Below are 144,179 nucleotides of genomic sequence, written 5' to 3' on the forward strand. Positions count from 1 at the left end.
AAGAAAAAATTCAACAATGGCCAGTATCAGGTCCCCCAGAGTCCCGAATTCCAGATTTGTTTCATTATTGTACAACACAGCATTAACAGAGAGAGAGAGTTGTGTGACCACAGAAGAGACAGATGTCTGGCCAAATCTGTCGGGGAAAAATACAGCGTTGACCACCACAGTCAAGGTGAACCGCATGTCCCTCCATCTATCTTCTCTTTAAGGTTTCCCGGCGAGTCTCTCTTCTGTCAGGGGTAGAGGACGGGCCACACATTTATCGGAGTGCCCACCTCCCTCCCCCTCACAACCAAACAATTAGGCACATCGCCAACGCCGGAATCACCCTGTCAAGGTATTACAGACTCATTTGTAAGAGAGGAGGATGGAGAGAGGTGTAGAGACAAGACTGATGCTAGTCTTATAGTTAGTCCACCAGCAATCACTCACCTCTGGTTGAGACAGCTAGCGTAGCTAGCATATCAAGGATAATTGTGAAGAGCTCAAGGCAGTGATGTTGGAGGATGGACGCAGCAGCCACCATTGGTTCAGAGTTCAAGACTCAGTAGTAAGTTATAAGACACTTTGTTGACAATGTAAACACATTCGTCTTGGCATTATGGTTCTGCTCACACCGGTTATCTGTCGATAAACCAATGGGACACTGCCTTGACATCCGTGGCAGAGAGCTGCGATAAACATTCCCCCTTCAGACAGAGAGATACAGACCCACGGGTGGAGGCTGAGGTGGAGGAGGTAACAAGGAAAAGCAATGCACATCCTGCGGCGTACTGGAGCCATGTCTTTGCCTGGCTGTGAAGTAGGAGCTTCAAGACTGTGTGATATAAAAGTGGTGCTGACTGATAGAGTATAGGTCTGGAGTCTCCTGCATGAACCAGCTCTGCCAGATTATCACAGCTATGGTAGGCTGTGGGGAGACAGCTAGCGTATCTGTGGAGAGCAGGCAGGCCAGAGCAGTGACTTCTAGATTCAGATGACTCAGAGTTTTCACTCCCTTCTGTCATTGATTGACTTAGGATGCTCTAGTGACTAATACAAAAGGGAAATTGTTTATATGTAATTCCTTTGAACAACTGCAACTAAAATAAAAAAAATAGCAATAGATACAGTATGTTCCCATTATATTTAGTGGATCCATTTGGTGTAATCTGGAAACAATTTGGTCATGGAAATTTGACACGCAGGTCTATTCCAAATGTATTCTTAAAATATGAAACCTCTTGCTTGTCACAGGAAGACAATTGGGTTAGGAGCTGACTGTGACTGTAATCCCATCAAATATTTCCCCCCCTTCCCAAATTCTCCCCACCTACACAACCCAACAACTGGGTTTAGGATTATAATCCCAGTTCAGATGCAGGATTGAGTGGGATTGAGCACATTCCCCAGATCAAGCCACATCTATCAGGCCATTCCTGGCTGTGTACCCAAGTAGAACGTTACTACAACTTTACTACAAATCCAGCTTCACGATCATACACTACACATGCAGTGATGAGTTCAAGTGCACGACTGTACGTGTTTACATTAAATGTAGCCTATCCATTGTAAAACAGAATTTTGTTATGGTTTTCATGGGGAGAAAATTGATCACATTGACACAACACTGTGCCGTAGCAGAGCACTGAGGATAGTTATTAAATGTCATATTTGTCTATGTAGTCCATAAACAAAATTCCAACAGTGGTCTATAAATCACCAGAATGGAACCATTATTCTTCATGACCAGGAAGAGCGCTGCTACAGAAACAGCTGTGCTAACCCAGGGACTGTTTAAGTGCTCGTCATGGGGGTGTGGGGGGGGTGGGGGGGTGAAGTCGTTCACGGAAGTCGTAATAAAGCAGAGGTCGGTAAGACGGCCCTGGTTGCATGCGCGCCTGCCCTCCAGAGCTCAGATAGCACACGTCCATCACTGCTAGCTCGCTGCCCCCCCCCCTCACACACACACACACTCAAAATGCTTTCATTAAAGTCCTCACAACGTGAGGTGATTGATTCATGAATGGGCCTTGCACTCCAGATCATCATCCATTTAAGGATTAAATCTAAATTCAAATCTAACGTACGAACTTAAAGATAAAGATGTCGTTTCATAAGATAATAGCCTGCATATTGTACTGTGTCCAATTTCAACAGATTTAAATAATTCCAATTTAAACCAAATGGTCCCATTTATTTAGTTTTACATTGGAGCCATTTGGTTTAAACGGGAATTATTTCAATCTGTACAGTGGAGATTTGACACATAATCGAAACAGGTTTATTCTATATTTATTTTTATGAGTGCAGGAGTCACTGTAAAAACAACAGAGCCACTGGATAACTGTGTGTGTCTGTAGTACAGTGGGCTGTGGGCCCAGAAATACACAGCAGAAGCCCCTGGAGATACCAGGAGGGCCCCAGGGAAACCTGGGGTGGCAGGTTACAGAATAGCCCTCCAGGAAAGCATGTTCAAAAAAGCTGTTGTGGAGCTAGTCACCCACACACTCGCAAACACACGGACACACACATGCATCCACACTCGCAGGGCTGCCTTTGATACCCTCTCCCCAGAGTGTGTGAGTTGCAACAAGTTATTTTGAGGGTCTGTCCTGTCACAGCTGTTGTCCCAGTCACTTGTGTCTGATAGGACCCCTCTTCACTCCTCTCACTCCTTCCTTTTTTCTCTCTCCTCCCTTCCTGCTGTTCCGGGTGAGTGCTACAACCATGTCTTTCTTGTCTGGTTTTGACTCTGAAATGTGTAATTTTGGAGGGTTTAACTGTTAAATATATTTGGAATAGTGTAGTGTGTATGTTTGCTTTAGAGTCTGCTTGGTTTACAGTGTGTTGACAGTGTTTATTAGTTGGTTAAGGTACCACTGCCGAGTCATCGCAAAGAATATTTGGTACAAAACCTCAATGTGTGCTGAACTTACCAAATCACTAGCAGCCCCCATGACCCAAGTTGATCAGCAAGAAGAGAACTTGTCTTGTTTAATTTGACGGATTTTACAAACCACATAAACATCCCTTGTGTGTTTTTATGTGTTTATGTTTGTCAATATGTAACAGTAGCAATGGCGAGGAATTATTTCAAGCTGTAAATGTCAAACAAGCCATGTGACCAGGCAAGTGTTTGCCAGTATATGCCTAATACAGGTGGTTAGGTAGCAAGGAACACAAGTTTTTCTTTCCCCTTCCTCCCATTGCTTCATTCTACGCAGAAGGGCCATGGTTGACATCAGCAGAGACGTGTCTAGGAGGAGAAATAGCTTGACCATATTTAGAGGCTCCCAAAATAGTGAGGGGGTTGAGGAACAGGTGCTGTGTGGGGGGAGAGGGTGGAGTGGAGTGAGAGGTATCGAGTGAAAGAGAGGGAGGAAAGGGAGACAGAGAGAGAGAGCGAGATGAGGGGAGACCGGGTGTGAGGGCTTGTTAGGGGGTTGCGTTAGGTAGAGGCGGGAGGGTGGGGTGGGGGTGTGAGGGGGGTGAGCAGCGGGCTAATTTTATCCTGATAAGCAGGGCCAGCGTCGGCAGCAGCCGCAGGAGTGGTAATCATGTCGCAACAGAGCCGAGCCACTGGGATAAACAACCTCTGGATGCTCTGGGTTCATTCCACATGAAATCAGCCGCCATGCCAGAAGCTTCTGGGAATGGGTGGGGGGCCTGATGGTGGCAGGCCATATTTAACCCCCTCCCCCCCCCCCCCTCTCTCTCTCTCTCTCTCTCTCTCTCTCTCTCTCTCTCTCTCTCCCTCTCTCTTTCTCTCTCTTTCTCTCTCTCTCTCTCTATCTCTCTCTCACATTGTCCTCCGGAGCTTTGCTGAATGCCAGCTGGGTCCCGGACTACTTTACCTTTTCCTCAACTCCCCCCCCACCCCCACCCCCCCTCCCCGCCCCCACCCCCCCCCTCCCCGCCCCCGCCCTCCTCCTGGGCACCTCCATGGAGAGTTGTGCTAAATACACAGGGTTGAGCCACTGGTTTCCGCTGTTTACAATTTTACAAATGTCAGACCTCGGCATTTGAAGCAATATCATTGCAAAAGAAGCATAATTTACAGGGACCATCCCTTAGGCTAATGTATTACAATCTGGTAGAGGTCCCTAGAGATGAACTTTGCTGTTCTGTGAAATACCATCTGTGTTAATTCGGTGCCATTGTGCCGAAATAGTAGTAGACTACTAGGAGACTGTAGAGGCCACCCACCCTATCTGTAAATCTCCTAAAACGAACCTTACAACCCTCTCACATTGTGCAGCTCGGTCATTCTAGTCAAAGTTTGTAGCTTCATATTTTGTTCCCAGGTTATTATAGACTTTGTAAACCAGCCAGCTTGTTGCAGTATGTCGCTCAACCAACCAGATTGTAGCTGTTGGTTGTCCAACCAACCAGCTTGTTGGTGTGAGCGGTCAAAACTAACCAGCTGGCCGTTCTCTCTCGTAGCCAAACTCGAGTGATGGAGGCCAAGGTACAGGCAGTCCAGCCTGGTCCAACAGAGACCCTGGCCCTGGCAGTTTCCCCCAAGACCCAGGTCCAGCCAGACCCCCAGAACCCTTCCTCAGACCCCATGGAGGAGTTCAGTCGGCAGCTTGAGGACATCATCAACACCTATGGTTCTGCTGACAGCCTGATGGACAAACAGGTAAGGCTGGCTCAGCTAGAGGAGCATGGCAGCACCAGCACCTCAGAATCGATTAGTGCTCAGAAGGTCTTCCATCTTCGTATTGTTTTGAATGAAACTTGTTTGATGACGTTGAATGTATTGACCAGAAAGAGCGTGAGGATTCGGAATGCAAGGTGAAGAAATTTGGATTTGATTTTTAAGATTGTCATGGTGGAGCCCGAGGAAGACAAGATGGAGGAGGACCTTGACAATGTCACCAAGGAGACAGGTGCCAGCAAGGATCCGAAGGCCGAGAAGAAGTTGTTGAAGGGACTGGGTAGGTAAGAGTTAAGGTTATGCCTTGGTTTGATGAAGCTTTAAAATACTGTTACAAACCATGTTATGGATTGGGCTTCTACATAATTGAGGAACATTGTAAAGTATATATGTGATCCCTGTAGTCAATTTTAGAACCCTGTATATTGTATATATACAAGCCATGTAGTCTATAATAGACCCATGTAGTCTTAAAATTAGCAATGTAGTCTATATAAGGCCCATGCAGTCTTAAATTGAGCTACAGTGCCCTCCAAAAGTATTGGAACAGTGAGGCCAATTCCTTTATTTTTGCTGTAGACTGAAAACATTTGGGCTTGACATCAAACGATGAATGTGAAACCAGAGATCAACGTTTCAGCTTTTATTTCCAGGTATTTACATCAGGATCTGATGCACAAATTAGAAAATATCACCTTTTTGTTCGAACCCACCCATTTGTCACGTGAGCAAAAGTATTGGAACATATGACTGACAGGTGTGTTTTGTTGCCCAGGTGTGTCCTATTACATACATTATTCAATCAATAAATACCACTGAATGTCTACACTCAGGTTCAGATTGGGTAAGATAGGTTTTGTCTATGCAGACTGTATTCAGAGGTGAAAACAACATGAAAACCGGAGCGCTGTCTTTGGGTGAAAAACAAGCAATTGTGAGTCTTAGAGAAGATGGAAAATCAATCAGAGCCATTGCAGAAACATTGGCCATAGCCAGTACAACCATTTGGAATGTCCTGAAGAAGAAGAAAACTACTGGTGTACTAAGTAACAGACGTCGAACAGGTAGACCAAGGAAAACATCAGCAGTTGATGACAGAAACATTGTGAGAGCTGTAAAGAAAGACCCTAAAACAACTGTTAGTGAGATCAGCAACAACCTCCAGATGGCAGGAGTGAAGGTATCACTATCTACTGTTCGCAGAAGACTTCATGAACAAAAGTACAAGGGCTACACCAGAAGATGCAAACCACTCATTAGCAAGAAGAATAGGAAGGCCAGGCTGGAATTTGCCAAAAAGTACAGAGATGAACCTCAAAAATTCTGGGACAAAGTTTTATGGACTGATGAGACAAAGATTAACTTTTACCAAAGTGATGGAAAGGCTAAAGTTTGGAGAAAGAAAGGAACTGCTCATGATCCCAAACACACAAGCTCATCTGTGAAACACGGTGGAGGTAATGTCATGGCTTGGGCTTGCATGGCTTCTTCTAGGACGGGCTCATTAATCTTCATTGAGGATGTAACACATGATGGCAGCAGCAATATGAACTCGGAAGTCTACAGAAACATTTTGTCTGCCAATTTAAGGAAAGATGCAACCAAACTGATTGGCAGAGCCTTCATCATGCAGCAAGATAACGACCCAAAACACACTGCCAAAACAACAAAGGAGTTCATCAGGGGCAAGAAATGGAAGGTATTAGACTGGCCAAGTCAATCTCCAGACTTAAACCCTATAGAGCATGCATTTTACCTGCTTAAGAGGAGACTGAAGGGAGGAACCCCACAAAACAAACAACAACTGAAAGAGGCTGCAGTGAAAGCCTGGGAAAGCATCAAAAAGGAAGAATGCAAAAGTTTGGTGACGTCAATGGGTCACAGACTTGCTGCAGTTATTGAAAGCAAAGGATTTGCAACTAAATATTAAGTCTTATTCACTTAAATATGTTTTAAGTATATCTGTTCCAATACTTTTGCTCACATGACAAATGGGTGGATTCAAACAAAATGTGATATTTTCTTAGTTGTGCATCAGATCCTGATGTAAATACCTGGAAATAAAAGCTGAAACGTTGATCTCTGGTCTCACGTTCATTATTTGATGTCAAGCCCAAATGTTTTCAGTCTACAGCAAAAATAAAGGAATTCGCCTCACTGTTCCAATACTTTTGGAGGGCACTGTATGTAGTTGATGTTAAGAGTCCAGTAATGGAGCCCTTAAGTCTGAATTAGAGACATGCAGTCTATGTTGGAGCTATGTAGTCTATAATACAGCCACGTGGTCTACATTTGCGACCTGTGTTCTATATTTCATCCCTGTAGTCTATATTTGAGGGGTGTAGAATCCGGATACATAAACCTGTCTTTCAAGCATCATTTTTATTTATTTATATAAAACAAGTCTTGTCTAACAACATTCAACACTAGGTGCAGCATTCAGCGTGAATGCTATATAAAACCAGGACATCGAGTCAGTTTTCAGCCACAGTCTTATCCACTCTCCCCAGCTGTGGGTGCCAGAAACCAAGCACTAGCATACTGGTGGGTGGGTGGGTGGGTGGGGGAGGGGTGATGGGGTCAACACAGAACATCCCTCTCTTCATCCCTTCATTCCCCGCTCATCCTTTCATCCCTCTCTTCATCCTCCTCTCAGAGGGTGTCACCAGTATATGATGTGTTCCTCTCGTCTCTGTGTGTTTTCAGGGAAGGAGGCCTCGCTTCTCATGCAGAACCTCAACAAGCTCCGGAAACCGGAGGAGAAACTGGAGGCTGTTCTCAAGCAGTATGCTGAGCTGGTGAGTCCCTCAAGCCCTGGACCAGACACCCTGAAAACAGCTCCAAAAACACACAATTAGATCAACAAAGAGAGAAATGGAGGGAGCGCGGGAGGGAGGGAGACTGGGCTGGATGGAGGGAGAGAGGGAAGGAGTGGATGAGGAGTGATCTTGAGAAATTGTTTTTTTCAGAGCCTTAAGATTATTATTACAAAGAATATTTCTAGTAGGCAAGGTTTAACACCAAGTAAGTATTTTTACCCCAGCCTGAGAGACACTGTTGAATATGAATGCCTGGATTCCTTTTTATGTGTCGACATTTACTATTGTTTGATTTACAATTGCACATGCAGAACAAAACACTCATACAAGCAATGTTATCTCTATTCTATTACATAATTACATAAATTGGTATGGTTTGATCTTGGACTTTTCCGCTGTTCGAGTTCAATTGTATTTATATAGCACATTTAAAAACAGCCACACGGCTGGCCAAAGTGCTTCACAGTGCGTTTGACTTTACACATACACTTAAGACATACACATGTACACAATGAAATGGAGTTCAAAAGCTAAAATAGGAATTATTACAAATAGTAATAATATTTAAAATAATCAGTTTAAAATAAAGGGCTATAAATAAAACCATGAAAATATGAACAAGCATAAGCCCCAGAGCAATCATGGAAAGGCTAGAGAGAATAGGTGGGTCTTTAGCCTGTCTTAAAACTAACTTCCACTGCTGTGGAAAGCTCTGTAAAAAAGCGTTTCTCCTAAATATTCATGTCAGAAAGCCAGCTGAGTGTAATTTAAATATTGAGAGGAAGAGAGAGAAAGAGAGAGAGAGAGAGAGAGAGAGAGAGAGAGAGAGAGAGAGAGAGAGAGAGAGAGAGAGAGAGAGAGAGAGAGAGAGAGCGAGAGACAGAGACAGAGACAGAGACAGAGACAGAGACAGAGACAGAGACAGACAGATACAGAGAGAGAGAGAAAGAGAGAGAGACTGTCAGGCACACTGGCAGGCAGACTGATGGACAGAAAGAGAGCGCATGGTGAGATATTGAAAGCAGCTCGGTAGTCACCACCTTGACGATGACCTACATATCCTGCCTGCCTCTGCCTCTGGCACCGGCAACAGATCAGAAGACAGGGCTGTTAACCACAGACAGATAGAGTCTGTAAAAACACACACCCCAGCCCTGCTTTAGGAGATAGCACATCAGGAACAGGTTCACACAGGGGAACACGGCTGCTTCTCTCAAGACATTTATCATCTTGAGGCACAATGGTTCGAAAAAACTGTTGTTTGACATTTTATCTCTAGCCACTTCTCCGTGTCAAGAGAATGAAAGAGAGAGGGTTGACAGGAATCGCAAGATATAGAACGGTCTCGGCGGATTAATGTCCAGCCTTCTGTACTTGTCAAGTCAGCCAACCACAGTCAGCCAAGCAGCCAGCCAACCAGTCAGCCACACCAAATCCTCTTAGGACGTGTCTCTCTCTCTCTCTCTTTCTCTCTCTCTCTCTCTCCCTCTCCCTCTCCCTCTCTCTCTCTCTCTCTCTCTCTCTCTCTCTCTTTCCCCCCCTTCCTCGTCTAGTCACCCATGCGTTTGTTAGCAGTGCTCTGCTTTATGTTGAGGCCACCGACCGCATGTCATGTATATGCATCCTATCTGTGTGTGTGTGTGTCCAGGTGGAAGAGCATCGGGCAGAGCAGAGGCAGCAACGCGTGCTCCAGCAAAAGAACACCCACATGCTAAAGGAAAGAGAACAGCTCCAATCCGAGCACAGCCGAGCCATCCTGGCCCGCAGCAAACTGGAGGGGCTCTGCCGAGAGCTCCAGAGACACAACAAGACTCTGAAGGTCGGTCGGTCGGTTAGTCATTTAGGCCCAGATGTGGATTGAGCTTAGTCCTAGCCTAACAACTTTTTCGATGGGGGTTTTCAGTCCATTTTGCTCTTAATTTATGTCTGAGAAACATGGCAGTAGGTTTGCTTTGGTGATTTGGTAGTTAGTTTCGTAGTTTGTAAATGAGTTAGTTACCCAGGACTGGTCATCTACCTTACACTCTACTCAGGGAGTTGGTATTCTCAGGTTTACCTTGAGTTTCTAATTTGACTGTTTCTTTCCAAACATCTGTATCAACAACCCCCTCTCCCTCCCCCCTTCTCACTCTCTCTCTCTTCCCTTCTCTCTCTCCCTCTTCCCCTCTGTCTCTCTCTCTCTCTCAGGAGGAGACTCTGCAGCGCTGTCGGGACGACGAGGAGAAAAGAAGGGAGATCACCACCCACTTCCAGAGCACACTCACCGACATCCAGGCCCAGATCGAGCAGCACAGCGGCCGCAACGCCAAGCTCTGCCAGGAGAACGCCAACCTGGCCGACAAGCTCAAGAGCATCCTCAACCAGTACGAGCAGAGAGAGGAGGTACACACGCATTCACAGGCCATGTGCGCGCGCACGCAAAAACAGCAGGCGCGCACATTCATACACACACGCACGCAGACACATCGCACGCACACACAGGTCATGTGTGCACACGCAAAAACACAGACACACGCATACACATGCTCACACACACGGGCCATGAGTGTGAACCCCAAAACACGCGTCCACACATACACACAGGTAACGAGTGTCCACACAAAGGCATACACACCCTCACACATGCACACGCACGCACACAGCCAGTGATGATGAAACAGTTGTTTTGGTCCCACCAGGTGGGTATTTGTGTTCAGCGAGGCAGTATGAGACGTCTCGAGGAGCGAAGTGGACCTTTACTAATGTCCCTGCTCACGTCAGCAGATTGAGATGACCCAGCAGGGATGTTCTCTAGTTCGTCTGTCATAACAATAACAACCCGCAAAAGAGAAAGAGAGAGAGAGAGAGAGAGAGAGGGGGGGGGGGGGGGTAGAGAGAGAGAGAGAGAGAGAGAGAGAGAGAGAGAGAGAGAGAGAGAGAGAGAGAGAGAGAGAGAGAGAGAGGGGGGGGGGGGGGGGGGTAGGGAGAGAGCAAGAAAGGTAGACAGACTCAAAATGAGGCTGAATCCTTCTGGAGCTTGTCAGGTCCAGTCACAGGAGAATACAGAAGAGAACATGACGAACTGTAAGTGACGCATACAAATCAGGTTCAGTCATAACACATACGCACGGACACACACATACACCCATATACACACGCCAAGAACTTCCTGCCAGTGTTGTAACCTTTAGTATCTACTGCCATCCTCTGGTGGAAGCTGAAATTTGAATTTCTATCTAAATTCTCCACCTGAAACCTCACATCTCACACCAGAACACTATCTCAATGCACCAATATCTATCAGTGTGTGTGTGTGTGTTTGACAGAGTCTGGAAAAGATCTTCAAGCACCGCGACCTGCAGCAGAAGCTGTCTGATGCCAAGTTGGAGCAGGCCAAGGCTCAGCTGCAGGAGGCAGAGGAGAAACACAGGAGGGAGAAGGAATACGTGAGCTCCCACACACACACACACACACACACACACACACACACATACACACACACACAAGCCTGAATACACAGGCACACACACACAGACAGGCCTGCATACACACACACACACACACAAGCCTGAATAAACAGGCACACACACACAGACAGGCCTGCATACACACACACACACGCGCATTCCTGCTCTCACATACCTGCGTAGACACGTACACGTCCACTCACACACAGACAGTTCTGCATTTACACACACACAAGCACAAATACAGGCGCAATCCAGCGGAAACAGACATGCACCAACATTTCCTTATTTCATTTACAAACTCAATGCAATGCAATGTAAGTACCTTGCTAGATTCATTACTGAAACGTATCGACCAGTGTGTTGGTGTTGCTTTCATGACGGCATGGTGTATGACGGGTTGCCCCCATAGTAACCCCTAACTGTCTCATTTGCTAGTTGCTTAGGGAGGCAATTGACAAAACAAAGAAATGCTACACAATGAAGGAGCAGGAGTTGCAGATGAAGAAAAAGGTAAAGGTTTCTCCCTCTCCCTCTGTGTGTGTTCTGTCTCTAACCAGTTACTGATACAGGCCGCAGAGTGGAAGATACAGGCTAAGCTACTGAGAGAGCAGGAGACAATCATGCAGGCGCAGGTGAATATCTGATTCTTCTGATGCCCACCCCTGCCCCTCTCCAAAGCTCTCTGACATCTGACCTCCTGGGGATGTCTCTTACAGGTCAGGGCCTTAAAGGCCCTAAACAAGTCCAGTAATGAAGATGACTTTAGGGGAAATGGTCTTATGTCTCTCTTTCCCTCTCTCTGCCCCCTACATGCTCCCCCATCTCCCTCTTTCTCTCTTTTCTCTGCTTTTTCTCTGTGGCTCTGTGCTCTGATGAAAGAGAGTGTTATTTCTATGGATATTAAATGTGACACAATCATGGGTGAGATTGATTATACAGTGAATTGAGCTGGGCTGAGGAACCACACTTTGCTAAATGCTAAATCATACAAAGATAAATGGCTTTCAGCTGGACACATAAATTACCCCTGACAGTTCCGTGTGGGCATAATGAACGGCTTTGAAGCCCGGCCATTGTTTAACACTCTGTGTTTCCCCAACAGGAACATTAGCCAGCCCTCCAACTAAATAAAATGACAGAGTTACAAAAACAACATTAATTACATTATTGCAAACAAGGATCAATGACGATACATCATACCATTGGGCCAAGACTCCACATTTCCGATACAGTCATAGGAAACAGTCCTCATTTCCCCGTGCAATCACATAGTGAAGACTCATTCTGCACTTTTTGACATGGATACTATCCTGTGGCTGTGTTCGCTGAAATGTTGTCAAATCAAAAGCTTTATGCTTTAGATTTTATATTGTGAGATTTTGATTTTGTGATGTGAGATTGGCAGTCATAGCCATGTCTATGTACACTGTGATCCATGGGATGAGCACATATAAATGGTTCAATTTTGTCAAACATTGAACATCACTGTGTGTATTGGTTCCATTCAATCAGATAAATAATTAAATCATTACTCAATATTGTCATTCTATACAGTACTTGATCCCTGGTCTGGGAATGAACTGCTAATGATGAAAAAGTATATTTTGACTGCTGATGACTAGCCATGTGATGTTATTTGAACATATGAATTGTATGAGATAGTATACTATACTGAACGCACTTGTGTGTCTGTCCCTCTCCAGCTGGTGCTGTATTCCCAGAAGTTTGATGAGTTCCAGACCACACTGTCCAAGAGCAACGATGTGTATGCCAGCTTCAAGCAGGAGATGGAGAAGGTATGTGGGCCCTCAAAACAAACCAATAAACTCCTTGGCATTTTTACAGCTAAATATTTGCAGGCCATAAATGTTTTGTCAAAAGTTTTCAAACACGAAAGAAATTTAGCTTATATGTCTGATTGTCATTTTTCCACCCTACTCAACCCATCAACAAATGCATATCATCCAGATGACTAAGAAGATGAAGAAGCTTGACAAAGAGTCAAATATCTGGAAGACGAGGTTTGAGAGCTGCAACAAGGCCCTTGTCGAGATGATCGAAGAGGTAAGGGCGGGAGCACAAATACACATTTAAATACGTCACAAATTTAGATCCTGGCCATTCATCTCTCTCTCTCTCCCTTTCTGTTTTCCTCCACTGTAATCCTTCATCTCTCTCCTGTCAGAGGGCAGAGAAGGAGAAGGAGTTTGAGTTGTTCTGTCTGAGGATCGACAAGTTGGAGAAGCTGTGCCGTGCGCTGCAGGATGAGAGACAGTGCCTGTATACGAAGATCAAAGACATACGCCAAACCTCCGCTGAGGAAGCTACACCCACCCAGGTGATTCTTGGTTCATTGATTACATGATGAATTGATTGACTATAGATAGATGGACAGGCAGATTCCTACACGACACGTACTATTTGCATGTTGCTTTGGATCAAAGCGTCTGCTAAACAAAGAAAAGTGGACCGTCATGTAAAATAGAGAGAATCATAACATCCCAACCAACACCCAGTGGGTTCTGTTCACACAGAGTGACCCAGAGGTCCCTGGGGCGCCTCAGGGGCTGATCCCAGACCTGGAACTACCAGAGGATGATGTACTGACAGAAGAGATGTCCAGGCTGTCCGCAGAGCAGGCCAGGCTGCAGGCCTTCGCTGCCTCCCTGTTGGCGCCCTCTACTGCAGGGGAGGATGACGACGACTCAGACAGTGAGGAGGAAGGGGAGTTGGTCGCAGAACCTGCCCAGACCGGGGCCCACGTCTTGGTTCCAGCCCTGCCCCATCCGGCCTCTGAGCCCAAACAAGAACCAGTTGAGGAAGAAGAGGTCCAGAAGTGTTCAGAACCAGCTCCAGCCCCAGAAGTCCAGGTTGTTCCTTCCGAATCCTCCATATCAGCACCCGTTCAAGCTGACAAGGTCCAGGAGTCTCCAGAACCACACGTGGTCCCAGATGTACAAGTCGTTCCTGCTGAATCCTCCGTACCAGCCCCAGTTCCGGCAGAGGAGATCCAGCTGTCTCCAGAATCAGTGCCAGAACCAGAACCTGCACAGGTAGCTGTCACACTATCCTCAGCACCGCTTCCAGAGAAGGAAGATGCCAGGAAGGGAACTGAACCCATCCCATCTCCAGGAGAACCAGGTGAGCAGGCCTCGGTAGCAGCTAAGGTACCAGTAGAAAAGGTGAAGGAGATCCAGAAACCGAATCCAGCACCAGAACCAATACCTGGAGCAGCTGCCTCAAAAAGAAACACAGGCAAGCCCGCCCCCTCCAGGGCACAGCCAACCAGAGGAGGCCCCTCTAAGACACCAAAGAAGAAGAACTCTAAGAAGGCTAGCTGAGAAGTGAGGGTTTTGAATGTGTAAGTGAGCATTAGTCAAGTCTAGTAAGTACCTTGTGTGACGGTGAGGATGTGCTGTATGAACAGCTTTGTTTGTTTAGACTGGTGCACCTGCAGAGTTGTCACCTTGGAGTGAGGTATATCAGATGGCGAAAGACACAGAAATGTACTATACTTTTCAGATACTGTACAAAGACCTTCCAGACTGTTGTTGGTCAATAGAAACAGCCACAGAATGTTGTGTTTTGAATCCACAATGATGTAACTGGAATAAAGGTCTTTGTATAGATACACCTGGACTGGAGTTTGTCGGAATACACACACCTGCATGCACACACACACATACATACTCACACACACTCTCCGACACCTTTTACACTCTGACCCACCTGATTCACACTGACTCAGTTTGGGATCCACAGAACAGGCGGCAACTCTGGCAAAGAACAATCACTGGTGCTGAGGAGACAGTCTTGTGTCCCACAGTGAGTCAGCTATCCCATAATTTAGCTGTCAGTTACAACTTGAGGCCTTTAGATGGCGCCTGTGATATTCTGCATTCTCCTACCTTCTCACCATCATTGTCTTGACCATATTACTAGCTAAAGGTACTTCTATGCTAAAACACATCGATCAAAGACAACACAGGTAACTTTCTCTCCTTTATTGAGAGATTAATTTCATACTTTGAGTAAAAAAAGCAAATTTGGCATACAGATACATTCACTTGTCACAGTATGATGTGTAGCTTGTATTTTTAAGTGCTTGTGTTCAGATCTACCAGTGACATTGTCAGAAATGGTAGAGAACAGAACCATACTCTTTTCTAAAACATACAAAAAGAAAATGCTGAAGGCTATAGCTCGTAGTGTTTGTAAGGCCCGGAAAATAACTCTTAGATATTTATATATATTTTTTTTTAAACTAAGAAGAACAAACTAATGTCACTAACATGCATACACAACATGTGTCAATAGGCCTCCAGGACTTTGAAGGAGGAGAATGGCTTGACGAAGTGGTAGTCCAGGTTTCCGCAGTGGGGGCACTGCTGAACGTTGCTGTACTCAGAGAAATACTGCATCCCTATGCGGACATCCACCACTGGTTTCCCACAGTGCTTACAGTTCAGTCGGGCCTGGGGAGACAGGGGGGAGGGGGTGGGAGAGAGAACAGAGGAGAGGGTTAACCTCCTATGGGTTGACAATCCCAGCCCATCCCAAGGGACCGTTTCCGACAGCGTTGTGTCAGAGGTGTTGGGTGGCTGGCTGGTTAACACTGATAACAAATCCCATCACCCCACCGCCCCCCACCCCCTCCACCCGCCAATACATTTTCAAATGTTCTCTCTTCACAGTCATTTCTCTGTCGTTATTGGTGTATGCATTGATGTGTTTGTCCGTGTGTGTTTGTGTGTGTGTGCATGGTGTTGTGTGTGTTTGTGTGTCAAGGTGAACTTACGCCACATTCTCATTCCAGCGTAGTGGTCCATGTAAAGTGGGTGTGCTCATCATATTGGAGCCGCACCGATAGGCTAATGTGCTGTACTACAATGCAGGGGGGGGGGGGGGGAAGGACTTGGACCCCTTGTGGCCCCGCTAAACGTAGAGTCTGAATGATTACAAACATGGTCTTTTGCCTGTTAAGAAAACTACATGACGACAATAGTGTTTAATATAACAGGCTCCTCTAACAGTACAACTGGCCCCCGCTTGGCCCCCCCCCCAGTTGAATGTTCTAGAACCTCCCCTGCGCTACCCTCTCAAAAGTTGAGCTTTTCAGCTGTTCAGACTCAAATGCCCCAAAACTGAGACAGCATTCGCACAGGTGCAGGTGTCAGTGAAAAGGTGGCGTTCCGTTCCGTTGCTACCCACCTGACAGCACGGCGACGCCGCCAGGATATCGTAGGTATACATGGTGCCCAGCTGGTGCCAGCTCCCGTCCCACCTGGACTTGCACTTGATGCACACGATCTTATGGACCCCCTCCAAACAATCCACGCAGATGGCATACAGATGCATCAGTCTCCCTGCAGTCCACACACACACGCACACGCACACACACACCAGACTCAACTCAAAGGCAGTACACACACACTACAGCGAAATTAGCCTGCGCTAATGGAAAGTCTATTATTCGGATGCATATTAGCCAGGTACATCAAACACTGGATCAAAGCATATCACTGAAGCCCCCATATTGAAGTGGTGAACAGTCTCCTCAAGGCCTATCACCATTGCATATGCATACTACACAAGATTACACTCATGTGCCATAACAATTACATGTTTATTTATTTATTTATTTTGGTATGAAAGCAATTAGTTTGGTCGCGCTTGTTAGGGCAACGGGGATACAGAATGTGTGTAGACTGAAGAGAAACAACCGCTGTTCTTTATTTTTAGCACTCTCTTATATTACACAGGGATTGACAGTGTGACATTATGATGCAATATGATGGTGAGATCCGCAGTGGTTCTGGCCTGTTGCAAGCCACATGTTTATGTCTAAATGTATTTGTTTGTGTCCGTATAGTTGTATTGTCTTTCCTACTAAAGCCAATTCCTTGTACGTGTAAACTGAAACTGGATTCAGATCCTTTGGTTTCTCCCCTCTCTCAACTTCACACGTCAACTTATAACTTCCAGTGAATAAACAGCTTCTCCCGACCAATCAGCTGTAGCTTCTGTTTCCATTTAAAGCCTGGATATACAGTATATCATATACATCATATCATCCTCTTATTTGCGTTTTTTGCCTATATGCTGTATGTTGCTTTTTGTTTGGTTTGGTCATTTGCACAGGAGCAATGGCACAGGTAAGCTGAACATGGGCCTACACCACTTCACAACACTACTTGTTATACACTACTTTCTAGAACTTACAAGTGCCACCCTATGTACTTTTGGGGCATGGAACAACATGAGGCATGATTTGGGTTAGGAAGGTTATAAGCACTTTTGCCGTTCCTTTGTTCCCCTACATTTACATTTATTCATTTAGCAGACGCTTTTATCCAAAGCGACTTCCAAGAGAGAGCTTTACAAAGTGCATAGGTCACTGATAATAACAACAAGATAGCCCCAAAGCATTGCGGGTAGCCAAAACAAGAAGCACACATTGTGAACAACCCAAAAATAAGTGCCAAAGGGAAGAACCATAAGAGCATGTAGTTAAGCAAATTACAATTAAACAACATGAATCTCTAAGTGCAAGTGTACCTGTAGAAAAAGCAAGCAACAGTAAAAATAAAAATAAGATGAACTAAAATAGAATATTTTGCAGCAAATACAACCCCTATGGAGATTATTTTGTTGACATAAATATCACTTATTGTATTGAAAGCATTGTCACTCATAGTTGTGCAAGGCGCACACTGCAAAACACGGTACATATTTGTCAGACCGTTCTCTCTCCTTTGATGGAGGCAAACCAAAGAGAGGGTTGTAACACCTGTGCTCTGAGAAGATTTACCTTCACACACACAAACACACACGCACGCACGCACACACACACACACACACACACTCTCTCTGCTTGACAAGGAAGTAAATCACACTGAGTTCTTTTCAGAACCACTCTATCTCAACTGGCTTGTAGGGACATGCAAAATCAAGGGAAATATCCTACAAGAAAGCTGCATACACAGTATGTATGCGTTTGTACCTGAGTGTGTGTTTATGCATGTGTGCGTGCATATGTCACACCCACCTTGCAGGTGACAGGGCACGTCGTACTCAATCTCGTTGTGTCTGGAGGGGCTGAGGAACAGCGTTCCGTCCACCAGGGGGAATTGCTCGAATACGGGCAGCGTCCGGTGACACAGGGCACAGTTCACCATGTTCCTGTGGCTGGCGCTTAGGGCTGACAGGATGAACCTGCAGGACATACCCTGGATGTTAGCATTCCAGCAGACCTACTTCTTAAGAGCATCTTACCAAACAGGACTGTAAACATGTTTAGGCATCTCATCGATGAATAAACCATGAGCTTGTCTTGGGTTTAAAACATTTAACGTTTTTATTTAGCCAGTATAATATTCTAGCAGGAACCAAATAGGGTTCTTTCGGGTTTTCCTATTGTACTACCACAGCATTGAGCTAAGACATTTTTTGGAACCCCTGAAAACAATAACCAGGTGTATGACCTGCGTAGCTCCTCCCCTTGGCCAGTGTGGGCGTCGTCCTCCATGCGGACGTGGTAGGTGTTGAGCTTGTGGCGGGGGACGTGAGTCAGCAGCTCTGTCAGGTCCAGCCTCCTCAGGAACTGCACCTGTGCCTCCCCCCCCATCCCGCCGGGGGTGAAGCGGGGCAGGGGGAGTGGCAAGGGGAGGACCACGCCTGGGTCCAGGTGAGCCCCTCCCATCCCGCCCCGCCCCAGGACTCCGCTAGCCAATAAGTGCTTCCGGTGGGACTCCATGTGAACGGCTGTCTTCAGGAACTCCCCAAGGTGGCGGGACCCCCGGGGGCCGGTGAAGGCCGCGGGGGGAGAGAAGAAGGAGAAGCCCGAGGGAGGGGACTGTCCCGGGGAGTCGCAGGGTGACCGAGGGCCCAGAACGCTGCTGGAGAACAGGCCCCTCTCCAGCGAGCTCTGGTGCTCCAAGGACTGTCTGTGTGGTAGTTCCTGGCTGGAGGCCCGCTGGGCCAGCTTCCCTCCTCCTGCAGCTCCCCCAGGGAGCCTACCCTTCTTGGGGTCGTCCAGCGGCTCTAGCCCCCCCACAGCCCCGGCCAGCCCAACCGCCCCGGCCTTGCCCAGGCTCTTCTCCGGCTTCTTTTTGCGGTCGTCCTGCGTGCGTCTGACCTGGTACCAATCCGTGTCCTTCTTCAGGTGACCCTGGCCACAGCGGCAGGAGCAGAACCTGAAGGCCAGGTCGTAGCCCTTCTTGGTCCACATGTTCTGACGGCACTGCTTCTCATTCCAGGAGCGGGCGCGGCCGATGCAGTTGAACTGGACCAAGATGCTGCTCTCCCACTCGTAAAAGCACTGCAGGTGCATCCAGTTGCCATAGGGACAGAGTTCGCTGTTGCACAGCACGCGCTGGTAGTCATCCTTGTCCAGGTGGATGGGCCGGCCCAAACTGCACACCAGGGGGGTCGCACATGGGGCCTCTACAGGGGTCAAGAGGTCAAATATCTTCATTAGACACTTACGGTACATGACACAGACTTCTGAACTTTAGAACTATACCAAGAGGGGTCACTAGGGAACCATAAACCTATTATTCTTCCAAAAATAAAAAGCAGGACACTTTTGGTTCCACTAATGGTTCTGGAACTCTCCGTTATGCACGCTGCAATGTTTCTGTGCAGCTGTAGAAACATTTAGCACACACTCACATTCTCGGACAGATGACACAGGTGAAGGAGATCATGTTAGATGCAACAAATGTGCATTGTAAATACGTGTAAAGCGGGCTGCACAAGCAATATGCATTTACAGCAGCACAGCATCACCTTCAACACCGTGTGTTCGAGTGCAAGTGGAATACCTTTCCCACTCTCCTCACCCCATCCATAGATAGGCACAGCCTAGTGGATCTCAGTCAGAACAGCCATGGATCATGCCTGATAGCTGGAGTACATTATCATGCCTTAGAAACATTTGCCCGTGCATTACGTTTAAGACGATCAAGTCCAGTTCACACCTTTCACCATCACTTCAAGCCCAAGACACTTAAGCTAGTTAGGTGACAAGGCAAAGGCACTAATAATGTATTATTTTAATGGGCTACTGTGCTTTGTGTTGTAGAAATACAATAAATGTTATGTATGACCTTGGCAATGTTTAACAAGTTTGAAGGGGTTTAGTGGTCAGAGGTAATTGGTTAGAGACATGTATGTAGTCAGTCTTAATAATGTAACTTTATTAAACCGATTGTGCATGGCTTTAAAGGGAGGTTAGTGTGGTATTACAAAAATACAATAGGAATACAACAAGATATCAAATGCATTATCTGAGGATGACATCAATCTCATTGTGTTTATCATAATGTCAACTAACAATCTAAAACACAACAGTGTTGGACACTAAATCCACAACTGGATTTATTGGACATATCACACTTATTTAATTTAGTTGGGGGTTTTTGTCAATGAATACAGAAGTATCAGAATAGTGTGGAAGGATCCTACAGGCAGGGGAAGCCATTAGGCCAAGGGAGTGAATGAATCAGGAAGAGCTTTGTTTTTGTCTTCTGCTACCCGCAGGAGCCCTCAGGAAAGAAACTCCTTGAATCCTAACCTGGTGTTCAGTTCTGTTCTTTATTGTCCCACCAGGGGAAATTCCAGAAACAGTTGAAGAAGCTACCGCTCCTCTTCAAGCTTCACCTTGGCTAACTACTCTTCTGCTTGGCCTACCGGCATCTAAAGCAGCACTTAGGGTGGGTGCAGTCTGGCAAGGGACTGGATCCACAAAACTGGTTGACGTTGCACTTGATACAACGTTGATTTTGCTGCACTGCACAATGCACTATTGTAATTGAGATGTTATTGTTGCACTGTCATATTTTCCTCATTGTTCACTGAGCCCATGATAAGTGAGATGTGGTTACTTTGCTAAATACTTTTAGAACTATGTACATTTGATCCTTGCTCTTCTGTTGTACTTTCAAACCACACTATTTGTATGCTGCTTCGGAGTACGTAAATGAAACATTTAAATATACTGCAGCTGTGGACCTGGTACACAAGGAGTCATGGAGGTCAGGGCCTGATCTAACATGGTGGTGCCCTGTTGGAAGAAAACTGTCTCTGCATCTGCCTTTAAACCACTAGATGTACTGTACTTACAGCACAATCATTGTGCGCTTATCTCAGTGTGGGCTGGGGTAAGCCGTGTGAAGGGAGAGCAGTATTTAGTATTGCTTTTGGTAACATCATTTTGTGAGTTTATCTGTATGATCTGTCAATAAGATTCGATTCGATGTCTTTTATCCCGGAGGGGAAATTCAGATGTCACAGCAGTCCCAGTCAAATGTACAAGTAGCCCCCAATCAAATGTACACTGTTCAATAGGCTACAGTGTAATCCAATGACCAACAAATGGGAAATAACCATCAGCATTTCAGAGGAGCTGAAGTTGGCAATCTGTAAATAGCTTCTTGATGGTATGAGCATCTACTATGGGCCACAGGGGACTCACATTACATAAAGTGTCATCTTGATTTTTGCCAAAAGCCAGTACAGCTATATTACCATCGCCTATCATCCCACATTGTTAACATCTAGAGGCAAAACAAACAGTACCACCAAGGACTCTGTTCATTGGTCTGTTCCTTTCGTAAATACTAACCAAGGTCAAATAGATTTTCATTTCTATGCACTTCAGAAGTGCAAGGAAATCCATATTACTTTTAAGATTAGCCACTCTTACATTAGGTTGAGCGTGGGGGAAGGCACAGTGACATGGTTGTAACCATGTTGTTTATAGGCAAACTTCCCTTCACCAGAATGGCATGAGAAGTCAAATGAGGAAATGCATAACAACATAATTTACAATTACAAGATTTCCAGAGCTAGATTTGAGATTTGTACCTAGTTTGTGTGATTGTGTGTGTGTTTGTTCACGCGTGTGTGTGCCTCTATGGGTTTCCTCCTTTAATTTCCTGTACATCAACCGATCTTCCACAAGCCACCATGCTTACTGCACAGCCTTACAATGTAAGACAGTATCAGGCCTTAGTCCCCGACATACCGCAACGGTACCACAAAAGAAAACTTATAGGACAGCCCTTTAACTGCAGTGCAGCACACCCTGAGAAGAAATACCTCCTAAAACTGTCAATTAGTGATTTAATCTGCGTCCTAAGATTCTGTGCTTGTGCAATATATGGGTTCCAAACGGGCTGTGGTGCCATGCTGTATCATATTCTGTTGATAGAGTGATTTTGTGAGGTTTTCAGATGCAAGCCTGTGTCTGCACAAGTGCATGCTTGGGGGTCGATTTATCTAACCCAGGCTACACAATTACCATCAACAGCCAAGGTATGAAATGAAGTTGAACTTGAGAACTCAGACAAGAGGGGAGGTTACGCTGCACCAAGGCCATGACTAAAAACCATTAATAATGTGCGTTGTGATATTAATGGATGTCAACACAAGTGGCTATTAAAATATGTGCACGGTACCCGATCAAAAACACAAAAACATCATAAAACGTTCACGATGTTCTCTGCAACAGTGTGCAGATAAAAACAATGCATTGTGAAAGCAGTATGTCCTGTGCGCACAAGCAAGATGCTCCCTGGTAATCTATTGCATTAATAACTTAAGTCGTGCATGTTTTGACACAACTCTCACCACTTGTGTGTTCGTTTATCGGTGCAGCTGTAGCCCCTAGTAATGCTGTCGTTAGCCCTGGCGCTCCTCCTGTTGCGGCTGCACTGGCTCCATTTTCTTGTTCGTCTCCACTACTGTTGGTGCGTTTGCTCCTTTTCCCCTTGTTGCTTTTCTGGTTGGGCATTTTACTGAGATCCACGTATCAATAAAATCCCCTATCAACGGCTGTTGTGGAATGACATCTCAGCGGATTCCATTTGTTTTGATTGAGGTATGCAATGATACTGACGTCTTCTTGATGGCAGGTCTACAGTTTTTCACAGCTACAGTATAACACCATCGATTTCTGCAGTTATGACAGCAAAGGTAACATACCAAAGAGGCGTGTCCGTCTCTTGTTTTGATTCCTGCTCTGAATGTGGATCGGTCAGGCGCTGTTTTCATCCAGCCTTCATGACGTAGCAAGCGCAACCCCGCCCCCCCGACCAAAGTTGAGTTATTATTAGACTTTCCAGCCAGGGACTCCCGTGTAGCGCGCTAGGGGAACCCAAATTATAGCATAACCCACAGTAGGTCCAGTAGGCCTAGTACCGAGGAAGGGCTCTTCTAATGTGACATATCAAAGATGCATAGAACAACTATCTGCATTCTCTGGAGATCTTTGCCTGTATCCCTTTCAGGGAACCATCTTGCACATATTGGGAAATTGAGGACCTGATACTTGACATGCAAATGTATGGAAAATGTGACACTTTCATGTGCAATACAAATGAATTGACTTAGAGCTACAGGATGAAAGTTGTCAAATCAGACACAAAACTCAGTGTAAAGGTGTTAGGGTTCTGGTTTATTTTGTGCTTGCCATTATTATTGCCACTAAAACACAACTTTCGCTTCACCTTGGCCAAGTCTGGTCAGACAGGCAGGTATGGTGTTATATCATTAACAGTGCAGAACCTTTGTTATTTCTGTGGTTCATCTTGCACGGCACTTCCTTGCCCAATTACTATTGCTTACCATATCAAGTTTTACATCTATGCAAACTCTGACAGCAAAACACCTTGCATGATCAGGTCGTTGTTGGCCCATAAACTGTGATCAGTTCACCATCAGAATTTGCAGTTACAATCAATTACATTAAAGTTCCATCCAAATAGCAAAATAACAAACTGAACTGATCCCAGCCCTGCTTAGAATGACCTTCCTGAACACTGTGGATCCAGAAAACCGCCAATGACATAACGTTTTAACTTAAATACATTCAAGTTTTATGTCTTTGGGAACAAATGGCTACATTATCTGGAATGACAGAAAAATAACCTAACTGGCCTGGACAGAGGAAAAAGGGTTGTACACAGGCCATTGCTACCCCCACAGTTTAAAGCACATGTAAGTAACACAGTTTGGTCGTGTTAATTAAGCCCTGAGCAGAACCAAAGCAAAACCAACATTGGTTATTTGGCACAAATCTTTGTCTTTTAATACCGCTAAAGATTGCACAGAAAAACCCATTGGCTTAATCCTCCCTGCTTTGTCCGAAGGCAAAGGTTTGAATGGTAAATTTGAGAAAAAGACATTCTTGCTCTGATATAAAGCGACCGGTACTCAAACTTTTGATCTAAAATGAACACGTGCAAAAAGCCTTAATGGAAACACTTGAAATCTTTGTTATCCTATGTAAAAGTCATTTAAGTCTTAGAATGGCATACAAAGTCTACAAGAGGTAGCAAAACAACTATGTAAACAATGCATGGAATCATTTTGGTGACATTATCTTAACTTACAAGATTCACAATGGAGGCGTCAGATTTGAAACACCGTAGGAGTGTTTGAATTTCATTTCTATAAAATACTTTCAACATTATGAAAAAAGCCATATTCCAATGTTTTGTGTGTGGTATACAAAATGTTACATTCTGAACCTGTACATAAAGTCCTGAAAGTGTATTAGAACGCAGACTGACATTTGTTACCCCCGGTATCTGAAATACCAACGCCTCCCAACAGGGTTCATACTGACACACTCCGACACATAAGCACATGCAAACACTGAAACACAACCGTGGATCATTCTTGCAGAAGAATGACATCCACATTGTCGTGGACACCTTGGAGGAGTAGTTCTCCCTCAAAAGTAACAATTTTCTTCCTCTTGGCTGCCCTCAGTGTTCCGACCAGTGCCTCGAAGATGTTGGCACACCTGTCATCGCTGAACAGCACCCCGAACTTCACGCTTGTCTTTCCATCCGCATCTTTGAGACGACAGAAAAAAGGGTTAAGAAAATATTACTGAGACAACTTCATGGACCTTCTTTAGTTTTGTTTCCCGGTGCCTTCAACACCATCCAGCCCCTCCTACTGAGATACAAGCTGACAGATATGATGACTGATATGACCTGGATTACAAACTACCTCACAGGCAGACCCCAGTATGCCAGGCTGGGGGACAGGTCCTTTGAGACTGTGATCAGCAGCACTGGCACACCACAGGGGACTGTACTGTCTCCTGTGCATTTCTGACTACAGGTACAATTCCTGAGTTATGCCACGTGCAGATGACACTGCAATTGTTGTAGTGAAGTATTTTGTTCCCCAGGCCATATGCCTGTACAACTATTCCCAGCAATGGAGGGGAAAAATCGAATGCTCACATGCATTCGTTTTCTAAGTCATTAGGCTGCTTGACTGTCAGTTACTGGCTATGTCATCTTTATGCAAAATGTGCGCTTTAATTTTATCCACAGAAATCATTATTAATGCACTGTTTCAGCTCTCTGTAGTAGTTCTGGTGGCTACATTGCAATTTCACTATAACATTTTAATTCTTATGTGTATTGGTGTTTTGTTTGTGTCATATAAGCTACTGGATGCCTACATTTCCCCCGGGATCAATAAATTATTTATTCATCCATCTATCTACTTTTAGTTCAAAAAGAACCTTTCCTTGATATAACTATTGCACAATATTAAGCTACTCCTGTGTCAGCTGGGAAGCATTTTGTGTTTTCTCAAATGTACAATCTCAAATAACAGAAGACTTGCAGAATCTGCCAAATGCAAGTCCTTTTTGCAGTGTGTTATGTAAAAGAAGACATTACTGTCTCAAAACAACATATCTGGCAGCATATGGCTTGGCATTTGTTCCCTTAACCTTGCGGGGGCATGCCTTTGAACCCCTCCCTCTTCCCCATCCAACCCTTTGAGACTGAGCCATTCATTACAGGCACAGAAACAGTGGAATAGCCATGCTATCACAGGCCATGGCAGCTGGAAAGTAATAAGAGAAAGCATGCCAATGTAAATAAACATGAACATGCCTGGGGATTCTCAATAAGAATGTGAAATGGACATGCTTATATGGAAAAGTCAGACGAAGCCCTGTTTAGCAGCTACCACCACCAAGCACTCCAGATCGTAGATTTGAACTAGCCTGGACAGGTATTCATATGGATGAACTTCAGACCGTTTTCCCATGTTATTAGTTTAATCTACTATTGAAGTGGAGCTGAACAAACACATTGTGTAACTTACTTTTGCTGCCAAGACGCTGGATCTCCTCGACAAGGAGGGATACTTCGTGCTGGACATTCATTTTTACTATAAGAGAAAATACAGATAAGATCTTCAGATTATTACTGCGGTTTATGATTTGTCCCTAGGAATCATTAGTAGGCTGCTGTTGTGGGGGAGGGGTGGGGTGTTACAGTAGGCACCGGGTTATTGGCTGGCCTCATTTTTATAGGCTATTACGCCAGACATAAACCATCACTCTTACGAAAAGTGTTACGCTGTTCTGGACATTAAAATATACATTCCTACTGAAATTCTAATGAAGATATATCTCCAACATTGTAACCATCTACGCGTTAGACTCGAGATTTCAAACTTCTTTCAATGCGGAAGTAGCTGTATGGATGTGAGTAAACCCTTCAGTCAGTTTATAATCACAATTAAATTAGCTACACGCAGATGAATGTCCGATGAGCTGTGGTCCATGAGCAAACATGTATCTATCAGTTATTATAATCATAATAAATTACTATGTGATACACTGACATGGCTTGTATGGCCAGCTCTGGGCGGACAATAGGGAACATAGGCTGAGCGGTTAATTATTGGTTGAAACCAAGAAGTGACCAAATAATAATAATAATAAAAAGCTACACAAGCCTATACCGACTGACATAAATCAACACAGCTATTTAAAGGTAGCTTTAATTATCAAAATATTTACCTGGGTTGTATTTGACGTAGATTCTGGAGTTCTGCAGCAGCACTGAAAGATACAAGCAGCTAGACCTCAGTACCTCAGCAGGAATGGTGGCGCTGTTACTGACGTCACGTGCCATAACTCCTCCCTACCCTACGCGGCACATTCTGTGAGAAATTCATTCTACAAGTGCCTGTTGTAAACAATTTGCTCTCAATTCTCTATCCATCTTCTTTGCAGAAATGTCCGCCGATCCAGGGTTCGAAATGAGGGAGGCTGGGCGGATCCAATACCCTCTAGGCCCCCTACGATATAAACTCCTCAAAAAAAGTTCGGAAACGTTATTCCGGTCGATTATTCCTCCCCTTCAATAATACCAATTGGTATTGTATTTTATATCGTTGGAAAGCCTAATTAGTCACCTTTACAAGAGGTACAACTTGTAAGGATCGTGCATTCGTGGAATGAACAACACAGCTAACCGTGTGGGTAGCGCCCCCCCCCCCCCCCCAAAAAAAAACAAAATTCCCTGCAATATTCACGCGTTCAAATACACGCGTCCGTTTGCTGCTTTAAACAATTGAGCCATGGATTAGCCTACTCGACCTTTCCGCACGGCAGGATACGCTCCAACAGCCAGCCAGTTCAGAAAAGTATTTAATTGAAGCGGGCTCTATAGACCAATTATCACCCTACGTCACACAACTGTCAAGCAAGCTCAACTGCGCATGTGGGTTGCAAAAGACAACTTCTCCCCGTTCAATTACTCTTGGAGTGTCGTTCAGGTCATCATATATCTCTGGCCACTGGATTGCAGGGCTTGATATTAACTTTTTGAGACTCTTGGCCTTTGGACAAATACATTTATGTTCACTTGTCTATGCACAAAAGTCACTTGACCCCGATACCCTTAAATAGCCTGTCCAAGTGATCGGGCAAAACTAGCCTGGCTAACGGAGGTCGCTTTCTCAGGCAAATGACGAATGAAACAGACAGGTTAAAGAAATCCAGATTCTGGCTATCTTCACCAGACTCGTATCTACATTAGGCAGTCCTCCCTGACGTTTCTGGTGTAGAATGGAGTGAGATAGGCCTACAACATTGTGCACACTGCCAATGAGCGAGTCTGACTGAGGCTAACGTCAAAACAGTGTAACTGGGATGTAGTCTTACTCAGATTGCCAGTTTAAACAAATCAGAAACATAATCGGACCAGCTGACTAAAAGCAGAATTCCAATATCTCTTGAAAGCTGCCCTGCTCGACTTTTTAAATGTAGAATTGACTGTAAAAGTGTACAATTATGAACTTTGTGACATGATGTGAAGACATGGTTGCCGCTCGACTATGCGGTCTGTACCGGGCGACATTCTCACTCAGATTTCAAGACTTTCGTGACCCAAATCAAAATTCTGATGCCACAGATCATTGGGTAATCGCTTTCTCTCCAATAGGCATGTCCTCCTCGACGCTTTTGGTCTTTTTAAATCGAACTATTTGTATGATCCATGTGTCCTTTTGCCATTTAAAATGCTATCCTTTCCCGGTTTTCTGCAGCCACAGTGCGCGCGCATCCCGATTGTTTACAAACAAATAATTGGTCTAGACAGATGATTCATTGGTTTTGTAAACCCAGATGTTTACCATAATCTCATAATTGACAGGACAATTTTATTCCAATCCACACCTGCACATCAGTTTTACCATCTCTTTACAGGGACCGTTTGCACGATCAAATATATGGATCGACAGTCTAGAGTTGAGTGGTTGAACACATTCGAAAAGGGAATTTCAAAAAAAGTTCCATGTCCTTAGAGTCAGATTATTCCCCAAAAATGTGGCTAAACAGCAGGTCTCTCAAATTTCACGCATTCACCGTGAGACTCACCCATTTCAAACAGTTCACACGCAACACCTTGTATTTATCACAGTGAGAAGTTAAGGGAAAACTTTTCCCGCTATTGTCTATGTAATTAATGGACGAGGTGAAGGAATACGGAGGTACATTTTCTGCCGAGGATAGTCTGATACAGAGTTGAATGCCACCTACCAGCCAATCAGATACACCAGAACCAGCCCCCGCCACCCCCCCCCCCCTCCCCCTCCCGGATTTTAGTACCCAAATTTTACGAGTATGGTAATCTCACGCCAAAATGTTGATAAACTGGAGAACCCTGATATTCAGTGCGCCCATGGATAATTTGAGTGATGCACTGTTGACATCCTTCATCCGGGTCCCTGCGTTTCCCTTCTGCTAAGCAGCGCTGACTACACAGTCTGTAGGATGACATCACGGGGCATAGGAATGGCGGCTGTGACTGATGATGGAGGAAGGAGTCAAGAGACCCTGAAACTTTATTCTAACGTCGCTTAGAGAGAATTCTGCTTCCAAGAGGTGTAGAAACGTTGTTCGACCATAGCATAGATCCAGAAAAGAAGTGTTGCCAGATCCACGGTTCGATTTAGACGTCCAGACCTGAGAGTGCACTACTGTTGACTTTTTTGAGGCTAGTTTTCTAGCTAGCTTGGCTGGCTTGTGTGGATTGACGATTGCCACAGCCTGTAGCTAGCTCGGCTAGCATTTGTTTGCAGGCCAATTCTCTCTAGGTTCTTTTTATTTGGCCTAACAAAGACTTGAAATAGCTCCAGCGTGTACAACAAGTTTATTGCTTAATCATATTGCAATTTGGCTGTTTAGGTCATTTTTGCTAGCCAGCAGGAAGCTAAGCTAACCAGAATCGTCTGTCCCCTCTCGCCCTTTTTCGGGGATCAGTTCTCGCAAGTAACGTTAACTAGGACTCAACAGCCAGTTGTCTGCGTACTGGGAACCTTTTATGCCATAATGGAAAGTCTTACTCTAAGCGACGTGGAACAGAAATACTACTCTGACCTGTTCGTTTTTTGCGACACGGACAACACCAAGAAAGTGGCTTCGAACGGGAGAGTTCTTGACCTTTTCCGGGCGGCCCAGCTTCCCAGCGAGGTGGTATTGCAGGTAACCAGCTAATCAGAGCTGTCCACTGTGATATAGCTGTAAAAATATCAGTGCTTTTTCATTATGTGTAAATATGTGACACATTCATTATGTTAGTAAACTCGCTAGTCATGCATGTTTAATGTCGGTAGTCGGCTAGCGAGCTAGCCGTGGCGTTTATGTTGACAGTGAGCCTGACTGGACTGTGTCGAACGTGGCGAGACACACCTTCTAGCTAACTAGCACTGGCTAGCATTGTAGCAAATCGAGAGTAATTTATCACTGGATTTGATACCAGATTAAACCTAGTGTGTATTGTAACATGACAATATAAAGTATTAATTATTATGGGCGAATGTGGTGTCCACATTGAACTAGTTAGTAATCTGTATTCCAGGTCCATCATCATTCTACTAGTTTGTAGTTTGTGTGAAATGGGGCATCCATCTGTCAACAGAAACTACTTTACCGAAACAGGTGTATTGAATACGTAATTGTAGATAAAAGTAGATTATTATAGCCTCTTATTTGAGAAGGACGCCTTTCACACATGAAAGTATGCCGGTTTGCATTTTTCTCTGATGACAATGTCACAAATATCTTTATTAATGCAGCCCTGCAGAAGTCAACAGCTGTCTCTTTGTCCTAGCAGAAATCATGTGTCCTTGAAAACTTTCCATTGCAGTCTTTGGTGTAACCCCCCCCCCCCCACCCCCCCATCTCGTGAAATTTGGCACAGACTTAAGTGTGTATGACTCAAACAAGTGGTAGATATAGGCTCGAAACAAGATAATGTGTATAGACTAATGGTAGTGAAGGGAGGGAGTGTGTGCAGCTGTTAAGGGCCTCTGACTTCTCGATCGCACCCCCCCCCCCACCCCACACACAAACACGCACATTCTGCCTTTTTGCAACCTGATGAACTGCACTACCTTGTCTTTGTCAAACCCAATCGTCTGCTCTCGTGCCAGATTCAGACGGCACTTCTTCTTGCGTACCCGGCTGTCACAAAGATGACCTTGAGTGTCTGAGAAGAACCTGAACCTAATGAGTCAGATGGCTGAGCGGTGAGGGAGTCGGGCTAGTAATCAGAAGGTTGCCGGATTGATTCCCCGCCGTGCCAAATGACGTTGTGTCCTTGGACAAGGCACTTCACCCTACTTGCGGGGGGGGGGGGAGGGGAATGTCCCTGTACTGACTGTAAGTCGCTCTGGATAAGAGCGTCTGCTAAATGTAAATGTAATGTCTGTTTTCCCCCTCCCCTCAGATCACAGAACTGTGTGGTGCCACCAGACTTGGCCACTTTGGACGGAGCCAGTTCTACATAGCCCTGAAACTCATCGCCATAGCCCAGTCTGGGCTGCCTCTGCGCGTCGAGAGCCTGAACTCCGGTAGGTGGCTAGTAGCTGCACGCTCGTGGAAAGAACAAGCTCAAACGGCTTTCGATTGGCACACTTTCACCCCCGAAACCCTCAAGTCGAGGGGTTGCTTAGGGAGTGTAGGCTATGCCCCGTGGCAGACCAAATAACCAACCTTTGTTTTGAGAGTTTTCAGTTGTTTATCTTTGGTGTGTGGTTCTATAAAAAAAAAAGGGTCTGTATTTCAGGGAAGTTGTCCCAGTCACGCTGCAGGCCGTGTTCTGCACAATGCCGCTTATTTGACTTCAAACATTGCAACAACAGAGCTGGGTTGCACAACACAACCGTGTTATTTTCGGGAGAGGCTCGGTTAACTTCCTCACACTCGCAGCGAGAGGCAGGAAAAGGCATCAGTTGACGGCCATCACATTATGAAAGCAGTGCAGGCAGTGCATGTGTTCAATCGCCTCCCCGTATGAGGGGTCAGTGAGCGGCAGGATGCAGAAACCGAGACGACGGTCAGTAAAAGAACCAGAGAACCAAAATACCAAAACAGGGGGCGTTGGAGAAAGAGAAACGTTTGTTTGGATGAATGAAATAAGAGTGGATGGATTACATGCTGAGGCTTTGAGTGTAAAGGCTGCAATATGCTCCCTCCGTTTACGGATGGGCGGACGGACGGATATGGACGGATAGACTTCGTTTATGGTTCTCTGTGGGCTGTGGGTGCTGAAAACAATTCACCGCCAGAAGAGTTGGTGGCGCAACGTTTTTTTGGGTCAATGACGACCTTAGAGAAACCGTCTTTGTGTGGAAGTCGTCGTTGAGTGTTTATTTACCTAGGTTATCGAGAAGTGGGAGCAATAAAATACGCACATTTTCAGCAACTACACTGGCCATTTCTCGTCACATTTGAATTCAGATGCTGATTTACATGTACTGTTTAGCTGAAATATGAATTGTAAAAACGTACACCAATGGCGGTCAAAGGATTCTGTTCGTCCTGTTTATCACTGCAACCACGCCCCTGACGCAAGCTGTTCTTAATACTGACCAATCACAGCCAAGGGGGTATCCGTAAGTATCCAAAATTTCGACGGATAGTTAAAGAATTCATGCACGTCAATCTTTCCGGGACTCCGAGGGGCTCTCGGCGAGGGCGTTCCACGTAGACGAGGGTGTTTCCATGTGTCCGTTTTTTGGAAAACTGAGAACCCTTAATCGGCCTCAAGGGAGCCGGAAGCAGGACCCACTATTGCAGGACAGTTGATAGAGGGAAGAATACACACAGTGTGTCAACAGGAAGTAGTTAACCTCAAGAGAGAGAAGGGGGAGGGAGGGAGATGGCGAGAGAGGGAGATAGCTTAACAGGGTGTAAGACTGATGCCCTTGAGAACACAAAGCATTGTTCTCGAGCTGCACTAGACACACGGTGTGGCCTCGCCTGGATCATGTGACCAGGTGTGGACTGTGGAGAAACTAGTCTTTCAGTCGGGGAGAGTGTGACTCTGATGATTGTTTGTCTGCAAAGAGTCAACGTCAACATCGGGGGCTTCAGGGCCGGTCCCTGTCGGCTTTAACAGGCTGCCATTCTCCTTGCCTTTCCGCAGTCAGATTGTAACACTACAACTCGTCTTCCCACCTCCTACCCCCTCTTCCTTCTCCCCTCGCTTCCTTCCCCTCCACCGACGTCTTCCTCCTCTTCTGACTCCTTTTCTTCCTTTCCCCCCTTCTTCCTCTGCCTCCTTTTTTTTCCTTTCCTCCCTCCCCTCCTCCACCTTTTCTCTTTTTCCCCCCTTCCTCCTCCACCTTCTCCCCTAATCCTCCACCTCCTTTTCCTCCCTTCTTCCTCCTCGTCTAACCCTGCCCCCCTTTCCCCCCACAGTGAAGGACCTGCCTCTGCCCAGATTCCTGGTGGGGAAGAACGAGCAGGAGACCAGGCACCAGGCCCTCTACCCGGACTCTGATAACCAGGGGCCTTACCCCGGGGTCATCCCCAGACCCCCTGGACGTGGCCAGGCCAAGAAGATTACCACCGCCCCCCACGAGGTCATCCAGCCCTGTGGGCCGAGCTTAGAACCACAGGTCAGTACCACCAGAACCAGTCAGAACCCTAGGTTATATTTCCTTAGAACCCCTGTCGGAACCATAGAGCCACTCTCAGAACTTCAAATCAATACTTTGGTAGAACAATCTCGAAGCCAAAGGTCAATCCCATCAGAACCACCTGAAAAGAGTGTGCCAGAACATGCAATAGAACACCTGGGGCCTCATATATAAAAGATTGCGCAGCTTGCATACCAGAAGATGAGTACAGTACAGTACATTTTTCATGTGCGTGGAAACCAGCGTACGCAAGCTTTTCGTGCGTACGCAACGTTTACACACGTGGCCCCGGATGAGAATCTCAGCACTACTGTTTCCGCTAACTACCAAGGCCCGAAAGGGGAATCGGGGGTGAGAGTTAAAACCTCTTCAAAACATACACAGCTCCAGATACAGACATGACTATGTGTCTGTGCACCTCTCCTAATATTATTGATCTCTTTTTATGATGATTACGATTATCATTGTCCGTAATCTGTCGTCGCTCTGCCTTTTCTCTCCCTCCTCCCCCAGCCTGACTCCACCTCTCCGGTGGTGTCCCCCCACCAGTCCCCCCCCACCTCACCCCCCTCCTGGAGGAAGCAGCACAAACGGCAGGCCAGCGGGGGGAACGCGGACAGACAGCCTGTTGTCACCGGGGCGCTGTGGACGCCTTTCAGAGAAGCACAGTCAGGTGGGCAGCGCACACACACAGACACACAGCCACTCACACACAAACACAGACACACACGCACAGACAGAATCGTTCCATTGTCAAACAGCTAGCGCTAACTCAGTTGTGTTTTGTCTATTGGTGTGTCTCCCCCCCCCCCCTCCTCCTCCAGGACCAGTGTCAGCTGATGGGATGTGGTTGGCCCACTCCCCCCCACCTGTTCAAGAAAGCTGGGTCAGTTTCACAGACACACCCCCCCCTCCAGCACCCTTCCAACAATGCATCCCTCGTCTCTGCGGATAGCGCAGCATAAGCTTCCCCTGGCCACCTGCTTGCCACAGCCTGCCCTCATTATGCTCCCCCCAGGCAGACAGCTATGGGTGGGGTCAGAGTTTGTCGTTCCTGCCACACGTGGTGACAGGGCACTGTGTTTTTATGGTCCCACGTCCCTCCAGGGAGGGGCATCTGAAAGGCCCCCTGCGTCAACAGTTCTTTGGGGAACTGAGGGCGGGGTGGGGGTCTGGCTGCAGGGCTTGGGGGCTGTAGGGGTTAAGGGGGCCGGGGCCGGGCTTCTTGCAGGCTGGTGGGGGAGGGTCTTGGACTGCTTTAGATCACTGGCAATCAACTGTAGATTTGAGATCCCGGATATCATAAAACGGTATGAGTGAGAAGCATATGGCAATCTGGGATCCGAATATCCCAATGGAGTCCCACCGCAGGGCGTTGAGACTGCATTGGAAAGCGCGCCGACTGACCACCCCGTCGACTGAAGCCGCTCCTGTCTCGCTGCCGTCTCGGCGAAAGCTGTCACACCCCTCCTCCCTCGTCCCTCGTCCGTCTCCCTTTGATCAGCTGCTCCTTTCATCCGGGCCTCATCCGGCCTCTCTTTGCTGCGCTTTCCGCCGTGTCACGTTGGTCTTTTCGGTCGGCAGTGCGAAGTCAGTCGTCGTTTCCATGACATGACAGTGTCCTCCTCATCATCATCATCGTCCTTCATGTGAGCTAAGCTGCTGCTCGACTGTCCCCAGTCATCTATCAACAAACAGGTTTCCACCCACCTGAGATCCAGCATAATAAAAAGGATGTAAAAATGAGATAAGAATAGGAGGGTGTCGTCTGCCAGTTCAGGTGTGGTTTCCATTAAACAGGTCATTCTACAAATTCTTTCAAACTAAAAAAAGTTTAATCACTAAAACTTTGTCCTCCAAACATTCAAAAATATGCTTCATTCAATCAGTTGGCTTTTGTCGCAAAACCTAGTATATTGTTTAAATCTGGCCCTATTCATGAAATAGTAGTTTCCATCATGCCTGTTTTTTTCTGGCAAAATAAAAAAGGCTTGATGTAATGCTTACAAAAGACCCAAAATAATTCAGCAGCTGCCATATCTTGATTCCTTTATAGGCAGAAAATATAATAAGATCGATCACCGAAATATAAAATACACCATCACCTGTCATCTCTTATAATCAAGCAAAGTAGGCAGTTAGACTGATCTGCTACCCTTTTAAATCTGATTGTGTTTCTTCTCTCGGTCGTCACATGACCGGCTTTAGGAGAGCTCGTCGACCAGGTCGGTGGCCTCAGCTGCGACCACCAATGAGATCCAAAGACAGTCGAGTAGCTATGACGACCCCTGGCGAATCACGGACGAGCAGAGGCAGTATTACATCAACCAATTCAAAACCATCCAGCCAGACCTCAATGGCTTTATACCTGGTGAGTGAGATACACACACACACACACACACACACACACACACCACCATCTCTGGATACTGGAACCCCCCATTCAGCTCTCTATCCCGAGTCTGCTCAAGCTAGGATAACTGGTTACTCGTCACATTCTCCTCTCCTGTGCCTCAGGTTCCGCAGCGAAAGAGTTCTTCACCAAATCCAAGCTCCCCATCCTGGAGTTGTCCCACATCTGGTGAGTCCTCTGCCGATCTGCCCCAAACCCCCAGGTTCACAGGTTCACTGCTCAACCAAGCCACACCAACATACCGGAGCCTTGAGGACCAACTGCCGCTATTCAATCAAAACTGGCATTCAGAACATTTATGTGTTTGCAAGCTGTTTGTCTGTTCACTAGTTTCAGTGGCTTCTGTATGAATAGTTTATTTATTTTCGACGTGCCCAGTCAAAAAGAAAACAAGAAAAGTTGTATTTTTGCCTGACCGGCTGGCTGTGTTTCCGGGGCGTTCCAGGGAGCTGTCGGACTTTGACAAGGACGGGGCCCTGACACTGGATGAGTTCTGCGCCGCCTTTCACCTGGTGGTGGCGAGGAAGAACGGCTACGACCTCCCAGAGAAGCTTCCGGAAAGCCTCATGCCAAAGCTGATAGACTTGGATGACTCAGCAGGTACACACACAGACAGAGGCCCCAGATTCTCTTCATACTCTCTCTCTCTGCTTCTCTATCTTCTCCCTCTCAACCCTTCCTGCCCCTGGAAAAGAATCTGTCCCTTTAAACCCAATAGTTTACCAATGTATCCCTTTTTAATTAAACTTTTTGTGTAGTGAGGCTCCTTTGAGACAGCTCTTTTTATCAACAAAGTCCTGCTAATACACAACCTATAAATACAAAGTGCAAAACTACTACTAAATTAATACTAAATGAATACCTAAAACAGCATTAAATTACCACAAAAGCTTTTAAGAGAGAATCGTGATGGGCCCCTATTCCTAATGTACATTAATGTGACAAATTTCAGGAATGGTTCTTATTTCTTGCGTTTTCCGTTTCCCGATCCAGAGGTCCCAGAGACGGCCCCTGACGTGGGTTACTCAGGGTCACCCGTGGAGGTGACCCCCAACAAGTCCCCCTCCATGCCCTCCCTCAACCAGACCTGGCCCGAGATGAACCAGAACAACGAGGTAGGGCACACACACACGCCGTCTCTCGCTGTGACTGATCGCTTCAGCAGTAGGTCTGGAAGTTCGACACTCAAAGACCCCCTCCGGTTTTTCTCTTTCCCTCCCTCCTTCTGGCCACCTTCTCTTCCTCTAAGACAGCCCTGGGGGCAGGGCCCTGTTTCAGAATGCGAGTTTACCGAATAAGCCACTCTTATGTCAGTTGGTCTGACTCATTTCCATTTCATTCGGTTCCAAGAAAGCCAGCTCAGTGTAGTTTGAACTCAGTTACTATGGCAACTTATGCTGCAAACTAACCTGGTCCGGGTTAGGCTAACTGTCAGGCTTAGCCTGTGTTGTTGTTTAACCAGACGTTCCTGTAACACTGACCCAACTGGAAAATGATGATTCACCACATATTTTCTGGCGTGATGCCTTTTTAAAATATTTGTTTTCCATACTGCTATCAGTACCTAAATTAATAGAAAATCTACTTTAAAAAAAGAAAAGATAAAAAGGTCTATGATGAACAATGATTTATGAATGATACAAACCTACATAGCCTACTTTAAACGTATGGTTATATGGTAGTTTGTGATAGCAAATGTTTAGGCAAATGCTACATATATAGGGGGTCAGATGGTTGAGCGGTTAGGGAATAAGGCTATTAATCAGAAGGTTGCCGGTTCAATGGCTGGCCGCTGTGCCAAATGACATTGTGTCCTTGGGCAAGGCACTTCACCTTACTTGCCTCGGGGGGAATGTCCCTGTACTTATTGTAAGTCGCTCTGGATAAGAGCGTCTGCTTAATGACTACAAATGTAAATATCTCAATTTAAATGATCCCAGGATAATTATCATAGCTACATAATATGTAGTTAACATTAGCCTACAATTGCAAAAACAAACCTAAATCCATACATCTAACTTACATTTTCAAGACTCCAAACCATGTTAAAAAGTTAGGCTACTGAACAATGTCAAAAAAGTCAATTTAGATTGTTTGATAGAGGGTTTATGTTTTTTAATCAATGAAGTGCAGGTCTTTAAAAAAAGACCTTGCCCTATGTAGCCTATCGTTCATGTCAATCATGGCGTATAGCCATGGTTCAATTATGTCACAGCATCTACAGTTGTCGTCGGAGTGATGCTGTCACTGTTGTTGTGGTGGTTGTTGTTGTTTTTGTTATGATGATATTGTGGGGTGATGTGGTGGTTGTGATGGTGATGTTGTCGTTGCGGTGGTGGTGGTCGTCGTCGTTGTTGTGATGGTGATGTTGTTGCTGTTGCTGTGGTGTTGTTTTTGTTGTTGTTGTGATGTTTTGGGGGGTTCTGACATGTCTCTGCTCTGTGTCTGCAGCAGTGGGAAACTTTTAGCGAGCGCTCGTCCAGCTCACAAACGCTGACCCAGTTTGACTCTAACATTGCACCAGCGGACCCCGTAAGTCCATCACCTACCACACCACCCCCAAATGCATGACAAATTTGGCCAATCACCTGCCTTCAGCAGCGGTCACATGATCTGGTTCACGTTGCTTATTGGCTAACATCACACACATTGTCCTGCTTGGAATGTCCGTTTCCTGTGACGCAGGATGTGATGTCATAGTATGCTTTTGTCAGTCAGAAACTTAGGAAGTTGGTAAAATATGTTTTACATAATGCTTATCAATCGTAGTTGCCCCGCACAACCGCAACACCTTGGCAAACTATCTAACCAGTTGTTCCCACGCTTTCTTACTTTAGATTAGCAATTCATGCTATTTTCTCCAAATAGGGAAGGTATTTATTAATCTAGATTGACTGCTCGATCCTAAGGGGATTGTGTGGTATGGTGTGATATAGCTTAACAAGTGTCATAGTGTTTAGTTTGACGATCACGTCTCCCCTCCCCCCTCCTCAGGATACAGCCATCGTTCACCCTGTCCCCATCAGGATGACCCCCAGTAAGATCCACATGCAGGAGATGGAGCTGAAGAGAACAGGAAGTGGTGAGAGAGACGTGCCTGGGTGCATACTGTATCACCAGGAACACAGAGATAACCCACTACAGCTTCACCTGTCATACTGTATCACTAGGAACACAGTGATAACCCACTACAGCTTCACCTGTCATACTGTATCACTAGGAACACAGTGATAACCCACTACAGCTTCACCTGTCATACTGTATCACCAGGAACACAGTGATAACCCACTACAGCTTCACCTGTCATACTGTATCACTAGGAATACAGTGATAACCCACTACAGCTTCACCTGTCATACTGTATCACCAGGAACACAGTGATAACCCACTACAGCTTTACCTGTCATACTGTATCACCGGGAACACAGTGATAACCCACTACAGCTTCACCTGTCATACTGTATCACCAGGAACACAGTGATAACCCATTACAGCTTCACCTGTCATACTGTATCACCAGGAACACAGTGATAACCCACTACAGCTTCACCTGTCATACTGTATCACCAGGAACACAGTGATAACCCACTACAGCTTCACCTGTCATACTGTATCACCAGGAACACAGTGATAACCCACTACAGCTTCACCTGTCATACTGTATCACCAGGAACACAGTGATAACCCACTACAGCTTCACCTGTCATACTGTATCACCAGGAACACAGTGATAACCCACTACAGCTTCACCTATCATACTTATTACACCAGGAACACAACTACATCATCACATGTCTTACTGCTATCTCACCAGGAACACAGTCTTATCTACCTTAACTGCAGGTCACACCTATCACAGTATCTCACCAGGAACACAACTACAGCTTTATCTGTCAAAAACTGTCGGATTACAATCGAGGGAAGAGGACTTTTCATTCAAAATAACCGTCAACTTCAAAAATGTTGCAGAGATTATTCATCTCAAACAGCATTGACACAGTTTATTGTTTATTGTTAAAAGGATGCCCATTAGCTCTCACCAATGTGGGACGAGCTAATCTTCCTGGGGTCCAACAAAAAGAGAACAAATAACAACGACTTAATGATCATCTAAAAGCAGAAACAATGTAGCCATCATTATAGCCATCACCAGAAATAACAATATCATTACAGCACTACATTCATTACTCCATTCATACAGTAACATGTACATTCCCTCCTCACTATTGTAAATAGTGCATTCTCAGATGGTACCTGAAAGAGACTTTGCTATTAATTTTACGTATATCCAGTGGGCAATCATTCCAATTGTTGATGGCACGATAAACACAGTCCTACCTTCTGCCTGCTTTAAGAACAACACCTCCCCTCTCTCACACACACACACACACACACACACACACACACACACACACACCCACAGAAAGGACTTTAGCCTCAGACAACCACATCAATCCAACCCAATCAATGTTCTACATCACAGAAACCGTTTTACAGCACTAAACCGTTTTACAGCACTAAACCGTTTTACAGCACTAACTTAGCATAAAGGGAACTCAGCCGACATGTTCCTCTTTTCAACCCCCTCTCCACCCCCCCTCTCCCGCCAGACCACACACACCCAACCAGCCCTCTGATGGCGAAGCCCACGGAGCTGTCGGAGGACGCCAAGCTAGCCAGCTCCATGAAGTTTGTACCGGCCAGCACGGGTGAGTGGAGAGCGCGCTCAGAGGCCCGGAGGCCGGGGGGGGGGGGGGGGTCAAGTCTCACCCAGTTCCAGACAGGCCGGTGGCGACGCCCGCGTCGTAACTCCGTTTCTCTTCTGATCGTCCGTCCAGGGATGATGTTGTCTCATCCCGTCGGCGACTGCTACAGCAGTTCGGACTCCTTCACCTCGGACCAGGAGCCCATCACGAGCGTGGTAACGAGACAACGGTAAGCGGCCTGCTTTGAAGCCAAACGGGTATATCTCGAGGGGAGGGGGGATACAGTTGTGTGTGTGTGTGTCCGCTCACGTGCACGTGCCCTGCAGGTCCCACTCGGGAGCGTCCCCCGAGAGTCTGAAGGTGGTGGCCCCCCCCCCCGCCGCCCCCCCGGCCCCAGGCGTCCCACTCGCGCTCCTCCTCCCTGGACATGAACCGCAGCTTCGCCGCCGTGGCCCCGCCCCCGGGGCCGCCCCAGCAGCAGGGCGGAGCCGTGGCCTACCCCCCCGCCGTGCCCCCCAGGCCTCTGAACACACAGGTATCACACACACGCACACATTCACACAGACTGAGACGGGGCATAAACACACATGGATAGGATTTGCCCCACATACGATACACATGTACAGAGGCAAGACATGAACACATACAGGCTGAAGGAGGTCATAAACACACACCCACACGGGACTGGTGCAACCTCTAACCCTTCCTGCGTTCTGCCTCACCCCCACCCCCCCAGACGTCGGGGCCCCACAGCCATCGTTCGGACGAGGGTCTGTCCTCCCCACAGCAGATCCCAGAGCAGCCCAACTTCGCAGACTTCAGCCAGTTCCAGGCCTTCGCCTCCTCCGAGCAGCCAGGCGCAGACACAGATACGCACGCAGACACACACACACAGGTACACCCAGCGCAGACACACACACATAGGTAGACCCAGCACAAACACAGCACAAACACACACACAGCTACACTTAGATACTTAGCATCTCCCAGTCACATCATGACGTCCTAACCACGTGATCACTTTCAGTTTAAAAGCAAATGATAATCGCGCGTGTGTGTTTTTTTTGTGTGTGTGTGTGTGTGCGTGTCCTCCCAGTCGGAGAAGCCGTCAGAGACAGCAGGGCCGCTGAGATCCGTGAAGAGCATAGAGGAGGAGAGATCCACGGCCACCGTCAACTCCGTAAGTTCAGTCCAGGACTCCCTGGCCGCCTTCACCCCCTCACAACCCCACCAACTCCCTGTTTTTTCATTCCTACCCATCAGGCCAAGGGCTCGAGCGGCCCCCTGGCCCCTCCCCCCAAGCCGGTGAGGCGGAGGCTGAAGTCGGAGGACGAGCTAAGGCCGGAGGACGAGCCGCCCCAGAAGTCCACCACCATCATCACCGCCGTGCTCGCCACGCAAGCCTCCATACCTAGGTTAGACACACCATTGCACTCACACACACACACACACCCCCCCCCCCAAAAAAAAGAGTAAAGAAAATATATTGTGATTATAAATATATCAATATTAAAATACAGAATGTAAATATTCAAAGGAATTTTCTTTTGCACTTTTATACTGCCGCACTTTGATAATGCCGAAATACAGAAGACTTTCAATATATATATATCGGAATATATCAAAAGACTATTCAATAAATTACTATATGTGTAGTACCTTGTTCGACCGATAGACACACACAGGCGCAACTCAAACTGATGGCTGTTCTTCACAGGTCTGTGGGCAAGGATAAGAAGGCCATCCAAGCCTCGATCAGGAGAAACAAGGAGACCAACACCGTGCTTGCCAGGCTCAACAGCGAACTACAACAGCAGCTTAAGGTTAGCAAAGAACTACAAACATGGTGCACGGACTGCAGAAATAGTATCTGGACTACAAACATGGCATGAGAGCTCTCACCTTTGATTTGATTGCTAACGTGTGTTTGTGTGCTTGTTGTTGTTGTTGTTTAGGACTTGCTAGAAGAAAGGATATCTTTGGAGGTCCAACTGGAGCAGCTCAGACCTTTCTCACATCTCTAACCAGTGTGTGTGTGTGTTTGTGTGTGTGTGTGTGCACGGAGGACGACTCCGTCAGTCGAAGATACTAGAACTCTGAGGAAGGGGCCTTCTGCGCGGCACACACGCCCCAACAACTAACCCCGCCCCTTTGTTGTCTCTTCACCCCCTGAACTGTGCTCTACTCTGCCATTGGCTGATTGCTGGCACCACACACACACACGCAGAAGTCACCAGTCGCACCAGAGAGGGGTCGGGTGGGAAATGTTACATGTACTGGCACTTTTATTTCTACCAGAGTAAACAAAGATGAGCAGATTCCGAAGTCGACGAGGCGCGCACACACACACACATTGAACTGGAGTTCTAAGTAAGTCTTTCCCTGTTCACCATGACAAGTATTCAGATAATACAACGAGTGCCGTGTGTGTCCGTGCTATCGTGTGTGTGTCCGAATTCTGGTGGAGGGGGCTGTAGGTGAAGATGATGCCTAATTCTGGATGGCCCATAGCTGATAATTGGATCGTATGGGTGACAGGAACTCCTTAAATGTTACCTCCTGCTTACTGTCTACCCCACAATGTAAAAGTGGACTTTGTGTGTTTGCGTGTACGTACATGCGTGCGTGTGCAAAGTGGATGTACCTATGTGCACAGGCAACGGTTACATAAACGGCATGAGGCGAGGAGTGTATGCATTCTGTTTTCTACGTCAGCGACATTTCTTTTCTTTTTGCAATTTAGTTTGTCATTTTGAAGTGCTGCGGCAGCCCGTCGAGTTCCATTTCCACACTTCTAGATCTTTTTTCTCTCGCTCTCTCTCTCGTGACGTAAACCCTGCCTTCTGTTGCCCTGAAACACCAGGGGGCGTGTTCAGAAGGCCCCGCCTTTATTAAAAGAGGTTGAAATCAGAGAGGCTTTCGATCCTCCAAGTTCTCCTCACGTTCATTCCGCAACGGTGTGCGGTGTTGAGCTCTCTTGAATGCCCCCCTTCTCCCCGGCCCCTCCCTCATGTCATGCCCAGTTATGGAAATGTGACCCATACAATCCCACTGCACTTTGGCCCCCCTAACCTCTTTAACTGTCGTTCTGTCCTTGTCCAAACTCTTGACACCATCTAAACCCGCATGTCCTCCATCCGAAAACTGCGCCTACAATTAGAACCGAACCACTCAATTTATACCTGCAAATCCTAAACAAAACAAGTGTGTTGGTACCTTAATAATTTGTGTGACTGTTTTCCGTTTTTCGTTGTGTTGTTTTTTCTTTGAACTTCCTGTTTTCGAAATAACCTGTCCTCTAAAAGCCTTACTCCTTCCTGGCGTTCAGGTTGTCACGGTAACCTCCTTGTGTTGCACCAAGGCTAGCCTTCTTTTTCTGTTGTTCAGGACGATGATGAAGATGTACTGTACGAGAGGAGTATGTTGTATATTGTATATGATACACACCTTTTGATCTCATGTGTAAATTTGCATTAATTGCTGACTAACAGCAAAAAATATTATATTTAATTGCTTCTATTATGGCTGTGGGATCCTAGATGTTATACTGCATGGATGTATCTCTGCAGAATAAACTAGCAGCTGTGTGATTTTTACACAAAAATAAAAACGGCACAATATTTTAACTTTTTTTTTTTTTTTTTTTTACTACAAGAATGTCTAACATGAAATAGGTCCAGCTTTCTTTCTGTGTGACTTGGATACTTTGAATGAAAAGTTCTCTGAAGTCACTTCTCAGGCCCTGAAATTCTATGAAAATCCAACCTTCCATCATCATTCAACCTTCCATCATCATTTTGGATCAAACTAAGTTGAATATCTCTACACAAACCTTGAAATTTCTCCAGAGAAATTAGAAGCTGGTTAACACAGTATAAACAGAATTTGAATATGTTCTAAAATCAGGAGTCAAACACACAGTTAAAGGTCTCACCATTCTTTTTATACCGCGTGGCTCTGTAGCGTATATACAGAAGTCTGCACAGTACGGTGTCGGACCCTGGACGCGAGCAGAGATAAGCAGGGGTCCGTCAGGGCTAACAGCACTACTCTCTTTTAGAGAACACTACTCTGGGAGTCTCCAAAGGCTTTACTTGGCTCCTCGCCTCCTCTCCTTAACTCTTGAGTGACATGGGGCTTCTCCACATTGATTTCTCCCCTCAAATGTCATTCCAGAAGCGACCTCACCACAGGGTGTGAAGAACCAAGAAAACAACATTTAAGAGACTCCACCTTGCATGTCTAGCTGCTGGTTAGGTTCCTACAGCTGTACTGACATTCTTCTAATGTTATTTGCAAAGACAGGGATTGGGAGAATGTGTACATTCGTGTGTTTCGGCCCAGCACGTATTTCTTCAGCAGACACTGCCCTGTGTCCTCCGCTGCTCACTATGCAACTCTGCAAGAAAAGACAAAACGTCAGCCTAGCAAAAACGAGGCAGTGCAACCAATAAACGACACCATGGGGGTCCCCAACTACAGCTGCTGCCAGGCCCAGAATCCCATAAAAGGCTCCCTACGTCCACCATGCACTCACACGGTCGTCTGCTTGTAGCGTTCCAGGGCTCCCTGGGCCACCACCTCATAGAACTTGGGGTCGCTCCAGGAGATGTCGCCGGGAACGGAGAAGGTCATGGGCGGGGCATCGAACAGCTGCACCGACACGCTGGTGTCATTTGAGTCGCTTGTGTCCTTGTTGTCCTGGGAGATCACCTGGTGGGGGAGGGGGGTTCATGTTGAAGTCAGTGAGAGATCCATGAGAATGAACGCTATGGACAATGACATCTAATCCCCTTAGTCTGCCTTTAATATACACCAGAGCAAGATTAAGTATGCGTACTAGCCAAACATCAGTTGTTTTTTTTCAATTTTATTCTCTTTCGTTTTGACTTCATTTTACCGTCTTAATCCTGAAGATGCCATCCTTGGTCTTGGTGCTGTTGGCGAGGGAGGACACCCAGCCAAACTGGTGGTTGAAGAGGTCCAGAAGGGAGGAGGTGTTGAGCATCTTCTCCTCAAATTCCCTCAGCAAGAAGTTGTACTCCTGGGTGAACCTCTCAGCCATGGCCAAGGCCTGTTCAAGCTCCTTCTTGATGGGACCTTCCAGAGGCTTCTTACCTGAGCAGTCTGGAGGGGCAGAAAGTGGTGTTTCGAATGACTCCAAAACATAGACACAGCCTTGACCTTGATGGCCAGATCTGTCTCAAGCTGTCATAGTTTTTGTGATAGTTTTTCTGAAGCTACAGTTATCAGCATCTACAGCAAAAGTTTCTTCACTCCTCAGTGAGATACTTGGGAACGGGGCATACAAGGCCAAACATGTTGTATAATAGACGTTGTCTAGCTGTAATTTGCCAGTGATAATCCAAGTTATTGTTTAGGCCTGTTTGTGCCTCCCTAAATCCGCTATGGATTTACTTGCTTAGTGACTGTTGCAATCTTGACAACCGCTTTGAGACACAGAATTCCAGTTTACCAACGGACTGGATCTCCTTGCACTTCTCGCACTCCTCGCGTAAGTTGATACAGCCGGCGGAGTTCCGGCGAATCTCCCTGCAGGTCATCTGGCCGTTGCCGAAGGGCCGGGTCAGGACCACGTCTTCGTTCACACTCCCGTCTGAAGGAAACAAGGGAGTAGTGTTAAAAACGCAAACATCACTAAACTGATGGCTGCTGAGGAGATTTCAAAGCACTGTCTTGTGTTTGTCTATATAATGTTACACGTTTACGGTTAAAGAGCTATTGATCCTGGATAACAATACGGCAAAACAACACAGCCCACCGTCTGGGTCTTACCCTCTGAGGGAATGGCGTCCAGGTTGCTGTCAGGATCCATGAGGGGCCCCATGGATCCAAAGATGTTCTTTGCCATGTCCATCATGGGGAAGAACGTGTCGTGGAACCCATGGAACATTGGGCCCTGAAATGGGGAGCGTCTGACACGAGAACCTCCCATGTCCAGCTCTGCAGCCACCTTGACCTGCCCCTGACCCTCCTGGCCTGCTCCTTGCCAGAGGCTGGGCATGCGGAACGGGCTGGGGAAGAGGGGGCCGGGGTTGAGGGACCGCATGTGGTCAAACACCTTCATGCTGTCCAGGAAGATGCTGTCTACGCCTTCCGCCACCTCCGAGAAACGCTCTTCCAGGTTCTGGAACTCCTGGCTCTGTCTCCGGTCCTCTTGCTCCAGAACATCCATGTTTTGACCGTTAATCCAGATGGAGAATGGAGAGGTTCTATTGAGAACCCTCTCCAGCTACAAAAGGAAGAGGAGACAATGATGGAGATTAGGATGTCTTCTAAATGTAAGCTCAATGTTAGTAAACATATTTATAATGATACCCGACTCAATTCATTCACATTTGCCTGAAAGCATGTGGGGGTCACAAGTGTCTTTATGTATGAAAGCGTGGGCATTCTTGCTCAATATACGTTCATGTTCTATTACGATGTGATCCAAACATGTATTCGGGACCGACCTGCCTGCCGACCATGCCAGCTCCACTGCTGCAGGTCCTGGAATAGAACTTGACGCAGGTGTTCTTCAGACAGGGCTTACACTCCTCCCACAGGGCCTGCATGGTCTCGTTACACACCTCCTGCTCCTCGTTCAGCTTCTCCTCCATCTGCTGCGCCTTACGTAATGCATCCTGGGAAACGTATGCGTGGGGGGGGGGGGAATCGAGTTGTGTGAATGCTGTCAGAACGCCACTCATAAAACATGAGTTTTTGTGGATATGTTTTTTTTTACTCATTAAAGGAAAATTTATTGACCTCTTTCTGCTGTTTGGTTTTCTCCAGGGCGCTAAGAAAGTTCTTGTGTTCCTCTCCTGATTTTTCCATCACCGTCTTCATCTCCTTCACTCCGTTGATGGCGTTATCGATCTGCTTGTCCAGGTACTTTTCTCCCAGCTGGGAGATCTCTGATAAGGAGACAGCTAGGGTCATTACAGTCATCAAGTATCCCCAATACTTGACCCCAGATCTTAACCCAGACTCCTGGAACAGATCAAGCAGTCTCCACATTCTCATCAGTCTCTTTTAAGGGGATAGAGCAGCGACAGTATCCACCACAATCCACCATCAATCACAATTATCATCACATGACTATTATATTCTCCAAACTCCAATGGTCTCACCCGGAAATGCCACCAGCTCATTTTTTCTTCACACTGTGGAGATCTTAAACAGTGAAGGGGGAAAGACAAGGTCACCCGGAGACAACTCGTCAGTAGTGGGCGGGGTTTCATGTTTGCTGGCGTCTGTTTGACTTACGTTTGAGCTCCTCGCTGGACGGAGGCAGCAGACTGTGGGCCGAGACCAAGAGCATGGCTACGCCCAGCAGACGTGTAGGCAGCTTCCTCTTCATCATGATCATCATCAACATCTCGGTCAGGTCAAGGGAGTTGGAACTCTAGGAAAACAAACCTGTCACACAGATACAGATAAAAGGGGCATGTCACTAAGACGTTGCATACCTTGATGTGATCACTATGTCAGACCCTGAAATCCTGAAATAAAATCCTACAAAAGGGAGTAGCTATAGGAGACAAAAAAACTGGCTTAATTTCAGAGTTTGCACATTCGGTCAACAACTGATGTTTCACTGGAACATGACGTCACTGCAAGACCTCATCGCTGACATCTGACCTTGGTGTTTTTGTGATGTTAGGAATGTCCACTAGGGGGAAACTTTGCAGAGGGAGGGAGGGAGGGAGGGAGGGGGAGGGAGGGAGGGAGGGAGGGAGGGAGGGAGGGAGGGAGGGAGGGAGGGAGGGAGGGAGGGAGGGAGGGAGGGAGGGAGGGAGGGACAGCTACGCAGCATAATTTAACACTACCCCGGTGATACTGATCCTCACTTTTTAACTTTTGATTTTTTTTATTTGATTCATTTCAAAGATGCTTTAGTTATGTGATGCCAAAGTTATGTACAAATGGTGTATATATACAGTACAGTAGAGGATCAAGAATAAATTGATTGTTCTAACAGTATATCAGTGGTCAGGGTCAAGAAACGGCCTGCATTTATCAGCGGCATTGCAAAGTAACCACACCCTTCTTCCTGAGTGGAAATGACTGATGAAAGGTTAAACAATTTCAACTTGGACAAGATCTAATTTGATAATTAGGGGATCAGTGGTATTCTATTTACCCCAAACAACATTAGATGATGAATGTTAGATATCTCTTTATCTTACTTTCTCTTTCCTGCGCTCTTTCTATCCATCCATCTATCTCTTTCTCCCAGACTAATCTCTCTGTTGATAAATCTCTCAGTCTCCCAATGCTAATCCCTCCTTTCTGTTCGTAAAACGTTGGTTCTGTATCACACAAATTTAACAAAACCTTGATAACATTACACTGTGATAGCAGCAACAAAGTTCGCAAACATATATGTACATGATGTCCTTATTCAGACATTTGTGTCCATGAGTGGGGTAGTCTTTCTCAAACTGTTCATACTCAGAGAAGGGACAGAGTGACTCTATTAGAAAGGGGTTAGGCTGAGAGAGCAAACAGAGACTGGATGGAGGTTCAAACTCTTAGCCAAACTATACTGCAATGAATCCAAGTTGTATCATAGGATAGGAATCTCTGCAGTTACTCTGAATGTTTAATGCGACTGTGGTCAGGTGTCTGCTGGCTATTTTTTATGATTCACTGAACACCAATCATTTTGTTTGAAAGCAAGAGAGATTCAAAACACAATCCTGCTTGCTAGAACATGCGACATACTGAGTCCTGCATTGAACGGGATTTTTTGTTTGTTAATTCTCTGCTGGTTAGTACATCACGGGATCACCAAGTAGGTAACTGTTAGTATTATTGGCTGCAGTCAAACTCCTACTTTGATAATGTGCTAGGCATTTGTGTCTTAAAATTTGGAACTAAATAATCGTTTAAAGTAACAATAATGTTGCATGTTTTGCAGCAGCATGTGATAATAATTACATGAAATGATAGGCCGTCGTTGTCTCCCAAACACGCAGCTGACAAAATAAAAGGTTCTGTCGAAGGTCATTCATGTGTAAGCATTCTTGTAGAATAACGGAACGGCATGGGATGCGACTCAACTACTTTGTTGCCAGATTCTAACTATATTTCTAATGAGAAACCCAAAACTTAATGACAAGTAACATTAATCAAATCCTGGTCCGATTGTCCCTAACCCAGAAATAAACTGCAAAAAAGCTGTTACCCTGAAATACGAAACGCACCAGATGAACTTAACTCTGAGGGAAGGGAAAGCCGCAGGAAGACTCACCTTTCTGCGGATTCTGTACTTCAGTAGGGATGAACCGCAGTTTCGCCGCCCTCCGCTAGGTATTTATACAGCTGCTTGGAGCGATGTTGACTCTGTGATTCACGCGCAGAGAATGCCGTAGCTACAGACCTTTCGAGAAATGGTGTCATTTCTCGTCAGCGCCTAGGGCTGTGTGGTGAACATGCCATAAGGAGGCAGTGTTGGATTGTCAGTGACATCTCTCTTTCTCTTTCTGTCTGTCTGAGTAAACAGAGGGGGCGGGTCAGAGACATGGTAAGGTTTGTAAACACTCTGGGAACGTGGTCTTAAAGGTGCTATGGTGGATCCGCCAGTCTATAGGCTACACAACAATGAGAAACTTCAACATTACAACATTGTCCCAAACATCATTCCATTATGCAGGTTGTAGACAATTATTAGTGGTGGACCATCCACAGCTACCTATCATTTGAAACCTTTTACCTTGAACTAGATCCCTATAGTTAAAAGTTGAATCCCACTCTGTAGGCCTTATTAGCCTCCGCCCAAACTAGTGATCAGAATCATGCACACGTCGGGGAATGTTGAGGAATGGGTGTACATGTGAAACCCTGCAGAACCTGACAACATTTGAAACATTACTGTTAATAAGCCCTGCAGTTAAAACCGTTTTCTTTACCCTTGTAAACCCACCCTGCCAAGTCCCAGTCTGTCAGCCTGTCAGCCAGCCAGCCTGCCAGCCAGCCAGCCAGCCAGCTGCATGTGTCCAGTTTGGACCAGTAGTTCTACTAGCTGTTAGGAGTCGCCTGAAGCAGTGTGCTCTGTGCTTTGTTACACTGTGATGTAAGATTATTACATAAGCTCATTCAGGGTTCTGTACAACCATGTCAAACCATACCAGAACTAAGGGCTGAGTCATCAGTCTGTGACAGGAAGACAGATTGTTTTCCAATAAGCCTTAAGGTTAGAGGTCATGCTGAACTAACCAGTGAGAGAGATTGCAGCTTGTGTGCACTCCCTATTCGCTACACTGTTGCTGTAGGCGACTGTAGTGTTTGGGATGTCTTCCATTCAAGACAGACCCTGTGTTGTGTATGTACAAAAATCCCATTCCTAGTGTCAACTTGAACTGTCCTGTACAAATTGTTCTGGCTTGGTCTGATGTCCCCAACTCTGCATTTGTCTGCAGTGATCGATAGCACATTATGCTGTGATGATGTATTGTGAAAGCAGTCGCCTTTTCATTCCTCCACGGGGTTGCATAGCTCATAGTAGACATAAACCTGCCTCACTGCCCATTTGTGTGGATGTCTAGCCAAGGTCAACTTCAGAGGCAGCCAGTTTCATTATCACTTTCTTTGGAACACTGAAATCTGCAGTTTGTAGCACACATAAACACAACCACACACAGGCTCTCTGAGCACCCCCCCCCCCCCCTTCCCTTGCTGGGCCGACAGTTGGTTACATGCTATACTTTGAAACAGGGTTCCTGCAACCCTCACCAGCAACAACACAACTACAACTTTTAGTCTCCACTAGGAGGCAGACATCAAGTCCTCCTCATTGTCCTAATTTCTTATTGTCCCTCAGGCCTCAAGACCTGTTTTGTTAAAGAGACCAATTTAAGTTTAAAAATAGCCTCTTTGGAACTCTAGCCAAGCCTAACTGAACGCTCATCAGTGGTCAAAGCAGTCATCAGCTCCCAGTAATCATAGACAAGCCTGTTGAGCTCCTTTGTTGAAAGAATCTGTTGAATCAGGGCACACTGACACTGTTCATGTGTCCAGGTCACTTGTGTTTGAACTTATTACACAGAGTTTACTTATCTCACATCATGACCAGATGTCACTGTTTGTTTCCCCTCTCTCTCTCTCTCTCTCTCTCTCTCTCTCTCTCTCTCTCTCTCTCTCTCTCTCTCTCTCTCTCTCTCTCTCTCTCTCTCTCTCTCTCTCTCTCTCTCTCTCTCTCTCTCTCTCTCGGATATCAAGATAATCAAGAAAGCCTGAGAATCTTTCTGCCCCCCCCTCCCCCATCTCTCCCTTTGTCTATTTTGGAATCTCTTTCAGCTTGCATTCTGAAGAAATGGCTCTTCAAATTGAATCAAGCTGGGATCCATGTCTATGCAAAACAAATAGCTGTCAGAAGCCGTTCCAGAGGGCAGATGGACTCCTGGAGCGTCCGGCCGTGTTTGTCAGTCCGTTAATTTACGACCTGAGTCAGTCTTCTCTCCGGTCCAAGGTCACCGCCTCCGTTGTTGAAGGCAACATCAGAGGATCATGATGAGCAGAGAGTGACATCATCGCCCAACTGTGACGAGGAACGAGCAGCTGAATGCGATGGAACCAGTTTTTGTTGTTTCTCTGGTTCTGGTGGACTTTATCATAGGAGTCTTGGGACTGGATTTCAAAACAGAGGAGTGAGACCATTAGACTGGATAGTACAGGGCCCTTGAGGTCGAGAGACACTGTCAAGCATCAGTTCATATGAAGGTGAAGGAGGCTTAGGTTTCAGCAGTTGGAGACAGCAGAGGTGGCAAAGGTAGTTTTGCAATGAGAAAACTTGTTTGTGTTACCTATGGGAAATCAGGGTTCAGGTCCAGGCGATTGACTGAAGTACATCATCAGGTGTCACCAAACCACCTCAACTTCACCAACCCATCCGGAAGCTGTGTTAGTGTCCTCCCACCTACATGTTCTGTAGTAATAGGGCTCCTCTCCTTCCTGCCCTGAAAGACTGGGCCCCCTCCTCTTCCTGTCCTCTGGTCCTCGGTCTCCTTCCTTTGCTGATCTTGATTCTAGAACCTTCTTTGTGCTCCAATGTTAGATCTCCTTGTTATACAGTACACTGTAAACCTTAATTCAGAGTACTTAAAACTTTTATGGAAACTGTTATTACCTTAAACTAGTGATAGTGAAAAGAAATCAAAGCATTTTCTTCAAGAAAACTACATTTTTATACAATCTAATAATTGTAGATTGTACAATTGTAGATTGATTACAATGTGTATTACTAATATATTTAAGAGATTAGATTACCTGCATATTTAAGAGATTACTGAAATCGATTGATGTAATCAGTTTCCAAAAAATAATAATTGTAAACCCCTTATCAGTGTACTAGGTCTCCCTCTCCCTGACCTCACGGTCCTGCAGGGCTGGTCTTCTCCCCATGGTTAATGAATACTGGCATGATCTAAACTCTGCTGATGGAAAACAGATCCTAGTGGATCTAGTGGTGTCTGGAAGGAACTATGATTCTGACGAAGAGAATAGTGTTATGGTAGGCATGGTATTTAAGGGATCAAAGAGAAATGGTCAGCATGGTAATTAGCAGGTAGCCCTATTTCAACCTTATACCAGGTGTGCAGAATTTAGGAAAGGGAATTTAGCATGATCTGTCTTTTAAGAATGTTCCATGATGTTTAAGGTGAACTGGGAGTGGAAATGAACATCCAGTGTGCTCTAATAAGTCTTTCTGACCTATAATCCAACAGCATGACAAATAGATGGTGGATGTACTTTGTGGTAAGTCAATTACACAGATGTTAGATGTGGTCTGTAACCTTCCACTGAAGACATACTGCTCTCTGACAGGAGCTAGCTTCCCCTCCTTTCATTTGAATGTGGAATATGTCTGATATGTAGGGAAGGAGGATTGGAGGAAACCGTTTCATTTTCAAACAGCAGAGACCAAAGACTTTTAAGGTGGCCATTCCTCAATGTTCAAACATTTGTTAGCAATTAGGCTGGACCAGACGAACCTGACTCTATGACATGTGGACCCACCCACCCACCCGCCTTCCTTTCCCCTTCTCTTTTCTCTATCCCTCTCTTTTCTCCTCCCATCCCTCCTTTACCCTCTCTACGCTCTTTAATTTTCCTTGTTTCTCAACCCCTCCCATCTCTCTCTCTCTCTGTGTCTTTCTCCCTCTCTCCCTCCTGTCTAAACTGCACATGGTTTCGGTGCAAGGTATCAGTTTCTTCTGGCCATGGAGGAGAAAGGCAGGATGTTGAAAAGCTGCAGCCTGTAGTGAAGCCAACATAGCATGCAGCCTGGGAACGTTGGTGTGTTCGGTAGATACTCAGTCTTTGCATTTGCTAGTGGACTAACAGCCTGCCTCTCCTGTTCCTGTCAGCACCAGTAGTGAACTGTCTTGAGTGTCTGTGAGAGAGACAGAGTCCATGGGCTTGATGAGGAAGTCTTGTTCAAGTTGTATAGATATAAGCCGGGCTGGATAGCTGTTGTGGAAGCAACAAGTAAGTCTTATTATGACCACACAGCGTCACCTCCTGAGTTACATTTTGTGAGGGGAAACGACTGACCCTACATGGACATGTGTGCACTGTCTGAATTAGTTCCTCTCATGCTTCTCCTTCAGGACACCAAGACTAAGTGAAGAGGACAGTTTTCTTGGAATCTGTTTACATCCTGATCTGAGGCATCCTAAAGAAGTCACCATGAAAGGTAAGAGAATACCACGTCTGTGTGGAAACCTGCAGCCCCCAATGTTGCCCTTGGTTTCTGCGTCAGCGTGCGACAGCAAACCGGTGTTGTACCACAGTAGAGGGTGGGATTCGGGCTGGTGGTAGATCATGTGGGGGACTTGAAAGTGCACCAGCACCCGAATGTGCAGACAGACCAGTTTTTCGACCGCGCTAGGCAGGATTCTGAGCGAGCGCGTCTGTGTTGTTCTTGGACGCTAGACTTGGGCTCAGCTTTGAACACTGAGCGGCCTCATATTTCTTCGAGACCGTGTGGACTCACAGTCCTCGGATCTGCCTACGATAATTTTTATGGGGTATCTTACACAAACCATACTGAAAGGTTAATGTTACATTCTAAGCTTTTGTCAACGTTGAAACGCATGAAATGGGAGCCTTAAAGGATTGGTTTAGCACAGAGCTTTGAAAACTCTCTAGGGGGAACAACCACTATATAAGTACGGGTAAAATCATGTTGGTGTGTTTTGACGGAAGAACCCTCTAAGGGGTATTAAAGGTTGTGAAGTGAGAGGGGTCCTTTTCCATCATGGGAAAAAGGGGACGAATAACACGGTAATGGATATGTAGGAGGTGTCATAAACCTCTGGAAAGTGTAGTAAAGTGTGTTTACATGCAATGCATGATGGGTACGCTGCTTGTATACTACTTCGGGGTCAGCTTTAGACTATTCTCCTGCTGGGAAAAGGTTTGGACCTGGACAAGTAACTGCTGGGCACAGGTCAGTGCCCTTTGGGTCCAGGTAGGAGGTCTGTCTGAGTCTTGTTTGGAGTGTGCTTCACTGGAGCAGGGCAGTTTGCAGACCCCGAACATGCAGGTCAACACATTCCTGCTGAAGAACAAGAAAGAGGCACCATAGAAGAAGGAGGGGAGGAGGGGGCAGCAGGTGTGTAGCTGGCATACGGAGAGTGTTGGAAAACAAGTCTAAGGAACAGTCAAAACAAAACTCCAGAATCACAGAAAAGGATGAACCTTGTATGGTCTGCTGAAGGGGCTAGAGGGAGGATTGTTTTTGATGTCTTTTCTCTCTGTCTTCCTCCTTTCTTTCCCTCCTTTTGTCTTTTATGTACTGTTTTAATGCGAGGCAACGTTTGCCTGTTCACAGCTCCAACTTTCATCTTTTGACTGTTACCCCAAAAACCACATCAAGGCCGTTTTTGTGTTCTTTCCTTCAAGGCTAAGCAGTTTACATCAACACATTCCAGTCATTTCATGGCCCAGAGGACACCCCCTCTGCCCCATCTGGGAAAGTCAGAACCAGAAGGGTGTCAGCAGGAGTTTCAGGAGACACTTGTCTTTATTAGTTGTGGTTACGACCCCCTGCTGGTTGGGAAAACCTTCCCTTTTTGGTCTCTGTTTCAAAAACTTGGAGTCGGGCCCTCGTCAAATGAGGTGAACACTTAAAATAGTAAATCAGTATGTTTTGTCTGTGTAGTGTTTTGGGTTGATGGATCAGAGGTGAGAGAAGGGCAAGTATATGACGTAGTGAGTTAGTGAGTCATTAGGATTGTGGACACAACACAGTATTAAGTAGTGGTGGGCATAGATTTTTTTTTTTTAATCTAGATTAATCTCACTGTAATCTTGGCGATGGCTCATTTGAATTCCCCCGAAGGCCTTCAGAATATGTGTGCTACCCAAATAATGACTAAAAGTAAGTCTTTGAGAACGGGTTTCTCAAGCCAGGTGGCGCATTAGACCAGGGGCTCATCTCCTGTTTCCAAAATGCATCACAAACTGCTTGAGAACGCTGTTCTACTATGATAATTGGTGATGAAAATAAATTATGTTCAATAAGATGTACTTGTGTTTATTAACTGTTTATTAGATTAGTTAGCTTGGGTGATAGAGCTTTGCTGACGGGCTTGCCTTGGTTGCACTCAAACATCGTAGTTTGACGACGACCCTAACCCTAACCCCCTACAGTGCAATTCGGCTAGGTATACATCCGCGCAAAAATATCAAGGTGAAAGTCATCATAGCTTGCGTAGTATAGACCCAGCTCCCAACCCAACTTTGAGAATAGATTAACGGCGATATTTTTTTATCGCCCGATAAGAGTCTTGCGTTAACGCAGTGCGTGAATGCCGATAACGGCCCACCACTAGTGTTAAGACAGTGCTACTTGCTCTTAACATGAAAAGGGTCTCAGATTCAGGAGTTTACTCCTATTAACTGTGTCAGATTCCCTGGTGGGTCTGCAGAAATGAAGTCAGACTATTCTCAGGTCCAGACAGTGGGATTGGTCAGCAGGTTTTCTAGACTGCAGAAATGGTCTTCAGTCTTGTGTTAAATGGTTCTGCTAGAAAAAATGATCTTGTATGTCCCTTTTTAGTCGTTTACAGAACCTTGTTATTGGTAAAAGGGTCCCATCTTGAACCAAAATCAGTAGAACCCAAACTGGGAGTTCTGTGGTCTGAGTTCCCAGTGTGTGCTGACATAACAACAATGGTGGTTGGAGGAAGAGAATATAGTTGTGAAGACTCAACACTGGGAACGACACAGCATAAATAAGGAAGTGAAGAACTAAGGTCTCATGACAGGACTAAAGCCCAGATGTTGCCCTCAGACCCAGAAATGACATAGTGGTCTACGGCTAGGTTCCAAACCACCTGGACAGGTACAACAAAACAGATAATAGCAGAAATTCTGTCAACTCTTACCTTTCACCTACACAGGTATGCACATGGTGCTGGTTAAAGACAATCAGATAATGTTTGGAATAGAGGTACTGTGTAAGGTAGTGTGCAGTGCTAATGTTCCTGCACTCGTGTTTTAGTATAACTGTACCCATGTTTTCATAGGTGGCTGCTGGGTATGCACTGTACAACATCTGGCCAAGCTAGCAGACAAATGATCTGTGCTGCCTTTCTTTCATACGAGCAACCTGAAATATTACGAAGTTTTCACAGGGCTAATCCTCTCTGTGTAGCACAATCACACTATCAGTGCTCTCACCTCTATTCTGATACATCCACTACTGTACATAGGGAGTCAGGTGGCTGAGCGGTTAGGGAATCGGGCTAATTATCAGAAGGTGGCCGGTTAGATTCCCGTCCGTGCCAAATGACATTGTGTCCTTAGGCAAGGCACTTCACCCTACTTGCCTTAGGGATATGTCCCTGTACTTACTGTAATTCGCTCTGGATAAGAGCGTCTGCTAAATGACTAAATGTAAATGTACTATACCCTTACAGTTAGCATGCTACACAACTAGCATGATTAACATGCTAGCATGATTCTCAGAGATACCCACTTAAGCACTAAACATTTCCCTATGCAGGAATTAAACACAGCACTTACTATGAGTTGGCAGAGTGTCACCATGCCACTTGACACAACTAGAAGGATTCCATGGTTACTATGCTACACAACTAACATGTTACCATAACTTAAATATCACAGTGAAAGAGCTATTCTTAGCTACAGCTAACTCTAACCCTAAGTGTACCGAGTGAGTCCATCACTTAAGCAGACAGCGTGCAATTAAACATGCATACTTATGAAAGTTAATGATAGCGTTATGGGTTGTAACCTTTTATACAGCAGGCCTAACCTTGCTGTATGGAACTGTAGCCTACCTTTCTGTTTGACCACTGTGGTCAGGAGAGTCCAGAATATCTGAGAACGCAGGAAAAGCAGATCCCCTTAATAGCATTAGCCTTGAGGACGTTTAAAAAAAAGAAAATAATATTATTTTATGGATGCTTTTAGTTCCTTTAAACTACTAGACCAAATTGATAGTTTTGTATTACATGGCATATTGTGCATGATTTGACTATGAACTTTATTTTAGATGAGAAAGTCCTCCCTAACTCCTACTTTGAAAGTTGTGATTTTTTTAGGTTTTGTTGAATGTAGTTTTTCCTCTATTTCCTTTTCAGGCACCTGTGCTCATATTTGTTCAGTATATTTGTTCACATTTTAACACTCTGGGTATTCTCCAACTCAGTTTTTCCAATTACAGCCTAATTTCAAATTCAGGCAAGCAGCCAGTCTCCCCACACCTGTCTGGCTCATGCTGATTCCATCTTAGAAACACATCTGATGTTATACCACCAAGGTGTGTGTGTGTGTGTATGTTAAATGTAGAGTTACAGATTGACGCAGTAGACTTGTTTTTCCATACAGGCATCTAAGGCAGAGTAGGTCTGACTTTTAGAGTTCTGTGTGTTTTGGTTTGTTATGATGTGTGAGTCAACTGAAACACCTGCGTGACTTACTGAGGAACGCAAAGTCTGAGACAACTCACTCTTGCTCTTTCTCTGGGCCCTCACCAGACCTGACTTCAGCTGTTCCACCAGCTCACATAAACAGAGACTTTTAGTTCTCTATACCCCAGCCTCCTCTCTCACTCCCTCTCTCCCCCCTCTCACATCCAGTATGATTTCTCCCCTCTGTACATTGTGAAAGTGCTCTCTTTCATTTTTTACACCTTTATGCTGAGTCATTTCCTATCCCAATGTAGGAAGTTTATGTCTGGTAATGTCGTTACTGGATCAAGATGGATAGCCTGTGTCTAAGCTCTATATTTTAAGGTTTGAGCAAATCAAGTTAACAACCATGATTCTTGTTTGTTTTTTCCAGAAGTACACTACTCATAGACAGACTTGGGATCATTTCAGAATAGAATGTGTTAGGGTAGATGCCCACAGCAGCCTTATATTTGTGTTATAGGGGATTTGTGTCGACCTACACCAAACAAAAATAGGTTATTTCGTAAAATAAATAAATTGTGTTACAGTTTGTTTTATGGTCTCAAATGCAACACATTTGTAGCATTCATATGTTTCTGGTCCAAAGTTATGCACCTTGACAGCATGGTCTACTCCTAAATGTCTACATATCTCAGTTAGACAATATGCCCACACAGAATAAATCACATTCTGGACATTATTCAGCATCTGTCTCTATGAAGCATGAACTGCAGTTTAATAAGGTTTCAGCAGTTATTTATGTGAGTATGTAGCTGTCCTGGCATATGTTCAGATTGCCTCTGTCTCAGTCATCATTTAGCCTCCACCCCCCTCTGCCCTCTCCTGTCGACCAATCGGAAGAGAAAGAAATGACGGCATTATAATAAACCAACAACATGAACACGCAAACACATGCACACACACACACAGAGAAAATCGCTTCCTATTTGGTAGTTTCTGTAATGTTGCATTGGGGCCCTGCATGTGTTTGACAGCTCATACATTTCCATGCCAGCCACAGTCCTCTACAGGAAGTATGTGATATATTGGTCAGAGACGCAGATTCAACAGAACCCCCAAAAATTCTGTTTTAAGGCATCTAATTATAAGATGCACGCCAACTATGACCTCACGTCCATACCCAGCCCCAGTTAGGTGCTCTGTGTTTTGGACTCAGAATTTCAGCACAATCCCTATCCAGAGATTTATGAGTGCTATGACAGTGTCAAGTGTGACTGCAATTTTCATGTCTCTTTCTCTCTGTTTGGCAGATAGCTATTGTGGATACGAGAACCAGCTCTTTAAAGGTAAGGATAAATGTAATACTGAAAGCTAAAATGCTTTCAGCTGAGCCTTGAATTGATTAGGTTTTTGGAAAAGCAGCCGTTGTCAACAGATAGTACTTCCATCATCTTCTAACTTCTTCCTGTCGTTGCATGAAGAAGAGGTCAAAGTCTGAGGTCAAGTTTGAAGATATTTTACTTGAGCAATTGTGAAGCTGATGATCGCTAGAAGAGACACTTATCCTGTGTGTGTATGTGTGTCTTCCAGAGGAGGACCTTACTGGAGAGGAGGAGGAGATGCCTTCCTTCAGAGGTGAGGAACATTGTATTAACCCACATACATCAACCGCATACATATGTCGGAGAAATTAAGAATGTGATGTTTTATACTGAATAATACAAATGCTTAGCATGCTTTGTCAGCAGATAACAGAGCCCACCAAACTAAACTTTAGGCTTTCTTATCACCCTGGGGGAAGGGTGAGCATTTGTTAAGACTAGAATATGACAAACTTTGTATTGCGATCAGATTTGATCTCCTTTTTAGCAAGCATTAAACCATTGTACTTTCTTTGAATCCGACGACTCTGTGCATTACTTACAACATATACTCCATCTGTCTATCCTCCACTGACCATAGATTCCCAACTTATAACTTACCCTTTTTGTTACTGGATATTTGCTAAAAAGGAGCTCCAGTACATGTGTACCGTTAGCCTGGGTGCCAGCCAAACTTAGCCCCGCCCACAAAACAATTTGGTCGGGAAGTTGGGTCTGGGGTCTCTCGGTTGAGGAAAAACTGTGTCCGAACAAGAGCTGTTCGGACCAATCAAATTGTCAGAGCGGGCTTTATACGATGATGGACAGATTATCAACAGTAATGTAATCAACCACGTCACCAAGGAGCGCTTGGGTTATTACAGACAAACAACACACTAAGTTGGTCTGATTGTTTGTAGGTCTATTCAATTGAGCAAAGAGACTTTTTTTTTCGGGTTCGGTTGAAACACGCGGTATCAAACTCATATTCTGACTAGAATTATGAGTATGACAACGTCAGGCTAATGTACCGTATATTTCGGAAATAAAGCCGCGGTTTATATCCTGATATTACATTTTTCTTGTGGAGGTTATATTTCGATGCGGCTTATAGCACGTTTTTATAACAAAACACCAGTAGAAACACTTTTTTCGTGAATGCTATTTAAATATCAGTTAATTCCCGGGCAAAATATGATACATTACACACTTACTTGCTTTTGTTTTCGAAGTGTGTTACACAACGGAATGCTGTAAGATCGCCTATACTCGTGCATTGCTTGGTATCATTGTTCCTGTATCAAGTGCGGCATATATTCCAGTGCGGTATATACTCAGATTTACAAACACAGGGCTCCCATTCTGGTGGGGTGCGGTTTATAGAAAATGCGGCTTATTTTCCGAAAAATACAGTACAATTGCGCTGTTTTCAAGCATTCAAAATAACTGTTAATGTGCTGGGTTCCCAACGCATGTTCTATGTCCCAGTGCAATGTTGATTGCCCTGAAGACATTCCCTAAACAGTGACACAAATGAGTAACATCGGAGCAGCCATTTTGTGTAAACAGGAAGCCGTGTAGGGAATTTATCCTTAGCTTGTCGTGGTGTGCATGTGTGTCTGCGTGTGTGCCTCCACGCGCCTGAAATCACAGCTTTGTTTTTGTGCGTGCTTGTTCCATCTGGTTTACATAGTTCGACTCAGAGGCACGCAATCAGTCACACACACAGACACACACAAATACACACAAACACTTCTACTCCATGTGATTATGACCATAATCAGTCAGTAGCCAGTTTCCCCACATTGTTACAGCAAGCTTAGATATAGATATTACAGAAGATATTGTAATATTTATTTTGGTTGTTCTCTAAGTAGTATATGGGGTCTCCACTCCCTTCTTCCCCTCCATGCCAGTGAAAGTCTTAAATCTTAGGCTAACATAACACTGCATCTATAACTCAGTCCAGATTCATCCAGACTTATCCAGATGATTCTGTGTGTGTGTGTGTGTGCCTGCCCTCAGGCAGGACCCGGGGTGGGTGTGTTAAGTGCCAACAGACCCGTTCCCTCCAGCTGGCTGTCAAGGTCCTCTATGGCTTTTTTGCCTTCCTCATCATTGCTGTGGCAGTGCTGGCATCACTGGGTAGGTGGCATCACACTATCATATTACAGAGTTAAAAGTTAGCTGGCAATTGACTGCCACCAAATTACGTTTTGATTGGTTTGTAACTGTTCGTCCCAATGGCTTGAGTTTGGAACTTTGAAGGAGACCTGCTGGTTGGTTGGGCTCAGTCTCGCTTTGGGCTTAAGTATTCCACTGACACTCCATCCACTTTTGGCTCAATTCACTGCACCCAAGCTACAGACTACAATGAACTCAACCAAAATTGAATCCAGATTGACTTGGGATTGTAGAGTGAGTCATTTTTGCCCAGAGCTTAGCCTTCCAGCAGGTATCATGCGTCCAATAGCGTCTCAAACTCCTCGTCATCTGGTGTCCCTGGCAAAGCAGACCCTGGTCCCTTAGTCATGCTTGACTGACCACAGTGCTCCTCTATGAGCCATAACAAGGGAGAAGCAGGATTGTGGTAGAGGCCTTCAAGAGTTCTGTGTAAAACAATAAGGCTCACTGGTTTCCCTGGATCATATAAACCTACGTTTCATAGCAGGTTTATTGTGTCATACATGACAAATATTACAGTAATAGCAGATGCTAGATGCATCAGGAGGTCTTTGGGATTGAGAGGGGAGGCCGTAAATCTATTTTTTTTACAATACCTCAGCACTCCCTGGGAGATTTCTGGTTGTAACTGTGAGAAGGTTAAAGTGGAGCTGAGGTCTCCTCACGGCAGTGGCAAAGCCTAGCCCTGGTACCAAGAGGGTCCGCTCACAGTTTATGTCAACGAACCCACACCCACTCAGCCGTGAAACCAAATAAGAACAAAGAATTGTAAACTTTATCATGGAGAAACTCTAACATTGTGCTTGGCTGACCCTGTCCAAACAACGCGGGAGAGAGGGAGAACATGAAGCAGTGATATGTTGAGGTTTCCATATTATGTCCCCTTACTCCCACATCTGTTTCACATTGGTGAAATTCCCAGATACTTCATTATATAACAAGTGTTCGCTATCAGTGTCACATTTGTGTGACCTTTACAACATTTTAGACCAAGATCAAGTCTTGAAGATTTTAAGCGCATCATTTGACAAACCACTTTTGTTTGAAACTCTTGTTAACACTGCTTGTTGCTTGAGTATTCACTAGATTAAATAATTGAGAGAACAAAACCCAAAGGGATTTTCAGATAACTAAAGAAACACAGCGGGTCTTAGTATCTGAGAATGTATATCTCATGTTTCTGGCTCAGGCAGTGCTCAAGCCTGCCTTCCTCAGCAGTGTTTACAAAGTGTATGTTTTTACCGAGTAGCCTCTTTTCCAAACCTCCCTTCAGTTCTGTAAACTTTAGCCATCTGCTTACGACATCTAGCAGAAAGGATTGGAGACAATAGTTTATGCTCGTATAAGCATTCTGACTGTTTTCAAACATGCAAAAAGCTACATGGACAGTGAATCACAATGCATGTTGATCAACCCCCATACCTAGACTATAGAACCAACAACACCTCTAGTCTCCAATAAGTCATGTTCAAACTCAGTACACCACGATCCTAATGCAGTTAAACAGGTGGTATGTGAACGACACATGGAAGCATTTGTGAGGATAAACAGACTCCAGCTCTGCCGTTATTAATCCCTAGGCTCTGGGATTAGAACGTTATAATACGCAGCACGGCCTCCTCCAGCGTGTGTTTAAACACGACTGTGGGTCCTTTGGGAGCTGTAGTCCACGAGGAAACGAGCAGCTGGCTAAGTCATTTCCTATAGTTGTGCCCTGTAAGTTGTGTGTTGTATTGGGAACCAGCCCTTATAACTTCTGCCTCCTGCCAACACATATTGTAAATCTCTACATCGCAAACTCGAACATTATGAAAGAAAGGTCCCAGAAATGACCAAATTATTAAGCTCAGTTGAGGCAGAAAACAACTACTCATACTGGTGGATTTATCTTCATTCCTCATGAAGCCAACCTTGCTAACTAACAATTTCTTCATGCCTCCTCAGTTTTCCGGAAAGTTGACAATTTATCGGAGGTGGAATCACACTTTCACACGAAGATTACCAAAGTTCAGGAGAGTATTGAAGGTACAAGACATTCTACCTGTATTCTACATAATGGACAAGCATACTGCTTGTGCTGCAGCTGAGAAGTGTAGCTATTCACTGTACTTACAGCACTCCAGCACAAGTATGGCAGACTTAAAGTATGGATATGAACCTTTAGGGACTTGAACCCAGGACCTGTAGACATGACCAGCACCATACTCTACCTAACTCAGCCACACTAGACAATAAGCCCATATTAGCTGTGTCAGCAGGCCTCGGTAGTTCATCCATTCCCAGAGAGGTGAAGAGTGGTAAACAGAGTTAGTGGAGCATACCAAGACTTCCTGCAGAGGCCTTCCGAGCAGAAGTCACCCCCCACCCCCCCCGTCAAAAAGAGACACATCTCAGTGTCCAAAGTAGGTCATCCGAAGAGTACAGACATGTGGGTCATGGAATATGGAACTTTGGGCCAGGAGGGAGCATGTGAGGGTGTCTCTTCATGGAGGGGGGAGAGGTTTCTCTAGCCCCATGTTCTGGCCTCCTGAAATGGGGAGACCCTGGGGAGACATGAATCTCTTGAGATCGCTATAGGATACATACTTCTCAGTTACCTCTGGTTACCTCTGCTGGGATAGAATCTTTGTTCTGTTCCATTGACCCTAAGGAGTTTTTGAACCCTGAACTGAACCCTAATGCCACACAACCCTGAACACTGGTTGTGTGGCATTGAATTACACGTTTCTACACCAATGGGATGTTTGGAGCTATATACCTTCCCCTGATAGCATAGGCGATTTGAGCATGGTGTTAGTGGTGTATGTAGGTTGTGGGTTCATCATCAACAGATCACTGTATAACATTGGTTCATTCCTCATTCCCAAGATCTGAGCAGCACCAGTAATTGTTCTGGCTGTCTGGATTTGGCCCACTATGGGCTGGAGGTGGCTCGACTCAAGAGAGAGTTTGAAGAGTTGCAGAAGATAATCTTGGGGCAGGAGCAGGTCAGTAGAATAGTATAGCGATAATAATACGATATACAGTACCATTCAAAAGTTTGGACACATTGAATGGGAAAATGTGTCCAAACTTTTGACTGGTACTGTACGTGATGTGAACAACGTGATAATTTGCCAACCTGTGATTTGCTTGTGTGTGTGCATGTGTATCTGTGTGTGTATCTGTATGTGTATTTGTGTGTGTGTGTATCTGTGTGTGTAGGTATGTATGTGTATGTGTGTGTATCTGTACGTGTATATGTGTGTGTATCTGTATGTGTATCTGTATGTGTGTGTGTCTGTATGTGTGCGTGTGTAAGTGTATCTGTGTGTGCGTGTGTGTGTGTGTGTGTGTACAGTACCAGTCAAAAGTTTGAACACATGGGAAAATGTGTCCAAACTTTTGACTGGTACTGTATTTTAGAAATATTCTTAGTAACCTTTTTATTCATCAATCTGCAACATGAAAGAAAGGAAATATGTTATTCATTTTATTACCAATTGTCCCTCAAACAACCAATCACACAAACACTGCTATTGGCTGAAATGTTGAATGAGTCCACTTACCTCTTCAGGTATTGGACCAGGCATCTCAGACCCAGCAGACCCTGAAGACAGCGAGTAACAGGATGACTCGTGACATGCAGAACTACTCCATGTCAATCAAACTCATCAACCAATCGCTTGAGAGGTACCTGGACCAGGTTGATGGGTGGAAGGCGGTGATCACAGAGACTGATGAGAGCATGAAGACGTTGTCCCAGGACCAGTACGACCTCAAGGCCACCGTCCAACAGGTCAACACCACGGTGGCCCTCAGGTAGGAGCCGGCCTCCATAACTCTGAACCAAAACATGCTAGCTCTTTAACTTTTCAAAGACAAAAACGTTTGTTTAATGTTGGACGCTCTTTTCCGACCCAGCGCTCTGTGGATGGACACCCTTCAGAGGAAGACGGATGAGGAGACCCTAGTCCTCCAGAAGATGACTGCCGACTGGCAGAACTACAGCCGGGTACTAAGCGGCCTCAAGTCCAACTCCAGCGCCACCACCCAGACAGTGAGGAGCATCCAGAGCGGCATCTCCGCCACCCACCAGCGCATCAGCATGAGCTCCGAGATGGTCCACGACCTCACCCTGCAGGTCATGAACCTCCAGATGCAGCTGGACAACCTTACCTCCTTCATGGATGAACACGAGGAGAACATGCATGACCTCCACTACCACTCCAGGTTAGATATTGACCCCCCACCCTGGCATCATGAATGTGTATAAAACATTTACATTTACATGTATTCATTTAGTAGACGCTTTTATCCAAAGCGACTTCCAAGAGAGAGCTTTACAAAGTGCATAGGTCACTGATAATAACAACAAGATAGCCCCAAGCATTGCGGGTAGCCAAAACAAGAAGCAGACATTGTGAACAACCCAAAAATAAGTGCCAAAGGGAAGAACCATAAGAGCATGTAGTTAAGCAAGTTACAATTAAACAACATGAATTGCTAAGTGCAAGTGTACCTGTAGAAAAGCAAGCAACAGTAAAAATAAAAAATAGGATTAACTAAAATAGAATATTTCACAGCGAATACAACAGTTTAAATCAGTTACCACTAACCAACAAGAGCAACAAGTCTCTAACCAAGAGTCATTGTGATCCTTGAGGAAACTAGCATTGGGTTCAGCAAACCATTCCTAAGTACCGTTGTACAAACAGCTATACATAGACCAAAAACAGCTATACATAGGAGAACAACATGCACAGCATCCAGGAACATTCTGGACCCTGACTGGACCCGCACTATCACTTCAGAGTGGGTGAATTGGCTTGGTGTCTGAATTCAAGATTGTATGTTGTTTGCTATGAGGGAAAGCCAAACCTGATTGGCAGAATTCTCTAGAAATATGTTTCAAGAGAAGGCACAAACCAGGCCCTTGGGTTAGAAAGTACCAGATTTTACCTTAAGGGATAGTACATTCAAAACACACAAGCAAAACCTCCACTTCTTCAACCTGCTCAAGATTTTAACAAACCTTTAACCATGACCCCTTTGGTCCTGTTCTGACCCCCTGCAGATACTACGAGAACCGCACAGGAGAGCGCTTCACCACGTTGGATGCCAGAATGATCTCCATTGAGATGGAGATCGACACCATCTCCTCCAGCATCAACGCCACGGTCAGCCACGTCCAGAGCATGTACAAGTACATCAACATGGAGAGCTCCTCCTGCCAAGCTCGGCTCTCCAGCCACACCGAGGACCTGCAGAACCTCAACCGCACCGTGGACCTGCTGCTGCACATGGCTGACGTTTTGAGGCAAGAGGACCTGATGCTCAGGGTGAGGTTGGACCTGGACGTTCGGAACCTGTCCATGGTGATGGAGGAGATGAAGCTGGTGGATTCACACCATGGCCAGCTGATACAAAACTTCACCATAGTGAAAGGTAGGGGAAATGCAGTAGGACACGCAGACACGCGCATACAATGTTAAGGGGCGGATGGGGTGGGGAGGGAGAGGGGATTGGTCTTTGAGCAAGACATGGCAGCTCTGCCGCCAGTGGTGTTTGTGTAAATGTGAGGCAAAAATGTACAGCGTTTTAAAATCAAAAATCAATTTGTATATCCCTTTTTACACGCAAGCATGTCACAGAGGGCTTTTGAGAACCGTTGAGGTAGAAAACGTCCCATATGAGTACAGTCCACATGCAACGATAATTTTACACATTTTTCACTGTGAAGTTATTGTGTAAGTTACATTGTGAGTCATGACTCGTTTTTCCATGTTTACATGTTTGGCTTCCCTCACTCTACAGGAATTCCTGGTCCTCCCGGTCCGAAAGGTAACAGAGGGGAGACAGGGGCCAAGGGTCCTGTCGGCCTGACTGGTAATAAGGGGGACAGGGGCCTAGGAGGGAACCGTGGCCCGCTGGGTGAGAAAGGCATCATTGGATCCAAGGGAGCACAGGGTGAGGTGGGGCCTACTGGGGCCAAGGGTGCGGTGGGCATTAAAGGAGCTAAAGGTGCCTTGGGTCCACCTGGCCCCCGCGGGGAAATTGGACAGAAGGGTGACATGGGAGCCATGGGCAAAGACGGGAGTTCAGGACCCAAGGGACCTGCAGGGATCCAGGGCCAGTCTGGTCTGCCAGGGGTCCACGGCATGCCAGGACCCAGAGGGAAGCCTGGGCCTGTTGGGCCCCCAGGTCCCCCGGGAACCCCTGGACCTCCAGGACTACCTGTCCATGCGTCCCCCACAGTGTCCTGAGGGAACAAGGACCTTGCTACCGACCTTGCTTGGACACGCAACAGATGTACAGTTTGGTACCTTCGAAGGTACACTTTGCTTTGCCTTACCCTGGTACCAACTTCTTTCTTTTGGCTTGGCATACCTTTGATACCTATACGCACTTGTGTGGGACTGGCCTTCCTGGGTGAAGATGATGAACTGGCAGACAAGGGATTTCAAGAACTGACACAGTTCGAAAAGAAACAAAAGAAAGAATGGATTTGCCATGAGTTCATACCTAATTTCTCTTGTGACTCAGTCCAGTTATTTCTTCACACAAGTAAGAAACCATTAAATCTCATCTGAGAGTTTAAAAGACTGCTTTTAGACTGATGGACAAAGGCTAAGTCTCGTTATTACATATAATTGAATGTATTATACAAGAGGAATGGTTGAAATGGACGGATGGTTGGATTCAGACATTCGAAGAACTTCCAAATCCAAGTGAGAGCGATGTACAGTCTAGGTTTACATGACCATGCACTTTCATGGGGTCTCAGAATGGGAACTATTTTTTAACAATCTAGTCACATTTATATTTAGTTTGTGCAGCATTCACTCATTAATTTCCATTCTCTTTATGATAGCACTTTACCAGTTTTATAAAGTGTAGAATTTATGAAGGAAGCAGTTTTAAGTGTTAGTGTTTTACATGTGTAACGTTTCAGAGCAGGCACTCTGAATACTGATCTCAAAGTTTCAAGCTGCTGTGGTGTAGTTATGGCTCTGTTTTGTGTGGATGAATGGTATTACAGACTTTAAACTGATGCGCTTTAACGAGGCACATGAATAAACATTTAGTTAGTCATCAGCTTAAATTGTATTTCACTGGCGTACATATCACAGATCACATATTTGTTTTAGTCAGCATTTTACAATCTTGAATTGAAATGGTTTAGAGGTTGTTTTTTTACATTGTATATAATTGTACTTACAGTTTAATGTGTTTGTTTATAGCTTTGATCGAACCGTTGTACCAGTCAGTCTAACAACTATGAAAAGATCAAATATTAGATTGTTAAATCCATATTAATCTATGCCCATAATCCTATGTTTTGCTTATTTCTAACAGCAACTAAAACATCTTGAAAAGCGAATGGACACTTCTTTTGCTAACCTTTATGTATGTATAAAAAAATGCGACTGGTTTGCATCAGTGTTAAATAAATGCCTTCATTGTACGGCGTACTTTTATCCTACAACTCAAACACAATTTTTTGTTTTTAATACAGTCCATGTTTTAGCTCTGTGGGCTATAATCCACTGACTGTCCTAGCTGTGTGATGATGTGGTGACAGTTGTGGTCTCTACTGGTTTCCCTTCTCGAGAGATCTGAAGGACACAAAACTCCCCAAAAACACGGTAGTTAATGATTGCGAAAAGTGTAAATGGGTAACTTTCTATTCACATCTCACATGTGTGTGAAACATTACAGAGTCATACATTTCCTTGAGATACTGTGTGAAATGTATTCATTCTTGTCCTGCAAAGGCTACAAAGATCAAGTTGAAATTTGAGAAAGTGTGTCTGAGTTGAATGCTTGGGTTGTCTTAAAATACATTTTTTGTTCATGTCTCTCTCTCTCTCTCTCTCTCTCTCTCTCTCTCTCTCTCTCTCTCTCTCTCTCTCTCTCTCTCTCTGTCTTTCACTCTCTCTCCCCCCTTTCTCTCACTCCTCTCTCTCCCCTCTCTCTCACTCCTCTCTCTCTTGTCTCCTCGTTTCACACATGTGGTGTGCAAACTGTCTTAGAGCTGCTAGCTAGCTGACCTCCAGCAGCTTGTCTAAACCATTACCACATGTTGGACCATAAATCACCACACAGTTGCAGAGAGTTGGGACAGACCTTCTCTGGACGCATCATTACAGATGGCACATTTCAGGCTGAAACACAACAACAAAGCTCTCTCCAGTCGCCTGTCCAGTCCCTGGGGAGGCTGTGCTATACCAGAGTTAATGAAGCTCCGCCCTGACGGTGATGCCTATCCCTGTAACAGCCCTTATTGGCTTCATGGTTCCTGCTCCAAATGTGGTTTGGTTGCACAATAACCACCACCTGATGCAATGTTACTTAGATCCAGTTTCCACTGTTAGTGTTGCATTAGCGACCACAACTGGGGGTTAGACTAACATTAGGCACTCCCTCAGACATGTTGTATTTCAATTAGATTTTTTATATAGGTTTACAATGCATGGCTGAATACAATGTATAGAAGTTCTGGAATTTGTCAAGGGTAGTAGTTCTTGCTAATGCTCTAGACCTGGTGCCAGCTGTTATTCTGAGGCTGTAGCGTTTGTAGCTGGCAGAGCTGGAGTCATCTGCAGCAGATGCACACATAAACACACAGCTGAACCTCAGATACACTCTGCTTCCATAGAGGAAGACTAGTCCAACCCTATATCTGTTTATATAAATTTACATTTATTCATTTAGCAGACGCTTTTATCCAAAGCGACTTACAAGAAAGAGCTTTACAAAAAGTGAATAGGTGAATGATCATAAACGAGATAGCCCCAAAAACATTGTGGGTAGCCAAAACATGAAGCATACATTGTCAAAAGCAAATAAGTGCCAATGGGTAGAACCAGAAGAGCATGTAGTTAAACACATTTCAATTAAATAACATGATCCTCGAAAGTGCTAGAGTGTACCTGGAGGACAGCAAGCAACAATAATACAATTCACAGCAAGTACAAGTAGTTAAATCAGTTACAACTAACCAACAAGTGCAACAAGTCCCTCAATAAGTTTCATTGTGTTCCCGGAGGAAATAAACTAACATCTGATCCAACAAAAGCTTTTCTTAAATACCGTTACTACCGGACCAAGTGCGCCTTTAGCCTTTTCTTGTAGGTGGAGAGACAGTCAGTATCTCTAATGGAGGTGGGGAGATGATTCCACCATTGGGAGGCCAGACAGGAGAATAGCTTGGGTTGTGAGCGGGCGCTCTTGAGAGGTGGGACCACCAGACGGTTGTCAGAAGAAGACCGTAGGTGGCGGGTGGGGGTGTAAGGCTGGACGAGAGACTGGACGTAGTCAGGTGCAGTCCCGTTCACCACTCGGAAGGTCAGTACCAGGGTCTTGAATCTGGTGCGGGCCGTGATTGGTAGCCAGAGGAGTGAAATGAAGAGTGGGGTAACATGGGAGCATTTGGGAGGTTGAAGATCAGGCGGGCTGCTGCGTTCTGAATCCTCTAGAGAGGGCAGGTTGCGCATTTACATTTATTCATTTAGCAGACGCTTTTATCCAAAGCGACTTCTAAGAGAGAGCTTTACAAAGTGCATAGGTCACTGATAATAACAACAAGATAGCCCCAAAGCATTGCGGGTAGCCAAAAACAAGCACACATTGTGAACAACGTGCTGGGAGACTGGCGAAAAGCAAGTTGTAGTAGTTCAACTTGGAGAGGACAAGTGCTTGGACTAACAGAATATAGAAGATCCTATATCTGTTTATATAGAAGAAGACTAGTCCAATCCTATATCTGTTTATATAGAGGAAGACTTATCAAACCCTATATCTGCTAGAATAGAGAAGACCCTTTACAAGCCCAAGAGGACATTCTGGTTCATAATCTACATTTAGGTTACCAACACTACCTCCCATAAGGTTAACCTCCTCATCCAGACTGTATCATTAAGCACAGAGGCTGACCACTTCTATAAAGAGGAAAGCCGCTGAATGAGAAATTGCCTTATTCCAAATTGTTCAAAAGGAAAAAAAAATTGACAAAGTGAGGTGGACGCCGGAGGCCGTTGGTGTTTTGACTGAAACAGCCACCATGCCAGAATCAACAGCGCCAGATGTTCCTCCTGGTGGGCAGCCAGCATCCAGCTCTCCTAGTCCCCAGGTGGAACACATTTCACACGTCCATTTTCTCCCTCCTGTGCTCCACATAACAGCTGGCCAGGCTCAGGTAGGAAAGCTCACCTCTAAACCCGCCATATTTTCCAAATGTCATCACTCAGCCCCATACAGCAGGGAATGGGGGTCATGGCCACTTGAGAGATGGATTGAATAGGTGCCAACAGTTACTGTATTGTGCATCTTAATTACTGGAGTGCTGTTCATGAGAAAAAGAGTACTTTGTGACACCTGTAGCTGAGGTTGACTAGCCATCAGTCACACTTCCTGTTCCTTTCTTCTTCTGCTCTCTCCTCCATCTTTCAGGCCTGGGTTCTCTCATCATCCCTTTCTGTCTGTCTCTCTCTTTTTTGTTTAAATATTCCCTATCTGTTACACACACGCTGTTTCAGCTCAGTGTGATGTATTGATGTATTGCAAGTCTACCGTCCCTGAGATTTCAGGGTGGATAGTTTGCGTAGATCAGTTAATTCAGTCTTTTTCCAGGTGACCAAATGTAGGAGATGTTTCCTAACTCCAAGTACACATATAGACAGACACACGCATGCAGACACGCACACACACACACAGACACACAAACGCGTGCATGCACATATTTACACACATACATCCTGGGAGTCGTTACCTAACCATACTCCTGACAACACCATTCTAGACCATTACAGGTACAGCTGTTCAAACAGGCTGTTTTCAGACTTGCTCAGGGTGACCAGATGCTTATTATTGTACTTGGTGATATATAAACACAGGCTGCACTTGTCTTCAAGTAAAAGCTTAGGATAGTGAGTCAGCAGCTTCCTCATGGTGAAAAGGTAGGATGTAAAGTCAGCAGTTTCAGTGTACTTTTCTTCGCTGTGTAGAGTTAGTATAGGGGCGGTCAGAAGTGTAACTAGACCTTCGTCATTCTTCCACTGGGCTAGGAGGAGAGACCCATGTGGAAGCCAATGAGAATCTCTTGCTGCAGATCACCTATTCAGAATCACAGGCAGAAAGCCCGGACGGATGCAAATCTTTCCCACACCCCTCTCACTGCAGTCCACGTGAATGCACAGACATCTTGTTTCATCTTAACTGACTGAAACCACAATCAGATTAGGGCAGTTTGAATTCCAAACAGCCTCACGGCGGCTGATCCAGATTTTCCCTTCAGCAGAAAGGCTGTTAACCCTCCCCAGAGATCTAAGAGTGTTCCCTGACAGTCCTGTTATTCCAATCCTGTAATGAAATATATAATTGGAGGCTAAATTAAAGTATTATCTGTTTGTTTGCTTTCACCGACAGAGGGAACAATGCAGGTTTTCGTCATTATATAAACCACATGTCTGGCAATGGGCCTGGAGTCACTCCCATTTCAGACTGGTCAGTTTCCACTCCACTCCTGGTTGTGCTCAGCGTATAGCAGAGATATGGTTTTTTTCTCTGTATTTTGAGGGCCTTGCTTCCAATATTGTACTTTGGCCCCAGGGTTTATCCAGAAAGACTTGTGTTTTTGGATTGTCCGTTTGTGTTGTGTTGATTGAACCAAACAATAGATTATTATGCAAGAGAGTCATGATCTGGTATTGACATTAATTACTGAATAGAAGAGCACATTCAGAATTCAGAACAGTATTTTCCCAAAAATCCCCCACAATTACACGCCTAAAGTTATTTTAGTTGGAGCGACAGAGGAGTAAGTAAGTGTGCCAAAGGGAGCCTTTCCACGAATGGTAGGCTTGGAGGTGGGGTGAAAACGATTACAAATCTTAGCAATCATAGACACATTTAGCATTTGAGTGAGCTCGATTTTTGCTAAAAACTACTCAGTAACTCTAACTTCTATAACATCTAAGGATTTGCTGTGGATGCCGATACCAGTGCGTCAGTTAACACGTCACAATGTCCTTTTAACTTCCATTCCTTTCTTTTGAGTTTGAGTCAAACCCCAAATTTCTGTATTTGTTTTAATCAATTATATGTAGTCCTGTATTTCATGCAGGGTAGTCCTGTCATTGTATCCTTTGAAACATTATACATTTTGTTTATGAACTTAGCAAATAGAGAAACCTACTCATTGTCCTAGTCAAACTTATAAACAACCAACTGTAATATATATGTATTAGAGGTAGATGGGATGGTTAGAGCCCTGTTCCCCTCAGATAGCATGTGGCATTATTGCCCTGATAGTAACACTTAGGTTTGCCTGTGTGTGACCTGGGTGCAGAGCACAGCTGGACACTCGGTTGTGACAGATTGTTGTGGCAAACTGTTTTATCTTGACAGGTGGTCTTTGATGGAGGTCTGCAGTTTTCCACTCCGGTCAAATGTCAGAGCCACATGGCTGACATCAGCTCTGGTGCACATGAGGGTAAAGCTGACCACACTCTGAAGTTCTGCTACAACATTTTCTTTGGACCATTACTCTTAACCTAAACCTGCTCTCACATGTTACCATTCCCAACTTCCCTTTAAAAACAACTGTAGAAGGTTGAACACTGGTTGTCGCTGTAGATTATGCCTAAATTCTCTTAGACCTATTATCTACATAAAAGAAAATAAGTCTGAATGTGTTTTTCATGAAAAAGATTCCTTGAAGATACAGAATCAGGCCCTGCATTTTCACAGAGCCATATTAGATATTCCAGATCGACTGAATATCCAGCATAGCTAACATAGCTGAGACCTCTTCTTCCACTCTTGACAGTGTCTATGCTTTCCCGAATATATTAATCCCAGCCTGGAAATGTAGAGTTGCATCCAAAGGATTTCTAGTGAAAGGTATGCAGAAAGGAAAGAGCCAGGTAGGAATATATAACTCACATCAATAAACACAATCACAAGATCCCTTTTTAGGATCAGAAGGGAGAGATCAGACGGATGGAATGCTGAGCGAGATGGAACGATGGAACTAATTATGCAGTCCCATGGATCAGAGCATCGTGGGGACCAAATGTTCAAGAAGTAACAGGGGTCACGGAATACTTCCTCGGCAGTACATTTCAAAAGGTTTTCTGTTGGGAACAGCTCCAGCAAACCTCAAAACTTTAAAAGTGGTTTTCAATTCTGCGGTTTTAAAAGGAATTGCTGGCATTCATTTTCCTTGTTTGTCATTTTCAGAAAAACATTTACTGGAAACCTTAGATATGTGTCGAGATTTAATGATGAGTTCCCACCTCATCATCTTTTAGGCAACATTTGAGGTAACCTGAGTTAGCCAGCAGTTTGTTGGCAAATTCTCCACAGTGCAAACACGCCCTGTTTGAACTTCTCTAGCGTTATAAGTCGTTTTATTGCAATGTTTAGTTGTAGCCTTCACTCCTCTGTTTTTGATATGTTTTCGTCATTGTTGAGTTGTGAAGACTGAAACTAATCAAGATTCACTTCTCTTCCTAAGCTGGCCTTGAAATCCACCAGCCACCATGAGAGTAGAGGCACCGTTAAATTGCTTCTTCATTTCCTTGTTTCAACAAAAACAACGTCTGTCCTGCTGCCTTGCTCTGCACAGCTTCGGAGCTCTGTCTGCCTGTTCTGCAGAGAAGCTGTGCTCCTCAGAACCAACATGGATATAAACAAACTCTGAGCCTCACGTTACTGGGGTCCACAGTTAAAGTGGTTTAGAGGATGGACACAAGGCCATCTCCACACCACTGTTCTGAGTGGTGGTTGAAAGGTAGGATACCTTCCTGAGATGGTTCTAACTCTGAAGGCTGAAAGAACATGTTGTGAGGGTAGGCTAAACTGAAGTGTAGCCACAGCTGCTAGGTTTTCTGTGATGTTCTGGTGGTTCTATCGTTGAGCTTGGACATGCTAGTAACCCTACAACTGTGGGAACTCTGCAGTGGAGGACTGCCCATAACAGGCAAGGGAAGCATGGGGTTGTGGGATTGGGCATTGGGGTCTTATAATTATTGTTATGGGGTCTGGCCCTTCTTTTCCCCTCCCTTCCTCTCCTTCTCGTCTCCTCTTTTCTACACTACTCCCTCCAATTCTCCCCTCCACCTCTCCTCCCTTTAAGCCTGCACTCTGTTTCCCTCACTTCTCCCCTACCGAGCCCCTCTCCTCCTCTTTCTGCTCTCCCTCTTGCACTCTCTCCCCCTCAGGCATTTGGTTTCTGCTGAGCTCACCATCTGTGGTTAGGGTAAGGGTGTGTGCGTGGGGGGGCAGGAGGAGAGTGAAAGGGAACACAGTGAGGATGGAAGTGGGGGGGGGGTCAGAAGGGTAGAAAAGAGTGGAATAAGTGGAGGGAAGTTGAAGAAGTGGGGGGTTGGGAAAAGGGGAAGGGTGGAAGGGAAGAGGAGAGGAAGGTAAACTGAAGAAGGAGGAAGGTACAGGATGGCTGGCAAAAAGCAGGCTAACACTAACCAGATGATACCCTGGCCAGTCAGGAAGGGGGAGGTTAGAGGTAGGCAGAAGAGAGAAGGAGAGAGAGTGACCATGGCCAGATCAGGCAGGAAGGGGGTTGATAGAGATAGGTAGAGAGGGAAAGATGGAGAGAGAGAGGGGAGAACGAGAGGAGGCAGTTTGGCTCCTTGGGACATGAGAAAAGGTGGAAACTTCATTACTTATTGTTGTGAAAGTTTGTAAATGGGGAATGTGACCCACCCAGACCAAAAAAAAAACAAAGAAAGAGGGACTGATGACTGTGTGAAAATCTTCCACACAGACAACCATTCATTAACCAAGTTAATCTGCAGTGATCTTAACCATCTGTGTCAGGCCCATTCAGTTTAGCTGGTGGGGCTGTTTCCTCAAGATTTTTTCGTCGTCGTCATCTGCCGCTTGTCCGGGGATCGGGTCGCGGGGGCAGCGACCTAAGCAGGGAGGCCCAGACTTCCCTCCCCCCGGCCACTTCCGCCAGCTCTTCCTGGGGGACCCCAAGGCGTTCCCAGGCCAGCCGAGAGACATAGTCCCTCCAGCGTGTCCTGGGTCTTCCCCGGGGCCTCTTCCCAGTGGGACGTGCCCGGAACACCTCACCAGGGAGGCGTCCAGGAGGCATCCTAATCAGATGCCCGAGCCACCTCAGCTGGCTCCTCTCGACGCGGAGGAGCAGCGGTTCTACTCTGAGCCCCTCCCGGATGACCGAGCTTCTCACCCTATCTCTAAGGGAGAGCCCGGACACCCTACGGAGAAAGCTCATTTCGGCCGCTTGTATTCGCGATCTCGTTCTTTCGGTCACTACCCATAGTTCGTGACCATAGGTGAGGGTAGGAACGTAGATCGACTGGTAAATAGAGAGCTTCGCCTTTCGACTCAGCTCCTTCTTCACCACGACGGACCGATGCAGAGCCCGCATCACTGCGGACGCCGCACCGATCCGCCTGTCGACCTCGCGTTCCATTCTTCCCTCACTCGTGAACAAGACCCCGAGATACTTGAACTCCTCCGCTTGGTTCAGGATCTCCTCCCCGACCCGGAGATGGCACTCCACCCTTTTCCGGTCGATTACCATGGCCTCAGATTTGGAGGTGCTGATTCGCATCCCAGCCGCTTCACATTCGGTTGCGAACCGCTCCAGTGAGAGCTGAAGGTCACGGCCCGATGAAGCCAACAGGACCACATCATCCGCAAAAAGCAGCGACCCGATCCTGAGGTCACCAAACCGGACCCCCTCAACACCCTGGCTGCGCCTAGAAATTCTGTCCATATAGGTAATGAACAGAATCGGTGACATAGGGCAGCCCTGGCGGAGTCCAACCCTCACCGGAAACAAGTTCGACTTACTACCGGCAATGCGGACCAAACTCTGGCACCGGTCGTACAGGGACCGGACAGCCCCGATCAGGAAATATACCCCGGAAAGGTACCCCGTACTCTCGGAGCACCCCCCACATGAGCCCCCGAGGGACACGGTCAAACGCCTTTTCCAAATCCACAAAACATGTGTAGACTGGTTGGGCGAACTCCCATGTACCCTCCAGGACTCCGCGGAGGGTATAAAGCTGGTCCACTGTTCCACGGCCAGGACGAAAACCACATTGCACCTCCTGAATCCGAGGTTCGACAATCCGACGGACCCTCCTCTCCAGGACCCCTGAATAGACTTTCCCAGGGAGGCTGAGGAGTGTGATCCCCCTAAAGTTGGAGCACACCACCCCGGGGGGAAAAAAAGAGGGGAACCACCACCCCGGTCTGCCAGTCCAGAGGCACTGTCCCCGATGCCCACGCGATGTTGCAGAGTCGTGTCAACCAAGACAGCCCTACAACATCCAGAGCCTTAAGGAACTCCGGGCGGACCTCATCCACCCCAGGGGCCCTGCCACCGCGGAGCTTTTCAACCACCTCGGCGACCTCAGCCCCAGAGATAGAAGGGCCCCCCCCGATGTCCCCAGACTCTGCCTCCACGTCGGAAAGCGTGTTGGTGGAATTAAGGAGGTCTTCGAAGTATTCCTTCCACCGATCCAGGACGTCCCCCGTCGAGGTCAGCAGCGCACCATCCCCACCGTGTACAGTGTTGACAGAGCACTGCTTCCCCCTCCTGAGCCGCCGGATGGTGGTCCAGAACTCAAGATTTTTTAATTGATGGAATCTTTGTGATTTGTTTCTTTCTTCTCTTGCTTCTTTGCTCCATTGAACAGTGGTTAGGGTTAGTGATGGTGCTGGTAACAGCTTGACGTATGAGAAGTGGGTGAGAGTTGTGTGGAAATTGACGTAGAGCTGACAATGCCAATTTCCCTCATTTCTTTCTTTCAGAAGGTCCCATTCTTACTGCTACTGTTCCAGCCAGGCCCTCCGTTTTCTTCCTTCCCTGCCTCAGTTCCCTGCATCAACTTGCAAGCCATGCTCACAAAAGCTTAGCCTACAGTCTGTTGAGAAAGGCACTACTATTCCCACAATGCTTACATTCTCTGAGTGAAGGACCTGATGTACTGCTACTGGTCAAAGAGAAAGGTTTAAGAAGTAATTTGGGTGTCGACCAGGATAGTTGAGAGGTGGTCATCAGTGGTTGACTGAAATAGTGGTTGACCATAGGTTGACTACAGAAGTGGTTGACCAGTGGCTCATCAGTGATTGACTAAAGTAGTGGTTGACCAGTGGTTGACTAGAGGTTGGTGGAGGACTGTGGGGGGACTGTGGGAACAGAAGCAGCAAAGTCTAACAACAGGAATGTTTAATTCCTCTTCAACTGTGTGGTTGACCTGGGAGATGTTCTGCTTGTACTTAGGACCTGTCAGCATTTAAACGTTTATTACTGTAATGTTCGCCTTTCACTTCTTCAACGTCAAATTTGTAAAGTAAGTGCCAAATGGGGGTTGGCAACCACAGACCATCTGCACAGAATTTTAGAAACATCTAATGTTAAACCAAAAAAGTATTCCAGGGTAGTCCAAAGGATATTTGTACTTTCCACTCATTGGCACTGGAGTAAAAAATCTCACTGCTTCGTTGAAAACTAGAACTCAGATTGTCATAATAGTGTAAACAAGATTCATTCAAAGCACCTTTCTCTCTTCAAAGTGTTACCCTTATAGAAATCTTCAAAACGACTGGAATGTGTCGCAGCATTCTTGCAGTTCCATGGCCAGAAGATGAGGACACACACAGATCGGGGAGCAGACGGAAAGCACATGACAACATGTCAATAATGACACACTGGATGGTGCAATATAATGTTTGGTCTAGTTTTGTTCATTTCTGTTCAGACAAAGAAAGTGAAAGACAAATAATAAAGATGAATCAATCGGTGAGGTCAGGGGGTATTCCAGGTAGCGGGTTTAACAAACTGTGAGCCTAACCCTGAACTCTGATTTGACCAAAGGTTTTTGTTACCTCTCTTTCTGGAACAGAAAACCCAGAGTATGCCTCTTTTCAGGGTTAACCAACTCAAAGTTTTCACTAAACCCACTACCTGGAATACCCCCCCTGGAGAGCTTAATTGAAAAACCGCTTTTCCAAAACAATAACAAACCACATATCATGTCACATTCAAAATGCTGTCATAACTATATATTTAGATAATACTAAAAAAAATCCACTCATGGTCATCATCCACAAATTGTCTAAGCACCAAACCAAACTGTTTGACGGTTTGTCCTTGGTGACACATCCCATCCTGTTAATATTGTCACAGAATAAGCACTTCTACACTTGCTGTCTGAAAATCAAATCCCAGAATGGTTTGGTGTCAAACTTTCCCAACTCAGGGTCACCATAGGAAAACTATTAAAATGACACAACTGATTACCTTAGTAAATCATCTAACACAGATAGAGGTAATTATTCCCAGAGAGTGGAGATTAACAATGTGGCTATCATCTTTACCACAGAGACATCTCTATCTGGTTACAGCTGGTTCCTGGTTGGGGCCTCGGGGCCCCGGGCCTTCTAATATAATAAAATCTTTATTTATAGTGTCATTGTGTGGAACAGGCCAAAACAACAACGTCTGAGTCTCTTCTCTGGTATGCTTGTATGTCCCTTGAGGGAGCTCTTGGTATGCTGTCTGTGGGACCCAAACTCTTTAACTTCCAGATGATTTGTCTCTGGAGGGGTACATTTTAAAGCATTTTTTAAGCACTTTAAAGTTCATTGAGGCTTTGTGTGAAAGTGCATTTCAGACACTAGTCAAAGTGGGGTTCCAAAAAAGTTCTGGTGCATGCCCAGACTACTCACACGCACACACACGCGCGCACACACACAGCATTGGCACGAAGATGGGTGGAGTTGGAAGGAAGCAGAGGGGCATCTCAAAGAAAAGGGTTTATAATGGATTCCTGCAGAATCAGCTCACTGCTGGGCCAGATGCTGTGCCTGTATTCCCCAGCCATCCAAACTAAACACTGTTGAAAATCCTCCACAGGGCCTTTGGGGGGAGACAGAGTTTATTCCTCTGCTCTGGTAAGAACGATCTTCTGTGACCTGAAACTTCTGCATGTGTAGATAAACGTTCCTCACCACAGACCATGCTTTGATGTGGAGCAGCGACCCCATTTGTGATGCTTCACAAGTTCTGTTTTGTCATGTAACGTCTGAGGGCAACTGTGAAGCCCTTTGTGACAGTGCTTGTAAAAAAGGCTAAACAAATAAAATGTAATTTAAATGCTCTGAAGTGAAAATGTGTGCAGGAATGACCCGGTCTGTCTGTGTGGTTTTCCAGAGGACCCATGAAAGAGATCATTAGTGTTTGACAACATGAAATAAGAAGTAGAAAAAAGAAAAAATGTTTGTCCTCAGAGCCTTAAATATGTTTCAGGGAAGATCATGTCACTATTGGATTGTAACAGCGTGCTTGGTTCTGTCAGGCATCCATGTTCTCTGATAAGCAGGACCAGTCTCCTTGTTATTGATCTGCATGGAGGACAATCAAGCGGAGCTGTTTCATGCAGGAGACGCGAGATATAGTGCGTCACTAGCAACTGGTCATATCACGCAGTCGGGGGCACACCTTCCAAGCAGGGCGGCTATTTAATCCGGAAATCGCTGCACTCTGCATTACTTAGTGCGACACAGGATGCTCTGTTTAATCTGCTGCCTCCGCCTCCCCGGACTCCACCCTTGGTTCTGTGTTCCCTTCGTAGGGGGAATGCATCGCTGCTCTCTGCTCGGATGTCGGATGGTGTCTCCGTTGGGTGTGGCAGGGAGCCGCTGCGAGCAGAACCATTATGCCAAATTCAAGTATTACAATCATGTAGTGTACAGTGAAATCAAGTGCCTTAACCAGATCACAGCTGCTGTGTTTCCCCCCTATCCAGAGCCAAGCTTCAGAACTGACCATGGAAGCTAAATAGTATAGAACTTGTTAAGACCATAATAACGTACAGAGGAAGATCTTAAAAGGCCAGCCTCTCTATCCTGCCAAAAAGTTGGTACTGATTTTTACCAAAACATTCAATACAGTTTATTATATTAATCTTCTAAATATGATTCAATAACTTTCCAAATACAAATGCACAAGTCATACGTGTTCCTAATATTTCTAAAATTAGCTCTGAACATGACTCTACTGTTCTGCACTGCTCTAATTGGGCCATTTCTGCTCCAGCAAATTCAGGCCATCATTCTATCTTTGGAACCAGGCCCAGGGACTACTGCGGATGTTTCTAGAGTTAACCTCCAAACAACCTTACAGCAGCACACCTAAGTTACCCTCTGAAGTGAACAACCTCACAGCAGATCCTTCTAACCCCTAAACTACCTCGGAGCACCGTGGCGCCTGAATGGATCTTAAGACTACCTCACAGAAGCAAACTCCCAGAGTTAAGCCCTAAACTCTGTCTCAATTCCATCACATGCAGAGACACACATTGTCCACACATAAACACACAGGACTATTTTGGGTGCTGACCCCTGTCAGTCCTCTCGCTAGTTCACAAACCCAAAGGAGCAACACAGTCCAACTTAGTGTCAGGGTACTATCTCTGATCTCTCCCTCCCCTCTCCTCTCTTCATCCTCTCTTCCAGACAGGAAATATTCAATCAAGTGCAAGCCAAATGTTCTTACATCAGATGGAGACTTCTCCAAGGACACACACAGTCATATTACCCAATGTCTGAGCCTCAGGTACTACACAGTAAAAGGAGAGACCTCCTCCTCATGTCTCCTGTGAGTGTGTGTGTGTGTGTGTTTGATTTTCCCACTTTACAGTTAAATGTAGCATTTTGCAGTATACATGCAGTATTTATTTATTAGTCTTAACTTGCATATATGAACCTATGCAAAACAGTATTGGTAGCATATTGCGAAATACATTTATTCTTAACATGCAATTCTTGTATTTAAAGTATTTTCTGTTTTTACTAACTCTAAACTTAAACTTTTGGTTTCACTGTGCTGTTTCACCAGGTAAAATTCCTTTGTACGCTGTACATTTGGAAAATAAGTGTAACAGGCTTAACATACAGTATACATATCCTGCTATCTTTCATAGATGAAAGTACATCTAAGAACATGTTATGAGTTCAGACTATAGACAAGTGTGATATTCAGTTACATGGAATAGATGGAGATGTTTGGGGAGAAGGTTCCTATTTCTTATATAGCCATGTAAAATGAGATAATCAACAAGCCCTTTTGTGAAATGCCATCATAAGGCACTGTTGCCTTAGACATTGCAGGTACCATTCCGAAACCGGGTATAAAATCTGATCAGACTGTCATTTTGGCACACAATATTCTAAGGATAGAGACAAGGCTAACTCTCATATACCAACGATGACATCTCCTTCTTCCTGTGTGTGTGTGTGTTCTGGTAATCCTATCTTTGTGGAGACATCAGTCTGTTTACAAAGTCACCTCATGGGGACCTCTAACCTTGTGGGGACCAAAAAGCAGGTCCCCATAATCATTTTAAATGAATACAGGTGTGATTCTGAAGGTGCCTATATGGTTTTTAGCTTTGGCTCAAAAGTCATGTCAACCAGTCAGTGTGTGTGTGTGTGTGGGGTGCACTTTTGTAAAGCTTTCTTTTGGAAGTCAGTTTGGATAAAGACGTCTGCTAAATGAGTAAATGTAAATGTGTCATGTGGCGCCCCCTTGTAGTTCACTGCTGGTAATGCACACAGTGATATGCAAATTATAAATTGGCCACGCCTACTTTCGGGTCCCCACACTGTAAAAACTCCAACTTAATTTTGTTGACATGAAAAAGTATTTTAAGTTTTTAAGAATTGAAAATATAAGTTATTGATATTGGATAAAAAAATTAAGTCGCTCCAGCAAAAATGTAAATTTGTACTATTCAACGGCATTTAGTAAGTCATCACAAAATACATCATTCAGTTGGCATGCACAACAAGTGCAAAAGTTCTGATAACTCATATGTCTTTGTTGTGAAATGCGGGAAAGCCAACTCCAAGTTGAAGATAGTCATATCCCGCACTGTTGTTTGCAGCGGAGCTGCATGGAATCAATTGGCCCACACAGGCAAGTTTAAACCTGTTTTAAACTTCGGAAAAGTCTTTTCAGACCGGTAAGTTAAAATACCTGTGTGATTAAAATATTTCATAATGGCGGGAACGTTAGCTAGCTAGTTTAGCTAGCTAGCTAGTGCTGTACATTTCTAACAGGGTTGGCTTAAACCTTAAACCATTGCTTAAACCAAGTATCAACAGTTAAGCTATTAATTGGGTTCAATTCAAGTCAGTGTTGTGGAATAGTGTTATAAAGTAACGTTAGTACTACAGTAACGTGAGTTAAAATTACAGTATGCACGAAAGGGCCGCCATTGTGTTTGGCGCCATCTGCTGGCAAGTAAATACAAAACGCAACTGTAACAGAAATTGTTAATTGGCCAGTCCCTTCGCGTATTGCTTTAGGCTTTTCTGCATGTTACTTAGATTTTGTTTCAATGTTTTTCATCCATCTTTTTGTGTTTCAGACCAATGACATCACAGCACACAGACAGGCTGCAGCCTTGAAGGGCCTTCCTCTGTATCTCTGTGATAGTCACGAGAAGCTGTTCAGGAGTTGTCTGGTGAGAATGCAACTTCAGGGGAAGAAGTAAAAGCACAAATACTGTAAAGCTTGTAAAACGTCTGTCAGTTTGATTTACTAATCATATGTTCCTGTGTGACATCACAAAGATACTGACCTGGAAGAGGAGCAGACAAAGGGCCTCATTGTGGGGATACTTACTATAATAGAAGATGATCAAAGTACGGCTCCTGCAAGAGTTACAAATGTAGCTGTGGTTCTAGAAGAAGACATCGTCTTACAAGACCTCCCTGACCTGCCAACGGCCTTTGCTTTGCTGGACTGATATATGCCTTTAACATTCAGTTTCCCAAGGAACTGAGGTACACCCTCGAAACATTTCAGAAGGTTTTCTTGGAGCTTGGAACAGATCTCTCTGCAAGAGTCAGATCCCTCAAAAACAAACTCCTTCTGTATCCAATTATTCGATTATTCTTCTAATGTTGGGCCAGGTTTTAATTGTTAATGTTCTTGCTGCCCAATTGTGGACTGTAATCTAACCTTGCTGTTGTTACTTAGTATTTAAGTAAAAAAACAAACAAAACAAAAAACTAATATGTTAACTGACATCCACAACTACTTCTGTCCAGGCAACACTGTTTATTTAAATAGTTCAGCATTTTTTAAGTGGGGTTCTATGAGTTACCTATGCGTAGTTAGTCTGTTCCCTTGGAACAGACTAACTACGCGATGAGTGCAGTCACTATAAGGAGATTGGGGACATGTAGCTGTGGCAGAAGTCAGCCTTGTACTGTGGGGTGAGTAGAAAAAAAGCCTTTTTACCACATAGAAAATTCTTACCTAAAAATTTAATGAATATCTGTTCAAGTGTACATGAAATTTAGCATTTTGTCTCTGCTTTAGTTTGCTACCAGACAGATGTTTATTTTTGCACTTTTTTAAAGTGTAGTTTGATCTGTACACACATCTGTATTTGTCTAGATTTCATTGTGTGAATTGTTGATGCACAGACAGCATTTTAATACATATGGCATTTGCTGCAACATTTTAAATGTACTGTTTGGCCTGATTGGGTCAGTTATGGCTCTCGGCATTTGATACAGTTGAATAAAAAAAAGCTTTGAATCAATACATTTTATATGATTATTTGCATGTGCAAACCCTGTATTCTAAAGATGTTACAGAGCACAATCATGAGTCACTACAACTTGGAAGTTGAGTTGAGATAAGAAAGGTTTTAAAGTAATTACAATGTATTGTTATGAGTTACTGCAACTTTGAGTTTAGTTTTTTTCGTTTTTTTCACATTCTGTTGCAACAACTACTGACGTTAGAAAAACGACAATACCACACCGGATCTAGCTAGACCGGAATCAAAACAACAGGCACGCCACACACTTGTTTGGGCTTGCAGGCCGGCTAAAGAGTAGTAGCAGAGCCCCTATACGGATTAGACATTCTCTGGTAGTAAGCTAACCTTACGTTTTGAGTTGATTGCCAGCGCCAGACACCAAAATGGATGCCAATAAGATTCTGAATGGAAAGTTTACTTTTAAAAGGTTGCCAAATGGTTCCATTGACAAGACCAAAGTGATCAGTGTGTTCTGTCGTTGTGAACTGAGCTATCATCGCAGCACGTCTAGGTGAGCTATCATCGCAGCACACAGCTGATGCGAATTCTCCGCCCGCTCGTCAAAGCCAGGCGATTGCAATGTTGTTTTCAATAAAAAAAACACATTTGCACGAAATCCTAACCACTTTTCCATGTCGAGAAGAGCATTAACATTTGAAAAAAGAATGGATGAAAAAGAAATCAAGGGACATTAGAATAGTAATAGATAAAAATGTGCGACTAATTGCGATTAATCGTGAGTTAACTACGACATTAATGCGATTAATCGCGATTAAATATTTTAATCGTTTGACAGCTCTACTGTTAATCTAGTTGGGTTGGGAGCTGGGTCTATACTACGCAAACTATGATGACTTTCACCTTGATATTTTAGCGTGGATGTATACCTAGCCAAATTGCATTGTAGGGGGCGAGAACGAGTCTTCCAATCTGTTTGTATGCCTTGTGTATGAAATTACCACATCAAACTATGAAGCTGCCGGGTTTGCTTCAGGGAAAATGTAGCTTCCCAATGGAAGCCGTTTGCTACACCTTGTGCGATGCGGAATTAGTTTACTGGAGTTCTTCCACTCTCAAATACCACCTAAACGCAAAGCATCCCTTAGCTAATGCGGAAGATGCCGGGCCAAGCACTGATGTAGCGCAGGGGAAGAGTCGTCGTCAAACTACGATGTTAGAGTGCAACCGAGGCAAGCCCGTCAGCACAGCTCTATCAGCCAAGCTAACTAATCTCGTCACTCACCTGCCTTGAGAAACCCGTTCTCAAACACCTACTTTTAGTCATTATTTGGGTAGCACACATATTCTGAATGCCTTCGGCGAAATTCAAATGAGCCATTTTAATCTAGATTTATCTAGATTAGTTCCAAGATTACAGTAAAATTAATTTAGATTAAAAAAAATCTATGCCCCCCATTAATATATATATATATAATTTTTCTCTCTCTCATTTCCTGTATGTGCCATGTGCTAGGGCCAGCGCCTGCATTAGTGTCTGAACAGCATGCAGTACAATCGACATGTTTCCTATTTTCGTGTTATATTCAACAACAACTTCCAACAGTAAGCTTTTAAAAATGTAGAACTAGAATAATTCAAATATCTGCAATCTATTCATCCTGATTTAGTACTTGTGAATTGGCAAACTAACCAGCTAACATTGTTACACTCTCGTTAGCGATGCGGCTAATGATGTTAGCCAGCTAGCGAGATCTTCCTGATAAATTAGTTAATTCCTCTAATCAGGAAAAGCAACCAACAACTTTATCTTATTTCTCATTTTAACTGGCAACTAGCCATTCCTTAAGGCAATGTTTGAATGTTTTGTATGTGTCTTTTGTGCATATGTGTGATGGCAGAGCATTCCAAGTGTGTGCTAAATTTACAGAAAAGGCTGATTTGCTAAAAGAGCTAGACCTATGTGAAATAATACAATCACCTCTTGAAGCAGATCTAGTGTGTTTTCCTTTTGGTTAGCTGTTAGCTAACCAAAAATAACTCACGCTTTCCTCACGTCACCTAGTAAACCATAATATTATCCATTTTCCTTGACTTGGCTATCACTTTCAACACATTTTACTATTGTATAATGAAGGACTGAAAATCTTTGTGTCTAATCCAATATGTAATGATGGTCATCAATGACACAAATATGTGTTCTAGAAAGAGTGGTCTGGAGTCGCAAAGGTCCGATAATATCAGCTTTAATGCAGCAGTTGGAAATCAACAAGTACAGAGCTCTGGGGTTGTCTACGTTTCCCTACCCGCAACAGAGTTTGGGCTGGTTCACGAAGTCCAACTGGCTATCTGTCCCTGCCCCAGCATATATTATACAGTGCAATTGAAACAGTAATATCAAAAAGGGTTGTGCTTGTCCTCTCGTGTATCAGGGAGTTTGTTCTTCCCTACGCATCCCACCTGCTCGGGTGCTCTCTCAGCCCGGTTTCAAGGTTGCTTCTGAAATGGAGAGATAACAACACAAAATACAGCCTGTTTCCCACACCCTGTGTGAGACACAATGTTTTAAGCCTGAGCACACTTCTTCAGCAAGTTCATAAGATATACATTTAATAAGCACAAAACATAACTTTAATACATGTATCCTGTTTAAAGTCTTACGAGCATTGTTCCCGTTGCTATATAGTGCACAGTGCCCGTGATGCATTTGGTGATTAAGTTGCCACAAATATTAATAACTGGAATTATAGATAGTGCCATGCCCATGATACAGCTTATGATTATAGCACTATAATTATACTGTAATGTATTATAAATTCTTTAATAACCAACCAGGGATCAAATGAACATATATACATTCACAAATATGCATCTAAAACATCCAACAATCGTCTTTCGTCTCGTTTTCATGCTGCCATCTTTGATTTGTATGTTCTGGCAACAAAGATGAACTTTGATGATTTCCCACTTGACCCCGTACACCTCAGTATTTTCTTGTGAGAAGAGTAGGTTATCTGATTGACCCTTTGACACCCACAATTTATAGACCAATTTTCACCCTGTCAGAGCGACGTCACACAGGTTCAACTGCGCAAGTCGGTTGCAAAAGACAACGTGTCCCGGGTATAATACACTTGGAGTGTCGATCAGTTCGTCATATATCTCTGGCCACTGGATTTCAGTGCTAGACATTAACTTTTTGAGGCACTTGTCCTTTGGACAAGTACATTTACGTTTCATTTGTCCATGCACAAAAGTCAGTTGACCCCGATACCTTTAAATAGCCTGACAAAGTGATAGGGCAAAACTAGCCTGGCTAACGGAGGTCACTTTCTCAGGCAAATTACGAATGAAACAGGCTCTGTTAAAGAAATCCGAGATGCTGGCTATTATCAGCAGGCTCGTATGTACGAGAAAGTCATCCCTAACGTTTTTAGTATAGAATGGAGTGAACGGGCAAAACTAGGCTGGCTCGGACAAAACTTTGGGCCAAAACGGAGGTCGCTTTCTTATCCAAATGATGAATGAAATAGGCTTGGTTAAAGAAATCCGAGCTGGCTATCCGGGTTGTATCTACAAAAGGCAGTCCTCCCTGACGTTTATAGTGTAGAATGGATTGAAATACAACATTGTGCACACTACCAGTGAGCGACCCGAGTATGACTGAGGCTAGCAACGTCAAAACAGTAGCCTGGCTGCTAGCCCAACCTCTCCCCGCGCACATAAAAATTTGGTCGGGAAGTTGGGTCTGGAGGGTCTCGTATTGGGGACAACTACAGAAAACCAGAATCGGGACGGACCAATGAAATTTCCAGGGCGGGCTTTCTACGATGATGGACAGATGATCAACAGTAACGTAATCAACAACGTCACGAAAGAGTGCTTGGGTTGAATTTGTTGTCAACAAACAACATATTACGTTGCTCTGATTGGTTGTAGGTCTATCCAATTGAGCGAAGAGGCATTTGTTTTACGAGTTCGGTTGAAACACGCCCCGTAGTCACAGCCCAACGGAGAGTTTTCAGACTCATATTCTGACTAGAATTATGAGTATGAGAACGTCAGGCTATCAAAACAGTGTAACGGGGACGCAGTCTCACTCAGATTGCCAGTTTTACACAAATCACAAAAATAATCTGACCAGCTGGCTAAAAGTAGAATTCCCATATCGCTTGAAAGCTGCCCTGCTCGACTTCATAGGTGTAGAATTTACTGTAAAACTGCTGCTCTAAAACTGTAGAAATGCTGCGCCCCCCTCCCTCAGTGAGGATGCACTTGTGTTAAAATATATATTTTTTATACTGCTACACATATGATAAATCGTTGGAAAGCTACGATTTTTGTGTTTCTATTGAAATAAACCAATTCAAGCTCAACTCGCAACAGCAAGTACCGTCAACGTCTTTGTCCGGTGACCGTACCTTCAACAATGCCAGAGAACAAAGTTTTACTTACCTACCATAACTTCGGAATGTTCCAGGTATGCACACAACTCATCAAAACCTCATCTGCTGACATTCCCAAAGGTCCAAAGTATCTAACCATGTCGAGTAGTTGTCCAAACAATGAATTATATCCACACACTTTTTTTCAGTCTCTCACGCACTATCGCTCATAGGAGGAGATGTGGGTCGAGTACAAACGCGGGAGTATTCTTAAAATGGCCGCTACACTCTGCCCTTTCGATTGACACCTTGTTTGACCCAATAGGAGCTTCCATGCCCCGTTGACAGCCCTCTAAAGCCAACTAGGTCTGTGCGTCCCGCCCGCCGAGAAACTTTCACTTTCCTTGTGTTCAAGCTTCTATTTCTCAACACCAGTAGGACTGACAGGGGTCCTGACAACAAGGAACGTAACTTCAGAGTGTCAGCTTTCAAAAGAGTCAATTTACATGCATGTACTCCAAGTCGTTCAAGAACAGCTGTCAATTTACTTTGGGTATGCTGTTTAGGCGTTTTTAGACACATTTAACAAGAACAGGTTTAAACCACTTTATGGATGAATATTTGTAAATCGGAATAGCAACTGTACACCAAACAACCTGCAAAAATAAATAAATACACGTTTCATTTTACCACAGGAACTTTTTCACTAGTATTGATCACGTCATGTCAGACTCATCAGCTCAGATGACTTCGCGCCTCACATTATTTCGTGCTCACATGATCAGTGCTCATATGAATTGCGCTCACATTTAGCACAGTCATTACAGTTTTTCACAATTGTTAACACTCAAAAAGCAAAATTTGGCACAATTTTCACAACCTTAACTTAATGTATCAATTGCTCGACCCAATTTGGCACTACTTCACACTCCCTTATCTGCATTAGACTCAGACTTTCCTTGTATACACACTGATGTCAATTACACATCACATTGTTGTCAAAACACTACACACAAATATTCAAATCTCCTAACACTCAGGTCTGGTGAGCAATTTGCAATCAGGCTTGCAGCATAAAAAGGGCCTTGAGCCTCTGTTTTGTTTGGTGAACCATGGAGAACTTAGACAACCAGCGGAGAAGGACGAGAAGGAGGAGGAAGGAGAAAGGTGATCTCTAGTGAGATTCGGGTGACCGTGGTTGACCATGTGCTCAACCATGGTTTGACCATGAGGGAGGCTGGCCAGAGGGTCCAACCTAATCTCAGCTGCTTCACAGTTGCTGCCATAATACGTAAGAACCTTTAGAATGGAGAACAGGTATGACATATATTTGCCTAGTGTACTGAAATACTGCATATCAATAGAATACACTGGGCTCACAGTATTTGTATTTTGCAGGACTACAAGAAAACCACACCGTGGAGGAAGAACCTGCACCTTAACGGCTGAACAGTAGACTGAAATTGTCACTGAGGTTCGCAAAAACAACCTTATCACACTCCCAACAAATCCAAACTAGGATACTGGGTGACCATGCCACCTTCAGAGACATCCAGACCGTCAGTCTCTCCACTCTGGACCGTGTTCTCTGAAGGAATGCAATGAGGATGAAACAGGTGTACAGGGTTCCAATTGACCGCAACACAGACCGCATCAAGTTGTAACGGCGAGTTTGTACTTGTGAGTCCCATACATTCAGCACTGACACATGCATGTATTGTACCTGTAATCCAATATTGTTCCTTTTCTACAGTGTCTTACTGTAGCCCACTGTGTTGACCTCTCTGTGTCGACCTCTCTGTGTCCATACTATAACTTGCATTATCATGCTGTCCGTTTCAGCGGATCCAGGAGCAGGAGGGGGGGGGGGGGGGGGTGAGCAGGCCCGTTGACAGTTGTGTACTGTTCAAAAATAAAACGTTTTTTCCTGCGCATGTGTGCTGTTTTATGCTTGACTATGAAAAAAGTAGGCCTACACTGAGACATTTTACATAAGGAGAAATGGCTCATTGCCCATATGGTGTGTTCTATTTCTAGAATTGTGTTTTCAATTTGTACTACTGTGTGCTCTGAATGCTTGGTAGTGTGCAGTAGTGATGTGTCGTTCGTGAACGATTCGTTCATTTTGAACGAATCCTTATAAGGACTCGGGAGTAACGAGTCCTCTCAACGAGTGATTCGTTCATTTCCCGACTCGGTCTTTCTACGAGTCTTTGGATCATTTTTCACGTGACCTGCATAGGCTCTGTAGCTAGAGGAAACGAATGATTAGTTCCTTCCCCGACTCGGTCTTTCTACGAGTCTTTGGATCCTTTTTTCACGTGACCTGCATTGTATTTTTTAGTAGAGGAAACAGTTTCCTTATTCCCTTTCGCGTGGCCGCTGTTTTAGTAAGACGTGAATGAATGATATTCGCTCAAGTCATCATACTGACTGGTTTTGTTATTTTCACTTTACATTTACACTTACAGTTTAGTGCAGTGTAATTGTTTGACGTGATAATTAAATGCTAGTGTGATAATACATGACCAAATCATACAAACTCATGATACATTATTTTAATGCAGGAATTTATTTTGAAATAGTATTTGCTGGTGCACATGTCATGCACTAACCTACAGTGGACGTATAGGGGCTATACGTCCTTTGCAGTGGACGTATAGCCCCCAACCCCCCCCCCCCCCCCCCCCCCCCCTGAAATGAACAAATGACTCGAAAAAAGATTCGTTCATTTTACTGAACGAGATTCAAAGAACCGAATCAGTAAAAAGAACCGAACTTCCCATCACTAGTGTGCAGCAAATGCTTATTGTGTGTACTGTTATGAATGGTACGTGTGTTTCATTAGAAAATATGGCTGTGTGCCAAATGAGAACACAAGTTGCATCTTGTGAACAGGTAAGAGATTTGATGGCAGAGACATCTTGCAAAGGGAGTGTCAGGTTTAGCATTTTGTGTGTGAGGTTTTGTGTGAGCAGTTTTGAGAATGCCGTTTTTCTCTCAGTTCTTTTCGTGTGTTTGTATCTGCTCTTTAGATTAAATAAGCAGGATGGCAGGATGTGTTACCATCAAAGTCCTTTTTAGAGGTGAAGATGATGCAAGGAAACTAACCATTAAATCCGGAATACCAACAACTGTGGAAGAATTGGTTCTTGAAATAACTACTTTCTTTGGAGTGACGGAGCAGTTCAGGCTTCAGTACAAAGATGAACACTTCAACAATCAATTTATGAACCTTTCGTCAACTTCAGAGATCCAAGATAAAAGTACTGTGAAAGTTGTATACTTGACTTGTGAGACGACCTGCTCTGAAATCTTGGCTTCAACCCCTAAACATACCTGCTCCACAATCCCAGGGACTACCCTCTTGGCATCGGCCAGCTCATCTCCAGAGCTTAGTGACTCAAGTGTCTGTCCAGTCATATAGCAGCAATGATACCATCCTGTTGTCCTCTCCTGAGTCTCTGTCCTGCTCTTGGCCTGAATCCTCTGTAGCCATAGTCTATGGCCGGTATAGGCTAGGCTACTTTGTTCGTGAAAATGCCTTAAAACATAAATTAATGTTTGTAAAAAAAAATGTCAAATTATATGTACGTTTGTCAACCGTACATAATGTTATTGCCTTTAAATCTTGGCTCAGAGTTGGCTAACGTTGAAAAACGTTATACTTCTATTGCAAAACGCCTTAAATGAAATGTCAACTTTGACGCGATCATCTCACATCAATTTGCTATTCAACTTGCTACAGGCTGCGGTCGGCGACATCTAGCCAGACTAGATGTAGGTTTGTATTGCAACTATTTAGCTATCGGGTCGTTTTCATAAGTAATGTTTTTATTGCAAAGAAACATGTTATAATTATACAATAATTGCGCTCCAAAGATTGGCGCCAATGGAAATCATCGGTTATAAATAGAAAAAAAAAAGACGAAGAACGGCCATTTTGCACCAGATTAGCATGGTGCACAATAGGTAAACCATTTTGCTAGCAACAGGCCGATTTTTTTAATTTAAAATTGAATTCAACGTTACCATTTATCGTGAAATTTGATAATGATATTGGCAATTCAGGTAAAGGGGCCTTGGAAGGAGGCTGTTTAGGGGGCTGGCCATGATAGGCACTGCTCCTCGGCGTATTGGAAGACAAGATGTGGCTCCAATCTCTTCTCTCCCGCACCGACGGAGCCCAGTAAGCCCGCAGGCTGCTCTCGCATCGGTGGCCAGTCACCAACATTATCTGGCGGCTCTCCAGGCCAGCATCCGAGAGCCGACCTACAGTGCGGTGCTGCGAAGGCTGTGGTTTGTGTAGACCCTTGAAAGACCCACCTGAAAGGTAGAGGGATAAGGATATTTAGCTTATTAACCAACATTTTGGGGATGGAGGGAGAAAATGTGGTCACAAAATTAGACTGCCATGTCTTTATTAGACGCAACAGACACTAGGCTACAGGCTAGGTTAAGAGTAAGCAAATAACCTCTTTGCTGATCTTTTTCAGCATGTTGCCTAGATAGTGGACACCCATCGGCTCCCGGCTGTACCATATGTCGGAGGTCATCATGCCACGTTTTGGGTGGAGGTAGAACGATTTGGCATCAGATGGACATTTGGCGATGTATGCTTTAAAACCTTTGACCGGACACAGCGGATCTCCGGGCCTGGCAAACATGAAACCTCTCAGGTTTTCTTTGTCTGGGTCATTCGGGTCTTGTTTCAGGATTGTATGCCAGGCTGACATATTCAACCCCATCCTCATCTCTTTGGATGATGAAAGATGCCCCTGACAGCTCCCGGTTTCCCTCCCTGCCACGCCAAACGTAGTTGCACATCAAACCATACTTTTCGGACCAAGCCACGGGGTGTATCGGGAGACAGTGCTGGGGAATTTCTCATCTTTTCAAGGTCGGACTCAGAAATGCGGGGATGGTGGAAGTTTGTATCTTTACCTCTTTTCCTGTAACTCTTAACTATAGATTGAAACACTGCATTACTGCTCTTGAATATTGTATCAGTCATGATACTGAAAGCAGTTAAATGACGATTAATACCTGCCCTTAAACACCTTAGGCTGGCAACGCTATACTCCCCCCCTCCCTTGGCCTGGGTGGACTGGACAGAGGCATAAAATCCCCGCAGGGTCTCATTCAGCAAGTCGGCGGTGTAGTTTTCAAAGTTGGTGTTCATTTGTTTTTGTGAAAGGAAGTCCCTTAGTGTATTAATTGCCCATTTCGTAGTTTTTTTGTGTTCATCTCGTCTTTGTCTTTTTCTATCTGATTTAATTCTCCCGGCGTTATCTCCTTGTGCCGTTTCTCTCAATTTTCTCTTGGGCTGCGTCCCAGTTCTCAAAGTTTTCATATCCTCCAAATAAATCAAACGAAATGTTGAAGTCAGTCATTTTTGTAATGTAGGCCAGAGTTTTAGTCGAGTCGATATGTTAGTAGAGTAGCTAATTGTCAATACATTGTAAACGGAAATTGTTGCTATGGTTACTCGTTTTAGACACAGGCTCATGATACTAAGTTGCCAGCAGAATAATTTAGAACTGTGAAAAGACAGTTTTTCTGCAATGACGCAGTAGATGTCCGTTATCACCCTATAATGTACACCCCTGCAGCCAATCAGAATCGAGTATTCACCCAGACCATGGTATAAGATAAGTTAGTGTATTAATAGTCATGGGAACAGCAATGTTGGGTCCCACATTAGTGTGTACAAGTTTAATAGATAAATATATACTGAAAAATACACATTTTAGCAGGTCAGATGCTGCTGTGAGAGATGTGCTTCCTCCTCGCAAGTCCTTGCGTCTCCATGGAGGGACCCTCACGCTTCCCCCTGAACTCCAAGGAGTGGGGAACTATGAACATGTAATTGACTGACTGCACTGCTCGGTTTCATGCACAGTTCGTTTTTTTTTTTATCTCACTAAACTTAGTTATTGGCAGCCTAAGCTCTGGTCTGAGGTAGGAGTTAGCCTTCTACCCTCAGTTACATTTACACATTTTGCAGACGCTTTTATCCAAAGCGACTTCCAAGAGAGAGCTTTACAAAAGAGCATAGGTCACTGATCATAACAACGAGGTAGTCCCAAACATTGCAAGCAGCCAAAACATGAAGCATACATTGTGAAAAAACTAAACAAGTGCCAAAAGGGAAGACCCATAAGAGCATGCAGTTATTCAAGTTACAAATTAAAACAACATGAACCACAAAAAAGTGCAGGACTGTACCTGTAGAAGAACAATCAATAGTAACAATATTTCACAGCGAGTACAAGACTTAACTTCGTTATAACTAACCTACAAGAGCAACAAGTCACTCAATAAGAGTCATTGTGATCCTGGAGGAAACTAACAACAGGTCTAGCCAAGCATTCCTAAGTGCCGTTGTACTCCCGGAACAAGTGCGTCTTGAGCCTTTTCTTGAAGGTGGGGAGACAGTCAGTGTCCCTGATGGAGGTGGGGAGCTGGTTCCTCCATTGGAGGGCCAGGCAGGAGAAGAGCTTGTGTTGGGACCTGGCAGTCTTGAGCGGTGGGACCACCAGGCGGTTTTCTGAGGAAGACCGTAGGTGACGGGTGGGGATGTAAGGTTGCAGGAGAGACTTGATGTAGTCGGGTGCAGTCCCGTTCACTGCTCGGAAGGTCAGTACCAGGGTCTTGAATCTGATACGGGCGTTGATGGGTAGCCAGTGGAGAGAGATGAGGAGCGGGGTAACATGGGAGCATCTGGGTAGATTGTAGACCAGGCGGGCCGCTGCGTTCTGAATCCTTTGAAGAGGGTGGGTTGCACATGCTGGGAGACCAGCGAGCTGCAGTAGTCCAACTTGGAGAGGACCATTGCTTGGACTAGCAGCTGGGTGGAGTCCTCAGACAGGTATCTCCTGATCTTCCGGATGTTGTAGAGGGTGAATCTACAAGACCGGGAGACTGCGGCAATGTGGGCCGTGAGGGAGAGCTTGTCATCCATGGTAACCCCAAGGTTCCTGGCAGAGGATGAAGGGGTCACTGTCGCAGATCCCAGGGTGATTGACAGATCATGGGAGATGGAGGGTTACCTCCAGTGGAGTTGTCAATTTTCAACTTTCAACTTCGTGCAGAGATGGTAACTTAAAATTAAAAATCCATTCTTGTGAACGTAATATCTCTGGAACACCTTATGGGAATTTATTCAATTGAACGCTCGCCTGAAAAATGAGCTTATTATATTTGAGGTCAAAAGGTCAAGGTGACTGACAGCTCTTTTCTGTTTGTCCTGCAGGACATCGATTCCAGTGAGGCAGAGTTGGCGCAGATGACCATGGGCAATTACACTGTTCAGAGTGCCAATATGGGAAATGGGTGTTTTCCTGGCATGGTTCTTGAAGGAGTGACAGTTATTCCCAATCTCCCAAGTGTCACCATGGGATGTGTCATGCTTTTTGGACTTTTCTACAGCCTTGACTTGAAGTCTACATTTGAATTTTATCAGGAGATCATTATGGAACTGGACCCAACAAAGTTGTCACCAAAAGTCCAAGGACTCAAAGTTAAGTTGCTTAAGTGATAAAAACAGCTCATAACAAAATACAACTTTTATTCTCTTTTGTGGCAGATTTATTTGTTGGTTTAAACAGCACACCAGTTGCTTAATAAATGAGAAATCTTCCCACCTCCTTTTTTTCACCCATGTCCCTTAGGGGCTCCGTAGACTAAATAACTGGGAAGTGAAATACTTTACGATATATGTTTATATTATGTTTTCATTAGTGTACACTGCATGACCAGAGAGGATTTATTGACATATCAAAAAATTCAAAAAAATCAGAAAATTGTTAAATTAGAACTATTTGTAGCAGTACATTTTTTTTCAAAAAATAAATGAGAAATCTTCCCACCTCAAATGTTTTCACCCATGTCCCAAAGGGCTCCGAAAACTAAATATCTGGGACGTGAAATACTTAACGATATTTGTTTTTGATATGTTTTCATTTGTGGACACCATGTCTAGACAGGATTTATCGACATAATATCAATATAATTTTGGAAAATTGTGTAATTCGAATTTAAGATGCAAATATCTGGTAATCTGTTTCTCATTGATGGCAAGAAATTGATCAAGTGTGATTAATTTTTCTTTAGTTATTGTGGGTGGATGTAAATATTTAAACATGTTTAAAATCCTTTGGTTATTAATAAAAAGTACGTACATATGATATATTTTGAATTCATGTAGTTTATTAGGTTAACCTGACTGTAATGCAAAAAAGGCTTAAATTAGGCTTAAATATTTCTGTGACCGTATTGATGGGATAGGTGTGACCAAAGGGGAGAATGGTACAATAGGGTCACCTATCAAGAAACAGAGGAACTCACCTTGCGTACAGACTCCTCCTTCAGACAGCAAGGGCAGAAAGAGCACCATCATGGCAACACTTCACTGTTGGATTTGCCTATCAACATGGTCACAGCTTTCCCAGTGGACTACATGCACCAGGCATGCTTGGGGGTCATGAAGAAGCTACGCTTCATTTGGAGCAGAGTAGAAAAAGGGTTGCAGAATGTCAGCATCACAAATCGATGAGGTCAGCAGTAGGCTTGCTAATCTCAAGCCATACATCCCCTCCATTTTTGTAAGAAAGCCAAGAGGTCTGCAGGAGCTGGAGAGGTGGAAAGCCACAGAGTTCAGGCAATTCATGCTATACACTTGCAAAATTGTCCTGAAGGGGATTCTAAGAGATACTTTATGGCATTCAGTGTGGCAATGTGTACTCTCATTAGTCCAGTGCTTGTTAAGCGTTACTCACGGTATGCAGCTGACCTGCTGAAGTTTTTTGTTGAGAGAGGTAGGGAGCTGTATGGACACCATTTTCTGGTGTACAACACTCATTCGATGCTGCACATTGTGGAGGATGCTGTGTCTTTCAATGGCCTGGACAACTGCAGTGCTTTCAAGTTCAAAAACCACCTGAAAACACTCAAAAGGATGGTGAGGAGTGGTAGATGCCCACTATCTCAAGTTGAATGTCGAATTGAGGAGCAGAGACTACAGCCGATAAAAATGTCAAGACAGAACACCAACCTCAAGAACTTCATTCTGCACAACCAGGACTGTTGTGAGGTCATTGAGGAGAAGGATGGAAGCCATCTGTATCAACACCCAGAACCTCATTTTCTGGAGCCTTGTGACTCCACATTGTACTGCTTAAGTTTAAAAACACTAACACAGTGTTGAGATGGATCCCAAGCCAAAACTTACACAGTTGCAATTCAAAGTGGTGGAACATTTTCATGGCAATTTTTCATGAAATATGAGATATTTGAAGAATACTGTTAACACCAGACCTGGGCATTGTACGGAAACACTAAAGGTTGATACAGTTATCTGTTTTTTATATTTCTGGGGTTTTAATAAGGATCATTGGACTGACTTTGTGCGCTGCACTAGCGTGAACGTTCCACCTCCACTATTTCCTGTTTTTATTGTATCGTTGTAGCCTATGTATTATTGGCGCTTGCAGGTGTACGGCCAGGGCCCTGATTGGATAGTTTGCATGTATGTCCAGCTATGCTTAGACCAGAGTGACTAATTGCCGTGAACCCTGTGTGTGCTCACTTTTTGCATTGTGTTGACATTTTGTGTGTAATTGCAGTGCCTATTTCACTGCGTTGTTATTAGCATTAGCTGTTATTACAATTGGCCTCCTTCTCTCACTGAGAGGAACTGAACTGAAACAACTAAATGAACTGGAAAAACGTATTGCTTTTTGTATAAAGTTGAACAATTGCATATCTTTAACATACTGCTAAACAACTTTTCATTGTTTGAAGAGTAACTAGTTACAAATAAAATGAAACACTTGTGGAATTGTTTTAGTTTTTACAGTTTATTACTTCTATGGACTTTTACTATTTGACCTACACCACAATTTGACATATTCACAGAATATCCTTCTTCTTCTGAACCTGTAGCAGCTAATCAACATATATACTTTTACAATGGGAGAAAATGAAGTTAGAAGAATTAAATTCAAGTTATTGTTGATGTTGCCCTCCAACACATTTCAGGTTCTCATGGGGCCCCTTGTAAAAATGAATTGCCCACCGCTGGTTTACACCGATGCAATACCAATTTACTGTAATAGCTTTACTTGCCTCTTATAACAGGATGTATACTGTTGTGGAGTTTTCCGAGGAAGGGCTGGTTGGGATTCTGGCCCAATCCTGGACTTTTAACAACAATGGGGTACGTATACTTTAAATCTGTAAGAGTATCATGTCACTAATTCTTCCAAGTTGTGCATGACATCTGTTTTTGGATTAAGTTTATTTGTTTTTATTTCAGGAGACATACAGTTATTGGCCCCCGGCCCAACATACCAAGAGGGCAAAAAATAATGAAATGCCCGATGTGGCATCGTGGATCGCCAGGAAGGTGTGGTTATCATTTACCTGTAGTTTGCAACTACAGGTAAATGATAACAGGCAATGTACTCGCAAACAAAACAGAACACTAGAATATATATTCAAATCTCTGAAAACGTTCACGACTAAATGTTAGTCTTATGTTGAAGGAACCTATTTGCTATTATAATTTCGTACGTAGATGACAGAGAGCTTTGTGGTGGAGCAAAAAAGCAGAAAACTATTCCAACCTTGAAACAGAGGATGAAGCTCCACCCAAACGCCCGCACAAATTTGTGGACAGTAGTGGAGGTATGTCAGAACCACCGCGTGTTGTATTTTGTGGTACATAAGTGTGTAGCACTAAAACATCTATGTTAATAAGCAAGTTTGTTTTAGTATAATATACAAATTAAATAATGGGCCTGTGCAACAAAGTGTTTCATCATTTGCGTTCTGTTTAGATGAGGAGCTGCCATCTCTCATGCAGAAGAAAAAGAAAATTAAAGGTACATTTGTTATTTTACAACAAGACAGCTTCAAGAAAAAACACTAAGTTGCCAGCCGCTGTAATATAACATGTATTCTCTATGCAAAAAACCCAAATGTCCATGGCATGGTGGGCAACCAGAAGACCCATAAAGGTTGTATCTTTTTTTTTATGTTTGTCAGACCGTACTAGTATAAATGCCATAATTTCATCACAATTCTCACTCATCTTAAACTGTGCAGAAATAACCTTACCTACTCCACCACGGTGTATTTCACCACAACCAGCAACATCCCATCATAGGTTATTCCAGAATCTCAATAATCAACAGTAATTACAAAATGTAACACAGTTGTACTATCAATATGCTAATACTTTGTACATAAACTACATTACACTTTCATTTCTCTATAGATTATCCTACCACCGTCAAACGGCCTGGCGTATCCCTGTTAAACAATGGTAAGTTGATGAATGACCGTATAATCGTATGAGCCATGGCAACCCTAAAAGCTATGTTTTGAAGCAAAAGCATGATGCCATACACCCAGGAGTGATGCCATACACCCAGGAGTGATGTCTGGAGTGGTGGATGAGAACCCATTGGTGGCCCGAGAAAACACCTGGCAGCCCGGCAAGTTCAATTATAAGTCTAATAAATACTAAAAGCTTTTCAATAGCATTGCCAACTCATTAAAAGGCATACCTAAGTTGTTCTGATCGTGGCGGGGGGAAACATATTTGTAATACAAACATGTTGTCATACTAATGCTTTTTTACCCCATTACGCTGTACCATCTTGGGAAACCCAATTTCAGAAAATTCAAGGAAACATTTGTTAAATATATAAATGTCACAGCTAATGTAAAAGAATCACAGTATATGCCAATCATGTAAAATCATTTTACATGTCCTTGAGTAGACACGTTACAGGTGATCTTGTTAAAATGGAGACCTTGGAGGAGAATCAGAGGGAGGCTCTCCTCTTCAGGAGAACACAGGGCGGACAGGACAGGACAGTGCTTGACCTTGGGGTGTCACAAACTTTAGCGGAACTCCAAGACCATGAGGAGTGCCTAACAGTGCTGGAGTTCCGAAAGAGAGTGGTAGGTGTTTGCAGATGCCAGGAACTATGACTGACACGCAGCGTGCAACATCATTTTAATTCTAGAAAACAATTTGGTAATGTCTTGTAATATTGTACCTTGTTGATTCTGGTTGATATCCTAGATCCACAATCTGAGCCTCATCGATGGGTCCAGCCCTGGAGAGTGCGCCAGGAGGGTAATGCGGGCATTGGCCACCAATGAGGTGTGGAGCAGCTACAGCCTCCGGGGGAAGAAGGGGAAGCTGCCACTCCTCGGCACAGCCCTGAGTTCAACAATTAAACGTGAGTCTAACCACTCGTTTCTAAGAAGGATCATCACATATCCCATAACCACAAGCTACGTTAAAGTAATTGGATCACAGGCAAATAACTATCACGTCCATTACCAACTTGAATTCCGATTAGATTTGCTAGTGGTGAAGTAGGCCCACAGTAGTTATCTACCTGTAATGTAGCTAGTTGGCTAGCTAATCCTGGTTGGTTATTGATGAAATCCATGCTTTAATTTCCGTATCTGACATAAATAATTCTAACACTTTCAAATCATTGTCATATTAGAATTGCAAAAAATAATAGAAAATATGAATCTTACCTGGCTGGGAACAGCGTTCAATGTTCAAATTGGTGCTGACAACAAGTTCTTAACTTCTAATTGCAGTAGCTGTGATGAAGTGGCAGACCGGACTGGGGGAGAAGGCTGTAGAGCTCCTAATAGGGGACATGCTTAAGCATGCCCCGGCAGCCCATTTAAAACAAGCCAGGTGAATGACTCATTATTGCAGCTTCCATATCCAACCTGTCACATGGCTATGTGACAAACTAGAATCACATATCTTTCTGAAGATGTATGTTATTTTAGATGTGTTTTTTTTATGACTTGTGTAGCCCCTTTCACGTGTGCACGTTGATAGGACACTAACGTATTTTGTGCTTCATTGTCAGGGCCAACAGACAGGACCTGAAGCGGAATGGAGGAGATGTTAATTCAGTTTTGCACTTTGATTGGCACTTTTGTTTTTCAGTGTTTGTTTGGCACTTTTTATCAAGTATGTATATATTTTGGCCATTTTTGTTTTTATTCTAAATGTTACATACTTAAGCCTGTGCTTAATGCATGGGCTTTAAAAATGGTGCCGGGAGAGGAATTTGCATAGCAATTACCCAGGTGGAGCCATATCTCCGTAAGTGAAACTGCTCTCTAAGCCTTGTTTTATCAACTAACAAATGTCTACTTAAACAAAAACATATTAAAGTATGTTTTGACTAGGGCTGTCCCCGACTATTTTCTTTGGTCGACCAAGACTCAACTAAAACGTCTGAAAATCGACTAATCGAACTTTGAAATGCTTTAAAAAAAAAAAAACGTACAAACATTTTTGCGATCTAACTCACTGGCTGCTGGACATTGCAGATTCAGCCGCTATTAGTGATCGTATCACCAGTCCTGTTGTAACCGAATGCCGATGGTATTTAGTATCTCTTACAATGTACTACAAATTAAAAATATTGTTTGTTTAACATGCAAATCATCAGAGCGAGCTCATCACTGCCTGAAAACTTGCAGCATGCGAACTTACGTAAAAGCTGAGTGGGGAACGTTGCAACAAAGATTTTGTTGTCTTGGCCAAAGAAGATAATGTAATTCGATTTGGATGTGATTTTATATTAGGCATATTCATCTTTCAACCCAGCGTGTTAGCATGAGCGAAGTAGGGCTAGACCAGGCATGGGCAAACTGCGGGCCACATCCGGCCCGTTAGGCATTTTAATCCGGCCCGCCAAACTTGTCCAAATTATCGTAAAAATCTAATTCAAATTTTTCCCTGCAATGCCCGCGTTTCCCCAATAGATGGCGCATTCCAGACACAGTGACCCTTGTTTGAGTGGTGTAGGCCTACTATACTCTCTACGTCACGTTTTCCCGTTGCCGTTGGAATTCTTCTGTAAAAATGAGCGAATCAAAGAAAAGTGGACATGAGTGCCGGGTGTTTAATAAAGAATGGACAACAAAATATTTTTTTACTGAAGTCCGATCAACGGCTGTATGTCTAATATGCCAAGAGACTGTTGCAGCTTTTAAAGAATATAATATCAGCCGTCACTTTTCCACAAAACATGCTAACTATGCTAGCAAGCAGACAACGCATGAACGGGCGGCTACTGCTCAGAGATTGGTGGCTAATTTACAGACTCAGCAAAATCTTTTTCACCGACAAACTGCTATTCAAGAATCAAGTACCAAGGCAGGTTTTTTGCTGGCATTCAAATTGGCAAAGGCTAGCAAGCCGTTTTCTGAAGGCGAGTTTTTGAAAGAATGCATGGTAGACACAGCAGGTCTCTTGTGTCCGGAGAGCAAATGCAAGTTTGAAAAAGTCAGTTTGTCACGCAGGACAGTGACTCGCCGTGTGGAAATGATTGACAAAGATATAGCTAGCAATTTAAACAAAAAGGCGGAGTCCTTTAAGTTATATTCACTAGCACTGGATGAAAGTACCGACGTAAAAGACACTGCTCAGCTCCTAATTTTTATTCGAGGGATTAACGACAGTTTTGAGATAACGGAGGAGTTTTTGACCATGGAGTCCTTGAAGGGGCAAACGCAAGGAGAGGACTTATATGACCAGGTGTCTGCTGTCATCGAGAGAATGAAGCTACCTTGGTGTAAACTTGCCAATGTCACCACGGATGGATCGCCAAATTTAACTGGGAAAAATGTCGGGCTGCTGAAAAGAATCCAGGATAAAGTGAAAGAGGAAAACCCTGACCAGGATGTTATTTTCCTTCACTGCATCATTCATCAGGAATCTCTGTGTAAATCTGTATTGCAGCTTAATCATGTCGTGAATCCAGTCGTAAAACTTGTTAACTTTATACGAGCAAGGGGACTTCAGCATCGTCAGTTTATTACGTTCCTGCAAGAAACCCATGCGGATCATCAGGACTTACTTTACCACTCTCGTGTCCGCTGGTTAAGTTTGGGAAACGTGTTTCACGAGTTTGGGAGCTCAAAGAGGAGATTAGCTCATTTTTGGAGCTAATGGGAAAATCCAACGAATTTCCTGAGCTGAGCGACACAAACTGGCTTTGTGACTTTGCATTTGCTGTGGACATATTTTCACACATGAATGAGTTGAACGTGAAGCTACAGGGGAAAGATCAGTTTGTGCACACACATGTACACAAATGTGAGAGCCTTCAAATCCAAGCTGACCCTATTCTCCAGACAAATTTCAAACAAATCTTTCGCTCATTTCCCCACTCTAGCCACGCAGAAAGAGGCCACCCGAAACGTGAAGAAATACAGCAAATCACTGGACGACTTGCACGGAGAATTCTGCCGTCGGTTCTCTGATTTTGAAAAACTTGACAAGTCACTTCAGCTGGTGTCCTGTCCCCTGTCACAAGACCCTGAAACAGCACCGCAGGAGCTGCAATTGGAACTGATCGATCTTCAGTCTGACTCCGTCTTAAAGGAAAAGTTCAACTCTCTCAAACTGAATGACTTATGCTTCACTTGACAAAGCCACGTTTCCAAACCTCCGGAGGAAGGCACAAACGATGCTGGCATTGTTTGGCTCGACCTGTGTGTGTGAGCAGACGTTCAGCGTCATGAACATCAACAAAGCCCGTCACAGATCCAAGTTAACTGACCAACACCTCAGATCTATCCTGAGGATATCCACTACAAAACTAACTCCAGACTTTGATGCTCTGGCATAAAAGGGAGACCAACAACACTGTTCCCACTAAAAATGAAAGTGAGTTTCTCAATACTGTTATGAAAAAAATGCATTTAGAAATAATTACAATAATAATAAATAATTAATAATAAAATATTCGTACAATAACCTTTGCATATTTATGCTTTGCTACCTGTTAAATGCCAAAACCTTTTATGTAATGGCTTTTATATTAGTTCACACAAACACTCCATCGATCTGCTCCTGGCCAGGCCCCTCTGTCAAATTTAGAACCAATTGTGGCCCGCGAGTCAAAAGGTTTGCTCACCCCTGGGCTAGACCAACTTACGTTTTTCAGGTGGTAGGCTACCTCATATTCGACGTCGAACTATAAAAAATAACCCGTTGTTGGCAGAGTTTGCATTCAACCTTTTTCGAGTCACCCGGTACTTTGTAAATGTAGTTTAATGAAATGCTGCCATACCACATATTTCTTTGCCATTTTTACGAATAACACTGACAAAGTAGGCTATGGCAGAGTTTGTAGTTCTGCAGCCAATGGTCGTGCCTTATGCAAAATACCAAAACAACAGTTGGTTTATTTGTCTTAAAAAATATAATCTGCAATTTCAGTAGAACATTTCGTTAATTCAGCAATGATGACACAAGCGGGAATTAGATCTCACACTGCCACATGGCAGCTCAACAAAATAAATCTTAGTCGACCAAGAGCATGTCAACCTGAAAATTGATTTGTCGACTAAGTGGGGACAGCCCTAGTTGATGTATCATTTCATACAATTTTGTTGTTTTAAAATGACTTGTTCCAATCTTGATTACGCAATGGTTTAACGCTAGAATCACCGCAGGAAAATTACTGTCAGGACGCGTCTTTTTTCAGTGAAACCAATCTAAATGTAGTACTGTAATGAATATCGGTTTGTTCGTGGAGCAGGAAATTACTGCCAAATATGTCAGGCTGAAAGAACACCGGTACAAGCTGGTAACAATATAACAAGGTCTTTATTGAGTCAGGACAAGGGTTCTCTAAAAACTCATAAGCTGAGGTGGAATACTCCAGGGCACAACACAGGCATTCAAGGAAGTTGGCTCTCCCCGGACCACACTCCACCCTCCCCAATCCTGTGAAAGCACGGCACTTTCAACGCTGGTTCAAACCCCCAGTAGACACTCCAACGTCACTGCACTCTCGAAGCTGGGCCAAACCCCCAGTAGACACCCCAACGTCACTGCACTCACACCTACGCTACGTCACTCGTGTATAGGGGAGCCCAACTACCCCCCTTTGGACGGTGCCCTGCTCCTCGCACCCTGTTCTCTCCCACCGCCAGGTAATTTAATAAAGCGAATAAAAAAATAGACAAAACAACAGACAATGATAGGATAGGGTACTTAGCCGCCGCTTGGCGAGACCCTCCCCCGGGGTCTGAGCTCGGGGCCGCCGTACACTTTCCAGACTGGATGTTGGCTGGACGGATTGACGCTTAAGTAGACAATCAATTACGGAGCACTCTCCTACTTTCCCCGCCCTATCGCTGCTAAAGGAGGCAGATATTCCTCCCCTCCTGCCCAGGAACACTAACCCCTCTAGCTCGCTAACTTCGTCCCCGGCAGTCCTTGTAACTGCGACCGCTCGCCACCCGCCTCCCAGAGTGCTCACGCTCCAACTAGCCTTCCTCTGTCTCCGCCCTTTTAACCACTCCTCTATACCCCCTTTAATCAGCCACACCTGCAACCACTAATTACATGAGCCCGCAGCTCATTTCCATTACAGTACTATGTATTGAATTACATCAAAGTGTCTTATTTAATGCCAATGTATTCCTTTACAATCATTATCAAAACTACCAAATAAGACATTTTTTTTTTAATACCCCAGGAAACCTTAACTGTCATGTTGCGTCTTAAGCAGCCGCAATATAAAATAATTTGACTGAACACTACTGTTTGGACGTGATATTTCTCTTACTTCAAATACAATTACTGAAAAGTTATTACTGATGCTATAGTTAACCTTATTTAGAATAGAAAACAGGTACATTAGGGTCTAATACTGTGTGGTGCTCCCTTTGACTCCAGTGGTGGCACTCCTGCTTTGGCAGGACGGGGTTCAAATCCCTGTGGTGTCTTTTGCCTTTATGAGTAGACTTAGCATGATCAATGTACGTGATCATCAATATACTGTATTGTACCCTCAATATACTGTATTGTAGCTTAACGGTGTGTTCACACTGCAACGTTTTTTACCGCTCTGCACCGTTGGCCTTCACACAGTGCACCACGCTCGGGGGCGTGTGAGACAGATTAATTCAGAGCTGTAGTTCTCTTAAATCACTGTTATAGTTCGTATAATGTCATGGCAAATGTGAAAACAAAATACAACTTTTAGACACATTAAGGAAAAATCCGATACACTTTCTAGATCTGACATGTTATCTACAGCACACGATAGGTTATCTTTTTCCACACTTTTTTTAGGCCGAGTGAAACATTAAATGCCACCCGCACATGTAACGGGTCTTGTGCCGGCTGTAATACAGAGATGGTCCATGGTGTATTTGCGCTCATTTTTATTATTAATGTATTGTGATCATTTCTACAAGCTAGCTAGCACTTTAGCAATTTTTCCAGTAACATTGAAAATAGTTGTATGCATAGGCTAGCTGGATTTATAACCACACCCTGTATTCAGAACCAACAAATTATATTCCCTCCCGCTCTTTATTATTGGAGGGAATCCATTGGGATAAATATAGATGCTCTCCATCATTATTCTATCATTCATCGTGAACAAACGTCAGAAGATTGCTGTCATCACCCTGCTCTACTGTCAGAGAAAACGCCGCCGGTACTTTTGGGTTCATCCCATTCGCCGTTTGCGGGTAGACAACGGAGCTCATCACCGGCTGGTCCAGGAGCTGAGACTGGACGACGGCTTGTGCCAGCGGTACTTCAGGCTGAACCGGTCCGAGTTTGATGACCTGCTAACCAGAGTGGGACCCCGGATAGCGAGGCTAAACACCTCGTTCCACGAGGCGATTTGTCTACGGTAAGCTTTAATTATAATTATTATTTCAGTATTCTCAGACTAAAATATAATGTAGTTACTTTCTATGCATTATTTTAAATGTATGGTATTTCTTTGTAGATACCTTGCCACGAGGGATTTGTTCATGACGATCAGCTTCAGCTTTCGTGTGGGCTCAAGCACTGTGGCAGGTATTGTTGGGGCTGTGTCTCAGGCCATTTGGGACTGCCTGGTGGAGGAGTACATGCCTGAGCAGGCCTGGAGGGACATTTCTGAAGGCTTCCTTCAGAGGTGGAACTTCCCAAACTGCCTGGGTTCCATCGATGGCAAGCACGTTGTCATCTAGGCCACTCACAGCTCAGGGTCACTGTACCACAACTATAAGGGGACATTCTCCATCGTTCTCCTTGCGGTTGTGGACGTCGACTGCATGTTCCGGGTCATCGATGTGGGGGGTTACGGTCAAAACAGTGACGGTAGGACCCTGGGCAACTCTGCCTTTGGTTCGGTCCTGAAGGATGGAACCCTGGACCTCCCAGAGAACTGCATCATCCCTGGAGCAGAGCCACGTGGACCACTGCCACACGTCTTTGTGGGTGATGAGGCCTTTCCTCTGTGGAGCAACCTCCTGCGCCCCTTCCCTGGGACGGGCCTCTCCAGGGAGAAGAGGCTTTTCAACTAACGCCTCAGCCGTGCCAGGTTGACAGTCGAGTGTGCGTTTGGTATACTCTCCAGCCAGTGGAGAATGTATCGGCGTGTCGTTGGTGTCAACCCAGCAAAGGCGGAGGTTTGTGTGGCCACTTGCATCCTCCACAATTTGCCGAAAGGCAAAAAGCACATTTACAGGCAGCAAGTCACCACCCGGGAGCACATCACTGTGCACTGCAGCATCAGTGCTGTAGGGGCAGACATCCCCCCTTTTGTCATCTTCTCTAGCTGCCTCCCAAGTGCTCCATGTGCCCTGGAAGGCCCTCCTGGTGCCATCTATGTGAGGTCAGAAAAGGGCTATATGGACAGAGGCCTGTGGCTGAAGTGGCTAGGCCACTTTATCAAACATGCCCCCCCCCCCAGAGAGGCCTCTGCTCCTTGTGTTGGACCAGGCGGAACCCCACAAGAACAGGGAAGCTATCCGATTCTGCAGGGAGAACATGGTGGTGGTTGTGTGCCTCCCTGCGCACACCACTCACGTGATGCTGCCACTGGATGTGGGGGTGTTTGGTCCTCTGAAGAGAATTTTTGACCGGGATGCTTCCTAAAGGAGGCTGCCAAGCCTGAGAACATCAGGGCAGCCATGAGGACGACAGGCCTCTTCCCCTGCAATAGGGGAGGCTATGATAAGACCCAGCTGACCAAAGTCAGACCTGCACCCACCACGGCAACCTGCCCCCAGCCCAGCCCCCCCTGAAGCAACCCCTTGCTGCCCTACCTGCACTTGACCTGCTCAATCCAATCCTTTGACGCGAGCAGGTCTGGTCTCATTCAAGTGGGGAGACATTTTAATGCCCCCCAGTGATGGCAAACCGCCAACTACCAGTGGTGAGGAGGAGGCCACCACCAGCGACCAGTACAATGAGCTGCTAGTCAGAAGGAGGAAGCTCGGCTTCAGAGGCAGACAGAAGTGCAGAGAAAGAGGGAGATGGCGCAGAGGAAGAGGGCAGAGAAGGAGAGGCAGATGACAGTAGTGGAAGAGCTTGCTGGACACTGCGCTGTCTGCCATAGGCTATCCCCTCCCTCAGGTGAGGAGGATGCCATCCACGAGTGGGTCTAGTGCGAACTTTGTGAGCTCTGGGGCCCGTTCGTCGTAAGGGTTGAAGCTAAGTTAATCAATTGTCCCTTTAGCCCGTTAACATTAGCGAGCTAATTGAGAACCGCAAATATCGGTTCGTCGACGGCTGATCCGCATCCAAATCATGTGGTTAATTTCAATCAGGCTAAACTCATCTTCATCAAGTGCACGCGCACGTCCTACTTCAAAAGGCAGGAAAGGTCGATCACCAAAACCGTGATTTTCTAATGGTATGATGGCAGGAAAGACCGGACTTAAAGAGAGAGCGGTGATATTCTCGCAATCAGAACAGCATTTAATAATAAGTCTCTATGAAGACTTCAAAGACATAATCATGGCTAAGTCAAACACCGCCACCGCTGCCAGAGCAAGACAGGCAGCTTGGCAAAAAATTACAGATAAACTAAATGCGTAAGTTTTGGGAAAATGTATAGGCTCATCTTAAATGCCTCATTACCCCGATCAATCAGATCACATTTCTTTAAATGTGCCTGTTGGCAGTAGGCTTAATGGAAATTAATCATCGAATGAGATCTTGCTAGCAAAAATAATTGTCTCAACTCTTACAGAACAAGTAGGCCTAGATAAAACCAAGGACAAAGATTATCTAATTGATACGAATTCATAGACGCTTATGAGGATGTATGTAGGATACTGAAAGCGCTTATTTAACATGTACTATATATGTGCATATGCATGTATGTGTAGATGACCATATAGAAGTACGAGTTTGAATATGCATGTGTAAATCTGTGTATGGGCGGATCACAGTATGTACGCAGTGTTATTCATAATCAGAAATTCAATCAATTGATGCAGTGAAAAGAAATTGTTGAGTCCACTTTAATCATTTTCAAAAATAATGATATGGTATGGTGTACTGTATGGTATGGTGTGATATGGTGAACACTGTCATATAATTGAGTGCTTTCAAACCCCATGTTGTTGCAACCCCGCCACTAAGAGGACTTGGGAGCAAGTAAAAATAAAACACAAAAACATCATTCAGGCTGGTGAGTCATTACAATATGTGCCATGGTAATGTACTGAACAGCTTGTCAGTGTCATATCCTTCATATTTTAGCCAACAAGAAAAAGGCGGACATGGTTAAGACGGGGGGAGGACCCCAAGGTCCTGAGCTAACCCCTGCTGAGGAGCTGGCCCTGGCTAATAAAGCTAATAATTCATAATTAGTCAATTGGTTAACCATCGTCACATTTTGCAGTGGCCGGAAGTTCGATCACACTCCTGCAGCCACCTCCCAATGTATTGTTAATCGGGGGAGAGTAGCCCATTGTAAGTTGATATTGCTGCATCATTGTGTAATGATTCTAAACATGTTCATTGTGAGTGTCTTTTAGAACCGAAGGCACTTTCCCACAGTTCCTAATAATTCCTAATTCACTAACAGGAGGTCAGTCTAGACGATGAGGACACACTTTCTGCCTTCTCGGTAAATGCAAGTTGTGTCAACTAATACTCTTATCCCACTCACTTCTGGCACTCACTACATCAATGCATTCCTTAAGGCAAATCCTGCTGGACCACGGGCTGATCCGGAGGAGCCTGGCCCCTCTCACTCATTGGGAACTGGGGATGGGGGGGTGAGTTCTCATTAAATACCCTCACATTGTGAGGTCTGAATTTAGTTGACATCTGACCACCACACTGAACAAGTTATGAATGGTTTGTCTTTTTTCCAGACTGACACTGAAGATGTGCGCACGCTTTACAAGCAATACTTGCATGCCAAAATACAAAACCTCCACTTGAGCTCAATCAAGTTGGATTTGGAGGTGAAATTGCTTAGACGGCAGCTGAATGTAAGTCTAACCCTGTAAAGCTAAGCTTTGGCTAAGTATTTGTGAGCTTTGCTATAAATTGTAACTAAACTGAAAATTGTATTTCTTGTGCACCTTCATTTACAGGATAACCAATAAAAGGGAAAAAAAATAAAGGCTTTATTGTTACATTATTCTTCAGCATGTTCCTCTATTCAGAATCAGAATGAATTGAATGAATAAGGATGCAAACTGCAGTGCATTGTGTGCGGGGGTCCCAGAGTCAGTGTGGTGCAGGGGGCTTGTTTGTGAGCCCCTTGTTACATTTAAATGTAGTCATTTAGCAGACGCTCATATCCAGAGCGACTTACAGTTAGTACAGGGACATTCCCCCGAGGCAAGTATGGTGAAGTGCCTTGCCCAAGGGCACAACGTCATTTTGCACGGCCAAGAATCGAATTGGCAACTTTCTGATTACTAGCCCGATTCCCCAACCGCTCAACCACCTGACTTTTGTTTGTGAGTCCAATGGTTTTAATGGACCGGACACTTTTGCTGGATGGGAAGAGGTGGTGGCCAGGATGGGAAGGGTCAGCAATGATCCTGCTTGCTCTCTTGCTAGTCCTGGAATGGAACAGGTCAGGGTGGGACCAAATGATCTGCTGCAGTCTGCCTTGGTCCTTGGCAGTGGAGGTGCAAACCAGACTGAGTTGGGATGGACTCGATGATGGCTGAGGATGGACTATTAATGGGTAACTTAAAAGCAAAGAGGGTGGCTAACCATATAAATGAAACATGCAAACATGAAGATTATGAAATGAGTCCAACATTACCCAAAGTCATCTGGACAGCTATCTGAAATGATGCTGGGCAATTATGTTCCTTGCAGCCGCTCCAGACCGCTCATATGGATGGATCGGTTCCACATTGTCCTCAGGATGGGCCACGATCACTGGGACCCTCTCCCTCCTGAGTGTGGCCACATTGTGGAGCACAGCACATGCCACCGTGATTGCACAGGCCCTGTCCGGTTCCACCCTCAGCCCCCACAGACAATTAAATCTGCCCTTTAGTAGGCCAAAGGTCATCTCTATCTGTGCCCTCGTTCTAGAGAGAGCACCGTTGAACCGAACCTCAGGGCCTGGGGCTGGCTAGGGATAGGGGGTCATGAACCAGGGCCTGCAGGCGTAACCCGTCTCCAATTAAGAGCCCATCGTAGTTACCTAGTATATGATATGAACAGTGTTGGATCACCTCTACATAAAATAATCAATTTCTGAATGACATGAGATTTGCTATACCTTGCTCAAAGCTGTGGCATAGTGTGGAGTCTCGGAATATCCGGGAGTCGTGGACAGACCCCAGCCACTTGACCTCAACATTTGTGATCAGACAGGTGGAGTCACAGATCATCTAAGATGAATTGCAGTCAAGTCATGGGTATTGTACAGTACATGAGTAGCCTACAGCGGGCAATTGCAAGGTCCATGTCTATTGTCAAAGACAAATGATTGTTTTTAGAACAATGTCATTTGAGGAAAATTGTGTAATAAGTACCTGAACATTAAGGCTGTGAAAGCCCTTTCTATTCACAAAATCGGCCTCGTTTGGCCCAGAGTTCTTTTTCAGGCGGATATGGGTGCAGTCCATTGCGCCAATGGCATTAGGAAACTCTGCATAGTGATAAACTCCGTAATGAATAGTGATAGGAAGGCATTTTCATGAAAAGGTAAAATATTTATTTACTCAATTACCTGCAATTGCATAAACTCCCTCTTTGATGTCATTGACTGGGACATGGCCTGGGAATATGATGAATTTATTCATCAGCTGGTTGAGCGCCAAGTACACTTTTCTTACAGCAACGCATGTTGCGGCTTTGCCAATGTTTTCTGCATCGCCTACACTGTATAAAAATGTACCTGACGCAAAAAACGTATGCACAGTCTGAAGCACAGTTAAAGCTCTGCTGCGGCGTTTGACATTTGCAATGTACAGCCCGAGAAGGTCTTGCAAATAAATGAGTCCTTGTCGGCTGAATCGATATCGTGAAGGCGATCGCGAAGACCTCTATCGGTATGAAAGGCTAATCGAACTAGAATAGCTCCTTCGTCAACTGGGTCTCTCAAAAATGGAGATGCCATGTTTTTTTTCGGGGGTGTGGCAAGCTTATCCAGCTTTACTTACGTTAGCCTGCTCTGGAGCAGGTTAGTGCTAATTGATATGTTACTATGGTGATTGATCGAAAGTTGCTTCCACGAACCAAAAAGAGGGGCGTGTTTTATCTTAGCCTGAAAATTAGCTCGCTAAATTGCTTAGCGAGCTACGACGAATAGCCCCCTAGTTCCACCTAACTTGTTCGGGGATTGCAGGGGACTGGTACTGCCTCAAGTGCTTCCTCAGTGAGATCTATGTTTGCTATCTTTGTATAATTGTGTGCCCATAAAGTATCCCTGAAAACCTGTGTGCTAGCGAATAACTGATACAACTACAAAAATACAAGCTCCTAATCCAACTTTCTTACGATGAAAGAAAGTGTACTGCCGTGCAAAGGCAAAATACCGTAACTGTTTTGTTGAAAATTATTTTTTTTCATTTTCGGAACAGTTAAGGTCTGCTTTATCATGTGGCCAAATATCTTACATGAACTCGTCTGTTTTTCAGAGAAAATAAGGTTGTTGTCTTCACCTTAACTTCCAAAAGCCTGCTTTGGCTTTAGAAAGCCAATGCAGAATGCCGTAACATCAGTTACGGTTGTTTGCGGCACTCAAAAACGTTCAAATGGAGTTACGGTTTCAATTTAACTAATACGTAACCTAGCAACAACAAACACGTCTAGCATTAGCCTAGCCTACTCGCTGGCATTCAACACCAAACATCCCAAACATGAGTCGTTTGTAAGTATCTTACCCTGGCAGTTAAATCAAAAACACTCTTGTCTTGTGACAGATATCCACGTGTATGTTACATTGGCTTATAAAATACAGAGTTTATATCGTGATAAGCAACTAAGTGAGCGAAGAAACGTAAGTTACTGTATTTTGCCTTGGCATGACCACTTACGATAGACTATAGTATACTACTGTAACTTCAAAATAGGGGTCAAAAGTGCAGTTTAAGATCAACAATTTCAAATATTTCTAATTTAGATAATGTGTAATCACTAAAACATCAAACTGCTAGATTTCCAGTGTCCTACCTAAAATACATTTGGCAGGACAACTACTTTGAAAGTGCAAAAACTTAGAAGTCGTTTTTCTCCGTTCTACACTTTGGCGAGTTACGGTCTTTTGCCTTTGTAGGGCAGTGTAATGTGTTGACTTTCAGAAGCAAAAGCAAATATAAGTGACTTATTTGGTTATTAAAATAATGGACAATTATAATGGGCCGTAATATACAAACTTGATTGATATTTCTGTTCTGAATAATCCACTGCAGAACCACAGGCCAAGTTATCACCTAAGAGGTACAGGAAGAACCTCATGCGACAGCTCCTGGAGGAGCACAACACCCCATGCGACCCACTGGAAGGCACTTCCCCAGTGAGCTTCCTCAAACGGCACAGCAGGGGAAAAAGACAAGGCGTCTGCACAGTCTGCAAACACGAATAGGCGCGAGAAGCTGCACAAAATGACTTGTTATGTCTGTGAAGCAACATAGCTGTCTGACCCACGGCACATTGTTTACATTGGAAAATGCTTGCGGCACACCACCGACCAAAGATGCTACAAAATGACACTGTAGCCTGATACAGTATATATAATTGGGTGTACTCAAGCCTTTGCCGGGCACAATCATTGTTATCTTTCATATTTATTATTCTTGATTCCCCTCCCCCCCCCCCCCCCCCCCCCCCCCCAAAAAAAAAAAAACTGAGTTTGATTGAGTTGCTTGTATTAGCACGAACATTCCGTTTGGCGGTTTAAGCTTTAATTAAGTTTGTGGCAAGAAGTGCCTTGTTAACACAAAGGGAACTCAGTGCTAGCCTAATGTCACAACGGCATATTATTCGCAGAAAATTCTTTATAAACTGCACCCTGTTGGTATGGGAACATTGATACCAAGCAATGCACGAGTATAGGCAATCATACAGCATGCTGTTGCAACACACTTCTAAAACGAAAGTAAGTGCGTAATGTATGTTTTCTGTTATTCAGGAATTAAACTAATTTACCTGTAGGCGCGCGCGAGTTCTACATATTTCCAACAGTCCCCACAGTGCAAGTTATTTTGTTGAAACTGAGCTAGCTTTAGTTTCCATTACCTGGATACCTAGCATAATACTCGTAGCACTGTTAGTGATACTTGTTAGGCTTCAAAATGTACTAATGAGGAGGGTAACTGTCATTTAGTGTTTGTCCATCAGAAAATATTAAGTTGGAATGTTCGAAAACGCATGTGTGCGACGTTGCGCTGTGAGACCCGCATTCGAACATGATCACATATGTGCAACGCTTGACGGGTTAAAATCGAAGCTGATGAAGATGGCGGGCTCCATGACCAAACTGTAGCTTGACGTGAGGGAGAAGGGACAAACATTGGAGTGGCTCTGGAAGAGGTTCAAGAAGACATAATAACAAACAACCTTATTTGTAAGTGTGCAGAGATCGAGTCTCTGCAGAAACTGGCTGGCTCTGCTCTTAGATAAAGCAGAAGAGTCGAAAGAGTGCCAAGGACATATTAAACTCCGTCAAGCTGAAACAACATGTCAGACTCAAGAAACCCAAACCGAGGTAGTCATGTCCAGGGTCCATACTGCCGTTCAGAGGCAAAAGACCAAACCTTAATAGTTGAAAACTAGTTTCTGTCCTTTTTGGAACACTTATGGTCTGCTTTATCATGTGTATCAAGTATCTTGAATTAATATGGTTGTTTTTCGGTGAAAATAGGGGTTCCAGTGTTGCCAATTTAGTGATTTTCTTGCTAAATCTGGCGACTTTCCAAACCCACCCGGCGACTTATTGTCAAAAGAGTCTAGCGACAAATCTAGTGACATTTTCCGGTGTTGTTGGAGACTGATTTTTAAGCACGGATAGTTTTGCAGTACCGCCTCAACTATCAGTGGGTACTGCCGTGAGCTCCTTCCAAACGCACTCACAGGTGGCCAGTCTCACAATGGCCTCGCGCAGCAGACCCACACCCTCTGCATCCAGACAGGCAAATGAATCACGCATGCGCTGGACCACCATTGTTCCTGCCCTGGCTTACAAAGCAAAATAAATACAGTTTCTTCACTGTCAGATTGATATAGATCACCACATTTTACTTCACAGCCTCTGTCACTAACTCACCTCCTCATGAAACCCTTGTTAGCTAATTATGTCATCATGGTCAAAACACTGAGTTTAAAGACTGGTTGAAACCGTTTATTGACGATGATACACGGGCATGCTGTCTGTATTGTAAGGCTGAGTTGTACGCCAAACTTTAAGACATTAAAAAGCACTTGGCCACTGTTTTAAATACATCCATATCTTAACTAGAGAGGGTACAATTTCTGGGGAAATTGTAGGGTGTACTTGCTTGCGTCTGTTGCAGGTGGGTCCGTTTTCCATTCTAATGATATTTTCAAGCATTTAGCCTACTCATTGCATAATTCATTAATATCACCCTTTAAAACAAGCTAACACTACTGTAACAATGTTGTCACTAGCAGTATTTCAGATGGAATTGCGATTCAAACAGTATCGTCTGCTAACGTAAATAAGTTGGAAATAAATTTAGGGGGACATGGCTAACTAATTCAAAAGCAGTTTGCTGGAGGCTGTTGCTAGCCATACTTCACTTATTGTTTGAAAGTGCTGGAAATTAGAACATTTATTTTGACATAAAAGTTTAGCCATTGCTGTGGCATTGAAGACAGTAGCCTTCTACTACACACTGCCAGTGGGCAACATAGACATGCGTCTGACTCCGAAGCTAACGTCAAAACAAGATGCGGTCTCACTCGAATTCCAAATTTTACTCAAATCACAAAAATAAACTGACCCGCTGGCTGTCTTTGCAATTGCCATATCTTTAAAACACTGTTCTACCTTTTGATGAAGAATTTACCCTGGTACTAAATTAAGAAAATACTCATCAGTCGCAGATCAATCAACAGCAGCTGCCGCAATCATCCATGGAGGCTGACGGGGCTCTCAAGTAACACATTGTTACAGCAACCTACATTAAAATCTCACCTCCTGGCTGTCTTCACAATAGTCATATCGTCATAACGTTTCCATGTTGGTTTTTTTGTGAACAATTGAACTATAAAATTACGAAAAAATGACGCTTTCTAGTATGGCTGCCGCCTAAAAGAGTAGACGGTCTCACGGGCGACCAGCACTCGCTAGAATTATAAAGACTTTCACGACCTAATCAAAAATCCGAGATGGCAGTTCCACTCAATCACTTTCTCAACAAAGTCCAATGGTTGTGAATATTGTAGGGGGGGGGGGGGGGGCGGTATTTTTCAATCATAATTCAAGCTCCAACTTGCGTGCTAGAACGTCTCTATCACGTTGTATCCATGCGTCGTTGCTAACGTGTGCTGACGTAGTGACGTAGGCTAGCAGAGTACCCTTCGTTGACAGAATGCACGTTTTGCCACAAAAACTTTGTAACCTCCTAAACTGTGAAACGGAACGTAAATCCCGATAGATGCAACGCAATCGTAACTAAGATGAACATTTTGACACCAACGTTGTCTATGTAGACCAAATATTGACTGATCCTTAGGGGTGGGGAAATAATAATAATGTATATGTGAGAGATCAAAAGTTCCCCAGAGTTTTCCTTGTTTCTTGCCTCTCAAAACCAAATAGCCTATCTTGTTGCGATTTAGTGACACTTAATAGTATATTTCATCAGCAACACCTCTCCTCCGGCTCTGCAGGTAGCCTAGATCCTATTGCTCACAGCAGCCATTACAAATATGCAAATTAGGCGATTACTTCCTTTAACGATAGCAAAGTAGCTATTGGACAACCAATAGCTACTTTGCTTACTGAGGAGTTGGCAACACTTAGGGGAACTCATATTAATGTTAAATAACCTCCTAAAGTGAAGTTTTCATGTCATGGGACCTTCAAAATGTTTAGCCTTTGAAGGGCAGCATGTTAACTAGGAATGAGCCTTTTCAAATGTACTGTAATGCATTTTGGGTCGCTATATTTTGAAATGTAAACCCTGCATCCTCCCTAGTGAAATGGTTAATATTGTGTTTTTCAGAAAACTTTTATCAAGAGGAAGAAGGGTGGTTGCTTTCAGCGTTGCCAACTTAGCGATTTTGTCGCTAGATTTAGCGACTTTTCAGACCCCTTTGGCGACTTTTTTTCAAAAAAGCGACAAGCGACAAATCTAGCTTCTTTTCTGGAGTTATTGGTGACTTTTGGCGACTTTTTGAGGTGAAAACACGTATCGCTATGACTCTTCACAACGAGCAGCGGGTGCCTGCGCGGCCCCTCCCTTCCCCGTTTCCAAGCACTTACAGGCGGCCTCATTCCTCGCGCAGAAGTCCCTCCCAGCTGTCTCCTGTTAGCAGGTTAGCAGGAGCTAACAGGAGACGTTCACGGCTCAGCATCCAAGCTGCAAATGAATCCGCGTCCCGGCCAGCAAGCTGCCGCTGACTGATCATCTGATAATGTATATTTTCTTTGTCTAAATAAAATAATAAAATCACTGCACTAAATAAATCACTGTGTTATATATAGTTTGACTCACACTGCCTCAGGCTCAGTCACTCACTCACCTTACCTCGTCCACTGTATGTGTGTGCCTCTGTGACACAAACTTTCTTTACCATGTCTAAACTTTACCAGCAGAAATACAGAAAGGAGTGGGAGGCAAACACAGCTTTTAAGGGATGGTTAAAGCCATTAATTGGAGATTTTGGACGAGCATACTGCCATTACTGCAAAGTGGATTTCTATGCTAAAATCAGTGATGTGAAGAAACACAGTACAACCCTAAAACACATTCAAAAGGCAAAGCCTTATAACTTAGCAGCACAAACAACGCTGCCATTTATGGTAGGCAAAATTGATAGCTCCAAAAAGGCTGAGGCTACCATAGCATTAGCCATTGCTGAACACTGCTCCCTCCTAGCATGTGACCACATTGGGGAAGCATGTAGGTCAGCCTTTTCTGACTCCGCTGCTGCTACGCATTTCAGAATGCACAGGACTAAGTGCACTGAAATGATCAATGTTGTCCTACCACCTTACTTCTTGAAAAAGTTGGTGGCAGATGTGGGTGAGCAGCATTTTAGCCTCCTCCTCGATGAGGCCACAGACATCAGTGTGTCTAAGTACCTGGGTGTTGTCATCAGATACTTTAGTGAAACTAAAGGGACAGTGGTATCTAAATTTCTGGGGCTTGTTGAGCTGGAGGGAGGAGATGCACATTCTATTGCCCGTGCTGTGGTGGCTTTTTTAGAAAAGTGCTCTCTTGTTAAAGAGAAGCTCCTTGGGATAGGGACTGACAATGCCTCTGTAATGACAGGGATAAATAATGGGGTCCATGCAGTGCTCAAACATGAGTATGGCCTTAAAGATCTGGTCCTCATCCGTTGTGTGTCACTCCCTGCAGCTTGCTGTCACCCATGCATCGAATGAGACGATCCCACCCAGTGTGGAGTACCTTACATTTACATTTATTCATTTAGCAGACGCTTTTGTCCAAAGCGACTTCCAAGAGAGAGCTTCACAAAGTGCATAGGTCACTGATAATAACAACAAGATAGCCCCACAGCATTGCGGGTAGTCAAAAACAAGAAGTACATATTGTGGACAACCAAAAAATAGTGCTAAAGGGAAGAAACCATAAGAGCATGTAGTTAAACAAGTTAAAATTACACAACATTGATCTCTAAGTGCAGGTGTACCTGTAGGAAAGCAATAAAAATAGGATTAACTAAAAAAGAAGAATACAACAGTTTAAATCAGCTACCACTAACCAACAAGAGCAACAGTCTAAGCAAGAGTCATTGTGAACCTTGAGGAAACTAGCGTTGGATTCAGCAAACCATTCCTAAGTACCATTGTACTCCCGGAACAAGTGCGTCTTGAGCCTTCTCTTGAAGGTGGAGAGACAGTCCGTGTCTCTGATGGAGGTGGGGAGTTGATTCCACCACTGGGGTGCCAGGCAGGAGAAGAGCTTGTGCTGGGACCGGGCGGTCTTGAGAGGTGGGACCACCAGGCGGTTGTCTGAAGAAGACCGTAGATGGCGGGTGGGGGTGTAAGGCTGCAGGAGAGACTTGATGTAGTCGGGCGCAGTTCCATTCACTGCTCGGAAGGTCAGTACCTTGTAACCTTGTACCTTGTAAGGGAGACATATAAATGGTTTTCAGTGTCTCCCAAACGCAGGGAGGCATACAAGGCCATTTATGAGACCATTAACTGTGGGGAGAAACCATTACAGATCACAAAGGTGTGTGCCACACGTTGGCTCTCTATTGAGCCCGCAGTCTCACGCATTTTGGACCAATGGGAGGAGCTCAAGCTGCATTTTGAGGTCACCAAGTCCAGTGAGCACTGCTACATGGCTGAGGTGTTATACTCCATGTACAGTGATCCTCAAAATGTGCTATACTTGACCTTTCTGAAGTCAGTGCTGGGAGAGGTACAGTTGGCCATGAAAGCGTTTGAGGGAGAGCAGGTCGGTCCTCTCAAGCTACTTGACAGCTTGGTGAGCCTCATTAAGTCTGTGAGCAGCAGGGTCCTGAATCCACTGGCAAAGGTGGATGTCTTGAAAGGGCCTCTCGATGGATACATAAGTCCTGTTCCATACCTCGGTTTCCTTTTTGATTCAAAGGCAGCTGAGCTCCACCTTGCGCCTGACGATGAGCAGAATGTCAGAAAACGGTGTGTCGCCTTCACTATCTCCCTCACCAATGAGCTGAGGATGAGACTGCCTGAGAACATGGAGACATTGAAACACATGTCAGTTTTCAATGTACAGGAAACTCTGAAGCACAATAAGAGCCCAGCAGAAATGGTCACATTTGCAAAGCTCCTTGGCTTCTCACCTGAAGCAATAGACAAGATTGTCCAGCAATGGCGTACCATCCACCTCAGTGTCTGGACTGAGAAAAAGAACACGCTGAGCTTCTGGAGTGAGATTTGGAGGTTCAGGGACGCAGCTGGTCTCAATCCATTCCAGGAACTCGCCATGGCTGCTGTGGCTGTGTTGTCTTTGCCACACTCAAATGCTGAAGTTGAGAGAGTGTTCAGCCAGATGAGTGTGGTGAAGACCAAACTCAGGAACAGGATGTCCTTGCAAACCCTGAACTCCATCCTATACATCAGATATGGATTAAAGCTGTCAGGTGAGGCTTGCTTTGAGCACCAGCTGCCTGATCACATTCTGAAACTGTTTGGAACCTCACCTGCTTATTCATTCAAGGCAGCTCCTTCAGCTGAACCTGCAGTGGAGAGCCTGAGTGACGATGAAGAGTCACTGGTTCTGTGAGCTAGCACAGCCTGTCTGTGTTTTTGGCTTCAGACCTCCCTCCACACCTGCAATTAGAGCAAGACTAGTTAACATCATCACAAAAAAAGTGTTAGTTAAAAATGTTCATATATAACTGTGACTTGTTTTAGGCTCCTAAGTGGACCATAAGGTTAAAACAAAGCTAAAGAAGAAAAAAAACATATTAAAAACAAAAAACTTGAATAGGCCTAACTGCCAGAGTGGGCAATTTAAATTGTTAATGTATATTGTACACAACACATGTTATGTTTAAAAGTGTTCATGTTTAAATGTTACCTGTTGTAGGCTCCTACGCGGACCATAAAGTAAAAAAACAAACTTAATTAAAAAAATATATATACATAAAAAAAAAAAAAAAAAAAACCTAAGTAACTCTGCCAAAGTGTTCCTTTTTGGTCACTTTTGCCGGTCCCAAGCCCGGATAAAGGAGGAGGGTTGGAATTATTAATTTGTATTTCTAAACATATTTGAGTTGTTCTTACCTGTCTTGCACAGTCCATGGCGTTTCTTCTAAGGTTCTTACCTCATTGTTCTCTTGCTCACTTTTCGCGCGAGCGGGAAACGTTTCAGTGACGACGTCACGACGCCGTGCTCCACCAATCAGAGACGTCGGTGTGACGCTCAAGGATCATGGGTAGTGTAGTTCTTCTTCCAGAGATCGCCAATAAACTATGTTTTTCTTAAAACGAGGTTGATACCATGCAAACTTGTGTCATGTACAGTACCTTGTATCAAGTCATATAAGTCTCCCTTAGATGGTGATGAAATTAGGGGTAATAATCTCTTAGAATAGGTCCATGATAATAATCCGCTATGGCTATGGAGAAAATGAATGGGATTTTTACTTCCAGGTATGCAAATTAGGCGATAACGTCATCTAGCGACTTCTAGCGACTTTTAGAACAGCCAATAGCGACTTTCCTCACTGAAGAGTTGGCAACACTGGTTGCTTTAGTTGCAAGCTTTTCTGGAGAATCTCCCAGAATGCAGAAGGGGATTCCACCATCCATCTGCCCTCACCGCCTCCCTCCCAACAGCTTTCCTCAACCCAGAAGCACCATCAGCTCCAAACCATTGTGATCCTTACTCAGGGTGGGAAAATAACACCTGTGACTTTTGCCTTGTATACCGGGTGGATTGGAAACATTTTTGTTATTAGTTACGACTTAAAACATTCCTTGTAATGGATTGGACAACTTTTGTCAAAGAATGCTGTTGCTTAATAACAATAATGCACTTTTGTTGAGTATCTCATTTGATTGGTTTTCCGCCCTAGTCCGTGACACATTGGCTGAGCTGAGGTACAGACTAAATGAAACTGATGGGGTAAAAAACATATTGCATCATATCCCCGGTGTTTAAAGGCCCGCTGCAGAGTCAACAGTAACTAATAATGAACAAATAGTTGAGGGCACAATAAAGAAAAAAAGAAACCTACTTTTCGAACAAGTGGTGCATTGATGATGAAGGGAAAACGAGTGAATGGTTAACCAACTTTCTTGAGTTAAGTTGGCCCCCCACCCAACACAAAACATCGTCAAAATAGTCTCAATAAATGTTTGTGCTACAATTGTTTTTTTTGTCCTGCTTTCATTTGAAACATTTAAAGTCCATTTTGCAGGCCGTGTTGCCAACTTAGCAACTTTATCGCTAGATCTGACGACTCCTATTTTCAAAAGCGACAAAAGACAAATCTAGCTACTTTTAGCGGTGTTGTTGGAGAGTTGCTGGTGTTTTGAAGACTGACGTGAAAGCACGGATAGTTTGGCAGTACCACCTCAACGATCAGCAGGTGCTGCTTTGAGTTCCTCCGCTGTCCCAAAGCAGTAACAGGCGGTCAGTCAGAGCAGACAGCAGCAGACCCACACAATAAGCATCCAGACTGCAAATGAATCACGCATGCGTTAAACCACTGTTGTTCCCGCCAGTGGCGGCTGGTCAATAGAGGGCGCTAGGGCACCTACCTCCCTGGTGAAAATAGTTGTAGATTTTTGTTTTTCATGTGATATCTTTTCTAAACAATAATTACTCATTTTAAGCACGACTGTGTTCAAAATACACAATAAATTGTTGTATATATATATATATTAAAATTCAGTTTTGGGATAAATTTACTTCATGCTCGACATCTGGGGCGCTAGAAAAAGCGCATATCAAAACGCCTACCAACCTGCTTGCGATAGGTGAATTGCTGACGGTTGCTACCAAGAAACACATATTTAGCCAATCAGCGTGCTCAAAAATGATGCCTAAAGGGCGCTGGAATTAGCGCCCCAAGCAGAGTTACAGTATAGAAGTGATTTTGCGACTGCAAGGCCTACTTAACGTTATTGAAAATAAATGACTCTGGACCGGACTGCATACGTTCTCATTTCTTAAATTCTTTTTGAGAGGAGAACTTTAGTGGAGAAAATAAAAATAAAAGAGTTTGCCAACCCTGACATCATAATTACACGACAGGCGAGCGAAAAAATCATACACAGAGGTTTCTCCCACGCTTAGTAATCTACAACAGAAAGGCCTGGCTAGCTGGATGCAGTCATGTCAATGCCTTATTTTGCTTCCCGTGCTTGATTTTTATAACATTCGGAACAGATACAGCATGGACTGTTACATGAGTTAAGGACATTAAACTTTTATCTGAGAAAACAAAACAAGTGCACCAAAGGCACACATGGAGAATACAATCAAGCTATGCTAGGCAAAGACAATCGCTATGCAACTGGACGAAGGTCACCGGATTGAGGTGATCAGAAACAACGAAGAAGTGAATGAGAACAGGCACGTTCTATCAAAGATAATTGATTGTGTTAAATTCATTTATAAATCCTTGATATTTAGTTTTACAGTAATAGTTGTGTTTCCTAATAATACCAGGGAGAGTGGCTCAAGTGCCCAGAAGTCCGTGGTTTTCAATATTTCTGAACTGAGTGTATTGATATTTATAGTCCACAAATGTGGACATTTGCCTATAGCTGTGTGTAGTAATAGAGGGTATTCACCGACGTGTCATCAGACCGGAAGTCGCCATCTTGGAGGCACTCCGCATCACAACAAAGCACTGGCACTGAAGTATATCCCGAACGTCATCAAGGAAAATTGTGAATTATTGCCGTGTTTCAGGTTGTACAAATAAGACAGATTGTGAAAAACATTTGGTATATTATCGACTTCTAAAAGTTATTAAAAACCAGGGAAAGGAATGCCAGAGATTGTCAGAGGAAAGGAAGCGCTTGTGGTTGGAATACCTCAACCAAGATCTACGAGGGAAAAATCTGGACAACATACGGATTTGTTTGGCACATTTCTTGTCAGGTATTGTTAAATGTTTATTTCAGCGTCTCAAAACAAATTTTCTATTGTAATGATAATATTTTTTATAGTAAATAGTAAAAACAATTACTGCTTTTATTGTTTTTACTGTGCGCTTATTTTACTGTAAAGCTGACATTGACATAATATAATTCATATCAAACTACTGCATGTGTATGGGTTCGGCGAGAAAACCAGGTAGTTAACAATATCGGGATATCCAACTGAAGGCAGAATCACCGGGTCGTCACGGATCCAAGTAGAGGGAGCTAACTGGTAGGGATCTGCACCGCCAATAAATCCTAATTTCTCAAAACATTGACCATTTTCTTGTGGTCCAAGTCCTTCCCTATATGCCTTTGGATCTTGGACACGTTTTGATGACCATTTCGGTCGTTTAGACATGGCTACAGTTGTACCAAAGAGTACAGCATATACGTTCTTTGGTTGTACTCCGTTCAGTTGTTTACACCGAGTGCCTCCATTATGGCCGGGCATCCGGGTTACCACCCAGAACGTGACGTCGGTGAAAACCCTCTATTACAAAATTACTATTTCACAGAGAACTCATGTCATGCAGTTTGTGTTCAATTGTATTAGGATGGTTACCGAATTGACTGAATATTTCACAGCCCCACCTAGAATAATTTTCACCAGCCGCCACTAGTTCCCGCCTTGGCTTACAGAGCAAATCAAATACTGTACATAAGTATAAATGTAAACGTTTCTTCACTGTCACACTGAAATAAATCACCACATTTATGTTGTCGAAGTCAAAACTATACTCGCCAAAATACAGAAAGGAGTGGGAATCAAACATAAAGGCTGGTTGAAACCGTTTATTGGTGATGATACACGGGCATACTGTCTGTATTGTAAGGCTGAGCTAGTATGCCAAACTTTTAAGACATTAAAAGGCACTTGGCATCTATTTTAAATATCTGAATAATCAAATTCAAATTTTCTTTCTTGCCTCGCAAACCATTCAAATAGCCTAACTTGTTGCGATTTAGTGACACTCAATGGTATATTTCATCATCAGCAGTAGATACGAATATGCAAATCAGGCAATGAAGTCATTTAGCGACTTTTAGGACAACCGATGGCTACTTTCCTTACTGAGGAGTTGGGAACACTGATTGTAGGTTAAACACCACTGTTGATTAATCGGTACATGAAGCACTCAAGATATGTATATCATTAAAAAAAATCTCTAAATGGTGTCTCCAAATGGTGTTAGACCAGTGTTTGGTGTTAGCATTAGCATATTAGCGCAATTCGGCGATAATGTCACGTTCGGGAGTCGTGGAGGAGAGTAGCCTCAGCCTAGTATTAGAACTATGGCGATTAACTGGGATGAAGAAGACGTGGCAAAAACCACTAATGTGTATAATGGCCCGCAGCTGTATAATTTTGAACCAAGTAGACATGAGAGGGCAAATGAGGAATTGCCGAGACCTGACGGCCGTCAAAGACAATTAAATGGATGGTCCGAGGAGAATGAGTGGAGAGTTGGTGAAGTGTCCTGGTGAGTTGCTATCATTTAGCAACAAGCTCTGGAGCTAGTCTACGGACAGCAGTCTGTTTTTTTACCGTCAGTGAATAGAACCGATTGAAAGTCAACGTTTTCTTTATATCAGGGTATTTCCTGGGTCAAAATGGGTCTTCGGTGCTCCAAAAAATATATATATTCTTTTTTTTCTTTTTTCTGATCAATGTATTTATTCCCAAGTGTTTTGCACCCCCCCACCCCCCACACACACACACACACAAACACACATTTTCGTCCTACTTCCCCTAAAGCAATAAAGTTATAAAGTATGTGTCAAATGGCATAAATGCTGCCAATTAATAATTGACGTAACAACTTATTGTAAATGGTCAGTAGCCTAGCCTATCGATTAAGGTAGGCCACTCTGAAGCATGTACACTGCCTGCTCCTTTTGATCTTGATAGGCTAAGCATTCTGTAGCAAATATTAACAATATACCCACTTTTTATTAATTAAAACTACTTCAGCATAATAATGTATCTAAAATACAAACCTGAGAAAGGGCAGCAATCGCTATCAAACCAACAGACGTGCAATTTAGCTAGCAGGGGAAGAATACAAACAACGAAAATCACCAGTTAACTTGATTTAAATTTGCAAGAACTATAGACTTATACAATAACGATCTTAAGAACTGACAACATAAGTTATACGTTCTCAAGGACGTACACGCGCAACCTGAACTGCGGTGTGAAGCGCGTGTCCGTGCTATTCTCCGATATACACTCACTGCTGACATACGAACTAAACTTTTGTACAGCCTGATTTCTAATACTGCGACGGTAGAAATGTAGCCATAGAGGAAACACTGCACTATATGTTATCATTCCAGGTTAAGAATACCAATGGACGCTGCGTTTGAAATTGTAAATCAAACTTTTGTCAGCATTTTGAGTAGAAATGTAATTAGCATTTGTAGGCTACAGGTGTACTATTCATGCACATCGGGCTGGCCCTCGCAGCGGAACAACCGTTTAGTGGCCGCTCTATCCATTCGCACACCTCACAGTTGCGTATTGATCAGTCAAAAAGAACACACGCTTATCAACTTGATTATTATTGATCAAAACAGAACCACGGTTCGGCTGTAGCCTACTTGAAACATACTTTTGAGAACATATTCGCTGACATGCATTGCACGCGTGATGAACACAGGTTTTTTTTTGCCTTTGGCGCTCGGGATTTGTCATTGGCGCTTGGGAAAACGGCTTTGGCGCGTGTCAACATTTTCTCTATGTAGGAAAAACCCTGTATGTCCAATGCTAGTTTCCTCAAGGATCACAATGACTCTTGCTTAGAGACTTGTTGCTCTTGTTGGTTAATGGTAGCTGATTTAAACTGTTGTATTCTATTTTAGTTAATCTTATTTTTTAATTAATTGTTTCTTGCTTTTCTGCAGGTACACTTGGACTTACAGATTCCTGTTGTTTAAATTGTAACCTGCTTAACTACATGCTCTTATGGTTTTTCCCTTTGGCACTTATTTTTTGGTAGTTCACAATGTGTGCTTCTTGTTTTGGCTACCCGCAATGTTTTGGGACTATCTTGTTGTTATTATCAGTGACCTATGCACTTTGTAAAGCTCTCTTGGAAGTCGCTTTGGATAAAAGCGTCTGCTAAATGAATAAATGTAAATATCTAGTGACAGTGATCATTCAGGGCCTGACATTAACTTTTTGAGGCTCTTGTCCTTTACAAATAGCCTACATTTACGTTTCACTTTTCCATGCATAAAAGTCACGTCTGGGTAAAGAAAAAAAGTAAAATTGTGCCTTCGACCAATAAAGATGAGCTGTAATATTATACGAATGATAACATTTTAGGTGTTATCATTAAAAAATGTTATTTGTTACATGAAATGTACACTATTTCTGCAGAATGAAGCACTTTCTGTTGTGTACTGTAATGCAGCTTTGTCCCAATTTCTCCACAGACCGTGCACCTAATTTAATGCTTAACACTTGAACGGGGGCTTGTTACTTGCAAGAGCAATTATTTTACGTATTCTCAGTTACAGTATCAGGGCTTGGAAGTGTGATGACTTGCTAAAGTAGGCAAATGGCTAGTAGAACATAACATTTCATAATAATTTCAGTCAATCAAACAGCTGCAAGACCCAGTGAAATATTTTACAGCTAGCAAACTAATGCTAGCTAAAATCGCAAGCGACATTGTCTAACTTAACTTCGGTAGGCAATCCTCAGTATATGCAAGCTGGCCAGTGAAAGTAACATTTTGTTTTGTTTGAACTTGTCCAGTGGGGCAAGTACATTTCTCTTCCACTTGCCCTTTAAAGAAATCCACTTGTCCCGGACAATCATGTTGTTAGCTGTAGATTTAGAAATAGAAGACATCATGCTAGCTATGGGTTAACTTGCCAGTCCCACCTGTTAAATCCCCCCAAGATCATCCCTTATTAAATAACTTCCCCCACATTTTAAACACATTTCCAATTAGAAGTCCCACGTTTTGATGGTACTAGCAGAGACCATGTTAGACATTCTCTGGTACTAGCGTAGTGTTTATTTCTTATCAATTTCAATGGTCTCTAAGCGGGCTTTGGTCTATCGTCTCCCCAATGTGATGTCATCCAATGCATTGTGGGGGAAAGAAGAATCATTGCAAAAGGTATCTACTTTTTCGTATTATACTTGACACCCAACAACATCAAATACAATGGATAACAGTTTAAATGTTTATCAACAAGCAAATAACGCACATTTGTTGGAAAAATAAACCTGCCATATGGCCTTACAGAATGTTTTATAGGTCATCTTGACCTCACGCAGTCCCCCCTCCACATATTCCGAATTAACTCAAAATAGTCTCAATCGTTTGAGGTGGTTTGTGTCATTAAAATTGTTGTTTGTGCCGCAATGGTATTTTTAATAATTAACCTGTAAGAGTTCAAAATATTTCTCACTGACCTTCCAGAGTGAGTTATTTTTCCACGTGCAGATCAGAATTTCGTCAGATTCGAAATATTGATCATTCCGCCTACATGAGGGACAAAACATCTAGGCTACCTACAGTGTGTTTTTTAATCAATTAAATTACATACTATTGTAACTCTTGTCTGGGAGGGAGGCTATTCCAAAATCAAGCAAACATAAGGTATCACACCAGTGTATGAATATACAATGAATATAGGCAGATTCTTATACGAATCTGCGCCCCTTCGAGCTCAGATCTATTTAACTGGCGAACTGCACCCGTTGGCGTCAACGCTGTTCAGCTGCCACTTAACCAGCATACCATCACGACTGCGGAGCATGGAAGAATATGTAAATTGTGTAATTCCAATTCACCAACCGTTTGTTCAGTTATTAACGTTTGTCTTTTTGCATAGTTCATATTTCCTAATGCTGTTGGATAAGGTTTGTGCACTAAATTGGAAGTGGCTAATAGATAATAATCGAAATGGGCCTGCATAGCAGTATTATAGGACAAACACGTGGCTAGTTAGCTAGCTAGCTTCTTTTGTTAGTTGGCTTGACATCTAAACACCAAAGTATTGTGTACCTTTGAGTTGTATACTGTCAGTCATAATTGTAAACAAATCAGATAATGTAGTTAAAATAATTTATGTAACATTTAACGAACACAACAGAAGGGTTATCAGACTGGTTGAATAACGGTTAATCTTTGTCTCGATCTTAATTAACTACATACATTTACAATTTTGTAGTGTTTAATGTTTCCAACATTTACATTTAGTAGTGCTTCAGTGAATGGAATTCCATGGAGCAACACAGAGAGCTACGTTGCAAGCTTCACAGACATAGTGAGTCATCCTGCGCTGCTTCTCACGCCTATTTGTGTGTGCACAGACTGTGCACTGACACCGTGTGTTTTTCCCCTGCTGTGACGTTGGAGGAATCTCACTGGGGAAGTGCCTTCCGGTGAGTCGCATGGGGTTGTCCACACAGGGACGGCCTGCGGTTGGAGGACGACGGGGTGTGTTGTGCTTCTCCAGGAGCTTTCTAATGAGGTTCTCCCTGTACTTCTTGTACGGGATGACCTGGCCTGTGGCTCTGCGGTGGATGATGAAGCCATTCAGAACAGCAGCATCAAGCAAGTGGAAAAAAGCTTTTAGTACCATTTCATGGTCTTCCTTAGCCTGACGTTGTCATACTCATAATTCTAGTCAGAATATGAGTCTGAAAACTCTCCGTTGGGCTGTGACTACGGGGCGTGTTTCAACCGAACTCGTAAAACAAATGCCTCTTCACTCAATTGGATAGTCCTACAACCAATCAGAGCAACATAATATGTTGTTTGTTGAAAACGAATTCAACCCAAGCGCTCTTTCGTGACGTTGCTGATTACGTTACTGTTGATCATCTGTCCATCATTGTATAAAGCCCGCCCTGGCAATTTCATTGGTACGCCCAGATTCTGGTTTTCTGTAATTGTTCCCCAATACGAGACCCTCCAGACCCAACTTCCCGACCAAATTTTTTTTGGGGCGGGGTGAAGTTGGGCTGGCAGCCAGGCTAGGTCTTCCTGGCATATTGGACAAAACTATTTTGAAAAATCAACTCTCCCACTCTCTACCATTTGAGAGCTGTGCACAGACGACAAGACGTGCACATCCCTCTTATCGTGCCATTTGACTGCCAACAAGTCCCCTTTGTGCTGGAACTCCACATCCCCTTTCTTCATCTTCTTAGGGAAGTTTGGCATTCCCTTTCGAGAGCAATCTAACGGCAGTTATGGTGCCATGGTCGCCGCCATGTTTGTTTATGGAAACCATTTACGAAATTCAATTTGGCATTGTGGGTTTTCTAGTAATGGCGACTTGCGTGTATAGTCGACAAGCTACAGCTATATGTTTATTTCTATAGTAACGTATACTATTTTGAACAAGGTAAATTGTCAGGACACCGGGCTAATCACCTGCTTTCTCCCTCTCCCTCTGTTTTGTCATTGTTGCAGATCTCCATTTGGAATTCAGAAAGATGCCCGCGCAGTGATGGTTAGCCGACGAGCAGCTAAAGTGCACATAGTTCGGTTTATAATGTTAATAAAAGTTTTGAGGCATATATGACTCAGTTTATTGTTGCCAAAACCTTTTAGGATGGTAAAATCACGATAGCAACGTTATAGAAAAAAACACGGCATAGAGCCAATTAACGTTAAGACGGTGGCAAACTAGCTTAGTGTTGCCGGGCTAAGATACAGTACCTAGCTTTATACTCATGGAACTACAATGCTAAAGTTACTTGATTTGCCACTGTCTTGTAGCAAAGAGCAAATAAGAACATGTTATTTGCCTGTAGAATATATTAAGAAGCTATAATGCAAATGTTGCGTAGTTTATTGGAAATTCTATTGCGACTTTACTCTGTGGGCTCAATAATCTAATGTGTAATAATGCCTGAACCATGTAAAAATGAAAATGGAGGAGAACTATTACACAAATAACCCAGTCTTAAACAATTGCGTTTTTCAAATGTTTTATATTTATTATCTCCTTCTGGTAGCTGGTTTATCTGATTGTTCAGACTTAATTTTTCTTTCTCTGAGACGACGCATCGGTACAGTTGGAGATGGCGCTGGTCGGGATGGCACAGGTCTGGGTGGCGCATGGTTGGATGTTCCAGTCATGCCTGCAATGATCGACTTGAGGCAATTGTTGGTCTCCTGCTGCTGGCGACATAATCTTGTGACAGCTCGCTTTATCCCATCCACTGCAACCACAAGATCTTTTACCTGCTGACTTTCGCGCCTCATAACCCTGATGGAAATGGCCATCTCCTGCACATCCGATGAAATCTTTTGTAGCGCCCTCGTTTGGCCCCTTTGCTCAGTAAAGAGCATTTTGTCCAAGTCATCCACAATGTTCATCCCAAGTGCGGGTGCAGAGGGTCGAGACGAGGTAGAAGGTTCACAGGATGCCGGTGCAGTAGCACCAACATTTTGAAGATGTGCTTGGTAAAGGGGAAAAAAGGAAATTAGGCCTATTGATATCAATCTAAAAAATTAAAATATAAAAACATAGTCCATATACAATCACCACTACTTATCTTAATCTTAATCAGACTTACCTTCATTTTCTAATGTGGCCTCAGCAGTATCAATTCCTTCCACACCTTCCACCTGTTCAGCAACCAGCGTTTGCTGCACAACCTCTTCAATTGTGGTCAATTTGTGTACTTCTGGGGGACCTGCACCAGTTTTCCTTGCCTGTGATCTGTTAAAGGCAAATATTTCTTTGGGACTCCGTTTAAGGTCCTGCCACCTCCGCTCATGGAAATCACCTCTTCCACTTCATTCCCCTCTCTCCAACACCAGAGGGACCTTCGGCCTCTGGGTTTCCAAGGGTCTCTAGGTTTGGAAGCAGCCCCTCACCATCACTTTCATCACTGCTACTTGGCTTAGTGTTGTACTCTTCATCGGAATTAATTAAGATTTCTCGGATGTCGATGTCAGTAAGTTTCTTACTTTTGACTGTACAAGATGCAATTTCTGGACTATTACAGTTCAATCAGGACAGCCCTGGGATGAGTGAATATATTTATTACAGAATAATAAATTAACAACTGTTTGGAGCTTGGACCCTATGGGGAATTATATAAATCAACGGCCCAACACCCGAAGAAGAATCCCCCATGGAGTCCAGACACTGATGGCGGTGGCGGCAGCCGACGATCAATCGAGCCGAAGACTGAGACAGGAATCAGGTGGCGACGGGAAGATGGAGGATTGCGCACTTGACAGCATGAACAAACTACACAGGAGTGAGAGAATCGTATTTAAAGGCACGGATCATGTGACGCATCAACCTGAACGCCTGACCAGGGATTGGGCGGAAGGTAGGGCGTTCTTAGCGGGGGGAGTGAGTAGTGTACACTACGATTAAGCCCGAGTGCAGGGATCGGTCTTGCCTGACTAGGAAGGTAGAGACCAAACAAAAACATACTCACCAACAGGAAAGAGCCATGACACCGCTGGGGAATAAGCAACACAAACACAACACGAAGAGCGACCGACATGGGTGGTAGCACCATTCGGAGTGACCGCGATAAGTACGAGAATGGCTATACAGAATGACCTAGGCTAAAAGCATACATACCCGGGCCGGATCTTCGAGGAAATGGCAGGGCACAGACAAATCCGTAGACCTGTTCCTATACAGCGAAGCCAAAGGAAAGAGAAGCAATGATTGTGGCTGTAGCCTCCAGGCCAGAGGCCGATGCCCTAGTGCATGAATGAGTTATGTGCTAGAGGGCCGAACCCCTCGTGCTGTCTGTGTTTGCCTAGGCTCGCTGAGGCCCGACGCCCTCAGGAATGCAGGTAAAAGTCTTTGCCGGCTTTGGTTGGCTAGAGGGCGAACAGCCTGTGCACTGGCTGGGGGACTGGCGTCCCTGCGTACGGATGACCCTATGTAGGCTAGTGGACTGAAGCCCTTGAGTGTGTGAGCAGCCTTTGCCGGCTGGGGTGCAATTGAGCCTTTGTTGGTTGAGGACCGACGCCTTTGTGACCTGTGTTAGCCAGAGAGAAGGAACCAGGAACCCTCTGTTTCTATACAGAAACCGAGTCGCTGTATCCGCAGGCAACGTTTGCATCGAGCTTGTAAACACGGTAATAACACCGCCACCAGTTTGCAAGTACTCACCGAGGGCCGTAGCGATCTTTGGGCCTCGATGATGGCAGCAGAATCAGGACGAACGTTTTTGAGTACGCTGAAGACCAGCGGCCCAGCTGCTGCAGAGACGCATTGGACACCTCTTGCAAGGCAGTGGAAGTAGCAGCGCCTTTTCTGAATTAATGGCCTGAATACCGTCCAGAGGGTTGGTCGCATTCGGCTACGACCTGTGCTAAATGGTGGCTAAACCAGGATTGTGACATGGGATTATTGGTAGGGGTAATGAAGAGGGGGGGAGAGTGGACCAGAGGGAGACCTCCTCTTTACGTATTTAAGCATTGATATAAACGGACAGACAGGACCCTTTTAGCCTTGATTGTGCAAGAGCCTCCAGTTTTGGAATGTTTAAGAAGCAGGTTGAAGAAGTCAGGGTGAAACGTCAAGTCAGAAAAACACACCTCAGTTGCAGGATTGAGACCTAGTTCTGAACCCGCACCGTAAAAAAAACATTAAAAACGTACAATTCAAGAGGGAATCGATGTAGGGGGGAAAGCATGGCGTGCAGAATAGACAGCGTGAAAGGGAGCCTATCATCCGCGTCAGTGATGTCCGCTTTGGAAAGCCAGGCACCGGGCCCCGCCAGCTTTATGAGCTTGATGGCGTGGTCCACGGTGGCATAATGAAGCGAGAAAGGCTCAAGGAAAATGAGCCCCGTTTATGCCGGAAACCTAACCGGAGTGCGGAGCAGACAGGAATACTTCTGCGTAGCGACGCCGAGGGGACTACTACGAAACCGTGGAAATGGGGATGAGTCTAATGGGCCTATCAGATAGCGCTTACTGCACTCTGACCAGCAGCTGGGAAACGGCGGTCGGCTCCCGCAGCGCTGACCTGAGATTGCCTAAGACCAGCGAAGATGAGAATGGACTTAAAACCCCCACCCTTGAGTCAACCCAGTGAGCAGATGATCAACGAACACGGAATCGGGATTGAACGAAATTTTGAAGGACAGTGCAGAAACATTTATTGGAGAGGATGGGTGCTCGGCCCTTAGTTCGGACCACCACGACGCCCTCGCTGAGGGCAGCCCTGACGGGCTTCCTGACAGCCGCTGCAAACATTAAAGAAATTATAATTACCATAGGACCACACACTCTCATTGAAATTGTTACAGATAACCCTCCTGGAAGCAACATGCACCTTGTGGCCACGAACGTCCACGTTGGCCTTTCCACTGGAAGCACCAAGCCCGCGAGCGCAAGGCTGGGGCTTGGGCTCCCCCGGGAGAAACGGCACCAGCAGACAAAGAGGAGCAGAATGCCCCAGGCCTCCACACGTGCCGCAAGATACGGCCTGGGAGCCCCCGACCAGCATAACCAGCATAACCTTGCTCGAAAACTCCTTGTGGTACTGGTAAAACAGGTTTTTTTCAGATTCAGGTCCCCAATGAGAGCCATGTACAAGTCTAGTTCCTGGCGTCTATGGGGAAACCTGGAGCACACCACATCACGGAAGATTCCGAAAGCTACTAGGAACTTCCCAATTGACAGGTCCCTTGCCAACCTGGGGTCAGCAGAACGGAGCACCATGCTGTATCGATCTCTGGTGGACCCTCCGGACGGCGCAACTTCCTTGTACGCTTCCGCTCTTGAGCAGCGGCAGAGGGGGGGGCCTCGGGCAACAGGTTTCGGACATGAGACACGCAGTCCACCCCGACGGCCAGGGCACGGAGCTGAGAAAGCCCCAACCCGGGCGCTGGAAGGACACCCATTGCGCGCAGCCCCGCCTCTGACGCAGACCCGTTGGAGCCCCGACGAGCAGCAAGCCGGGAACTATGTCGAGCAGCAGGGGGGGCGGAACCTGGAACCGGGTCGACCTCCTCAAACAACTCCAGCTCGTAATCTGACAAAAATAAAATAAGGGAGGTCCAGCACACACGAATAGCAGTCGCGCACTCCACAGCATGAACAAACTACACAGGGAGAGAATCGTATTTTTGAAGGCTCAGATCATGTGACGCCATTGATTGTTAGGCGGGAACTGTAATCAACCTGAACCCCAGTGAACGACCGACCAGGAAATGGGGGGAGGGTAGGGCGTTCTTAGCGGGGGGAGTGAGTAGTGTACACTACGATTAATCCCGAGTGCAGGGATCGGTCTTGCATGACTGAACTTGCGCAAAGCTTCATTAGTTTATTTAGTTGGAATAGTGTACATCAGTGGTTCTCAAACCTGTCTTCAGGGACCACCTGTCCTGCATGTTTTAGATGTTTCCCTGCTCCAACACACTTGATTCAAATAAAAGGGTCAAGCTCTGTAGAAGTCTGGTAACGAACATGCATTTGAATCAGGTGTGTTGGAGCAGGGAAACGTTTAAAACAAGCAGGACAGAGGGTCCCTGAGGACAGGGTTGAAAACCACTGCACTACTGTATATAATTACAGGAGAGTTTCATGGCCAACTGCTTGGTGACAGAGGGTACCCATGCCAGCCCACTATGATGACCCTTTACCATGACCCTAAGCCGGGCCCTCAGCAGAATGTGGCCCACTGCATGACTAGAGCCCAGGTGGAGAATACTATAGGCCCCAAATGCACCATCTCTTGGTCAGTTTTTTCCATTTGTTTCAACAAATCGAGTTTGTATAAGTCCTTAACTGGTAACTGGGAATACATTAGGATGACATTAAATCCCAGTTCTACACACAGAATTCACCTGCCAATTACTGAACATCTCACTGTCTGTAGCTGTGCTTTGGAGGTTGATGGACCCCTCTCCTGGCAAGGCTCATCCATGTTCTGTTCAACAGGATCAGACTGTGCATTTTGTTTTTCCATTCATTACTCTCATTATTTCAGTGTACATTTTAAACTGACAATTACACCCAAGACTGTAAATGAATTACTTGGAGAGAGAACTATCAGTAGATACTATATGTGTAGGCCTCTTTGCATCCCTGTTTGTGGCAGCAGTCAATGTGTCCTCCTCATCATCATCCTGTGATGAAAGGTATTGTTTCAGTATAGTCACTGCTACTATGGATAATGGAGTATTGAGTGGCCTACTTACAAGTGGAAGGGCTACTGTTATGCAAAGGTTTGCAGGAGGCTCGACAACATGGATTACACCATCAGTGCCTAGACGTGGACCAGAGTGGAAAATGAAAATACATACACATACATTATATGGCACATACTTGCATCTTATGTAGGCACTTTTGTCTTGTGGGGTGATTGGCTTTGATGAGCTTCCTCCAGGGATGCCTTTAGCCACTGGACGCCCAATGTTGTGGATCAGAGCCAGCTCTTCTGCATTGGTCAGAGGTGGTGGTGGTGGCCCTCGACCCGTTTTACGTGTCTCTGCCTTCTTTCTATTTGCTGTATTGAACTCAATGTTAATCTATTAAGCAGGATATCAGGCGACAGGACATTGTGTGTTTCTGCCACTACAGGATAAAATAGGCACTGACGGCGATTCACTTTATATGTCAAATATGATTAATACCAAAGTGATGGAGGCTACATTCACGAACCTATAGGCCAAAAGGCTAAATATGCCTTACCCGTTTTAATATTTTATTTTAAGTTGTTGACCTATATGAACATTGTATTTGATTAAATTACAGTTCACCACTGTTTCATCTGTAATATTAACGGACATTAAATGTTCAATTTACGCATTGGCTCGGTCAGCAATTGTTTCCCACGCCAACTGTCTGTCCTTCGCCGCTACAGCCGTGTTACTTTTTTTTCCGAAATATGTGCTCGGACTCACCGTAAGCACAGATTAAAATTTCAAATTCCATTGGGGTGAAAAAGGAAGCCAATTTTTTGTCGCCCGTTTCAATGGTGAATCCTAGTATCAGAGCTCCATAGATGTTGGCTTTTTGTAGTATTCCTGCACGCGCTAAACTTGATGTACTCCGAGTTGAATAACAGTTTTTCTCAGTCGCAGAAAAAGTGTACAGCACAATACACTGTCATACAATACGTAAGCACATCAAAACTGAAATTATGCATAACCTACACTACCAACACATGTGTTCTTACTACAGTAAGAAAGTACTGTAAAGCAAAGCTGGAGTTATATTAGTTGTCGTCCTCGTTCTCCTGCTCATCCTCGCGCTCCTGTCTGTCTGGCCACAGATTTTCGTCTACATCGCATCTGATGTTCTCCCTTGCGATGCAACGGGGGAAGAATCGTTGTGCATGCCACAACCATCCCCTGCACTGATCTGCTGTGATATCAACACACGCAGAATCCATTGCCTGGAGTAGGGACCTCTGGTTTTGAGCCCGATGCTCATAGACCCCCCACCTCCACGCAGAAAAAAATCGTAATAAGGTGATAAGAGCACCATCAGCATTCTTGGATGGGCAGTGAACCACGCCCTGATGAGCGGGCCACGGTGAAAGCTTACATTGTCCCACACAATGACAAATGTAGGACAGTGAGGCCCTACCAAACCCCTCTCATGTAGAAGGATAAGATCGGCGTGCAGGCGGTCCAAGAACACCAGGAGCTTCTGTGTATTATATGGGCCAAGACTGGGAATGTGGGAGACTACACCATTCTCCGAAATGGCAGCACACATGGTGATGTTGCCCCCGCACTGGCCTGGGACATCCACCGTTGCACGGTGGCCAACGATATTACGGCCACGCCGTCTTCATTTGGCCAGGTTGAAGCCAGCTTCATCCACAAAAAAGAGGGTGTGAGGGGTCTCATTTGCCTCCAGCTCCATTATTCTCTACAAAACCGTAAACAAAATTGGTTATGTAAGCAGTAGAATCATACAACAAGTTACATGGAAATGTTCTGTGCTGTCTGCAAGTTCAATACTGTAACTGGGCTCTATGCTCCATTGCTAACAGGTACTACGTAATGATATACAATGCATAACACTGACTGCACAATATACTACAGTAAGCGTAGTGCACACCACCTCTTTACCTGTACATACTGGTAGCGCAGCTCCTTCGTTCTCTCAGAGTTCCTCTCAAATGGTACTCTGTATTGTTGCTTCATACTCATCTGATTTCGATTCAGGACCCTGTCAACTGTCGAGATGCTGACAGCGTTTACGTCCTGGAAGATGCCAGCATTGTCCTCTAAGATTATGGTTCGGATTTCTCTCAGTGTGATAGCATTGTTTGCTATGACAATATTGCAGATTTCTTGTTCTTGCTGTTGGTTGAGAATTACTCTTCTGCCACCCACACCAGGTTGTGGTCCAGTCCTAAACATCAGAATTCACAAATAGACTATTACAATTTGTAATTAGTTGTTTTACTTTGACTTTAGTTACATATATATTTGAATACTACAGTTACAGTAACTACCATCAATAATTCCATAGTAGACTGAGCACATACCTGTCTTCCCTGCGGAATGTTTGGATGATAGAGGACACTGTAGAGCGTGGCACATTAGGCTGAACTCGACGACCTGCCTCTGCCATTGTGAGGCCATGGTTGACCACATGGTCCACAAGTGTAGCCCGAATTGCATCTGGCACAGCATGATGCCTCCGTCCTCTTTGGCCTCTTCCCCCTACTCCACCACCACATACCCTTGCTCCTCTTCTTCCTCCTCTTCCTCGAGCAGAAAGTTGTTCTTGGTTGTTTCCCTGGCCAGGTGCTTCCATGTTCATGAATTGTACTGAATTTGGTCAAGCTCTACATATTTGATGGAAGCATTTATACTCCTGGATAGCACCTGCCAGCTAACTGAACTAACTGTGTGATTTGTGATCGGATGTGTGACACTCCCCCTTGTTTAGTAAAGTTCTAATTGCACGTGACAATTAAGCAGATCATCCAAGAGATCCATATTACAGTATATACCATGATGTTTTTCATGGTATTATGAGCCTGAAAGGTTTTGACAGTGGAGTGAACTATTGTGCAGGTGATGTACACAAGGAAATTATGACAATATGTTTTGCAGAGAACAACCACTTGACTGAGAAGCAACAGTCAGTTTAGACCAGCAAGATATTTTCAATTGGTAATTGGCCTAATTGAAGGCAATTATACCTAACCATTTCAAAGACGTGCGAAATCATTTGAAATGTGTGAAAACTGTAGGCAATTGCACTTGTCATTTACAAGGATGTGCTAATACAATTGCAATTTGATTAAAGGAATGAAAAATTCCAATCTGTTGTGAACAAGTGCCCAGCGGTTTGGAGATTTGCACGTGTTGTTTTGAGAATGTCATTTCTGTTTCGTGAAATGAGCCAAACCAATTGAGAAAAACTGTAATACAGTTCTCAAAACAATTAGTACTAACTGCAAAACCTAGTTGATAACCTGCAAAAGTGTGTCACTTGCTCAAAATGGATAGCTCATTCCTCAAAAGCAAGTATTCATGTCAATGAGTGTCAGTGTCATCAAGATGAAAAGTCCTGACATTGTTTTTGAACAAGATAGTCAAACGGCCTTGTCATGTTTTCATTATGACAGTTTACTCTGTAAATGTTTTCCATTGCAAAAAAGTCAGATCTTGGTGACACTACCTGAAAATGCTCAAGACAGCACTATATACTATTTGCACAGCCATTTGAAAAATATCGCAAAGTTACACATTACTGTATTTAGGGAGGTAAATGAGTACAAGACACTGAATATGTAGGTTTCACATTTTTACTGTATATGCTCTTTGCAATTCTAGTTTGTTCACAGTATTGTGCAAAAGAAAAAATACACCCTTATTTATAACAAACAAACTCCCTTTGGGTACAGCTGTGCACAACGGTACACAATATTGCAGTACATATTTGAACTGAACATACAACGTACATAGTACTGTAATCATACATGAACATCCAGACATTCCTCTCTGTCTAGCCACATATTTTCATCTACATCACAGTGAATATCATCTCTTGCAAGGCAGCGAGGAAAGTATCTCCTCGAGTGGCGAATCCACCCACTGCAGGAGTCTGCTGTGATGTCATCACATGCTGCATCCATGGCCGCTAGCAAGGCCATTTTGGTATGTGGGTGCCGGTCACATACCTTGGATTTAGGAAAGGTGAGTAGGGAGGGATATATTCCACCAGCAGCCTATTATGTGCTGCAAACCACTGACTGATGACAACTGAGTGGTGAAAATGCACATTATCCAAAACAACAACATACTTGTTCAGATGGTCTCCAGACCCCTCTTATTCTCAGGGATATGTCACTGTAAAGAGTGTCTAAAAAAGTTAGCAGATGTTGTGTGTTGTATGGACCAAGACGGGGGATATGGGTGAGGCCGCCGTTTTCTGTTGCTCTCTGTCCAATGCAATTCCTTCCACGTCTTCTACCTTTAGCCAGATTGAAACCCGCCTCAACAAGGTATATGAATGTGTGCAGCGGTTCCCTGGCCTCCAGGTCCAGTACATAATACAGAAGAGGAAGTGAGAAAAACTATAACAACTTTTCCTGTGTAACAATGCATTTTGGACAACACATTGTACAGTATGCACTGTGAATACACATACACAGAACTGTCATTTAAGTGTAGTGCATGACGCTACACAAAGTAAACTGTTTACAACACTGAACATTAGAATATGCATAGAACACATACATGTTTTACCTTTACATACTGGTGACGGATCTCCTTCACTCTGTCGCTGTTCTGTTCAAATGGCACATTGTATACTTCATGCTTATTTCATTCCTTCTGAGCACTCTGTTAATTGTAGCGATTAAAACTGATTCAATATTTCCAAAGACGTTGTCATCCTCTAGTACAGCACTTTGTATCTCTCTCAACCTTATGGCATTGTTTGCAATCACCATTGTACAAATGGCTTCCTCTTCTTGCGGAGTAAAAATACGCCTTCTTTCACCTCTGCAAGGTTGTCTTGCAATCCTGTGTGGTGCAGGGTAAAATTACAATAAATATGGAAAATCTTTACTGTACACTACAATATACTAAATTTGTGATGCCGTAAAGCTGTACATCTAAATGTAAAATGTACAGTGACAAGTTATTGTCCCACTGCAAGCTTCATTTATGACACAATGACAATAGTGCAGTGCATATTGTTTAGTGCTGAATAACTGTCCATTTACGGTACTATAAACACCTGTTCTCCCGACGAAATATTTGAATAATTAAATTTACAGTGGTTCTACCAACATTTGGCTGCAGCCTACGACCAGCCTCAGCCATTGTGAGGCTTTGATTGATAACATGATCCACAATTGTAGCCCTGATGTCATCAGGGATCCGCCTATGTAATTGGCCTCTTCTTCCTCTTCCCCTGTTTTGTCCCCTTCCTCCCCGCACCCTCACCCCTCTTCCACGAGGCAGACCTTCCATTTCTGTGTCACAGTATTGTAGAAATGGTACACACTATGTCCTGCTTGGTTCATATGTGCTTGTAAAGTGGGGGTTTATGGGATTCAGCTCTGACAGTGATTGTAGAGAAGTGGCTTATCATTGGTTGCAACTGATGCTTCGCACACCCCTTCTCATCACTGAAAGCTGGGATTCACCTGAGAGAAATTGTTCAATTTAGGAGACATTTTCAGGAAAAAAAAGATTTAAAAAACGTAAAATTAGCTTGACAGATTTCGACAACTAGTTCAACATTTTGGTATATAATGACTCAAGCAATGAAATGATGACTGTTTGTTTTATATGGAATGACTATTCGGCATTCACAAGTATAGTTAATTTTGAAGGACATGACATAAACAAATGATAATGTTATAAAAAAGCTGAGTTTTATGAAAGCAATTGATGCATGTCCAAACGCATTTGAAATTTGTTGGAAGGAATGAGAAACTGCTACTATGATGTGCACAAATGACTAAATGTTGTGTAGGTTGAACTAACTGTTGTGCAAATGTAAATAGTGATGTGAGAAATGCACCAAAGCGACTGAGAAAAACTGTAACTAATTCATATCAGCTGTTCTGGAACCGAGTTTTCGGAGTTTCCCATTTTAGAGTAACTCAACTCAGAGTTTAGGAAACAAACAAACGGAGTTTGTTGAACCCGCTACCTGGAATACCCCCCAGGTGGCTCAGCCTGCCGCAAAAGAGAGAGGGAGGGGGAGAGAGCCCGTATCGCAAAATTGGTCTGGCCCATCTCTGGGCCACATCCTTACATTTACATTTAGCAGACGCTCTTATCCAGAGCGACTTACAGTAAGTACAGGGACAATCCCCCCGAGGCAAGTAGGGTGAAGTGCCTTGCCCAAGGACACAACGTCATTTGGCACAGCCGGGAATCGAACTGGCAACCTTCTGATTACAAGCCCGATTCCCTCAACGCTCAGCCA

The 144,179-nt window shown here is 44.4% G+C and overlaps 6 protein-coding genes and 1 long non-coding RNA gene across 9 annotated transcripts; 3 read left to right on the plus strand and 4 right to left on the minus strand.

Moving 5' to 3' along the window:
• The first annotated feature begins 2,592 nt into the window (after positions 1-2,592).
• Positions 2,593-14,544, plus strand: txlnba (taxilin beta a). 2 transcript variants are annotated; one of them, XM_047022014.1, is made up of 12 exons: positions 2,593-2,697; positions 4,429-4,627; positions 4,811-4,925; positions 7,352-7,443; positions 9,113-9,283; positions 9,652-9,846; positions 10,770-10,889; positions 11,349-11,423; positions 12,617-12,709; positions 12,882-12,977; positions 13,099-13,251; positions 13,448-14,544. In XM_047022014.1, the coding sequence occupies exons 2-12, from the start codon at positions 4,442-4,444 to the stop codon at positions 14,252-14,254; spliced, it is 2,103 nt and encodes a 700-aa protein (XP_046877970.1). In that variant the 5' UTR covers positions 2,593-2,697; positions 4,429-4,441; the 3' UTR covers positions 14,255-14,544. The 2 variants fall into 2 exon arrangements, with proteins under 2 accessions (XP_046877970.1, XP_046877968.1); XM_047022012.1 differs by lacking the exon at positions 11,349-11,423 and adding an exon at positions 11,471-11,545.
• Positions 14,545-14,902: 358 nt separating this feature from the next.
• Positions 14,903-22,947, minus strand: heca (hdc homolog, cell cycle regulator). Its single transcript, XM_047022255.1, has 5 exons — positions 22,548-22,947; positions 18,398-19,358; positions 17,962-18,128; positions 16,125-16,279; positions 14,903-15,388 (listed from the first exon to the last, which is right to left on the minus strand). Exons 1-5 carry the CDS (start codon positions 22,708-22,710, stop codon positions 15,224-15,226), a joined length of 1,611 nt encoding a protein of 536 aa, XP_046878211.1. The 5' UTR covers positions 22,711-22,947; the 3' UTR covers positions 14,903-15,223.
• A 405-nt stretch (positions 22,948-23,352) lies between these two features.
• On the minus strand, positions 23,353-27,093 carry abracl (ABRA C-terminal like). Its single transcript, XM_047022225.1, has 3 exons — positions 26,761-27,093; positions 26,058-26,123; positions 23,353-24,778 (listed from the first exon to the last, which is right to left on the minus strand). The coding sequence occupies exons 1-3, from the start codon at positions 26,873-26,875 to the stop codon at positions 24,594-24,596; spliced, it is 366 nt and encodes a 121-aa protein (XP_046878181.1). The 5' UTR covers positions 26,876-27,093; the 3' UTR covers positions 23,353-24,593.
• A 1,816-nt stretch (positions 27,094-28,909) lies between these two features.
• On the plus strand, positions 28,910-43,918 carry reps1 (RALBP1 associated Eps domain containing 1). Its single transcript, XM_047021334.1, is given in 20 exon segments — positions 28,910-29,730; positions 30,977-31,100; positions 32,953-33,152; positions 33,687-33,846; positions 33,998-34,059; positions 35,382-35,544; positions 35,691-35,754; positions 36,032-36,186; positions 36,580-36,701; positions 38,038-38,118; positions 38,581-38,668; positions 40,197-40,295; positions 40,425-40,521; positions 40,619-40,649; positions 40,651-40,827; positions 41,029-41,187; positions 41,389-41,472; positions 41,556-41,707; positions 42,010-42,115; positions 42,248-43,918. Coding segments are annotated over 20 exon segments (2,346 nt in total). The 5' UTR covers positions 28,910-29,577; the 3' UTR covers positions 42,317-43,918.
• Positions 43,919-44,213: 295 nt separating this feature from the next.
• Positions 44,214-49,717, minus strand: clu (clusterin). The gene is made up of 9 exons (XM_047021335.1): positions 49,555-49,717; positions 47,565-47,717; positions 47,064-47,212; positions 46,769-46,939; positions 46,089-46,545; positions 45,769-45,909; positions 45,193-45,419; positions 44,830-45,005; positions 44,214-44,691 (listed from the first exon to the last, which is right to left on the minus strand). The coding sequence occupies exons 2-9, from the start codon at positions 47,674-47,676 to the stop codon at positions 44,682-44,684; spliced, it is 1,443 nt and encodes a 480-aa protein (XP_046877291.1). The 5' UTR covers positions 47,677-47,717; positions 49,555-49,717; the 3' UTR covers positions 44,214-44,681.
• A 3,691-nt stretch (positions 49,718-53,408) lies between these two features.
• On the plus strand, positions 53,409-69,181 carry scara3 (scavenger receptor class A, member 3). Its single transcript, XM_047022049.1, has 11 exons — positions 53,409-53,789; positions 53,912-53,997; positions 59,500-59,535; positions 59,780-59,824; positions 61,576-61,695; positions 63,679-63,759; positions 64,603-64,721; positions 65,291-65,535; positions 65,638-65,946; positions 66,791-67,161; positions 67,531-69,181. Exons 2-11 carry the CDS (start codon positions 53,991-53,993, stop codon positions 67,977-67,979), a joined length of 1,782 nt encoding a protein of 593 aa, XP_046878005.1. The 5' UTR covers positions 53,409-53,789; positions 53,912-53,990; the 3' UTR covers positions 67,980-69,181.
• Positions 69,182-120,568: 51,387 nt separating this feature from the next.
• Positions 120,569-123,199, minus strand: LOC124468780. Of its 2 annotated transcripts, none has more exons than XR_006956225.1 (5): positions 122,958-123,199; positions 122,331-122,460; positions 121,971-122,239; positions 121,262-121,856; positions 120,569-120,583 (listed from the first exon to the last, which is right to left on the minus strand). It is a non-coding gene; the product is annotated as an uncharacterized LOC124468780 (long non-coding RNA). The 2 variants fall into 2 exon arrangements; XR_006956224.1 differs by lacking the exon at positions 122,958-123,199 and adding an exon at positions 122,917-122,937.
• Positions 123,200-144,179: the final 20,980 nt, after the last annotated feature.

The sequence above is a fragment of the Hypomesus transpacificus genome, chromosome 6 (genome assembly GCF_021917145.1).
Source record: "Hypomesus transpacificus isolate Combined female chromosome 6, fHypTra1, whole genome shotgun sequence".
Taxonomy (NCBI): Eukaryota; Metazoa; Chordata; class Actinopteri; order Osmeriformes; family Osmeridae; genus Hypomesus; species Hypomesus transpacificus.

Excerpts from the sequence above, each read along its gene's own strand:
- txlnba (XM_047022014.1), top strand. The coding sequence starts at position 4,442 with ATGGAGGCCAAGGTACAGGCAGTCCAGCCTGGTCCAACAGAGACCCTG. Across the intron at positions 12,710-12,881 it reads TCAAGCAGGAGATGGAGAAG|ATGACTAAGAAGATGAAGAA; the intron begins GTATGTGGGCCC and ends CATATCATCCAG. Across the intron at positions 12,978-13,098 it reads TTGTCGAGATGATCGAAGAG|AGGGCAGAGAAGGAGAAGGA; the intron begins GTAAGGGCGGGA and ends CTCTCCTGTCAG.
- heca (XM_047022255.1), bottom strand. The coding sequence starts at position 22,710 with ATGCCCAACCAGAAAAGCAACAAGGGGAAAAGGAGCAAACGCACCAAC. Across the intron at positions 19,359-22,547 it reads GATAAACGAACACACAAGTG|AGGCCCCATGTGCGACCCCC; the intron begins GTGAGAGTTGTG and ends TGACCCCTGTAG. Across the intron at positions 15,389-16,124 it reads CGGCGTCGCCGTGCTGTCAG|GCCCGACTGAACTGTAAGCA; the intron begins GTGGGTAGCAAC and ends CTGTCTCCCCAG.
- abracl (XM_047022225.1), bottom strand. The coding sequence starts at position 26,875 with ATGGCACGTGACGTCAGTAACAGCGCCACCATTCCTGCTGAGGTACTG. Across the intron at positions 26,124-26,760 it reads CTACGTCAAATACAACCCAG|TAAAAATGAATGTCCAGCAC; the intron begins GTAAATATTTTG and ends TTTCTCTTATAG. Across the intron at positions 24,779-26,057 it reads CCAGCGTCTTGGCAGCAAAA|ATGCGGATGGAAAGACAAGC; the intron begins GTAAGTTACACA and ends GTCGTCTCAAAG.
- clu (XM_047021335.1), bottom strand. The coding sequence starts at position 47,676 with ATGTTGATGATGATCATGATGAAGAGGAAGCTGCCTACACGTCTGCTG. Across the intron at positions 47,213-47,564 it reads GTCCAGCGAGGAGCTCAAAC|AGATCTCCCAGCTGGGAGAA; the intron begins GTAAGTCAAACA and ends TCTCCTTATCAG. Across the intron at positions 45,420-45,768 it reads CAAGGAGATCCAGTCCGTTG|ACTGCTCAGGTAAGAAGCCT; the intron begins GTAAACTGGAAT and ends CTGCCCCTCCAG.
- scara3 (XM_047022049.1), top strand. Across the intron at positions 64,722-65,290 it reads TAATCTTGGGGCAGGAGCAG|GTATTGGACCAGGCATCTCA; the intron begins GTCAGTAGAATA and ends TTACCTCTTCAG. Across the intron at positions 65,947-66,790 it reads GACCTCCACTACCACTCCAG|ATACTACGAGAACCGCACAG; the intron begins GTTAGATATTGA and ends GACCCCCTGCAG.